At 43.2% G+C, this 121,896-nt stretch overlaps 3 protein-coding genes across 3 annotated transcripts in view; 2 read left to right on the forward strand and 1 right to left on the reverse strand.

The window, feature by feature from the left end:
- The window catches only part of LOC130194073 (collagen alpha-1(XXIV) chain-like), a 107,843-nt gene extending 79,149 nt beyond the window's left edge, over window positions 1–28,694 (reverse strand). The window contains exons 1-5 of the mRNA XM_056414954.1: window positions 28,413–28,694; window positions 18,596–18,666; window positions 8,406–9,721; window positions 5,532–5,585; window positions 99–152 (exon numbers count right to left, since the gene is read on the reverse strand). Of these exons, the coding sequence (XP_056270929.1) occupies window positions 99–152; window positions 5,532–5,585; window positions 8,406–9,721; window positions 18,596–18,666; window positions 28,413–28,465 (1,548 nt within the window). The 5' untranslated portion in view covers window positions 28,466–28,694. The remainder of the gene's footprint in view (window positions 1–98; window positions 153–5,531; window positions 5,586–8,405; window positions 9,722–18,595; window positions 18,667–28,412) is intronic.
- Window positions 28,695–51,243: 22,549 nt separating this feature from the next.
- c5h1orf52 (chromosome 5 C1orf52 homolog) lies at window positions 51,244–55,549 on the forward strand. The gene is made up of 3 exons (XM_056414519.1): window positions 51,244–51,768; window positions 53,444–53,654; window positions 54,216–55,549. Exons 1-3 carry the CDS (start codon window positions 51,469–51,471, stop codon window positions 54,368–54,370), a joined length of 666 nt encoding a protein of 221 aa, XP_056270494.1. The 5' UTR covers window positions 51,244–51,468; the 3' UTR covers window positions 54,371–55,549.
- Window positions 55,550–65,668: 10,119 nt separating this feature from the next.
- syde2 (synapse defective 1, Rho GTPase, homolog 2 (C. elegans)) lies at window positions 65,669–120,790 on the forward strand. The gene is made up of 8 exons (XM_056414672.1): window positions 65,669–67,811; window positions 76,475–76,785; window positions 78,122–78,503; window positions 93,138–94,279; window positions 101,464–101,590; window positions 112,070–112,251; window positions 113,165–113,396; window positions 117,366–120,790. Exons 1-8 carry the CDS (start codon window positions 65,738–65,740, stop codon window positions 118,073–118,075), a joined length of 5,160 nt encoding a protein of 1,719 aa, XP_056270647.1. The 5' UTR covers window positions 65,669–65,737; the 3' UTR covers window positions 118,076–120,790.
- Window positions 120,791–121,896: the final 1,106 nt, after the last annotated feature.

A 121,896-nucleotide genomic window follows, 5' to 3' on the forward strand; every position in this document is an offset into this window, starting at 1 on the left:
TGTGTGTGTGTGTGTGTGTGTGTGTGTGTGTGTGTGTGTGTGTGTGTGTGTGTGTTGGCTGTTTAAGTCTGCCCTGCCATGGGAGAAGGGCCACTCACCTTGGGCCCAGGTGGTCCATGCTGTCCTGGGCTTCCATGTGGACCGGTGGGACCCTGGAGAACAGAGAGAGAGAGAGAGAGAGAGAGAAAGCGAGTGAGAGAGAGAGAGAGAGAGAGAAAGAGATGGTGAGAGAGAGAGAGAGAGAGAGAGAGAGAGAGAGAGAGAGAGAGAGAGAGAGAGAGTGAGAGAGAGAGAGAGAGAGAGAGAGAGAGAGAGAGGTTGAGAGAGAGAGAGTGAGAGAGAGAGAGAGTGAGAGAGAGAGAGAGAGAGAGAGAGAGAGAGAGAGAGAGAGAGAGAGAGAGTGAGAGAGTGAGAGAGAGTGAGAGAGAGTGAGAGAGAGAGAGAGAGTGAGAGAGCACAACACTAAATGACATGTAATGAATGAAATGTGCATTATTGACATTCTCAATGTCCTTGGAGTGATCTCTCGGCCCTTTAGCGCCTCGTACAGGTGTTAACGTTCTAACCTCCATATCACTCGTGTTTTCTTGCACGTACACACATTAAATTCCACTGCTGTTATCGTGACATGATGTTTACAAGTTAAAACTGCTGTTTATGGCAACACGTTCTCTCCATAAACAGAACCTGCACCCCCTGCTTTAGAATGACAGCTCCAAGTCAAGGAGGCTCATTTTGTTAAATGCCTGTTTCCAGGACTCTTGCGTCTCTTCCCCCGAGAGGCGTATCCTCACTAACTTCACACGATGCACATAACTGTAAACTTTTGCACACTGACCCATATTTTTGTGCACATTCGGCACAAAACTGTACAGCCGTCCGAACTACAGTCACATTGTACACATGCGTTATGGTATTGAGAAGAATCCGTTTAAATCTTTTAACTTTTCTATTCTTTATTTATGTTCATGACTCTGTAAGTAACATGTTTCCTCATTATATTCATTGTATTTTGAGGCACATTTTAAGTATTTAAGTCGTAAAACAGGAGCCGTCTGAACTAAAAGAGAGATTAACATGCGAAATAAAATATAGTAAAAAATATCTCTGTCATACCTCGCTCGGATCTCTCAATGGGAACCACCTTCATTAATTATTAATCATGGAAGCTCCACTAACACCACCACGCCGGTCATGGGGGCCATAATTCCTTAAACATCACACCTATGCCTTGTGCGTGTGTGCACACACACACACACACACACACACACACATTCCTGCACATCTGTTATCCTGCTGCTTGCGGGCCACGCTTCCTCTGCACTACAGTCAAGGAACCAGGTAACAGTCTTTTTCCTTTCTCTCTCTCTCTGTCATATTTTGAAGGTCCTCTTTAAGATACGCATCCTTTAGATGTCCTGTTGGATTAATTCAGTACTTCCAATGAAAATAATGGAATTGTACTGAGAGTTTAGCTGTTTGAAAGTACAAATACATCACTGATGTTTTGGGAAAGTCACCAAAGACACCCACTTAATGTAACACTGCAAATACATACATGTTGTAATACTTTCATCAATGAGTCATAGAGGCTCGTGGATGTCATGATCCGGAGTTTTTGTGTCTTATTTTGAAGGCTCTGTCCCTCGTGTCCTCTGTTTCCCTGCACTTCCTGTCCCTGTGATCGTCTGCCCTGTTCCTGATTGTTTTCAAGATTCAAGATTCAAGATTCAAGATGTTTTATTTGTCACATACACACACAGGGTGTGCAGTGAAATGAAAGTGGCAATGCTCAGCAGGAATGTGCAACAAGCACACACCATTTACCAATATTTACAGTAAGTGTGTGTGTGTGTGTGTGTGTGCCTAAGAGGGCAGTTGTGTGGGTGGGGGTCCTGGTGAGGTCGGAGTTCACAATCCTGATGGCCTGAGGAAAGAAACTCTGTTCTGCAGCGTGACTACGGAGGCGCCTGCCTGACCGCAGCAGCTGAAACAGTCTGTTGTTGGGGTGGTGAGGATCCTTCATGATCCTGCTGCTCTGGTTCTGCACCCTGGTGTACAAGTCCTGCAGGGTGGGAGTGTAGTTCCATAGTGCGCTCAGCCGACGCACTACTCTCTGCAGAGCCTTCCTGTCCTGAGCGGAGCAGTTGTGATGCTTCCTGTCAGGACGCTCTCACAGCTCCAGAGTAGAAGAAATTTCCTCAGCTGCCTGAGGTGGTAGAGGCGCTGTGCCTTTCTGTCTGTGTTTGTTGACCATGTCAGATCCTCGGTGATGTGGACTCAGGTATTTATACCCGCCCTGTGTGATTGCTGGCCCCGCCCTCATTGTGTCCACCTGTGTCTCGTTCCCTGGTGTCCAATCACCTGCTTCCCTGTGTATTTAAATTCTGTTTGTCTCCAAACCTCAGTGTTGGTTTGTACTGTTTAGTTCATGTTTGTGTTTGATCTGGTTTTTAGTGAAGAAGATTAAAGATTTTGTGGAAAGTTGTTAGCATTTCGGTCCTCTCTCTCTCTCTCTCTCTCTCTCTGGCTACAACAGCCATCCCGACAGAACTAGCTAAATTAAAATTGAGCACCTTTTTTTTGCCAGTAATCTGAGCCATGGCTTCCACATAAGCATTTCACCAAATATGAAGAAAGTAAACTCTTAAAGTGATTATTTGATTTTGTCAAAGTGTGATTTAAAGAGTATTCAAGGTCAACGTACAACACATGAATGTCCTCAAGGGGAAAAAAAGATAAAAAATAACAATTTCTACGTTGTGATACGAACAAAGTTACAAAAACATCAAGACAACAATCCACCGCATCTCCTTCCTCCATAAACTCTTCATCTTCATCACTGTATCAATCAGCTACAGATCTAGTTCCAAAATAAAAGAACCTCTGATGTAAACCTGCCTGTTTCCATGACAACGTCCACACCGAACGTCTAATGACGTTCACAATTAGAGGTAAAGACAGACGACCGCAGTGCCGCCGCACACTGCCCTCAGCTTCCTGCCACATAACGATCCGAGGCCTCCCTCTGTCTCCACTTCTTTATGACTTAAGCCTATGGAGTTAAGAGCGTGTTTTGTATCAGCGATGTGCTTTTCTCAGGCTTTTTTACAGGGAGACATGTTTTACTATCTGCCACCTCACCCCCGTCTCCCCGTCTGTCTATCTGCCTTCTGGTCTGCATGTCGTGCTCTCTTAAAAATCCGGCCGAACAGAAGTCTGTTTTCAGATTTGAATGTGTTTATGTGACTCTGTAACGCTTCATTCTGGTCACATGACGTTGTGGCAGCTGTGTCTGATTTGGCCTCGGCTGCTGGTGATTGGCAATCACTCCTTGGCCGAGGCCACTAAAGCTGCCACTCGAGGTGGAGGAGAGGTGAGCAGAGGCACGTGTTTCACGGTCTGCCGATTATGGGTGTGAGTGGCGAATAAATATGTGGTGGAGCGAAACCTCTTGGTCTGGCGGATCACTTGGTGCTGGGGGGAAACCCACGGGTGGCAGCCTCGGGCCTGCTACATTGGAGCCCAACGTGGGCCCCTGAGGACCCAGTGCCTGAAAGGGAGGGGCCAGACCAGGAGGAAGGAAGCGATGAGCAGCAGGCCAGATGCTGGCCCGGATGAAGAGATGGGGGCGGGCACAGGCGGAGGGAGAGCCGCCTGTTCTCGGAACCTCCAGAAACCCGCTGGGAGCAGACTCCATTCCCGTGACCCGTGCATGCCCGACCCCAGTCCGGTTATCGAACTGCCGACCCAGAGCCTCAGGACCAGCGGAGCTGCGACACCTGAGGTCAAGGCATCAGACTGGGAACCCGAGGTCCAGGACCCGTCGGACTGACCCCAGAGCCCAGGACCCGTCAGACTGCCGACCCCTGAGTCCAGGAGCCGTCGAAGACTGGGACCAAGAGCCCCAGGACCCGTCCCAGACTACCGACCCCGAGGTCAGGAGCCGTGAACTGCCGGACCGAGCCCGGGACCCGTGGAGCTGCAGGCGGTCAGGACCCGTCAGACTGCCGACCCAGAGCCCCAGGACCTGCCGGAACTGCCGACTGAGGTCAGGAGCCGCTCGAGCTGCGGACCCAGAGCCCCAGGGCGTGGAGCTGCGACCCCAGAGCCCAGGACCCGTCAGACTGCGAGCCCCACAGGTCCAGGGCCGTCGGGCTGCCGACCCCTGAATTCAGGACCCCATTCGGAGCTACGACCCAGAGCCCAGGACCCGTCGGATTGCGACCCCAGAGCCCCCAGGACCCGTCAGACTGCAGGCCCCGAGAGATCCAGGAGCCAGACTACCGGACTAGAGCCCCAGGACCGTCCAGACTACCCGGGCCCCGGTCAGGACCCGTCGGGCCAGCCCCAGAGGCCCAGGAGCGTAGACTGCCGACTGAGGTCAGGAGCCGTCCGGAGCTACTGCGGACCCAGAGCTGGACTCGTCGGGCTGCCGTCGAACCCCGGTCCAGGATCCGTTGGGCTACCGACCCAGGCCGACCCGTCGGGGCCGACTCCGGATCCCGGGCCTATCGGAGAGTACCAGCTACATCTTGACTCCTTCCAGCGGTCCCAGCTCCCGTTCCCCGGCCAGCGGGCGTCAACTCCCGTCGAACCCCGACCCCCACCTCTAGCAGTGAGCCCGGGCCCCCTCCGGCGAAACGTGTCCACAGTCCCCAGAGCCCCTCCTGCGCCAAGCTCTCATGTGGGGGGCAGGATTGGGCCGGAGGGGGTCCCGGCCCCTCATCGAGTGGTGGGGAGTGGCCAGCTGTGTCCTGATTTAGCCTCGGCTGCGCTGGTGATTGGCAATCCATCATGGCCGAGACCCTATAAAGCTGCCACTTTCAGTGGAGAGGAGAGGTGAGCAGAAACGTGTTTTACGGTCTGCTCGGGGTGTCGTGTAGTGGCGAATAAATATGTCGTGAGGCAAAACCTCTTCTTGGTCTGGCGGATCCTTGGTGCTGGGGGGGGAAACCCACAGGTGGCGGCCTCGGGCCTGCTACAGACGTCTATTCTCCTGTCCATCCCGGAGAGGGATCCTCCTCTGTTGCTCTCCTGAAGGTTTTACACTGTCTATATTTAATATTTTTATATTTAATTTAATTTGTCATTAGTATTGTATTGTGTATGCATATATGTTGTATATATACATATATATTTTATTTTACTTTGTATACATCTATATCTTTCATCCCTGTTTTTTATTTTTTATTCTTGTGTGTTTAGTTTATTGGTGCTGCTACTGCTACGATAAATTTCCCCTTGGGGATTAATAAAGTATCTATCTTTTGTTCACCTTTTTCCCCGTGAAAGGTTTTTTTTTCTGAATTATTTGGAGAGTTTTTTCCTGATCCGATGTGAGGTCAAAGGTCAGGGATGTTGTATGTGTACAGATTGTAAAGCCCTCTGAAGGCTAATTCGGAATTTTGGATACTGGGCTATATAAAATGAACTGAATTGAATTGATTGGCCGTTGATGCAGTTGGGGTACCAAAGCAAGAGGATCCAATAGAACAGTGTGTACCATCACCTCGCCGCAGGTAACTCACCCGAGGACCTCTTGTTCCTGGAGGACCAGGTAAACCAGCGGGACCAGGAGGACCCTAAATCAGGGACAAGGGAAAGAAAGAAGGTAATGTTAGAGAGAGAGAGAGAGAGAAAAGGGGTGGGGGAATGAGACTAGGTCAATGGCAAGCAATAACATGCAGCTCAGTGTCTCCGGGCCCTGCGCTGATGACTCTATATTTATGTGAGAGAGCGATGAAGTTCAAAGACAGGCGTCGAGTGTTTTCACCTAAAAAGATGGATTGGGAATCTCTGAACAGAAAAGGGCTCGGGTTACATTCTCCAGATGAGACTGTCAATCTGTGGCGTTAATATACAATATGTTTGTATTATTTCGCCGGGAGAGAAAAATAAGCGATCAGAATTTCAAATACATACTTTTTTATGTATTCATCTGAACCACAATATCCGGTAATTTCGTAAAAATTCAGCAATTATACCGATATCACGAAATGATCAACCAGCCCTAATTACTAACGTTTAAAAAAAAATTCTGAGTCTGATTTTGTACATCTGGCCTGTAGCTGAAGAAAAGAGTTTACAATACTCACACTTAGTGAAGGGCATTAGCTAGTATGCTGAATTGATCTGAGATGTAAATTCAGGAAGAGATATCATGATCTCTCATATCTCTGAAACCAGGCCGAGCAGTTGACTGTACGTGTTATATCGTATTTTCAAATTTTTTTTTAAAGGTGCGCAACCGATTGAACGAAGGATATTCACCTTCACTGCGACATGTGAACACTGCCTTTCGGCTTAAAAACGTTTTTTAAGATGCACTGGCATGTCAGCTCTGATTCAGTGGGAACATATCTCCATTACTCGCTCGGTCTACTCCAAATTATGAATTATGACGAGTAAATCAGAGGATTTTATAGGAAGCTGTCGTATTTGAATCCTAAAAGGGTGCAAGAATAAACAAAGTAATCTAATAAAATGGATCACAGCTGAGTTCACTTGACTATCTTAATTATTATTATTATTATTAGAAACAGCAGGACACATGATTATATTGTGAAAATAGGAGTACATTTTCAGTGACGAGTTAATGGATTCACTTGAAAGGAGAGATAGCTGTGTCTACGCTGTATGAATGTAACATGTAAAGTGTCTGAAAGTATCTTAAAAAGCGCTGTATAAATTAGATTGATTATTATTATTCCAAAAACTGAATAACCATTAAAAGTCAGCAGAAAATCCCCTTCTGGGCAAAGATAGCAATCTTTTCCTCAAGTTGTTCTTTTTACCCCCAAAGGTACAGTTCACACACTTTAAAGATAACACAAATCAGACATTGTACTATCCAATGTTACTAATTTTGACTTTCCTGAATGTGTTGCTATAGCGAGAGTTCCCGACAGGGTGCACTGGAGCATCCTGAACCCCTCGTCGTCGGGAGCAGATGGGCACGCGGGGAGACGTGAATAAAGAAACAGCTGTTTGTTCTGCTACACTCCCACACACACACACATGGAAACTATGAGCGCACAACTTCGCAACGACAACAAGGCCCGATAGAAAAGAGAGGCGCTCATGCAGTAAAACGATAACATTCATCATGCTTCATAAGCGATGACGAGATACGGGGTCACATTTTTTCAATTTGAAAAAGTCAAGTTGAAGGATAGAATGAATCATCATCGGCGTTGTGTGACATTCACTTGATCTGAATAGGCCCCGCCCCCCCGCACTGTAACTCAACATGTGGTGAAAAGACCATGTAACTGAGACGTACAGGGGAAAGCATGAAGGGTGTGATGACTACTATATATAATCCATATTGTTATAATCATCTATATTGTCAAACTTGATCCATATGACGAGTCAAAAGAAGAAAAAATGAACACAAAAAGTGCTGTTCTCTGCTCATTGAGCTAGAAAAGGGTTAACCAAGCTCACATGCCACTGTGCTTGTTTAGTTATGCGGCTGGAAAAAAACGATGAAATACTTCCCCCGAGGATGTAAACCAGCTTTCTTCAAGTTCAAACGAAGAGCCAGTGGCACAGAGTGACCTTCAGCTGACCCCACATTCAAAAACATGCCTGTTCAGAGAGCAGCCAAAGACATAGGCGGGAAAACGATTTGAAGAAAAAGGAAGAAATATCTATATTTATGCCAAATTCCGACCGACTTTTTTTATGGCTTTGACCGAATCTCGCTCGCGCTACCGCAGAACCGTGCACTCGCGCTCACGAGATACGAAGATATGTTGCAACGGCGCTGTGCCGTCAAAGCCGTGTGTCGCACCCACGGAGCCGCAGGCGCTGACTAATGGATCTGTGGAAACTAGGAGATGAGTTCTCTTACATCACTGCACAAACTCCTCGGTTTAAACAGATCGGATAGAAATTCCCGTCACATCTCGCTCGTGGAAAGTCTGCTGTACATTAAAGTTTTCGGAGGCAAATGTATCCTGACAGCCTGCATACATCATAAAGATAATGTGCAGCAAATCCTTCTAGCCGGGGTTGTACCTCTAACCTTCAGATGAGTTATCCTCTCTCACATCAGAGCAAAGGTGGCTGCCAGTATTTCAGCGAAGGGAATGACGTGTTATTTTAACAACTTGTAGATACAGGAAAACAGAACAGTGCTCGGACATGCCATCACCTATAAATCACTGCGCCGCCCTGCCAAAATATATTTCAATATATACTTGGTTGTATGCAACAAAGCCAACATTTTACATCGTGTTTTTAAGTATGATGGCCGTAAATTACCTTTGATTGCCTTCTATTGCTATTTGTTCTCCTCTTGAGCGTGTGCAGCATTGCACCGACTTGTTTCTCAACTACTTTTGAATAATGTTCCATGAACGCTCCACAGCTCCACTTGTCATTCATCCATTACTTACCGGAGAACCTGGCTCTCCTTTGGGGCTACGGAAACCATCGTCGTACTCGTAGTAATCGTCTGTATCCTCGTACCCGTAGTCGTACCCTCCGACGTCTACTTCCTCGTCTCCGCCGTCCAGATCTGACGCGTCCACCCGATTCTCTCGATACAAAGTGGTGCCGTTGGCCCTCGGGTGGAACTCCCGGAGCCGGTGAGTCTGCTGGACCCGAGAGTGAGAGTCCCCGGAGGTGTTCCTGAGTCCCTCCTTCACCCGAATCAGGCCTGGGGTAGTGGCATCGGGAGACCGCGGACTCCCAGAGCTGATCTCTTCCTTCGAGCCGTTTTCAGAGAGATCGATGGCCACATCTCTGTTCGTGGCGATAGTCGTGCCCCGGGCGAGATGACCTGCTCGTGCGCTCGGGGTGGCCACGGTAGGGTTGTCACGCCGAAGGGACGACGAGGTGGTGCGAGCAAAGGGATCCGATTTGGAAACGTGGCTCCGATCCCTCGGATGAGGTTGCACCGATGGGCTCAGTGTTGGATACCGCTTGACGGAATTACCCGGGGACAACGTGAAAGCTGCTGTAGCTTTTAAGGGCGAACGATGGGTGGCTGCTACTCCAACAAGGGACTTCGTCAAAGGATTCGAAGGAGGGGGGTCATTTGCCAAAATTTCGAAGCTCGGATGTGGCGAAGGCAATCGGTGCGTGTCGGCCAGCCGGCACTGTGTTTTAAGGTAGTTGCAGTAGTGCGCGGCGGCTTCGGCAGAGGGGTAGATGTCTAGTTGGCAGACTCGTCCGTTAAACGCCGCCGCTTTAGAGTTCATCCGGCCGAGAGTGAAGAGACCCCCGGACTCTCCCAGCGGGCGAGATCTCCCCAGGGTCTCCTCCCGCTGATGCACCGCTCCGCAATCGGCGAAGAAGGACACGGAGCGAGCGCGAACGCCGACGGCGAAAGGGTGCTGGCGCCCGTCCTGCCAGTTGTAGGTGAAGTAGACGGAGGTTTTCTCCGCGGTGTAAACCACCACTCGGCGCGGCAGCAGCTGGATGCCGAACCGCAGCCGGTCCCTGCCGTCTTTGACGCTGAAAAGAAAAGCGTTGTTCGCTCGCCAGGAGCTGAGGCTGACCACGACGGAGAACTCCTCGCCGATCTCAGGCGGGAACAGACTGGCCGCCGGAGCCTCGTAGAGGGAGTTTGAGTCGAATAACACCCCATATCCAGAAACAGGAAGATGGGAAGGAGAGGGAGCGGTGGTGTGAGGAGTCGGAGGTGGGCCAGTCCTCTTGTCTGTGCTGCTTCGAGCTGAGAGGCCCAGTCGATAGAGGATATCCACTCCTGGAGGAGAGAGGAGACAGGAGTGAGTTTAAGATGGGCTTTGGTAGAATAGTTTCTTGACAACTTTAACAAATAAAGTGCTGGACTTCTTAAGGTCGTCTCTTTTGTAAAAAAAATTAAAAAAAATTACGATTTATTTCAAGATAAAGTTTATTTTATTTTTATGTTTTTATCTTTAAGGATGACCTGCAGTTAATTTGGAGGAATGCACAACAGTTAAATGTAACAGTAGAGGCCAACCCAAAATATCAATAATATGAAAATATAATATATATTAAGACGCGTAGGTCTATGCAACAAGTCTAATAATTCCATGTAAGGTCACACTTCAAGTCAAACTGGGGACCATGTTTTCTTTCTTGGTATCTTGTAATACTACTACATTACTACTTCTTTTACTAAGTCCATTTCTAGAACCGACAAAATGTAACTTTTAAAAGAAATTACAAATTATTAGATTTCGTACAAAAATAGAGAAAATTGAGCAAATACTTATGGTGATGTGCTTGAGAGACCATATAGAGCAAGTTCAGAAACCAAAAAGGACAAATATCTTTTAATCAGCCAAACCAAAATAAAGCCGTATTCAGCATCTTGTAGTTAAAGTGGGCCGCACAATTCCATTTTTATAGGGATAATGCAAAAAACTAATATTCTCACAATTTGAGTCCTCAGTGACAGTTTTTTTGATCTCTCTTGACAAAAGCTCCGGATCAAAGGCAAATCCATGTTGCCTCGGAAGTCACACATCAGTGTGTGAACTGTGGCGCGAGACAAGAGGCAGAACACATTTCAGAAATCTGGAATACTAGATATCTAATCCTGTAAGGGAGCCAAGGCCAGTGAGAGCAGGCAGGGTTGACAGAGTAACCTGTATGAATAAAAAAAAAACTGTACGTATGTTCTGCATTCGCAATGGCAAAGTTAATTACGGCATGAATGAACATTCAACTTAACACGCTGAATAGTTTTGAGGCGTGCAACGGGCTAAAAATATGTGAGCCGACGCCAACGTCAACAAGCGTCGCTACGTCACCTCTCGCGTGCGTTATCGTAACAGAACATGAGTTCGGAGGCCTCGTCCGGGATTCCTCCGGGTGAGGGATCCCCATCCCCCCCTCCTCTGGTCAGTTATGAGGCGTGAAGACCACTTCAAGATTCACGATCACGAGACGAAAATGTGTCCAGCGTGAAGAGTGCAGCGATCTCACGACTTCAAAGGGGTAAAAACGTGGCTTTAGATGGATTTTGTGTAGAGTAAATGGGGAAGTTGATCGAGAGGGGGGGGGGGTCACAAAGGACTGGGGTCTCGAGTCTAGACAAACTTCTTTAGGTCATTACAGACCTCCATAAGGCACATGATATCTGTAGATATTGTGGTAACACTTTATAATAACTGCACGTTATGAAGCATTAGTTAATAGTAATAAGAATACTGCTTTTCATTTATATGGCGCTTTTCAAGGTACTCAAAGACACTTCACATCACATCATTAAAACATTCAAAAATCTAAAGAATAAAAGTAACTAAAATGACCAAAAAAACAATAAATGAAAACAATGAAAGTTAAGTAGGAGTAAACACTTAATGCATCAGTCATAAAGCATTGTTACAATACATTAGTACAGTCTGAATGATTGTTTTCTCATACTTAACTAATGCTTTATGGCGTGTAGTTATTATAAAGGGTTACCAGTCGTTCATTGCTAATCCAGAGACACCACCTTCCCTTTAAGCGACTCCTCTTCTATATTTGTATTTGGGGATAATTTATGGAACGAAATGTGTTTATGGTTTAACCCTAGTGTTGCCTTAGGGTCATTTTGACCCGAATCAATATTACACCTCCCCGCTTTAGGATTAATTTGACCCATTCAATGTTTAATGTCGGTGTTCTTTCATTAATCAACAAATAAACATAAAGTGCCTCACACTTAAACTTGGAAAACAATATTAATTCTAATAATTTTCTGGAGGTTTTAATTGCTGGCGTCAAATTGAACCCAAAGGGTAAAATATGTTAGTAAATATAAAGGTAACAGGAGGGTGAAACATTGAATTGGGTCAAAATGACCCAAAGGCGGGGGGAGGGTGTAATATTGATTCGGGTCAAAGTGACCCTAAGGCAACACAAGGGTTAAACAGATAACATTTCAATGACACTTTTGATTTTTTAGTCAATTCATACTCAAATGATTACATTTACAAGGAGAGTTGAGTTGATTGTTTTGTTGTATTACTGAGGGGGAACTGAATAATAATCAACCTTTTAATGTAAACATTTTCTTGTATTATATATTTGACCTAAATATAGGTAAAAAAATATATTGGGAAGGTCGGTTTTATACTGAGAGCTTTGTTTAACAACAATTCAGACTGAAGACGATACAAAATACAAAAAAAATATGAAAAAATGACACCGCACATGCATTATGTATTTCCCATGACTTGCACATTAATCGTTTTACCTTTAACTTGTTCAGGGGATTAAATTTAAACTGCCAACAACTTCAACCGCAGGAATGTTTAAATTACCAGATGGTGACTTTGTAGAAAGGAATCAGCAGGAATAAGAAAAAAGCACATTATCAATTACACAAGTTATATGATTTAGACATGAAGGGAAAGTAGTAGCCACCTTGTTACTAAATGTTTGTGCCAATAAGTTTCAAATGGTCACATGTACACAAGCGACATGTCGTCGTTATGAAAGTTATTAGAAAAGTTATTATAGAGTTATTATTACAGAAGACCAGACGCTCATATACTCAGGGGCCAGATTTGTGTTATCAGGGAAATGCAAATATAGATGCAGGGTGGTGTATACAAATGTACAATACAATATAATTATGGGGTGACAGGGTTGCTTTTTTAGTTTTTTTAGTTTGTTTTGGGGTATGTATATATGTGTATATGTGTGTATTTATGTGTATATGTGTGTATATATGTGTATGTATGTGTGCATGTATGTATGAATGTGCACATGTACATATATACAGGACTGTCTCAGAAAATTAGAATATTGTGATGAAGTTCTTTATTTTCTGTAATGTATTAAAAATAAAAATGTCATGTATTCTGATTCATTACAAATCCTGAATATTGCTGCCTTTTATTCTTTTAATATTGCTGATTATGGCTTACAGCCAAGAAAACTAAAATATCCTATCTCTAAATATTAGAATATCATGAAAGTATACTAGTAGGGTATTAAACAAATCACTTGAATTGTCTAATTAACTCAAACACCTGCAAGGGTTTCCTGAGCCTTGACAAACACTCAGCTGTTATAAATCTTTTTTTTTACTTGGTCTGAGGAAATATTAAAATTTTATGATAGGATTTTAGAGTTTTCTTAAGCTGTAAACCATAATCAGCAATATTAAAAGAATAAAAGGCTTGCAATATTTCAGTTGATTTGTAATGAATCCAGAATGCATGACATTTTTGTTTTTTTAATTGCATTACAGAAAATAAAGAACTTTATCACAATATTCTAATTTTCTGAGACAGTCCTGTATATATCATTGTGTCCTGTTTTGTGTGTGTGTGTGTGTGTGTGTGTGTATATATATGTATGGGAAAAGAGTGTTTGTGTACTCTGCACCTTCATTTCTAGAACCGACAAAATGTAACTTTTAAAAGAAATTACAAATTATTAGATTTCGTACAAAAATAGAGAAAATTGAGCAAATACTTATGGTGATGTGCTTGAGAGACCATATAGAGCAAGTTCAGAAACCAAAAAGGACAAATATCTTTTAATCAGCCAAACCAAAATAAAGCCGTATTCAGCATCTTGTAGTTAAAGTGGGCCGCACAATTCCATTTTTATAGGGATAATGCAAAAAACTAATATTCTCACAATTTGAGTCCTCAGTGACAGTTTTTTTGATCTCTCTTGACAAAAGCTCCGGATCAAAGGCAAATCCATGTTGCCTCGGAAGTCACACATCAGTGTGTGAACTGTGGCGCGAGACAAGAGGCAGAACACATTTCAGATATCTGGAATACTAGATATCTAATCCTGTAAGGGAGCCAAGGCCAGTGAGAGCAGGCAGGGTTGACAGAGTAACCTGTATGAATAAATAAAAAACTGTACGTATGTTCTGCATTCGCAATGGCAAAGTTAATTACGGCATGAATGAACATTCAACTTAACACGCTGAATAGTTTTGAGGCGTGCAACGGGCTAAAAATATGTGAGCCGACGCCAACGTCAACAAGCGTCGCTACGTCACCTCTCGCGTGCGTTATCGTAACAGAACATGAGTTCGGAGGCCTCGTCCGGGATTCCTCCGGGTGAGGGATCCCCATCCCCCCCTCCTCTGGTCAGTTATGAGGCGTGAAGACCACTTCAAGATTCACGATCACGAGACGAAAATGTGTCCAGCGTGAAGAGTGCAGCGATCTCACGACTTCAAAGGGGTAAAAACGTGGCTTTAGATGGATTTTGTGTAGAGTAAATGGGGAAGTTGATCGAGAGGGGGGGGGGGTCACAAAGGACTGGGGTCTCGAGTCTAGACAAACTTCTTTAGGTCATTACAGACCTCCATAAGGCACATGATATCTGTAGATATTGTGGTAACACTTTATAATAACTGCACGCTATGAAGCATTAGTTAATAGTAATAAGAATACTGCTTTTCATTTATATGGCGCTTTTCAAGGTACTCAAAGACACTTCACATCACATCATTAAAACATTCAAAAATCTAAAGAATAAAAGTAACTAAAATGACCAAAAAAACAATAAATGAAAACAATGAAAGTTAAGTAGGAGTAAACACTTAATGCATCAGTCATAAAGCATTGTTACACACATTAGTACAGTCTGAATGATTGTTTTCTCATACTTAACTAATGCTTTATGGCGTGTAGTTATTATAAAGGGTTACCAGTCGTTTCATTGCTAATCCAGAGACACCACCTTCCCTTTAAGCGACTCCTCTTCTATATTTGTATTTGGGGGATAATTTATGGAACGAAATGTGTTTATGGTTTAACCCTTGTGTTGCCTTAGGGTCATTTTGACCCGAATCAATATTACACCCTCCCCCTGCTTTAGGATTAATTTGACCCCATTCAATGTTTAATGTCGGTGTTCTTTCGGTAATCAACAAACAAACATAAAGTGCCTCACACTTAAACTTGGAAAACAATATTAATTCTAATAATTTTCTGGAGGTTTTAATTGCTGGCGTCAAATTGAACCCAAAGGGTAAAATATGTTAGTAAATATAAAGGTAACAGGAGGGTGAAACATTGAATCGGGTCAAAATGACCCAAAGGCGGGGGGAGGGTGTAATATTGATTCGGGTCAAAATGACCCTAAGGCAACACAAGGGTTAAACAGATAACATTTCAATGACACTTTTGATTTTTTAGTCAATTCATACTCAAATGATTACATTTACAAGGAGAGTTGAGTTGATTGTTTTGTTGTATTACTGAGGGGGAACTGAATAATAATCAACCTTTTAATGTAAACATTTTCTTGTATTATATATTTGACCTAAATATAGGTAAAAAAATATATTGGGAAGGTCGGTTTTATACTGAGAGCTTTGTTTCACAACAATTCAGACTGAAGACGATACAAAATACAAAAAAAATATGAAAAAATGACACCGCACATGCATTATGTATTTCCCATGACTTGCACATTAATCGTTTTACCTTTAACTTGTTCAGGGGATTAAATTTAAACTGCCAACAACTTCAACCGCAGGAATGTTTGAATTACCAGATGGTGACTTTGTATAAAGGAAGCAGCAGGAATAAGAAAAAAGCACATTATCAATTACACAAGTTATATGATTTAGACATGAAGGGAAAGTAGTAGCCACCTTGTTACTAAATGTTTGTGCCAATAAGTTTCAAATGGTCACATGTACACAAGCGACATGTCGTCGTTATGAAAGTTATTAGAAAAGTTATTATAGAGTTATTATTACAGAAGACCAGACGCTCATATACTCAGGGGCCGGATTTGTGTTATCAGGGAAATGCAAATATAGATGCAGGGTGGTGTATACAAATGTACAATACAATATAATTATGGGGTGACGGTGTTGCTTTTTTAGTTTTTTTAGTTTGTTTTGGGGTATGTATATATGTGTATATGTGTGTATTTATGTGTATATGTGTGTATTTATGTGTATATGTGTGTATATATGTGTATGTATGTGTGCATGTATGTATGAATGTGCACGTGTACATATATATATATCATTGTGTCCTGTTTTGTGTGTGTGTGTGTGTATATATATGTATGGGAAAAGAGTGTTTGTGTACTCTGCACCTTCATCCTGGAACATGTTGCAGAATAATTTAAAACTCAAAGAAATGATATCACTGAAAGAAATGGAGGCGGGTTTCCCAAAAAAGTCAATGTTTCTTAAATTAACTCGGTTATGTCACTTGTCTCATAACTTTTAGTTTCTTTTAACTTCTGTATTTTTTATGTATTTCTTACGTTGCTGCCTGTCTTGTCCAGGTCGCCCTCGAAAAAGAAACTTTTAATCTCAATGGGATTCACTTGGTTAAATAAAGGTTGAATTAATAATAAAAAATAGTAGGATACGATATTTTCTTTTAAGATACACAACGTATCAAATAAATACTGTAAAGCTAGTAGGGTATGTGGAGTCCACTAGTTTCTTTTATAGACGTGTTAAAATGTTTTTTTTCTGTCTCGATGCTCTGGAGAGAGGTAGAGAAAGAGGGTCGTAACAGAGAGAGAGAAAGTGTGATGAACAGAAATAAGACCTACTGGCCATTATCCTGGATGTTGTTGTGCAGGCGTTGGAGTCCTGCAGCCCTGGCAGGGAAACTCTCTCTCTGCAGCTGATCTGAGCACGCACTGAGATGTCCTTGACATTCTTAGCCCGAGGTAAAGTCAGCCCAGATTCCAATTAACCTGTCTCATATGTGAAGACAAGCTGCTCTGGAGAGACTCCGTGTGCATTCCTCCTCACCTCGTTATGATGGATTGATCCTGCTTTGGAGTGCGCTCAAGACAATGATGAAATAAGGGGAGGGGCCCCGTGTGAAGGACGTTTTTTATTTCCTCTGTTCAAGGGCCGACGGACAACGCACATGCACGTGTGCAGATGTGAGGAATATCGAGGATTCATTGAGAAGTCAACCTTCGGGTAAAGTGGTAAGTCATGTGGTATTTCTGGCAGTCACCCAGTGATACGCCACTCCAAAATAAAATATCACCTCTAAAAAGTGCTACCTGTGGGTAGCAGTTTTTTTACACCAAATTGTTCTTGCTTGAGTGAAGGCGAGTTATTTTAAGGAAGTCACATCCGTAGTAATATGTTGGATAATGTACAGCAGTAATCTTTAGTGTACTGACTCTAAACTAGTGGAAAGAATATTCTAAATGTATGACGTGTCATGATCTGGAGTTTGTGTCTCGTTTTGTGTCTTGTTTTGAAGTCCTTGTGTCGTCTGTCTGCCCTGGCCCTGATTGTTTCCTTCTGTGTGATTGCTGGTCCCGCCCTCATTGTGTTCACCTGTGTCTCGTTCCCTAGTGTCCAATCACCTCCGCCTGCCTGTGTATGTAAACCCTGTTCGTCTTATTCCCAGTGTGGCTTCGTACTGTTTGGTCCGCGTGTATGTCGTCCTGGTAGTAGTTTGAAATTAAATATTGGTTTTTCCAGAATATGTCGTCGTTTGGGTCCTCTCTCTCTGCGACATCCGTGACTTATCATGACATTAAGAGCATATAATGGGAGACGGACCCTCCTCTGTTGCACCCCTGAAGGTTTCTTCCAGGTGAAGTTTTTGTTCCTTTTTTTTTTCTATGTGAAATGAGACATCAACATTGATTTATTTGTTACGTAACGTGCAGGCTTCAGTAGCAGCTTCAGTAACCCTTAACTTTCACATATTTACCTTATGTGGTGTTTTTATCCATATATATTGTTTTGTATGTATTTATTTATAATTCCTATGCTATGGAAACACGAGTGCATTAGTGTGTTTTTTATTGTTGATCTCTCAACCCTTACTAGCCTCATATTCCACACCATATCCCTCCAATAAATACCTTCATTTATGTTTTTTTGTGCATGGCCCTTTATCTTAATCAATCTTTTCCAGGAACCTCCAGCAGGGGGACGGACTGTGGAAGTATGTTTTTTTTAACTTTATTTTTTAATTAGAGGTTTTATTATCTTTTTACGTAGGTTTTTTTTTTATAGCATAATCATGCACTTCATAAGGAACCCCCAATATTTTATAAATATTTCCTGAGTGCCCTCGTGACCTCCACTAGGAGGCCCCGTCCTCACCTAACCCTAACCCTGACTAAGTAGTCGCGTTGCCTAAACCTAAGTATATTGAGAATTGTTCCTAAACCTTACCGACTACTTTTGCTGCCTAAACTTAACTGAGTTGTTTCCTGTGAAGATGGACGTTTATTTTGACGCATTTAACGAGATTGTTGCTGGATTTCGTGGGAAAACACACAAAAATAGGAGTCACGTTTTCGCAGAATACGTAAACCAACGAGGATATGTCAGGCTCAAAAATAGTTACTTTTTCAATTGTTGTGACCTCTAGGCTCTCATGAAACTGTACAACTACGGAGGGTTAGGGCATTCAGGGTATTCATGACTTTTCTTGGAGTTCCCGAGTAGTTTTCTGAACACAAGTGATCGCCATCCAATTGTCGCAACGATGCAAGTCTTTCAGAAGATGGAAGTTCTCAAAACTGATATGGCTGAATGAAGACATGTCAGTATAGTTCACATGTCACACAGACATGAAGAACGATGGAGAGCTTTGTATGACAAGAGTCACGGTGACAATCTGAATGCTAATGTTTAGTGATGCATTCGGGTTCTTCTGGTGTTTACCTTGAGCTAGGTAGTCTTCTTCTCCAGAGAGTACTGCTGAGCATACTGACAGGAGCAGGATAAAGTTACACCTGGAGGGACACACAAACAGAAATGAATAACAGTTCATCTTAACAGCAATCTATTGATCATTTGAAACAAGGAAATGCAGATGTTCTGATCACTAAATGTGCCAAACAATGAAAAAGAACCATTCTGATCAAAGTTCTGCTACACTGACTACACTGAGGAGCATCCCCCCTCCTGAAAGACCTTGCTCTTAATAATAATTTGAAGGAACGTAATTCAAAGTAAATATGATGGGACCAGGATTTGAAACTCATGCCAGGGCCCTATTTCTCGTACGTGGTTCAACGAAGTCGATCAAATGTCCTATTATCCAGCTTAAATTAACCCGATGATTGAAATCAGGTTATCTCGGTTTCTCAAAGGCTGATCCGCCCTCAAACTATCTCGTTAATTCGAACCAGACGTCAGGACTCAGGATGATTGCGTTTGCCCGTCCGACTTCAAAAGGGGGAAAAAGCGTCGATCACCGAAACCTTGATTTTCTAACGTCACAAAGGCAAATAAACTCAAAGGAAGATCCTCTTTTTTTCTACGCTGACGAGCATATGAGGAAATTCCAGACCATAATCATGAAGTCAATCAAGTTAAATGCATAATGCTGCGTTCACATGAATATTCGCAACGCTTGTCTTGCGTGAGTTTCCTCGCCCGACTATTTGTGGTTCATTTGTTCAATTCATTCGCTCTGGAGAGGGGGCGTGGCTTATCTTATCAAGTATCGTACTTCTAAATAACAAAGATGGCACCCTTCTCCTCAACCAATTGCAGTCCACCCTCCTCCTCAACCAATTGCAATCCCGCCAATATAGTTCATACAAGGAATTGCTGTTCATCATACAGATGCAAAGGAGTCAGCTTAGGTGGTTTGGGCATCTGATTCGGATGCCTCCTGGATGCCTCTTTTTATAGGTTTTCCAGGCACGTCCAACTGGGAGGAAACCCCGGGGAAGACCCAGGACACGCTGGAGGGATTATATCTCCAAGCTGGCCTGGGAACGCCTCGGGATCCCCCAGAATGAGCTGGGAAATGTTGCGGGTGAGAGGGAAGTCTAGGGTAAGCGATCTGCTGCCCCCGCGACTCGAGCCCGGACTAAACGGAAGAGAATGGACGGATGAATGGATACAGATGCATGGCGTAAGGTTGTCATTGCATGTGAAAACTGTCAAATGAGAGATGATGGTATCCTACATTCAGACTCCATACTGGTTATCCTGGGAGCTCACTGATGAGCCAACACTCCAAGTCAAATACTAAATCAGCTCTACAAAGAACAACGGTCTCTTGTTGGCGTGTTGTCTCAGTCACAAGGATGGAGGACAACATTGAGATAAGTCTGGAAAAAACCCACTATATGACTATACATAGGCTATGTTTCATATTCACTCCTTAGCAATTCGATGTACGGAACTCTTGAGCGGTGAGGTCGCCTGATGGCATTCCTCTTGACACGACAACACAATTGGCATGTTACTGTTTACCCAAACTAAAAAAGGGTGTATCTCCTCTACCACAAGGGCTATTTGAATAATGTTTGTGTTAGAATAAAATTAAACACTTGTGAGAATACTCGAGATGTGTAAATATCAGCCTCTAAATTACTGGTTAATATTAAATGAAGATGGCACACAGCACAAATTAAAAAAAGTTACAGGTTCACCCGGTAAAACTCACTTATTATTATGATGATATCTTTGGAATGATGCAGCTAAAAGGTTTCAACAATATCTGAAGAGTACCTCTGCAAAGTGTGACTTTAAAAAAGTGAAGCAGAACCAAATTAGAGCCTCGTTAGTAAAGACAGTTTAGGCGAGGTCTCCAAAATGGGTTTTGGGCACATTGGGCACTATGTGTGCCATTTTTCTCATGTACCAGATTATATATATTTCACTTTTATATTACTAATGGGGTTCATTCAATACATGGAAATACAGCATAACAAAATATGTATATTTTTTATTTATTTGTATTATTATTTATTAAAAGTTACTTTTTTCACATTAGAAGAAATTGATTATATTAATTGCTAATAAAAATAAACGTTTCAGCACGAGACGATATTGAGTGGAAATCATTTGCGGGTAGGAAGAAGCGTGAATCCCTTAAAGGGCAAATTCCCTCTGACTTTTTATGTCTGGAAATCTCGTGATGCAGGAGGCATTTCTGTGTCATGCTGTAATGTTCATGGACAATCGTGGATTTTGTCTCAAAGGCCCATTTGGTTGATAACAATTCAATGCTGTTCACAGAGCTGAGCCTCTGCAGAGCTCTGACCACAAAGAGGGAAATCCCCAGCTGACATGTAGGCACAGAAGAGCCACACCTGCCCTTCAAGATGATGAATTATTTCACTTGCAAAGAACACTTTGCCTCATCGGTCTTCATTCTCATCCCCAACATCCCAAAAGCTCCTCAAAGAGGTTGTTAACCAGTTTTAAGATAATGATCTGCTTATATATTCTGAATAGCCGCACATACATGATAACAGTGATTAACTTCAATTCAGAAACCATCTATATTTTTACTGCTTTGACTGCTTTTGAAAAAATGGCATTATGGTAAATACAGATAAAGAAAAAAGCTCATATTTAATCTAAATACACTTATTTATATTCATGCAATGAGATATTATATGTGTAACTCATTATATGAGTATGCATATTGTGACCTTATTGTCTCATTGATGGAACTTCACTACTTTGACCCTAACTGACCCTCACTGACCCCACCTCTAGGTGGCACTGCCCGCCATATAGCTGGGAGGGCGGCTTCTGCCGTGCACCATGAGTGAGAAGCCAAAGAAATGTAGAGGAACCCAGTGTGGTGTCACGTTGACATTCATTTTCCAGATGGGATTTTTTTTACATACTTATCACAGTAATACCAGTTTTAAATGGGGAGCACGTGCAATGTATGTAACTCAGAGGCCGGGGATTACACGGACCACCGTGTCCCCACCTGTCTTTATTCACACCGTTTTAAAAGGTGACATCTTTCATCTCTAAACAGCAGAACATAATTAGGTCATCCTGTGTACACTTGTTGTGGGTATCCTAGTGAAAAAGCAAAGCGAGTAACGGAGCCGTTTCTTCAACCGCTGCCTGTTTGAGTATTAATTTTATTAAGTTGATTTAAGGGTGACATACTATCTCAAATACTATCAACCCTAGTTAAAAATAAAAAAAAGTCATCTTTTCCACTGACGATCACTCAAACTACCAAATAAACAAAGCCACCGAACCTAAAGAAATGGAAAAATAATAAAAATCTGGGGGGACTTTGCATACAAACGTTTTGCTTTAAACAGTATAGTCCTTGTCGACGACATCATGCCATCACTTTTCTTTTTTTTTTAAACATAGCTAACAGAGCGATTACAAAGTGCTTCAAAGCATACTGTGCACATTTAAACCAAATCAATCACACGGACAGCCCTGAACACGGAGAACAGCTGCGAACACGACTTAAAGGGGCTTTTGGCGACTAGCAGCAGGGATGGATTAACGAACGGGCCTCCCGGGCCCAGGCCCAGGGGCCCATGAGCTCAGGGGGCCCCTAAGCCAGAGCCTCTGCGTGAAGTCGCTTTTATTAACTTTGTATTGATATGATGATATGACACGATGTGCCATAGCCGGTATATGCTAGGCTAAAGTCATTCATGTCATTAACAGGACCCCAAAAGTCCTACTGAAAAACTAAAGAATAGCCTAAACATTCACTTTGAAGATGTCACAAGAAAGAAACCATCATGATACCTTTCAAGTGAGTGTTTATCCCCTCAGTTTATCTATAGGACTTTAGAGGGGCTGAGTACTCCATGCAATATGGGCCCTTCAACTCTGTAGGGAGAAATCCAAAAAGCAAGAGCAAAACAATAGCATTAGAGCTCTGTCGAAGCACCCCCACCCCCAACACACACACATGCACTGTTTATGTGGCATTTCTGTAAAGTTGTTCTTCATGAAGACCCCATTATGATGTTATCCACCCCTGATCTGTCTGAATGGAGCCCCTCAATCATAACACACCATAACATTTCACTGTATGCTCCTTTAAATATGTTTTACTGGTAGGCCTTAACTGGGACAAGTGAGATTCCTTACATGAGCTTAAAAAAACTATTTTGAACATTATTATTATTTATTTTTTGTGGGGGTTAGGGTTGGGGCGGGGGGCGTTGACAGGTCCAGGCCCAGGGGCCCGTGGTTTCTTAATCCGTCCATGACTAGCAGGGGTGTGATGGTCAACGGTAGTCGGGCAAAAGACGGGAGGAGACAGTCGTTGTGCTATTTTAATAAGTCAATCACATTCAGGGGGCTGTTACGCTCGTGCAGCTACGGACATCACAAGTTGCTGTCTCACAGACATCTCTCCCTGAGGCGATACCAAGTCGCGTCCGTGTGGCCTCGGACAGGCGGCCACGCTTTTTTGTCTTTTACAGAGCGACGCGGACTCGAGCAAAGACGGAGAGAGAAGGCCCGAGAAAAGAACGAGACGGAGAGAAAAAAGACGACGAGAGAAAACGGGGAAAGAGAGACAGATTGAGCGTAAGCAAGGAAACGCCACGAGAGAGAGCCGTCTGTCACCTGTTCCCCATCAAGAGAGGGGGAAAACAAGTGGTGTGACATTCCGCCGCCGGGGGGACAGACGTATCCCCTGAAGTTAGGAAAAACGTCAACAGAGGAAAACGAAGGGGGGGGGGGGATATGGGATATATGATTACAATCAGGGGCGGCCCTAGCACATTTGGCGCTCTAGGCGAGCTTCACTCGTGGCGCCCCCCCCCCAAAAAAAAATATCAACAACAATCTTAGAAGGTCTGGGTCACTTGTGGCACATATTATTCACTAATTTTAACATCACAATCACATATAGATGGGGGCGCAAAAAAAAACTGCCCAGAAAAAGAAAAAGAAATCTTTTTTTTCTCTTCTTTTTGCTGGGCGCATTTTTTTGCGCCTCCCTCTGAATGGCGCCCTAGGCGGCCGCCTATACCGCCTGTAGGAAAAACCGCCCCTGATTACAATCATTCATCTGTTTGAGAGAGGATATAAAAACGGAGACATGGATGAAGCCAAATGAGATGCTGGTGCTGCATTTTTAAAGTTGGCAAAAAAAGGGGAAAAAACTAAAAACCTGAATATAAAACACGTAACATTCCCCTTTTTTGGAGTTGCCAAGTTGGGGCGGGGGGGGGGGGGGGGGGCATCTGACGGCTTGTTCTGCCCGTCTCCCCCGTAAAGGGCTATTTAAAGGCATCCCGGAGACTCCGCGACCTTCGGTCATCCCTTTCGTCACGTCTGCAGCGTTCCGCTCACGCGCTCCGTCTTTCTCTTTCCGGCCGTTACCTCTTCGGCCCAAACATGTACCATCCCTCCGTCTCAGCATCGGCCGGTGAACGTCTTGTGATCTTTTTGTAAAGGTTTTGTTGTTGTTGCATTCAGACAGGAAGGAAGCGACAGACGTGAGTTCCGAGTGTCCGAGATTAAACCATCCACCAGTTTCATCGTTTTCTTTATTAAATCCTGTCCCGGGCTATAAGTGGCAGCACATTCTGACAGAGACTTTTCCAGACCCCTGCAGTTAATGGAAAAGACAAAAGCCCCCCCCCCCCCCCACAAACACTGCTCTGTTGACTGAGAGTAAATGCCACTATACGTGGGGAGTGGGTGTCAAATCAAGACTATAAATAATCCCAACCTTAACGCTCTTCTCTTCTGCAGTGAATCAGTCCAGCCGTCACAGATCCCGCCTTTTTTTTCCCCGCCTCCCCAAAAAATGAGCTTGGATCCCTCACAATGGTTCATTCAACCGAGAGGAGGAAAAAAAGTCTGAGGCAAAAAACCGAAGAGGTGCAGGCAGCGCTCCGTCTGGTTCGGCAAACAGAGCTATCGCTTACGTTCTGTTTGCAGTCCTCAGAAGGAAGAAGGGGGAACTATTTCCCCACTTTCATCACGGGCGTCTGTCAGCGAGGGGGGGGGGGGGCTTTGTGTGCGGTAGAATGTGTACATGTCTAATTTGCGCGGGCCTCTTACTTAACATATTGGACCATCTCAACAACCGAGATGGGAGTGACCTTGATTGACCCCGTCACATTTCATCCCTTCTGTTAAGTTATAGGAAAAGATTGTTTTTGTCCCTTCAGAAAAAAAATCATAATATGTACACTACCGTTCAAAAGTTTGGGGTCATCCAGACAATTTCGTGTCTTCCATGAAAAATCACACTTTTATTTATCAAATGAATATAAAATATAGTCAAGACATTGACAAGGTTAGAAATAATGATTAATATTTGAAGTATTAATTTTGTTCTTCAAACTTCAAGCTCAAAGGAAGGCCAGTTCTATAGCTTATATCACCAGCATAACTGTTTTCAGCTGTGCTAACATAATTGCAAGGGTTTTCTAATCAGACATTAGTCTTCTAAGGCGATTAGCAAACACAATGTACCATTAGAACACTGGAGTGATAGTTGATGGAAATGGGCCTCTATACACCTCTGGAGATATTTCATTAGAAACCAGACGTTTCCACCTAGAATAGTCATTTACCACATTAACAATGTATAGTGTGTATTTTTGATTAATGGTATCTTTATTGAAAAAACAGTGCTTTTCTTTGAAAAATAAAGACATTTCTAAGTGACCCCAAACTTTTGAACGGTAGTGTAGATGGAGAGCTCATTAGAGGGACTCCGCCTTCTTTAGCTGATGCTTTTATCCAAAGAGACTTACAATGCAGCTACAGGGAGCAGTTCAGGGTTAAGTGTCTTGCTCAAGGACACATAGACTAGGGCGGGGGATTTGAACCTCCAACCTTCTGATTGAGAGACGAACCTGCTAACCTCTGACACGCAGTCAGCCATACAATAGTGTAGTCATTATTCAGAAAATGGAGGTTTATAGAGCTTGACCTTGGAGCATTTGCTTAACCTCTGCTGTTATACGGCCTTCGTGGCAAAAAAATATGGCTCAGTTTGAGCTCAAGTTTTAAATGGAGTAAAAAACGCAGTAGCTGTAATGAGTTTCATAACACACACACACACACACACACATGCTCAGACCAAGCGGATATTTCTCTCTCATTGCTAATCAGGTGTTTTGTTTCTGAGTTTGCGCCTAAAGATCGTTGGACATGAGTCAGTAACTGATCCACAGCCAGTATAAGTTCCATTGTGGTCATTGTTTCCTGCTTTATCACCTGTGTCCTGCTCATAATTACTATGTTCAAACAAGTTTCCATGTTTCAAATGGCCATTTTTTATGATCTCTCTCTGGCTGAGGATTTAAAAAATACGTTGAAGATGAGATACATTTCCAAACTCTACTCTCCAAGCATCCCATAAATAAAACCACAAATCGTATTTTCTAAAGGCCCCGGGGTGGTTTTAACTGGCGAAAGACATCCGAGCGTGGTGTGCGTTGTTCGTGCTCGCTCAGATGGGCGACTGGAGGTCAAGAGGTCACTGCGGACCAGAGTAAAGATTAACTTAGTCCACAAGACGGCGAGCAGACAAAGGGCTGTGAGTAAACCTCCACTGGCCTTTGATAGTTTGCCTTTATTCCTGGGGGCGGACCTGCAGATGTTAGAAGGGTTCAATACACTTACAGGCCAAAATCCATGCAGGCAATGGTGCGGAGAAGGTGGCTATATGGCAGCCGGCAAAAAAAAAAAAGGGGGGGGACAGCCTGAGATTCCACTTTGTGTTATGTTTTGCTTATAGGTTTAAAAAAAAGAAAATAACAACATATTGTGCCACCTCAGTCCTGCTTTTCCTATTAGTTCTTCCTCATGGGCAGTAATGCAGTCAGAATAGAAATATCTGCATTGGGGCTTTGAAGATTATCCTGAGTAAAAAAGACTTCTTCTTTTTCCTAAGACCCTTTATTATGTGTTGAGGCGATCAATACATTACTCGCCTCCATTGTAATGGGGTGGTGCAGACGTCTGACAGAAGTAAACCGGCTGCATCGTTCGGACCTTTTTTTCTTCATGTGGGTGGACTGCTCTTTATCTTCAGCCTTTTTTGTGATGCCACCCATATCGGATCCAACTGAGCTTATGACATCTCATTGGCCAAAGATTAGAGACTCTTTGGCTCAAAGAAATACATGGGAAACCCAACAAACCAAAATGTGTGGATGTGAGGCCATAATTACAGTGAGTGTGATGTCAGCTGCAGTATCACGGATAGACGTGTTGGTGGTCCAGTCAGAAGAAAAAAGAAAAATGTGAATATTGATATTTGAATCCTCGTCTGAATAACGTATACCTTCATTTCCCTTGATATTCACAATAAAACCCTGTATCCATCACACTGAACACACACATTAAAACACACTAGAGGAATCAAGCAAACTCAATGTTATTGTGAGCTAACCACCGGGTCGGAGCACCAGGCAAAAAAAAACAGTCCATTAGTTATTAGCTGTCAGCCATTAGTCTAGATCCCCCTCCTCCAAAACTTCCTGAAAAAAACTTGCATCATCAACTTATTATGGGGGAAGTGGCAGCCAGTCAGCATGCTCTCAGTAACGTGTGTGTGTGTGTGTGTGTGTGTGTGTGTGTGTGTGTGTGTGTGTGTGTGTGTGTGTGTGTGTGTGTGTGTGTGTGTGTGTGTGTGTGTGTGTGTGTGTGTGTGAGGGAGCAATGGAGCAGATATAGGGTTGTGCAACAGTGGGTGATTGTCTGGAGCTCAGCAGCCAGTACAACCACTGATGCATACACACCGACTCTCAAGAAAGGCCGTGATTCCCTCTCGCGGAGAAAGAAGAAGAAGAAGAAGAAGAAGAAAAAAAAGTATCTCTCGGGATTCCAGGTCGACTTAGATTTTTCCTCGGCACTATCTAGCGGGGAACAACAGAATGCTTTGTGAGCGCCGGCCCTCTTTAGATCGTATCTGGAAGGATCTCATAATAGAGTACAGACAACTTGGACTCACTTCTGACAGACGGGGGAAATAGCATTTCCTGTTAAGTAGCCTATGGAGGCGTGCGCATTTCTGTAGCTCCACTGACCCGGCTGAATGTAACAGGACAACAAAACCTGCATGCAGGATGTCAATAATAAACACTTCCATGAGGAATGTTAAGGTTTAAAGGCACTAAATAGACGATGACAGAGAGAGAGTTTGATTAATTTGTTAGATCTTTGAGTTCTCTTCTCGTCATAAGAGCACAACGTGGAATTATCACTGAAGTGCTGAGTAAGCATTATTACTTTTCAAGCCCCCCCCCCCACCTCTTTTTTTTCTTCCAGTGTTTATTTATCGACTTATCATCGGCATGTCAGTGAAAGGGCGTTCAGCAGTGGGCCACATGGCATTCGGAGCATAATGGAGGAGATCCCATGGCTGCATGTTCATGAGGCTAGTTCAAAGCCAAGAGGATCAAGATGAACTTAGCATGAAGAAGAAGAAAAAAGAAGTTCACAGTAAATATCCCCCAAAACTTTTTTTAAAGTGCACATGTGCAGCTGCAGCGTGGCTCTTATGATTATTGTGCAGAAAAGTCAACAGAAACAAAAAAGGATATAATTGGAAAACATCCTAAAAGAATATATTAACTGACTATAATCATGTCATTATTAAACTCTATGCATGTGTCGGATTGACCAGGATAGTATTGAATGAAGATATGCTGTCGTCACGTTTTGAAGGACACAAAAAAGAAAGAGATATGTCCTCGGATCAGTTTCAAATGCACAAAGTTGGCCATTACACTATTATTACCAATAAATATCCACTTACGTTGCTGCCGCGGAAACGTGTCCACTCCTTGTCCGTTGAGCTCCTAAATGCATTTGTATGCATTTGTCCAGGCTGCAGGGATCTGGGTGAAAACAGAATCACAACTCAAGAGGATACCTTGCTCATGGGCTCTTTTTTGGTTGTTGTTTTTGTTGTTGTTGTTGGTCACAGCCAAAAAGGAAAGCGCGCGCGTGATGAGTTCTGCCACCTCAGAATGTCCTCATCGTATGTGCGCAAGTCCCGGAGGAGAGATCTCTCCAAAACTCTTCTCAGATCCTTTGCGCTCTGCGGCGCGCAGTGATCCGGCTATTTCTATCCAAAGTGGAGACTCGCAAACCTTTGCATGGAGAGAGAGAGAGGGGGGGAGAGAGAGGGGGAGAGAGAGAGAGGGGGGGGGGGGGAGTTGGAGAGTCGGTCTGCAGGAGATTTCTGCCCAGAGTCAGAGCTCGACTGCTTCTCACTTGAGTCGGGCTCCAAACACACAACAGCGGATCCCACAGCTCCTCTGAAGCGTCTCTAGCCCCGGGGGCGGCGGTTGCTGCTATATGTGCCTTGACTTGCACACACTGATGCAAGGGGATCCGTGTTCAGCCCGACACAACTCCAACCAGCAGCCAGCCGGTGGTGTTGAATTACAGGCAGTTATGGGGCTCGTGACATCACGAATAGAACTTTTGTGTGTGTTTGGGCTCGTGTTCAATCAATGGGCTTTGTCTAAATGGGGGGGGGGACATATAAATCATAGAATATAAGTGTAAGTTCATGAAAATATTAAAAATATTGTATATATTCTATATTACAATGTACCTCATCGCATGTGTACCTCCTGGAGTATGTGAAGTCACTCCAGGAGGTACATAGGATTTGTAAAACATACACTTAAAATTAGCATATATTCAAAAAAAAACATTAATTTTTTTTAATATAAGTGTAAGTTCATGAAAATAATTGTATATATTCTATATTACAATGTACCTCATCACATGTGTACCTCCTGGAGTATGTGAAGGCACTCCAGGAGGTACATGGGATTTGTAAAACATATATTTAAAATGAGCATATATATTTTTTAATCGTTTGAAAATAATAGAATATAAGTGTAAGTTCATGAAAATAATTGTATATATTCTGTATTAAATCGGACACTGATGGTACAGCGCTGTGTATTTAACCAAAAATGGCTGGTCAGGGTGTACTTGGCTGAAAAAAATATTTCACAGGGGGTACATCACTGGAAAAAAAGGTTGAGAACCACTGGCTCTAATTAGACGATACGGTATGAGCCCCAAATCAGACGATACATTAACTTAATGTATACTCTGAAGGGTACAGGGCAGCTTCTAATTGCACAAATCTGCTTGCAAACACACACACACACACACACACACACACACACACAAGCACTTACATGTGTCAGTACTTGTGTATGTAAACACATGGAGTACACACCAAGGCTTAAATAATGCCAGACCAAAGTCAGAATAATGCTAACAAGCAAATGTGCCAGCTGCTGCAGCTCAAGGCCCTTTTTGCTCTGGCATAATGGACATATTATGTTATCCATCATGTGGCAACTCATATCAGGGCTAATATTGGTGGAAAACATCTTTGGATCCTCTAATCCCCAAATGTGCACTCTTATCTAAGGGTGTATTTTTTTTACCATGGGAGTGGAGGGTGGAGTACAGCAAAAGTTCATTTTAATAAGCAGATGACAGTTTAAGGATAAGCTGAAACAGTAAGTGGTGAAGCATTGTGGGCATTGCGTGGCTGGTTAATGATTACCTGTGAACACGCAGGGTTAAAATTGTCAAAAATGTTGCAAAAACGATCATATATATTATATAGTAATGACGTATTTGCTGTTAAAAATAAAAAATGCAACATTTGCCGAGTGCAAGCCCGAGACGTGGTTTAAAAATAATTCCGGTTCAAAGTATATTTAGGCCTCCTATTAACTGAATTTCTACTCACATTTTAACAGATCGCCATGGGACCTGATCCTGAGCAGGTCAGAGGAAATGAAATATGAAGGAGGCTTCACAGGTTAGGTAACACGGCATTTGATTTGATCTGCTGAAATGTGTTTAGTCCTGAATTTGAACACACGTGTATATAAGTTATTTATAACTCTAGCATTGCTTATGATGAAAACATGTTATTCTGGCACTTGATCGGGTTGGATAGCCCTTCATTGTTCCTCTGTGTGAGCTCGGCATCGCTGTGTTTCCTCCTCCAGAAGGACAGCGGTCCTTTTTCTTCATCCCTCCCCATCGATTTCCCCCCAAACAAACGAACCTCTAATGCACGTCTACCTTTTCCCGATCGAGGATAACCCATCGACCGTGGAACAAACGGAGCACTGTGGACCCCCCCCCCCCCCCCATCCCTCCCACAGCGCACCCCAGCATCCTCCTCCTCTGCAGCCTCCTTGCAGCTCAAGAGGGAGTCCATATGGTTTGCAGTTTAGGGAACTGGGGTGGGGGAGATGCCACGAGTAGATGGAGCGGTTCCTGCCGCTAATCCCCTGGTGGAGCGCCGAGCGTTTTCCAAACCTGAAGACAAGCACCAAAAAGTGACAGTGAACACAGTCACAATGCCCCAACACGGAGTAAGGAATACAGGGGAGGTCAAAGTGACACGGAAACTCAACGCCAGACCGCCGGCCCACTGTAAACGGAGAGGTTAAGAATAAAGAGCGTTCATCCCGTTGGTGCCTGATAAAAAAAAAAACACGCTACGGAGGTTCTTTGTCAAGTCAAACTCTCTACCCCCCCCCCCCCCCTCCTCTTCATCAAAGACATGTTGTCTGCGAGCAGGAAGCACTTTGCTCTGGATGCTCTTCCTCTCTCTCTCTCTCTCTTGCTTTGCCATCAGCCAGGCAGCTTGGGATGAGCGATGCTTCTACCAGATGTTTTCTTCTTCCACTTCCAGGATTCCAGGAAACTAAAAAAATGTTGAGGTCACGGTTCCCTGTACGAGACTGTGAATCCATATCGTGAACATATGGATTGACATGATCAGTTTGGAGCAGAGAAGAAGTAAAGTGTGTGCTTCCTGGTAAACACTGGAGGAAGTGTGAATCCAGACATGTGTCATATTGATAAAACCGTGATTAAATAATCAGCGTAAGGCCTCTAATGCTGCATGAAAACAACAAAAAAGGTTCTTAAAAGCTTTTCGCTGTATTATACTATAAAATTACTTCAGCCAAGTACGCACAGCAGACTCACAGCAAACTTTTTCAAGATGGATTCTTTTTTTTTCTCTCCCCACGTGTCCAGATGTGCACTAATCAGTCCATTGTGGACGACGGCCCACGGAACGACTGCTGTCCGATAATCAGAATCAGATCACCTCTTTTCCTCTCTCTCTCTCTGGAGGAATAGGGTCGACACAGAGGAGCGTATACGCTGACCCCCCCCCCCCCCCACACACACACACACACACCCCCGAAACATGCATGTGGTATTCCCTCCAAGCAGATTCACAATTCATCATCATGGATCCGATAGCCAATGGATCCGTGTTTTCGGAAAATCGCGACAAGGTTTTTAGAAGTATAGGGAAGGCCGGGATTCCATAATGATCAGATATTAAATAGTTGTCGACTATCTGTCTATTGTCAGGTCTCTGTCTGTTGTTGACTGTCTGTCTGTTGTTGACTATCTGTCTGTCAGGTCTCTGTCTGTCTGTTGTTGATTGTCTGACTGTTGTCAGGTCTGTCTGTCTGTTGTTGACTGTTTGTCTGTTGTCAGATCTCTGTCTGTCTGTTGTTGACTGTATGTCTGTTGTTGACTATATGTCTGTCAGGTCTCTGTCTGTCTGTCTGTTGTTGACTGCATATCTGTTGTCAGGTCTCTGTCTGTTGTTGACTGTCTGTTGTCAGGTCTCTGTCTGTCTGTTGTTGACTGTATGTCTGTTGTCAGGTCTCTGTCTGCCTGTCTGTTGTTGACTATCTGTCTGCTGTTAGGTCTCTGTCTGTCTGTTGATGACTGTCTGTCTGTTTTCAGGTCTCTGTCTGCCTGTCTGTTGTTGACTATCTGTCTGATGTTAGGTCTCTGTCTGTCTGTTGTTGACTGTATGTCTGTTGTCAGGTCTATGTCTGTCTGTTGTTGACTGTCTGTCTGTTGTCAGGTCTCTGTCTGTCTGTCTGTTGTTGACTGTCTGTCTGTTTTCAGGTCTCTGTATGTCTGTTGTTGACTGTCTGTCTGTTTTCAGGTCTCTGTATGTCTGTTGTTGACTGTCTGTCTGTTTTCAGGTCTCTGTATGTCTGTTGTTGACTATCTGTCTGTCAGGTCTCTGTCTGTCTGTCTGTCTGTTGTTGACTGTCTGTCTGTTTTCAGGTCTCTGTATGTCTGTTGTTGACTATCTGTCTGTCAGGTCTCTGTCTGTCTGTCTGTTGTTGACTGTCTGTCTGTTTTCAGGTCTCTGTATGTCTGTTGTTGACTATCTGTCTGTCAGGTCTCTGTCTGTCTGTCTGTTGTTGACTGTCTGTCTGTTTTCAGGTCTCTGTATGTCTGTTGTTGACTATCTGTCTGTCAGGTCTCTGTCTGTCTGTCTGTTGTTGACTGTCTGTCTGTTTTCAGGTCTCTGTATGTCTGTTGTTGACTGTGGCAGCTGTCCCCAATCTGGCCTCGGCTGCTGGCTGGTTGCCAATCAGTCAGCTGCTCTGACTGATTGGCAATCAGTCAGCAGCCGATGCTGCTCGTATAAAAGGGCAGCAGAGCTGGATGGAGGGAGCAGAGTGAGCAGAGGCGTCATCGTGCGGTCTGCTCTGTGTTGTGTGATCATAAATATGCTATCCAACGGAACCTCGCTGTTATCTGGCTATCCTTGGAGCTTTTGGGGGAAACCCACGGGTAGTGGCAATGAAGCTGCTACATTGACTGTCTGACTGTTGTCAGATATGTCTGTCTGTTGTCAGGTCTCTGTCTGTCTGTCTGTTGTTGACTGTCTGTCTGTTTTAGGTCTCTGTCTGTCTGTTGTTGACTGTCTGTCTGTTTTAGGTCTCTGTCTGTCGGTTGTTGACTGTCTGTTTTAGGTCTCTGTCTGTCTGTTGTTGACTGTCTGTCTGTTGTCAGGTCTATGTCTGTCGGTTGTTGTCTGTCTGTTGACTGTCTGTCTGTTGTCAGGTCTCTGTCTGTTGTTGACTGTCTGTCTGTTTTAGGTCTCTGTCTGTCGGTTGTTGACTGTCTGTCTGTTTTAGGTCTCTGTCTGTCTGTTGTTGACTGTCTGTCTGTTGTCAGGTCTCTGTCTGTCGGTTGTTGTCTGTCTGTCTGTTGTCAGGTCTCTGTCTGTCTGTATGTATGTTGTTGACTGTCTGTCTGTTGTTGACGGTCTGTTGCAATCAGGTCCCAGCACAAAACATACACTCACCATCGGCGGTGCTTTATGGCGGCGATGTCGTGTCTCTTTACCTAATTTGGACTCGGGGAAGTCACCGAGTCACGGGGCTCCATGCTACGACCACCTGCAGCCGTGTGTATCGGCTCCAGAGCTTCCCACTGGAAACACCGAGTGCCGGTCGGAGAGCGTCTTGTCTTTCAGGTTAACGTTTCATAGTACAGTAACAGCTTGTAAATGTGGGAGTGTGTGTGGAAACTTTAAGCCTCGCAGGACCCGGAGCGAAGCCAAAGTCAACCGGAGTGGTTAAAGAGGGGGGAGAAACAGGACAGTCGATGAGGAAGAGGAGGGAACGGCTCTTTTACGGTCGGCGGAGCATAAACCAAAATGTTTGTCTCGTAAAGCAGCCGGGAGACGTAATAAAAAAAATGTGCTTTTGAGTGAGTGCCATCTTCTTGACGGGACGCTGCAGACACAGATTGGTGAAGTGAGCCTCAGGAGGTCAGCCAGGAAGTAGTCTGAGGGGAGGGCAAGAGGTTGGCGTGTGTGCGTGTGTGCGTGTGTGTGTGCGTGCGTGTGTGTGTGTGTGTGTGTGTGTGTGTGTGTGTGTGTGTGTGTGTGTGTGTGTGTGTGTGTGTGTGTGTGTGTGTGTGTGTGTGTGTGTGTGTGTGTGTGTGTGTGTGTGTGTGTGTGTGTGTGTGTGTGTGTGTGTGTGTGTGTGTGTGTGTGTTGACTCTAACTGCAACTATAACTTGAATAAAAACAAATTAGCACTTCAGTGGCACTTGCATGGTACTTACTAATAGTATTATTTATGGTATTACTGATAGTATTACTCATTCGTGACTTTATTTTTTAATTAACTTCTAAAAATGTATTGTGATAAGATGCTAATGCTAGATTTTAGCTAAATGTGCCCTTTAATAAAGAAAACACGTTGTGATTAATGTTAAAATGTCTATATGAACGTCATCTAATTATTTTTTACACTGGTAAGAGCTCATTTCTGTTTTATTTCTTCCATATACACTACCGTTCAAAAGTTTGGGATCACCCAGACAATTTTGTGTCTTCCATGAAAAATCACACTTTTATTTATCAAATGAATATAAAATATAGTCAAGACATTGACAAGGTTAGAAATAATGATTAATATTTGAAATATTAATTTTGTTCTACAAACTTCAAGCTCAAAGGAAGGCCAGTTGTATAGCTTATATCACCAGCATAACTGTTTTCAGCTGTGCTAACATAATTGCACAAGGGTTTTCTAATCAGACATTAGTCTTCTAAGGCGATTAGCAAACACAATGTACCATTAGAACACTGGAGTGATCGTTGATGGAAATGGGCCTCTATACACCTCTGGAGATATTTCATTAGAAACCAGACACTTCCACCTAGAATAGTCATTTACCACATTAACAATGTATAGTGTGTATTTCTGATTAATTTAATGTTATCTTTATTGAAAAAACAGTGCTTTACTTTGAAAAATAAAGTCATTTCTAAGTGATCCCAAACTTTTGAACGGTAGTGTAGCTCTTACGGTGATTTCTGGAAATTAAATGAAAAAAGCGAAACTTTTAAATTGATGTTCGTCAACAAGGCTCATGACTGAACATATATAAAGGAAATTGTGGAAACACCAGTACGCTTCACTGTTGTCCGACTTTGGTCCGCTACAGCTGTAGCAATGGTCTATATTCTATATTTTATTTAGCTAACGCTTCTACCAAAAGACTCACTTATGTTACATTGTGCAGAGAAAGTGAAAGTCCCCTTGCGGGGTCATGTTGGGTGGTGAGAGGTCATGGAGGGGGAACACACACCCTGCACATGCATGGGAGGTGGTGTTGCCTCATGTTTTGCCTTTTTCATTTCCACTCCGGAGACACGTTTGTAAAGCGGTGGCCCTTTAAATATTCTCTGGTTAGTTGATTGGTTCATTCGAACAAATTCCTAGATCGCGTTTTAAAGAGAAAGCGTAGGTCTTTTATCATTCATTTAATCCGTGAACGTGTGTTTTATATTAATAATATTCTAATAATAACTTTATTTATACAGCACCTTTATAAACGCGAATGAACAATTTCCTAGATCGCGTTTTAATTTAAAAAGAAAGCGTAGGTCTTTTATCATTCATTTAATCCGTGAACGTGTGTTTTATATTAATAATATAATAACTTTATTTATACAGCAACTTTAAAAACAGGGTTTACAGAGAATCAAGACACAACATAACGTCAATACAAGTAAACATTTCAGAAATTACAGGAGGCAAAAGAGACCATGTTATATAAGTAATTAACACAAGAATGGAATAGAAAAACACAAAATATAGAAGAACAGACAAACTAAATTAGGGGAACCAAAGAACTGCATGAAAAGGGTGACATCACTTAAAAGCAGTTGTATAAAAATGAAGTGATTTAATAGAAGTTACCGATTCTGCGAGATATTGTCGCTCTATTGTAAGGAAGTCGCCGGGAAGTGCTTCCTTCTTTCACTTCTCCGACCGGTTGCCAGCATGAACAGAGGGGTCATTAGTGTCATGTCATTAGTCTCGCACATGTCGAGCAGAAGTCAACCTACAGAAAACTGTCCGTCTGTCAACCTCTGGCACACTAATGCGCTCTAAAATCACATCTTCCACGAAGATAAATGACTCACGTTGTTAGATGAATGAGAAATAATTGATGGTTTCCTCAACACCATCAATTACCATTAACTGTACTGGGGAACCGAGTGCAGTGCCTGTACTTGAATCCGACTTTCGCCAAGAAAGAAACAACGGCCTCGCGAGAAAAAAAAGGAGAACAGGAAAAAGAAAGAAAAAATGTGCCGAGTAAGACGTAAGGCACTTTGCTGTGTATACTGTGGATGTGGATGTCCCACTCCAATGTATCCTGGTGGTTTCCTATCCGTCTGATCTGACTCTGGAAACATCTTTGGTCCAGAGTGTTTTTTATTACGACCACAGATGGGATGGGAATCTTTCTTTAGTTCAACTTGATAGCGCTCTCTTCACTGTTATCCTCCATTAACCTGCACGCTGTTACTAAACAGCCTGTTACAGTTATAGCCACAGGGGATGGCAAGACCACTAGAAACCTGGGAGAACAAATATTCACTATGTAATAGAGAATAATAACTATTTAATAGAGAATAATAACTATGTAATAGAGAATAATAACTATATAAAAGAGAATAATAACTATGTAATAGAGAATAATAACTATTTAATAGAGAATAATAACTATATAAAAGAGAATAATAACTATGTAATAGAGAATAATAACTATATAATAGAGAATATTAACTAAGTGATAGAGAATAATAACTATGTAATAGAGAATAATAACTATGTAATAGAGAATATAAACTATGTAATATATAATAATAACTATATAATAGAGAATAATAACTATGTATTAGAGAATATTAACTAAGTGATAGAGAATAATAACTATATAATAGAGAATATAAACTATGTAATATATAATAATAACTATGTAATAGAGAATAATAACTATGTATTAGAGAATAATAACTATGTAATAGAGAATATTAACTATGTATTAGAGCACAATAGAGAATAATAACTATATAATAGAGAATATTAACTATGTAATAGAGAATAATAACTATGTATTAGAGCACAATAGGTAATAATAACTATGAAATAGAGAATATTAATAGAGCACAATGGGCAATATTCACTATGTAATAGAGAATAATAACTATGTATTAGAGCTCAATAAAGAATATTAACTATGTATTAAAGCGCAATAGAGAAGAATTATTATGTAATAGAGAATAATAACTATGTAATAGAGCACCATGGAGAATATTCACTGTGTAATAGAGAATAATAACGCGCAGTAGAGAATTATAACTATGTAGAAGAGAATAATAACTATGTAATAGAGCGCAATAGAGAATATTAACTATGAAATATAATGCAATGGAGAATAATAACTATGTAATCGAGAATAATAACTGTAATAGAGAATAATAACTACCGGTATGTATTAGAGCACAATAGAGAATATTCACTCTGGAATAGATCCTTTATTGATGATCATAGCTTTCTTATGTATTAGTTTATAAAACATAGACTTTCTTATTTACATGTGCAAGTGTATATATAAAAAACAATACAACTCTACAAGCGTTTAACTATATAATTTGAATTCTGTCTGCTCTCAGTTTGGGGTGAAGAGAGAAGAGGAGAAGCCTCGGGAAGAGGAGGGTAAAAGCCACCTTGACCTCACTTTCATCTCTGGAGCTGCTCCTCTGTCTGGCTTGAATTCTCCGAGGAGTTGGCCGTGGAACAGAGAGCGGCTTTATGCTTGCTCACTACAATGTTCCTCATACAAAAATCCCTTTTCATTTCTCGAGAGGGTTGAGAGAATGGCTTGAAAGGCATGTTCCGTCTTATCTCCCGGTGATACCGTTAGGCCGTGGGTAATTTAGACCTGATCCCGTATTTATTTTTTCTGTGTAAAGTGAAGCCGGCGTCGATGACGATAATCTTCCCGCGCGCCGGGGATAACGTGTCGAGATTCTGAAGATCACAAAGAAAACCATTGTTGTGTTTTGAAATCTCACGAATCCTTAATAAGCATGTCGTGTGTGTGTGTGCTGCAGAAATCCTTTCATCTCTCCCGATGACTTCACTGGAACCATTAAAGCAAAGGGAAATTACATAAAACACGAGTATTATGCAGTATAGAGTGTTGGAAGAATGCATTCATTCATTTTTATTTTACTGACGAGAGTTGTGAGCTCATCTCCCCCCCCCCCTCCCCCGCCCCTTCGTGAACCATGCTTACTATGAACTATTCATACATTTTGCCATATTCATTGAATTATGTAACTCTGTAACGCTTCATTCTGGTCACATGACGTCTATTCTCCTGTCCATCCTGGAGAGGGATCCTCTTCTGTTGCTCTCCTGAAGGTTTCTTAAGAAATGTTTTCACTGTAAAAGGATTTGTTCCTGTTTTTTGGGGAGTTTTTCCTGATCCGATGTGAGGTCAAAGGTCAGGGATGTCGTATGTGTACAGATTGTAAATTCGGCAAATTCGTAATTGTGATATTGGACTATATAAAATAAACTGAATTGAATGTCTGTATGAAGATATTCGCAGCATCTGGCCAACTTATCTTAACGTAAAGAAGACTTTTATTACCTTTGGACACAACCAGGAAAGCTGTTCCGTCTTTTATGCTAAGCTAAGTTAGCCAGGAAGTAACTTTTATATTTACGCGACAGAATCGACTCAATCGACTCATTTTCTTCTCAGCAAGGAAGAAACTATTCCTTTAAGCTCCGGCTTGTTATCAGGGCACGAGACAAGCGTCTACTGAAAAATGGGCTTTTTACGACTCTGGGAAGGCTTCCAAGCGGTTACCGTGACCAATTTGTGGAAAATTCACATTTGATAATATTTGAAGTGCAATTTCCCAAACGCTAAACTAAACGTGGCCGCGCTGAGATGCTTTGCAGAGCAGTTTGGGGGGGAGGGATACTTTACACCAGCCAAGTGACGCATCTCCGAGATATAAACATGTCACATGTCTGCTCTTACCGCAAATGCACATAAAATGTCAGGGCAACCCCCCTCCCCCTCCCCCCACCCCCACGCACATCACTCTCAGTCGACCATCATTCTACATTTAATTATGGCTTTTAGCAGCGGGTTGTTCTGGGGAAGACAAACTCCTCATCATTTCTCATCATTTCTCCTCCCCCTTTTTTTCACTGAAAGACAACGATCGTTGTCTTTCATGGGCGGCCGGGCCTTTTGCTCGGCAGCGCCACGACCACCTGAGGGCAACTCAGACACTGAACTCTTTTAAGACTGGCCTAAAAACCTTTTTATTCAGGAAGGCATTTTTTACCTTGAGTTAATTTATTGTCAGCTATTACATTCTTCTTTTTTTTTTTTTTATGGGTTGCTTTAACGATGTTTTAATCGGTTTTATTTGTTTTCACTATATGTGTGGCACTCTGAGATTCTTTGAAGGAAGAGTGCGATAAAAATGAAATGCATTATTATTATTATTTTTATCGTGGAGCGAACGGATTTCTCACATCGTCATATCAGTTATTCCGTCCAAAGGGAAGAGATTAGGATGTTTTTAAAAAGGTGCTACGGTTTCCTATCGCAGTCACAACATCAGACGTGAGCATGGTGGCTCTGTGGAAATAGACCACCAGGTTTGGGGTTTTTTCAACATGTGATGCTTTCTGCAGAGCTCGGCAAACAGAGTCCTTTTCAACTCTTCTTCTTTGGTTTTACAAAGTTTTTTATTTTTATTTGACTTTAGCATCCTTAGCCATGAAGGCAGGTTAACTGCCAACAAGATCAAGATTATCACAAGAAAAGACAAAAAAAATTAATAGAGTTTTCTCTGAATGCACACTATTTAAACAAACATGCTGAATGTTTAAAATACTATCTGACACTTTCTTTGAGTGGAGTGCTCGGAGAAACCAGAGGAAGAGGACATTGGGAAACATCCGGATTGTTTTTCCCCCCAAGTCTACGGGTTTATTGCTTTCACACATGTGCATGTTTTGATGATTAATATCTGTCTTTCAGGATAGTTGTGGACCCTGTGAGGCCACCTAAGTGAAAAGCAAGAACTTCTTCCTCTCTCAAGCTCTTCTTCCTCTCTTCTCCTGTACCTGTGCATGAAACCGCTGCCGTGCAGACGCTTGGAGAGGGCCGAGTGTATCCACTCCGAAACTTCAAACGCAAAACGATGGAAAACAGATTTACTATGTGTTTCTTTTGAGAGCCAACACACAAAAAACAACGTGTTCTGTCTGCTGAAGATTAGAAACAACTGCGCAGGAGATCGTTGCCAGTTTCAGAGGGGCGGCAACATGCATTTATACGACTGAAGGAGACCTTGGTTTCCACAGTAACGACCCAAAGGAGGAGAAGACGACATGAACAAGAAGCATTCAATATATGGCTGGTTTCTTTCAAATAATGTACTTTTGATCACTTTAATCTGTGTTTCAAACTCATAAAAGATGACATACTTATCCCAAACACTCACATAATGACGTTTCAAGTGGATTTGCACATTCAGCAGATTCAAAGCAGCATTATATATAAAAAACATTCTGCGTCTTCACTAACTCCAGCCCTTAAATCCTTCACTTTTCTTTTTTTTGCTGAGGGTCTGAGCTGAGAGGAACTACAATGATACTTATCTTTTAGTTTCCCAGAACAATATTGCTTATAGAGACTTTAAAGGTAAAACAATTCATAAATAGGAAAGCAATGAGGTCATGTTTTAGTAAATTTCCACTCTAAGCTTCTTTTTACCAGCAACCCGTGGGTGGTAAGGACCTTTTGTCCCCTTGCATGTCAGGACTAGTTTATGCTCCGACACTTTTCTATCCATCAGCTGTCTCGTGTCACCAAGGCAAAAAATAGCCCGTCTGTCCACTGGGGCAAAGTAATACCACCTGTCAGCCGGCTACACAGGTTATAAAGCCAGGCCCAGACACAGATGGGCAATCACCGCTACCTCATGTGTTTGCTATCAGGGCTACACAGCCGCCTTCGGTGAGTCCGGCTCGCAGCAAGAGGATCCTCATCATTACCTCGTCATGTGTAGGCAGTCCAGGATACCATCTGTCTTACATCGACATTAAAGAGCTAGGATTTAGGTTGTTTCTTGGATTTAAAAAAGAACAAGAGGGTCAGAAGCCAAAGGTCTAGCAGCGTGAGTGAAGAGGCTCAAAGAACTTTTAGTGTTTTTCACGTTCTCTCCATGACCCTAAATCAGAGACATCCAGAGGGAATGCGTGCACTGTTGACCTTGAATAAAGACTTGATTACTTACCTACCTGGGTCTAAGGTTAGACCATGTCCTGAGTGTGAGGTTAGACCATATCCTGGGTGTAAGGTTAGACCATGTCCTGGGTGTAAGGTTGGACCATATCCTGGGTGTAAGGTTAGACCATGTCCTGGGTGTAAGGTTAGCCCATGTCCTGAGTGTGAGGTTAGACCATATCCTGAGTGTGAGGTTAGACCATATCCTGGGTGTGAGGTTAGACCATGTCCTGGGTCTAAGGTTAGACCATGTCCTGAGTGTGAGGTTAGACCATATCCTGGGTGTAAGGTTAGACTAAGTCCTGGGTGTAAGGTTAGACCATGTCCTGAGTGTGAGGTTAGACCATATCCTGGGTGTGAGGTTAGACTAAGTCCTGGGTGTAAGGTTAGACCATATCCTGGGTCTAAGGTTAGACCATGTCCTGAGTGTGAGGTTAGACCATATCCTGGGTGTGAGGTTAGACCATGTCCTGGGTCTAAGGTTAGACCATATCCTGGGTGTAAGGTTAGACCATATCCTGGGTGTGAGGTTAGACCATATCCTGGGTGTAAGGTTAAACCATGTCCTGAGTGTAAGGTTAGACTAAGTCCTGGGTGTAAGGTTAGACCATATCCTGGGTGTAAGGTTAGACTAAGTCCTGGGTGTAAGGTTAGACTAAGTCCTGGGTGTAAGGTTAGACCATATCCTGGGTGTAAGGTTAGACCATATCCTGGGTGTAAGGTTAGACTAAGTCCTGGGTGTAAGGTTAGACTAAGTCCTGGGTGTAAGGTTAGACTAAGTCCTGGTTGTAAGGTTAGACTAAGTCCTGGGTGTAAGGTTAGACCATATCCTGGGTGTAAGGTGAGACTAAGTCCTGGTTGTAAGGTTAGACTAAGTCCTGGGTGTAAGGTTAGACCAAGTCCTGGGTGTAAGGTTAGACCATATCCTGGGTGTAAGGTGAGACTAAGTCCTGGGTGTAAGGTTAGACTAAGTCCTGGGTGTAAGGTTAGACCAAGTCCTGGGTGTAAGTTTAACATTTTCACATCTGCATTATGAACGAATTGGCTTAAAACTAAGAGCCTACAGGTATTTAGGGTTTATATTAATACATCTGAATCTGAATGTACAACAACAACAACAAATTTGAAATGTTATCATTCTATAATTTACTTTTTGAGATGTAAATTGAAGACTTGTTAGTTATTGACAGAAACAAAGACCAGACTGGGACCCCAGAGGTTTTTTTTTGCTCAGAGCATCTGGCCCAGTAGGACTCCCGACAACTTGTCTTCATACGTTACATGGGAAGATGAATAGATGTTTCGTAGTGATTAAAACAACATGAATGTCTGGAAACATATCCTGTTGCTAACGTTGATATTAAAAAGAAGTCTCCGAGAGGTCATCGCCATCACGACTTCCAGACTGTTTTGAGTGGACTAGCTCTGCTGGACACAGGACTTCATGGAAACCCAAACATTACACCGGCCACCACTGTGGCTGTGTCAGCTGTGGTTGTATTATGTAATAAACTTAATCTACTCATCCTCATTATCATCTTATCTTTTTCTTTTGGAACTGAGCACTTTTCATATGAACAAAATGTAGTAAATCTTATTTAATAACATTTGCTACAATGTTGTTTGTGAAAATCTTGTCTAAATGACTTATCTTTCAGGTTATCCAACTGGTTTTGAAAGGACTTGTACAGGAACAGGTGGATACTTTTGGGGAATATGCTTTATTGGAGTATGGTGAGAATATTAATAGCCCTTTCAGAGATGATCAAAAATGTAAAGGAAAGGTAGATTATTTTCAAAAATTTAAAATGTTCTATTATGTGGCACTCAGAGCATTGGTATTGCAAAAAATAACTATTTGTTAGAAATAAGATATTCCTGTATTAGTCCCACAGTGGGGACATTTCACGGTCACAGCAGACATTAGAGCATTAATAAAAAATAAAAATAAAACACAAAACACAAGAACTATACTAAATACTAATACTAAAATACTAAATATACAGACATATAAACAACATATATATATATATATATATATATATATATATATATATATATATATATATATATTTATATATATAAGGCAGTGACTAAAGTGAATTTCCAGCAGGTTAAAAAGTGTCCAGGAAAATAAAATAAAATGTGGAGACATAGTGGAGTAACTCTTACCTGAGCTCTCTCGATGTGTGTGTGTTCTAATCAGAGCTTCTCTGTGCTAGGTTTACACGGCCGAGTCGATCGCAACTTGCATTTTGGTGCATGTGAATCCTGCGTGTGGATAGCTAATGACCAACAGTGCAACCAACAATGCTGAATTCTGGCAAAAATGCATAATCCATATTGTGGTTCCACCAAAGGAAAAAAAAAGAAAAGGAAAAAATCACCAGCTTTAAATTGGGTGTTTTTCAATCAAAACACTGGCAATCCAGTCCAAATCATGTTCATGTCCAAACTCCAAAAGCAAAACAACATGAAGGTCTGTGTGACATTCCAAAACGTGAATTAAATGGAAATAAATCTCTTTGTAGATCTAGAAAGTGATCGATTTAAGAGCTGCGAACACTTTTCCTAAAAACAAACGGGGGAAAACGGGGGGGAAAAAAGGCAACACCGGATGAAAGCTTCCAGCTATTATCTGCGGCCCGCATGTTCTGTGAAGTGCCTGCTGGTGTATTTACACACTGACGTGCATTCTTCTCTGGACAACACAAAGGAAAACGAATGCTCAATTGTAGGAAATGCACTCAAACAAAACAAGATGGCAAAGTTATGAAATGGAGGGGGGGGGGGGCGGGGGGGATAGTTTTTATGTCCTGTGTCTGATTTTCATGCTCATTTCTATTTCCTGTGTGAGCTTTGTGTCACTTTTATTGGTGTTTCAGGGTTAACCGTGTTCTCATTCAGACTCCGGCTGCTTGTCGACTGCATTTATTTTACAGCATAGAAACAAGGACACTTGATCTTCCCCTTTCAACGGGGGCTATTTCTGCAAAAGCCCTGTTGTTTGCATGCTTTATTTTTTCTAAAAATGGCTCCCGGACCAAGATAAATAAGGCCTCCACTATTTATGAGCAGCATGTGAGACAAGAGTCCAGAAATGGGTCAAACGAAGCAGTAATCTGCTAATTATTCCAATTTATCTCAACAATCCTGCGATTTAAACTCTCCTTGTATTCAGTCCTAATCCGAGTTCAGGTGTCAAGGCTCTGAGTTCTTCCTGTAAATATCCAACTGAGGGACATCTGTGAATCTCTACACCTGCTGCCAAGAGGAGCGCTCTTATAACTGACATAACAAAGTCTCCCGGCGGGGGTCCCTCTCCGTCTTATCGCCTCGCAGTCGGAGCCAACCGGCTGGGTTGATGAACTTGGCTGGAAGAAAATCCGCACGGCTTCTCCACTCGACTGAGCAGAGCTAATGAGTCGGAAAATCTCACCGCAGAGAGCTCCAGGGTTCAAAAATGGGCATCTGGGGGGGGAAACAGGTAGTTCAAGAACGGGGAGGCGGTGGGTAGGGCGGGGGGGGGTATTTTTTGATAGAGAGTATTTTGTTGAAGAAGAAGCAGAGGAAAAGGAGTTGTGGGAGATTGTGCATGACTGGATGAAGTAGGGGTTACCCCCCGCTTTGATCCGTAAACCTCGTCCAGACCACGGAGGGTCGGGGGGGGGGGACCTCGACTGTCAACCAGGTGCACTCTGTTCATCAACCCCCCACCAAGCTACCCCCAAGGTGTGAAATGTGCCCCCCAATCCTTTCCCATCACACAGCGGCCTACAGCGGGAGAAGGACTGGAACACACCGCCGTCACGCTGTTAGCATTTGGCCGTATAGCCGAGGCTGTAGAAGTTATTGGTTCATGTTGAAAGGAACAGTTAAGACAATTTGGGAGTCGTGTCTAGTCTTGCGAAGAATAGATAAGAAGATTGAAATCTGTCTTTTAGATATGAAGTTTATGGACTAGCGTAGTTTGGCGATTAGCTTAGCTTAGCGTACAGACAGGAAGAACCTCGAAAACTGAATTACGGCGATCTATCTTTATCTGGAGTTTTAAAATAACTGTAGTCTTCTCGTGCAGTGTGTCGAAACTCACAGAGTTGAACCATTTCCTGTCACTCTTTGCCCTTCAACATGCTTCTGGGGGAACTGAAAACGAAAACAATACTAACACTCAGTCTACATTCACAAACGTTGCATTTTTTAGAGCGCTAATATAAATATACATTGCCAAGAACTCACGGCATTGCCTTTTGAGATGCTTCCTAGTGGATGTGGCGGATTGCACGGATTTAACCGGAACTGGAAGTGGACAACCGGAAGTATTGGCACAAACAAAAATATCCTTTTGCGATCAATTATGCCTTGAAATTAATACAATAATTAAACAAAAACAAAATAGACAATTACACATTTGGGTTTTCAGGGTTTATGTACACTCTTTGCACTGGTTTTGCGAATGAAGAATGTCAAGCATGTATTTTTCGACATCTTGTCAAGTGCAAACAGCTGACAAAGACAGAACATAATTACCCGCTATAGTTAAAAGTTACAAGTCTTTTATAGATGACCCATCATGTCAAAAAGTAAATATATTGTACAGTAATACCTACATTTAATTCCTGACTTGAGGCCATAGGCCTACTGCAGATTGTTTTTGGCCGTTAGCTAGAAACAAATGACAGCTGTTTGGTTGGAGAATGTTTCTTACGTAAGTTTTTTCCTTGTGAATTTATCAGATTAGAGCTTGAAAAAGCGTCAGCCTTTGAAAATGTGGAATGGCTTTCAATATGGAAAGTGCAACAGTAGGAGGTGGAACGGCTCCATGTATCTGTGCTTCAGATCTTCTCTCAAGACCATGGCTCTCGACTCTTAATTAAAGTATTCTTCTTCTCGAGATGATCGGCGGACAGGACTGATCTGATTTGCAGTCAGAGTTAACCTCGTCCAGTTTATTTTCTCTCTCTTATCTGTCGAGAAATAGTCAAGACGGGATTTAACAACCATTTGATTTGAAATATTAAAGCAAATGTTAGCTTTTGAGTCGGGATTGGAGAGCAAAACCATCCGGTTCGCGGTGTCGAATTTTATCATTCAGAGTAGCTTTTGACAAAAAAACATCTTCAGACTATACTTTCAAAAGAATATTTACATCTGCCAAAGAGAAATAGAAACATTTCATGTTTTGGGAATAGAATTGGACAACCACGAAGAGCTTTACAAGGAAAGGCATAAGAGCCAAGAGCCAAAATAAGTTAAAGTGGACGACCGCGGACTGATCGTCAGACAATGAGCGGTAACAAGTTGTGAATGTAGCTCAAATCAAATGTTACATATTTTGGGAGCAGGGGGTGAGCTGTTAACGTCGTTGAACATGGAGACAATGAAGACCCATAATCAAAAGCTGACAGTGCGGTTACCTCATACAGTAAGCACTTATTCTAACGTTCCATCATAGACTGGAGAGCAGTTTTAAAAATAAAAATAAAAAATCCTGCCACTCACACACTCCTTTAACCCTCATGTTGCCTTAGGGTCAATTTGACCCCATTCAATGTTTCACCCTCCTGTTACCTTTATATTTACTGACATATTTTACCCTCGGGGTCAATTTGACCCCAGCAATTAAAACCTCCAGAAAATTATTAGAATTAATATTGTTTTCCAAGTTTAAGTGTGAGCTACTTTATGTTTGTTTGTTGACTACCTAAATAGCCCTTTAAATATATAAAAAAGTTGATATTTCTGATATGTTTGACACAGTGAAAAACAGCCTGGGGTCAAATTGACCCCAAAGAACACCGACGTTAAACATTGAATGGGGTCAAATTGACCCTAAGGTAACAGGAGGGTTAACTTGTGCTTTTGACTGAATGGGTCTGATCGGAGTGTATCGTCGAGACTCGAGAACTCAAGTGGTGTGTGTGTGTGTGTGTGTGTGTGTGGTGTCTGTTTGGGCATGTCGTAGAGGCTGTAGAGCGGTGGAAATCAAAGCATCAGGAAGGGCATGGGGTTGAGTCGTCCACGCTGCAGGGCGCCGTGGAACATGTGATGGGGATGATCACCCCCCCACCCCGGCACCCCCCCCCCTGCCCCTGCCCACACACCCGCCAAACTGTCCTTTTGACCCAGATCTCCCACACCTCCTCCACCCTCAGCCCCCCCTCGTCTCTTCTCTCTTTCTCGTTTTTTCTCTTCTTCCGCCGTCTCTCACTCTTTTTTTCTCTCTTCTCCTTCTTCTTCTTGCGCCACATCCGTCGGATCCCGTTACGCCGTCCGGCCACGAGCCCCGACAGGCCGCAGTGCAAACAGAGCCCGGAGTTAATGTAACGAGCAACAAGAATGTCACCTCTCGGGTTTGAAATGGCCGCTGAGATAAATAGAGAGCAGAGGTATAGAGGGAGACGAGAGGGATGGACTGGAAAGAAGGAAAATGCTGTGAATGGTGGTGAATATGCACAATTTTGACAATGCGTTCACGCGCACCGTGTATTTTTATGGAAAATGCATGTTTTAACATGAATGTCGCCTCTTGGCTACAGCTGAGTCTTTCTCTCTGGAAAAAGAAGAAGAAAAAAAACCTGTCATGACGCCACATGTTATTTACACCTCAGCGATTTTCCAGTTAATCATATCATTATTGGATTGAAATGGAGAAAAAAAAGAGATGGAAGAAGATAAAAGGAGTGATGACATTTATCTCGGTTAATGCTGGAAGAAAAAAGGGAGCATAAATATTTCGTTTCCACAGGTGTTGCTGAGACAATTAGATGGGTTGCTGCATGTTGCACAAGAAATATGAATAGTAGATCAAAGAAAATTGTATTCCTATTATATTTCAACTGATAAATGATATGCATGATAACAATAATTGAATCAATTTCTAATGCCCCTTTTCACAGAATAAAACTGATATTTTATTTTAGTTTATATGATCGTCACCAAATTATCGTTTATGAGTACAGACAATAATTCAACTTTAACTAGGTCTTACATTTTGTCAACTCTTGGCTGTAACAGACTATTCATATTTGTATATATAAATTGAATGTATAGAAATGCTGTTTGGACCAAACTTGACTTCTCAAAATAAACAAAATCACAGACATTGGAAATGACGGTCAGCTTGACATCCGCTTCAGTTCTTCTCATGAACCTTTTTAAGGTCTCTGTTCTACCTCCTGTGTCATCCCACTACATCAACAAAGCTTGAGGTCAAAGGTCACCTTAGTGGCATCAGCCAGAGGTTGCAACGACTTTTGGTTGGCTGTTTTAACTCGTATGAGGTGATTAAGTTAAAACATATTAAAGGGTATTTCCCCTACAACCAATCACAAACAATGATATATAGATTTGTTTTAAACAGCTTGATTGTGCCTAAAGAGGGCTGTAAGCCTGTAACATAAAATCACCAATATGTCCTGCAGATGCTCAGAATCCCCCAATGTGTTATAAAACATATTAAGGGATACTTTCTGTTGACCAACAGGGTTTATTTTAAGGAAAAAGTCGTAGTCGGCGAAAATTAGTCAATATTTCTTTCTTAATTAGGGAGAGGTTAGAAGAGAAAAAGACTGAATAAAACTTCTGTATTTGCGAAGAGTAAACTACCCACTGACGTTCTGTCACGGATGAACTGAGCCGATAGATAAAATGTAGACATTCAAGATATTATGAATGGCTAGATTAAACAGAGACATGAAGAGGTGTGGCTTTTCACCTCCATGGGGAATTTCTCATATCATGGGCAGTTTCTTTGGAGAGATTGGAAAGAAAAACAAAACAAAAGAAAGGGGCCAATTGGCCCCCCGCTATAAAACAGTATCATCCCCCGCTGGATTTATAATCTGTTTAGCCTTAAAATTTTTGAAATCCCACAATATGATCAGAAAAAGAAGACAAATATCAGTAAATATGGGAGCAAATGGAGTCTCATAGCGTCCTAGTGGGCCTGGTAAGAGGGAAGAGCGAATTATGAAAGGCCAAATAACTTGTTGCATTAGTTATATAAAATTATTTCAAATGTCTTTTTTTTTGCTTCACAATCTGCACGCATTTCAGGAAAACAAGGGAAACTGTACTGGGGGTAAAAAAGTTAAATTATCTCACAACATCTTTCGTTTTAAGACACGTAGATCTTGAACGCTGACGCTGAACAATGAGGATGAGAAGGACAGGGACCTCTAGGAGCTATAGGCTCCAAGAATGTGTCGTAAATTTACTAAGGAGCACGAGAGTGTTGAAATAAAGCCCCAAAAATCACAACAAGAAAGAGGTTAGACAACAACAACAACAACAATATATATATATATATATATATTCTGTGTTGTTAGTATTGAGCATCGAGGGGGAGGGAGAGGAAGAGAAGAGGGAATGGAGAGCAGTATATCATTTATATGAACATTTTAGTCGTTGTTTGACCTGTAAAAGGGCAATCGACTGGCCCCTCTGAGTCTAGCAGACTTCCAAAAACCCAAGACAAACTGTTTAGGTTCTCTGAACTGCTCTAAATCATCACAAGAAGAGACGTGACCCTCTGAATTCTTGAGTGTTTTGAAGGCGGCAGGTCCAAGTAACGGTATCGGACAATTAATATTCACTGAATGAGCATCTTAACATGAGTAACCATGATGCATGATAGATTATGTATGTGTGGTGAAGGGTCAAGAGTCTATAGTCAATATTTATTTCATATAAATGTATAGTTGCACACCAGCGTGAACAATGTGCAGGCAATAGTAGAACTAGTGGTCTGTTCAGTTTTTATCAGTTCTTTGCTTCGTTTCTCAATTGGCTCATTTGTGGAACGATACTGCCCTCTAGTGGTCAAACAGTGTCAATGCAGTATTTAACAAAAAAACTTTAATAATGCTTTGGGGCTCAAATGAAAAATTGCTGATTTGTTCGACTAATCTAGCGGTAATGATAAATTAAATGTGTGCACATATTTTAGTTGATTCTAGAAGCAAATGTAGATCTAATAGGATAACTGATTACTTTTGTTTTGTTGTAGGGTTATAATGTTAAAACACATTGAATAAAGTAAACTGGAATATGATCAGTCAGCTCATTTTATGCAGCCAGATTGTATCACTTGATTGCACGATAAAGCTTTCAACAATAATAATCTTAGTTGTTCTAATGCTGTGCTTTATAGAAGCGGTTATACAGCATTTGTATTGGTTATTTATTTTCAATACACTGTCAGAGATGACATGTTCATACATTATAGTAAATGTGTATGAACTGTCTTTAAATCTAGTATGTGTGTTGTTATGCCCATTAATCTGACAACATGTCTCACATGATCACAGTAAAAAAAAGAGTCCATGTTAAAATATCATGTTTCAGTGCAACTTGAATAATTTAAAAGTGTAACAGTTACACCTGGAGAATATGTGGGTGACAGCTATAGCATGTCTGAAGCGCCATATATATATATTTATACATATACATATACATATGTATATGTATATATATACATATATATATATATATATAACACCAAATGTGTGGCTGTTTGCAGATACAATGTCATAAAATACAAATGCAAATAAATTGAAGATAGAAAGTCGTTTATTTTGCAAAAACAAATCCAAAAGTAGTTTGTTATTTACTTTTTACGGGTTTTACTCGGCTTGCTCCTTGAATGAAACCGCTTTACGACAGTCGCCACGACACTACTCACTTACTTTACGAGTCTCTTGGAGGCTGATTCAAAATGGAGTAGGGTTTACAGGCACTAATCCCAGCCTAACCGAATAGCTTTACAGTCGTAGTATTAATTGTTTCTTACAGAAACCGGTTGTCGATTTATTATCTAAATAAAACTACGAGCCCCGGTAAAAATGACAGAAGAAAAGAAGTCCAGCTCTCTCGGTTTCTTTTCGAGCTACGACGATTTGAGCGACAGCAGCGATGTCAGCGACTCCGACGAGGAGGGAGAAAGTCGGAAGAAGAAAGCCGGGACGGATGCTGCGGGAAGCGGAGCCCAGTCCTCCCAACACGGCACCAAACGAGCCGCCGGCGGAGCTCCGCTGCCCAAACCCGACGAGCTGTTCGGCTCCGTGTCCAAGCCCGCCTTCCTCTACAACCCGCTGAACAAGGAGATCGACTGGGAGAGCCTCACGGTCAAAGCTCCGGAGGAGGTACAAAAAACACACACACGTTAATACAACTTAACGTTGTTGACGTCACCGTTAGCCCCAGTGTGAACGTGTGCAACGTGACACCTCACCGGATTAACGGTAACCGATACTCGTTCATAAAAAATGTAAAAAAAGGGGGCCAGTGCGGTGGGTATTTAAAGACATCCCCGTTGACGTGATGTCTTTGAACGTGTCACGTTACGAGCTGTCGGGACATCGGAGAGGCGGTGTCAACATTACACGATACGTTTGAACTCTTGCCATCCGGGGGGGGAAAGCGTTACAATTACCACTGCACGCCGAATAATGTCAGCAATGGTTGCCTGTGACGTCAATGGATGAGCACCACACAGGTATTCACTTTAAAGGATGGATCTCATGTTGCATCGTAAGTACGTGGTCGTACACCACACGTCTGATCAATAGCTGGTACGGTATGCTGATGAGTGATGATGATGATGATGATGAAGTACATGCTTTGAATTCCTGAGTTGTAGCTCTGCAGTGTGCAAAGCAGGCGAGGTGGCGTGCAGCAGGTGACTCGAGGATGTATTCCTGTCATTATGCAACCAGGATAATCAGCTGTTGGACATGTAAACACCTCATACGCATGACAAAACAACAACAACAGTGTTTATAGTCATGTCTCGCTTTTCTTTTTTAAATGTGCACCATAAGGAATGTAAAACAAAAACAATGGCACGTCTCTTATATATGAGACGTGGGACTTGACTTTGACTCGTCAGCATCTATTTTAAGGAGTTAATTAATACCTGTTTTCTTTCACATATTGATGAGAAAGTTTCAAGTTATTTTATTTTACACATGCACACCAATGACAGTGAAGCAGTTTTTGGCAATCACATTGTTAGGTCTATGAAGTTATTTTAAAAAAAGTGTATATCTGCACCCGGATAAAAATAGTGCCATGGGAGCTATTCAGCTAATATATAAAGAATAAAGGACATCAAAGTCTAAATATAATGTAGCACACTGAATAGTGCAAGTGCAGCAGTAAAATATCGGAATATAACATTATAAAAGGAAGTACAATGCTGTGGTCGACAATTCTAATAAGTCACATGTATAAACTGTGTCTACAGGTTATGCAGTAATGTAGTAAAAGGTAATTATAAAACTAGTAAGAGTAATATGATAATTAAACGATTAGACTAAATAACTGGACTGTAATGTGACCCATTGATTCCAGATTAACACCATGAATTATTACAAGACTCGACAAATGAGACCTCTTCATATTGGATTTAAGTCCACCGTTATGATGTCGTTATTTTCGTTGATACTTCTGTAAATATTAGTTTCATATCCACAAGATACATGTGCAAGATGAGAACTATACAAATATATATATATATATATGAACAATAATATAAACAATATAATAATATAATATAAAGTATTAGTATTGAATAAAAATACAGATTTTTTAAATTTTTATAAATAGTTGCTTTAGCTCTAAGGATTGTCAGGTAAAACAGTTAATTTCCTGGAAACTATCTAGTTTTATTCTTACTGAATTGTTGACAGTAGATCTGCAATTAACTAAATATGTTCATCTTTTAATCATGTGTTGATTATATTATTGTTATTGTTATTATTATTATTATTATTATTATTATCATACATCCTGTTTTTTTTCCTGTGCCACTTAAAGCCCGCCAGAGAGTTCAAGCCATGGAAGACCAACGCTGTGCCCCCTCCGGAGAGCTACACCCCGGAGCCCGAGAAGAAGAAGGGACCCCCTCCGGGCATGGACATGGCCATCAAGTGGTCCAATGTGTACGAGGACAACGGGGAAGACGCACCACAGCCGTTCACCGGCAACGCCCGCTTCCTACCCACCGAGGAGGAGCACCCGGAATCAGGTCAGTCTTCTCTTTTTACTCTCTTTTCGACGTATATCAAGTTTAAAACCCAACACACTAATAAGTAAATAGGTTTTTTTATATATGCGACAAGCCAGTTGAGTGTGGAATATAGTCTGTGTCGTTGGTACCGAGAGGTGCACGACTTCAGCTGAATCACTCACGTATCCTAGGTGGAAAAACGGATGTTAGGAGCCACGTAACTACCCTAATAATAATAATAATAATAACCCATTTAATTTATATCGCACTTTTTAAGGTTTTCTGAGACTTTTTTTCCCATTCACACACCGTTGATACAGCGACGAGGAGCATTTCTGGGTTAAGTGTCTTGCTCAAGGACACATCGACTAGGGCAGGGATTGAACCGCCAACCCCCTGATTGGAAGACGGACCTGCCCCTGACAAGCCTACAAGCACAAGCTTTTTTTTTTTTTAAAGACTGCATTTGCCCATTAATAAGGTCTGTTGAGTAATTCCAAAAATATGTTTTCTTCCCCCACACTCCATCCAACCCCCCCCTCTAAAAAAATCCCCAAACCAACTCTCTTTGGCGATCAGACGAGGACTCGGACAAGCTGGACCTGTCTGCCAAGAAACGCCGAGTGGAGACCTTCAAGCAGAAGGAGAAGAGGAAGAGGGACATGGGTCAGGCGACCTCCGACAAGAACTTCGTGGAGGAGGAGAAGAGGATCCTCCGGCAAAATATCGATTGAGGCCGGAGACCCTCGATCCCGTTTCTAATTTAAATATTTTATGTCGGCTGAAAAACGCTCACAGATATAAAAGCACAGTGGTCAAGTAGGTGGTGTGCCGCGAACATAAATAGGCATTTTTTTACCTACACATTGACATAATTTGCAATATTATCCTAGTATTTGTTTTGTGACTGTCGGCAGACTTTTAAAAGTTTAGAGTTAATGACGGTCCCGCTGATCATGTTTCAATCTGAAGAACTCAGGTTCTGGTAAACCTTCACGGACTATTTTCCCCAAGTTTAAGGAAAATTCAGGTGTTTTACAGTCTGGGTTGTATTTTCATCGTGTGTTTTTTTTCTTCTTCTTCATCCGTCTTCGATATTACCCACCAGCCCTCTTCATCGGGACGAGGGTTATCACAGCTTTACAACGCGCACTGGGCATTACCAAAACCAGTGGTGAGGCGGGTTTCGTTCCCAGTCGGGTCGTCACCTTCGCTTTACTTCCGAATATGTAGTCTAGACGTCGAGGTGAAGCGAGAAGTTTAATAAACCTGCCCTGTTTTTTTTTGGTGAATACAATGTTATCATAACCTAATATTGACGAAGACCAAAAGGGCAACACATGATTTAACTTGTTAGAGAGCTGGGGACACATTGAACACACAGGAAACATGATAAACGCGGTTAGTTGGCTTTGCCTCTCGTTTTGCTTTTATTTTAATGAGCTAAAAATAACAGTGAAGTCCAGCTGTGGTGGTTTTGCTTGGTCTGTGTCCGTCTTGTACTGTATAAAAATATATAATCACCACTGACATATGGATTATATGCGTGTTGTGTTCATACAGTGACTTTCCTATAAAACAAAAAAGTGATTAAAAATGGCTGAATCTTGAAATGACATAATTTCTTCTTTTTTTTTTACAAATACTTGTTCTTCCTGCTTATGAACACTAGGTGTCGCCCATGAGCTACATTAGAAACCAGTCCCTCCGTGTGTAGGGGCGTGTGCTTCCCTTTGTGTACCACCAGGGGTCAGTGTTGCGCTCTTTAGGGGGAGTTCTCTCATCTCGGTTCTCTTGAGCTACTCGATGTAGACGGACCGTCGATTGAGTCTCATGTACCTTTTGTTGCGCAACACTTTTCGACATCTGTGAAAATAAAATAAAACGTCTTGCATGTTTAGTATCCAAATGTTTTTGGGAACATTGTACTTTTTTTTGTGGGCTTTCTGTTTCTGCCTAAAAAATCTCATCACTGTAAACGAGTCATGATCATTTAATCTTTTTTTGTTGTGTTCTACTGTTCATCATAAACCACTTGGTCAATATACGGTATTTTACTGGAGAATGCTGGTTTGTCAGTCATTTGAATTTAGTTCATTAAGGCACACTTATGAGACGATTATGCCACTTATGCTGGCCAAAATAGCTGCTATTCACAATACTATCTCATAAGTGATAATTGCTTAGTAATTCGTAAAATGGAATCAAAACATATCGGCATCACTTTATCATACTTTTCTTTTTGAAGAAACACATTTTTATTTCATCACAGAGATAGACGTCACTTTTTTTAGCAAAAAAAAATTTATTATTAAAAAAGGAAATATATATACGGTCAATCATAAATAAAAGATACACTTTAAAAAGCTCGACATGCCTTTCCAAGTCACTTGAAAGAATATTAATATCGTGTCTTCATAGCAATGCGTGATCAAATCTTATATATCGACTTTTTTTTGTCTCATTCAGTGGAAAGCAAAGTTCTAAAAATGGCCTAAATACTCTTAGTTAGAATCCAGATTATAGACTAAACATTACCAAAGTAATTCTTTGAATTTCTACGACTATTTTCAAGTAAATATAATAGTTTCCCAAGCATTGAAAAAAAGTACTTGGCCTAATCTGCCATTGTGGGTTGACGTGCAAAAAATATGCTTCTGATAAGATTCCAGCCTCCAGGTATGCGCCTCTATACCTGGTCCTGCAGCAGCAGCAGACAGATGTTATCGTCCATATTTACGCACAAATAACTCTCCGTGCTGACTGTATGAGTAATGACCAGCGAGGTCACGGCCATCGGTGTTTACAAATCTGCTGTCAGTGGCTGGAAAGTTCCCAGATAAAAGACGTTAATGCGATTCTCCATCCATAGAATCGTGTGGAAAACAACATTCCAGCTGTTGTTTTTGAGTTTGTACTCTTTTATATAATATGATATCTACAGTGTTCTTAGAGCGTAGCCCTTTTGTATAGTAGAGCTCATGCTACCAGAAGGAAAGCATTGTAATCTATCTTTAAACCTTTATTTAACCAGGTGAGTCCCATTCAGATGAAAAAATCTCTTTTTTCGAGGGTGATCAAGACAAGCAGCAACATTTAAAAAAACATAGTTACAACTAAAAAAAACACAGAACACGCGAGTTAAAAGAGACGGCGACATAACAGAGTTAATTTAAGAAAGTCATTTTTTTGGAAAACCTGCCTGCATTTCTTTCATTTTATATTTAAAAGCAAGTAAGTGCTATCAGTTATGTTCATTTAATAAAAGAGAATACCTCGGTCTTACGTTACCCTCCGTATCACACCATCAGTCACTGAAGTTAAAGACTCACCTCGACAATCTCAATGAAATAACAACGTTTTACATTCTGTGTTCACCTGGATGTTTTTAACTCGTGTGACTTATTAACCAAATTGCGAGAGGAGAGGAGGAGTGTTTTCTGGTCCGGTGTAGGGCTATGAAAAGTATCAGTCACACTAACCGTTTATCACGGCGACACCTTTACTGGCGGGTCAGGACCCCGTGATGGCCATTGAGCATTCAGGGGCCTTCACCCAGCCGGCTGCCTACAGCTGCCGCTATCTGACTTATGACATTTTCACACAGTCGGCACAATGTCGCGGCTCGTATATGGACATTGAGTTGTGGCTGCTGCGTGGTGCTGCAGGGGGGGGGGGGGCACGGGCGATAAAAGAATGCTTTTCTCCTCCTTTTTTCTCTTCTTTGATTGTAGAGACCACGGGTGCTCAGCCTTTTTGTTCAGTGATGTGCCCCCTGTGTCCACCAAGTACCCCCAAACCAGCGCAAAGCATGGAAAAAGATGGAATACACAGCGCTGTGCCATCAGTGTCTGATTTTAAATACAATATATATACAATCCAGTTCATTGACTTACACTCGTATGTTATTGAATATTTATTAAATATCTATTTTCAAAGGATTTCAATTTTTTATTTATTTATCACGTACCCCCCTGGAGGGCCTTCACGTACCCCAAGGAGACTTTAAATATCTGCTTAAAGTCACAGAAGCTAACGATCACCTCCGTCTTGAAAGATACAAGAGACTTTTAATATCTGGTTGTCAATGATATTTCATTAAAAACTAACAATGTGTCTTGGTGGCACCAAAAGCTGCAGTGATTCGTCATCTGCGTACCTTCTGTGTAACACTACGCCCATGGTTGTGGACGTATTTCAGTCTGGATCCAAGTGGTCAACTAACAGACAGATGGACTTTTCCCAGACTGCCAGCACTGTTGAATACATTTTGGTAATGTATTTGGCAACCCTAATGTCACGACGCTATTAGAGTGGACCCAATAGCACGACTCAGACAGGAGCAACAAAGATGACCGTCTTTGGTTGGAAACAGGCTGGGTCAAAACCGGGAGATCAGTCCAAGAATCAAACAAGTCCAAAAAGGGGCGGGGCAGAGAATCAGAGGTCAGGGCAGGCAGGCAGGTCAGGAATAAACTCTAATAACACTGGAGAACTTGGCACAAAAACACAAGACAATCTGTCAGAGGACACGTGGAAGTGAGGGAGCTAAATAGTGAGGGACTAATGAGGGGATGGGCTGCAGGTGAGAAGGGCGTGAGGACCAGGTGAAGGGAATGAGGGACTAACGAGGTGATCAGAGGCAGGTGAGAAGGGCGTGAGGACCAGGTGAAGGGAATGAGGGACTAACGAGGTGATCAGAGGCAGGTGAGGGGAGTTGGACTGACGAGATGGTGTGACAGGATGAAAACAACTATTACAAAAAGGAAGGCGTGGAGCTAAACTGTTACACCTAATAAAATCTTCTGTGGGTCTCGACCAGGCCGATGACCGCGTGGCTAACGTCTAGCTAACGCAGCACCAGTTCAGGACGCCGGTTCCATGTCAACGCGCTCGCTGACTCGTCCCTGACTGTTTTTACCACCATGTTTGGCATCACCTCTCATTAACGTGAATAGGTAAACCAGCCGTTTTGAAGAGGTGTCATGTGAAACATGTTCAGCAGAAGAGGAAAACCTCTTTAATAAGTACACAGAAAAATAATGGTTCTTAAATATTTCTTTGAAAGGTTTTGTGGTTCTACGAAGAACCATCACCTACTGAAGAACCATTCTTTAGTTTGAGGCACCTTTATAGGTTCTTGGAAGAACTATTTAAGGAAATCGTTCTTTAATGAAGCATTTTTTAAGGTTCTTTGAGATACCTTTGTAGGTTCGAACTATTTAAGGAAATGGTTCTTTAATGAACCCTGATTTGAAAGGTTCTTTGAGATACCGGAAATGGTTCTTCTACGGCATCGATCTGAAGAGTCGTTTTCGCGGATCCTTTTAGGCCTTTAGGTGACGTGGCGAAGGCGCCCCGAGAAAGGAACGTTCCTCCGGCAGCCCGGAGACGGTAGAGAACAGTAGCGAGAGACACGCAGTCAGACCTCCGTCAGGATAACATGTCAGAGGTCGTCTGTTGATAAGGGCACGGAGCAGTCGACGAGAGGACTCTGTGTGTGTGTGTGTGTGTGTGTGTGTGTGCGTGTGTGTGTGTGTGCGTGTGCGGTCCTCTCGTCTGGCTGCTGGTCGGTAATGGAGGAGATGTTATCTTTGTGCGTTCTGTGATCTCCGCCCTTGTGCTGCTGCAGCGAGTTCTTTAAGTTCAGTATTCAGTATTTTCTCTTTTCGGTGTTGATGTGTTTTTAAAGTGACACGACGAATTGTTGTTTGAATGTATTTCTGACCAATCAATTAAAAAATTGCCCAAGCTGAAACTATTAATTAGTGAATTGAGTGACTGTCTTGATAAACTATTAATCGTTTTAAACGTTTTTTTCCAGCATTTTGCTGGTTACAGCTTCTTAAATGCGATTTTTTCTTTTTTTAAATTTGAGAGTAAAATGTATATATTTGTGCTTATCACATAAACAGGCTATTTAGTATGGAAGCCCATTTATGACACTGTGAGAAAAAGGACTACAAAAATAAAAAATTATGAGACACCTTTCTCATAATTATGACTTAGTATCTCATTTTGACTTAAATGGGCTTCCATAATTTACAGATGTCATCTTTTTTTCTGACAGTTTCTGATAGAATTCAAAACATTTAATTGATGAATAAAAAGAATAATAATAATAATGATGTGAATGAATACATAGATCTTTATGCTTGTTTTCCACGTGACAATTGGGCACTCGTGGTCTTTTCTGTTATTTTATAATATCTATTCTGCAGTCTTTGTGTTCTACTAAAAGCAATGAAGATAAGGTAAAAAAAAAAAGAATAGAATAAAAAGGTTATTGCAGCTCAATTCCATTATCTTTATCCTGAAATCTAAAAATCTTAGTTTTAATATAACACTCACAGATGTTCCAGTCAGCATAAGCAAACATAATATTTTAGGTTAATACGGCAGCTATCTCAGCCAGGTGTGTCAAGATAAGAGTGTATCTGTGTTCAGGACAACTCAAACACCAGGATTGGCCTTTTATTATAGCTAAATTATTTAATGACACTATTGTTTATAGATCCAACACACATTTAAAGATTTATATTTGGCTCAACATATTTCAACTTTTACTCCTAAAGCTATGAGATAAAAACCTAACTTACAAAATGAACAACTTTTTTAAAAAAAGACACTGATGTGGAGGCACAATAAAAGGCTCCTCTTAGATGTTTTTTTTCTTCAATAGTAAAATATGACTGAATGGCTATATGACAATAACGGCCCTTGGCAACGCTGCTCTTACAGGGCCATCAAGTCTGATTTATACCCTGAGAAAGAGGCTTGTGTCCAGGGACATAAATTTAGTTGCGGTGTGCATTGAGAAAAATGGGAAGGCCCATAAACCAGCCGGGAAGGAGAGCAAGAGAGGCAGACAGAGAGAGAGAGAGAGAGAGAGACAGAGAGAGAAGGAACAATGGGCAGCCATCAGGAGAAGAGACCCAACAGCTGCGAAGCCCAGCATCCCAACACACACTCACGTGCACCCACATATACATCTATATTATCTCTCTCTCTCTCTCTCCGTTTCACACACACACACACACACACACACACACACCGTATTCCTCTTTATACACTTGTCGACCCGGCCATCTGACAGGGGGCCAGCTGAGCAGATGTTCTACCACTGCCTTCACAAAGGCTACAAGTTACTGGTGGAGGACAAGAAGAAAGAAAGAAAGAAAGAAAGAAAAGGGAAACACACGAACTAAATCTGAGTCAGCGTGCGAGTCTCTTTTTGTGCATTTTCTGTGAATTTTTTGTGCTTTGTGTGTGCATTTTGTGTGTTTTTGTGTGTATTTTGGGTGATTTTTGTGTGCATTTACTGTGTATTTTGTGTGCATTTTTTTGTGCATTTACTGTGTATTTTGTGTGCATTTTTTGTGCATTTTTTTAAATAAACTTATTACGTCTCTATTTTATGTCATACATGCCGAATTTTGTTTCTTTGCCGGGTTGACAAGTATTGTAAAGAAGCCAGATTACTTTCAGATAAATGATAGTATAATGACAGTAAGTATGACGTCATTCATGCAAGTAGCAATATACTGTACCACAGCAACATATATCACATTACAATCCCTCAAATTAAAATGCAGATTTACTACGATTTAGTGACCCAAAACCCCACAGCAGCACGGCTATTGGTTACTGACAAAATAACAAATATGTAGTAATCAATCTGTCTATATAAAGTTATAATATCAGCATCTATTATGATTATGTGTATAGTCCAGTAGGGTTCTGGACCTGACGCCCCGTTGGAGTTACAGCTGGACGAGTTTCTGCACGATTTCGTCGTTTTTTTTGGTCCGCATGATGACGAGCATTAGGAATAACAATGTAGAAAGTATAAATATGGTTTTGTTTTCACACGTGAAGGGATCCGTGTTACACTGAGACTGTTGCGTAACTAGTTCCTGACAGTAACATTCGACCTACGTGCAGCATTTCGTATAAATGTATTCAGTGTATAGCACCGCCTCTTAGACGTGTGCACACATGCACATGTACATGCAGGTACTAAGAGATACCGCAGGTACGATATCACGAGAAAAAAAATCTCATTATTGTAGGAATACGAGACATTTGCGGCACAAAAAATAGATGTTTTTATTTTATTTTTTTAAAGATATTACTCATCCTCATGCCCTGCCAGTGAATGTGTCCAACACTTCAGCTGGTGGTCCTCTCTCTGTGACACGCACACGCACACACACACACACACACACACACACACACACACACACACACACCATGCAGCCTCTACAGGTTTTGACCTGTAAATGAATGCTCAGACAGGGTCTAGTCAGTGAGATGTGGAGGCGGACCTAGGCGTCGGGGTGTGTGTGTGTGTGTGTGTGTGTGTGTGTGTAAAGAATGCTGATATGGGGTAATAAAGCAGGATTCCATGTGCAAGCTGCCAATAAAAATGAAATATGACAAAACATGGAGGACCTTCTTCTCAACACTCTGATTGACGTGTACGGAGCTGAATAGTTTGAGATCAGATTCAATATTCATAAAGGACTTCCATATCCTCCTCGACTCTGTGAAAGCCAAAATAAACCTCAGGAGGCGTCTTTATTCTGGATTAAGATGATTGAACGTGTTTTCTTGACGCTATAAAGTACTTAAAAACATCACCGGCGTCTCTCTTCTTGTTCTTATGATTCATATTTCTTATTAATAAGATAAATCCGAGTTAAATCCAGAGCTTTGTAAACGTATCTGCTGTCTCTAACCCGATGCACTGTATGGATATTCCAGCTCAGGTTATTAATTGATTATTGATCATAAGGAGGAGGGTTTTTGATTGGCAGTTGGAATCCTTTTGAAAACAATGTTTGTGGTTATTGTTCTGCAGTTCTCGGTGTGGAGCCGACGTCTCGGGGAGCCGCCGGAATCAAACTTCATGTCGTGACTTGCGTGTTGCGTCTCGTACTCGTAACAATATTATTGACCTCCGCGGTGTCTCCAGGAGACACGCGGGTTCACGCGGGGCTGCAGGTCTGGAGGAAGGCCTCACGGAATCTTTCTTCAGTTATTGCTTTAAGAAAATATATACAAAATGAAATAGAGCGATTCAAATGGATAACAGGTCATATGTGGTCCATGATCTTCAGACTGGTTCAAAGAGACAGGAAAGACGAAGCATTTAAAATTCAACCTGAAAGCTCCTTCTCCTCTGGTCCTCTGGTCCTCCATCCTTCTCCTCTGGTCCTCCATCCTTCTCCTCTGGTCCTCTGGTCCTCCATCCTTCTCATCTGGTCCTCCATCCTTCTCCTCTGGTCCTCCATCCTTCTCCTCTGGTCCTCTGGTCCTCTGGTCCTCCATCCTTCTCCTCTGGTCCTCCATCCTTCTCATCTGGTCCTCCATCCTTCTCCTCTGGTCCTCTGGTCCTCCATCCTTCTCCTCTGGTCCTCTTGTCCTCCATCCTTCTCCTCTGGTCCTCCATCCTTCTTCTCTGGTCCTCTGGTCCTCCATCCTTCTCCTCTGGTCCTCCATCCTTCTTCTCTGGTCCTCTGGTCCTCCATCCTTCTCCTCTGGTCCTACATCCTTCTCCTCTGGTCCTCCATCCTTCTCCTCTGGTCCTCCATCCTTCTCATCTGGTCCTTTGGTCCTCCATCATTCTCCTGTTGTCCTCCATCCTTCTCCTCTGGTCCTCCATCCTTCTCATCTGGTCCTCCATCCTTCTCCTCTGGTCCTCTGGTCCTCCATCCTTCTCCTCTGGTCCTCCATCCTTCTCCTCTGGTCCTCCATCCTTCTCATCTGGTCCTTTGGTCCTCCATCTTTCTCCTGTTGTCCTCCATCCTTCTCCTCTGGTCCTCCATCCTTCTCATCTGGTCCTCCATCCTTCTCCTCTGGTCCTCTGGTCCTCCATCCTTCTCCTCTGGTCCTCCATCCTTCTCCTCTGGTCCTCCATCCTTCTCCTCTGGTCCTCCATCCTTCTCATCTGGTCCTCTGGTCCTCCATCCTTCACAATCAAGTTTCAAGTTTCAAGTTTCAAGTAATTCATTGAATTATTTGTGTGGTTTACTCAACTCTGTAACACCCGTGGTGTTCGCCATAAGAAATGAATGTCAAAACACTAGATTATGTCCATTCATCAGATAGTAAACAGCCCCCCCCCCACACACACACACACACACACACACACACACACACATACACACAGTTTTCAGTAATTACAAGACATGTAGACACTGTGTAGGTATTTGAGTTTAAGTATGTGTGCCTTGAAGAGAGAGAGCGCATGTGCACTCGATACACCCGCTCCAGCTTCCCAGCAGCTCAACGCTCCTCTTGCAACTTCTAAGTCGAGGCAATGAGCAAAAGAAACGTCTCAAGGTTCAAGCGAAGTGTGTTTCATTCCTTTTCTCCGCTGTCTCGGAGTCTCTGGGATTTTGGGCCTGCCAGCGCAGACGAGGGGGTCAGATGCTATGTCAGAGAGGAGAGGATTACTCAAGATACACACTTCAGATTAAAATGTCAGCCCGATAATCGGCAGCGATTCATCACGTGGGCCCGGCTGTACTTTTTTTGTTGCTTTTTTAGGTTGCCGTCGCCATCGGAGGATGAAAAATTGCCTTTGAAGTGTAATAATGAAGATGAAACTATGCGAAGAAAGAGCAATTCGTCAAGATATGTACGCGATACTGCTCATTTGTGAACTTGTAAGAGAGGATGGAAGATGTATGTGGATATATATATATGTATATATATAGAATATATATATATATACACATTTATTTTCTTTATTATGTTTCTTTATTTTATATTAATTTTCTGATTTATTTGATTATAATTTAGGATAGGAATATATAGGCATGTTTAGTTAGCTTCTACTTATACCTTTTCAGTCTTTCTGTTTTGTATATTATATATATAAATAATAATAATGTAGTGTATTGTAATGATTGACTGAATAAAATACAAAACAACAACAACAACAACAACAACAATGATGCCGAGCTACAAGAGGGTCGAGCACCACAGTTGTGTTTTGACTTCATTTGACAACTTAATTTTCACAATAAAAGCTTCATCCAAAATGCAATGCATTGCTTTATAAATAAAACTATACCCCAAAAGATGTAAAGTAGTTTAAACTCCATCTTGATACGTGAACATGCTGCTGACGTGTTAATACATCATAATAGGCTATATTTCATTTGTTGGACATTTTTACTGATATTTTGTACTTTTTCTTTAGTACAACCTTACATTAATGTGGCATTTTATATCGTAATATTTAATACTGGATTAGCTACAACACTTCATATCAAAGTTCCTCACCATAACTTTAAATCACAGATACTTTATGCTTTGATGTCTGAAACTAGATTGTTTTTTTTAATAATTATTGATTATTATAGATTTTAAATGTGTTTTTATGACTCATCAACATTGTAAATAGTATAATTGTTGATTTCATGAACCTTTATTGATGACATAAAGGCCAGAGGGATTTTCAACAACCTGCAGACTTAGAGGTTCTTCATGGCTTAAAGCCACAGGTTATAACAATGTTGCACATTAATTGTATCATTAATATGCAACTTTTTTCTTCATTATAAGTCATTTTCAATCCAAAAATGTCATGTTCAGGATCTCTATGGAGCATTAATACACTTTATGTTGTTTTAAATATGCTCTGCCGGTAATTCATCTGCAAGGTCTCTGAACTTTGAGCTGGGAAAAAAAAAAGAAGAAAAAGAAAAAGAAAAGCCAAATAGCTGCAAACATGAGGAGAAGGTGAGGGGAGAGAGAGAGAGAGAGAGAGAGAGGGGGGGGGGGGGGAGGAGGGCAAAGTGCGTGTGTGGAGCAGAGAGAGAGAGGGGGGGGGGGGGGGAGAGAGAGAGAGAGAGAGAGGCGGTGCTGCGGTTAAAGCGCAGTGAGCCCCGGTGCAGTGAGCGAGGCGACGGAGCGGAGGTGACAGCGGAGAATGGAGAGGAGTCCGTCCGCCCGGCGAGCTTTGACCGCGGCGAGCGAGGAGAACCCACTCGGCCCTTCTGTCCTCCCGGAGCCCTCGTGCTGAGAAAGAAAAGAGGAAGAAGAAGAAAAAAACCGGGAGGAATTTAAACTGGTGGTAAAGGAAAGGAATGGCTGATCCTCTGCGGAGGACTTTACTAGCGAAACTCCGGGGGAAGAAATCCAAGAAAGGAGCAGCGACGGTCGGCGGCGGCGGCGGCGGCGGACACTGCTGCTCCACCGCGGCGGCGGCGGCCAACGGGGGCCGAGAAGGTAAAGAAAAAGTTTCGCAAACGCAGCTGCGCGACCCCGCCGAGGCTCTCCCGGTAGTCGTGCTCGCGGGGCTGGATTGCACGGCGGAGAGAATGAGTACGTACGAGAATTGTGTTGACGGGGCGGCGGCGGTGCGAACCGAGGCGGTGGTTGTAGCCCCGGAGAGGCGCTCTTCTTCTTCGGCGGCGGAGTTGTCCGGCGCGCGTCCCCAGGAGCGGAGCGGTGGCGGCGGCGGCGGCGGGGGGAGCAGGGTTCGGGTTAACGAGGAGCTCCCGGGGGTCTCACTTCAAAGAGATGTGCGCGGCGGGGGGCACGGGTGTGGGGATGCCGACAGGAGCCACCGGGGGCCCGGATCCGCCGCGTTGTGTGCGGGGTTGCCGCTTGGAGGACCGCATGTCCAGAGGAAACGCTACGTCTCGGTGCCGCGGCAGTGCAGCGTCGGGGACTCCATCGGGTTCGGGGACAACTCGAACCACGTTTTGCACCACCGGGCACAGGTGGAGGCGCACGGGCTCGGTAAACCACCAGAGGGCCGAGCCTCCGCTGCTGTTGTTGTTACCGCGGACGGCGATGGCACGGAGCCCCGGGACGGAGCACCCTGCCGCCGGCACATGGCCGCAGCGGTGGCCGTGAACGAGCACAACGCCAACCGGAGCGTTGACAGCCTCCTCCAAACTTCGGAGACGAGCGCGCGCGTCCGCGCCGAGCCTCCGGAAAACATCGTCATCAGAACCATCGAGAGCTACGGGCCCGAGTACGCAGGCGACTTCAGGGGCACTGCGGGGGGTCCGCAGAGCCCGACCTTCTTCCCCACGCAGTTAGACATCTACGACATTAACGTGGCGTCCCTGTGCGCCACGGCGGAGTCACTCCGGTACACTCTGGGTAGCGAGGATGAGGATTATTATGACAACGAAATATTGCCTTTTTATGAATCGATCAGAGCCAAAGGGGATGGGGAGCGAGAGATGGCAGAGCTGCCGCAGCCGGGTCAGGGTAGAGAACATCTGGATGGTCGTAACGGTGCACAGGAAACCGACCGGCTCCGGATCCAGCTGAAGGAAGCCTACTTCCTTCTCATCAACGCCATGAATGACATCAACCTGGATGTCCACCAGATGAGCGGCGGTCTGATCGAGCAGCGGGCCGCTTCCTCCTGCAGTAGCCGCTCCAGGGACAGCCTGTGCTCCGGGTTGTCCGCCAAAAACATGGACAGCGACTCCTGGTCCTCGGGGGGCGACCGCAGCCCCCAGCAGGTGTCCGACGCCGACTCGCTGCTCTGCCTCGGCGGCGGCGGCGGCGGGAACCTCGAGTCGGGCCTCGGCGGCGGCGGGCTGAACAGTAGGAGCTTGGTGAACCTGTGTCCGATCGGGAGAAGGCCCGTTTTGCGGCGCTCCGCGAGCGAAGGAGCCGTCGGGTGGTCAGGCGGACCCTCGCTGTGCATTCAGAACCCCGGAGGTCCGGAGAAAGGGGCCGCGGAGACGAAGGGAGCGGCCCGGGTTCGGTCGGAGCCGTCGGGGCCCGGCGCCAACGGCAGCGACGAGATTCTGCCGCGAGACGGCGGCGGCGCGGGCGAAGGCGGCGGCGGGCGGCTCGACGAGAGCGGCGGCTCCGTCGACAGCCTCGCGGGTTCTTCGGATGGCGACGGCAAGCGGGAGGCGGCCGGCGCCCGGGACCGCTCCTCCTCCGTCAACAAGGGTCACGGGGTCACCGTCAACAAGATGCAAGAGTGGATGCACAAGGGCCGCTTGTTGTCCTCGGAGATGAAGCAGCGCATCGAGGGCTCGGCTCCGCCCCCCCGCGGCGGAGGCCAGAACCAGGACCCCCCCGCTGGGTCCAAACCGGGGGTCCAGACCTCCGGCCGAGGGGTTAAATGTGTCAAGGTCAAGTCACCGCAGCAGCAGCAGCAGCAGCAGCAGCAGCAGCAGCCAGGTAGGACGGCTTCATCAACTCCCCGTGGATCCTCTCCTCCTTCTCTCCTCCCGTCATCCTCCTCCACTCGTAGTAACAACTCCGTCTGGTGGCGGTCCATCCTGCACTCTTCCTCCTCCTCCTCCTCCTCCTCCTCTTCTGGATGCAAAGCAAAGAGGGACGAGCAATCTCGTCCCTCTTTGCTTTCCTTTTTTAAAAATTGTTTTTGTTTTCTCTAACCGGTGGCGGGTTTCGTCTTTCACACTAATTTAGGTGCATTTAAAAAAACAAATTTAACACTGAATTAATATCACCATCAGGTTTGTATGCCGGATCGCTCACGGCGTCGTTCAGTAACAACTAACTCTCTCTCTCTCTCTCCTCTGCCCGCTGCAGTGGGGCGTCGTCATGGCGGTTGTCATGGTGGTGGGTTGGTTTACGTGTCGGTGAATGACTTGTGATCCTGTTTAACATGCCGTGTGATTTTGCTCAATTTGATGTGTGTTTGGTTTTGTGGTGAAAAAAAAGAGAAAAGAAAACATCTGTGCCACGACACCGGTGACGTCACGCGACACCGCACGAGTTTGTTTACGTGCGATCTGAACGTGAGAGATCGTCGGGGTTTAGTCGTGAGACGTACGTCGGGTTAACCGAGTTGACAAAACAATCTCGCCACAAGGCCCATCTCGTAGCTTTCAATAATACCTCATTCATGTTGACTTAAAAGTTGACACTAATGACCACTTATTATACACATTTAATTGCATTTACATGCAATATTTTATATTATATAACAACATAATAACCACTGTGTGTCGTGGATGGATTTACTACACAAATTGCTCCTTTTGTCCATGCCGCCCTGAACCGACTGCAACGTGTTGCCTACTTTAAATCACAGGATTCGGGAACTGTGTGTGTAAACTTTGTATTGACATGTGTTGCACGCACAATGTGGAAATGGACCAGTGTGGATCAAAAGACATGCCGCCACCTTTTTTTAAATTCTACTACTCTGTGTCTGTATGTGTGTGTGTGTGTGTAATCAAATCAAATACAATACAATATTATCCTATATAATATAAATTCCTATCCTAAATTGAAATCAAAATAAATCAGAAAATTAGTATAAAATAAAGAAGAAAATAAAACAACAAAACAACAATAAACAAAATAAAAAACTATTTATATACTACCACATACACATCACAATAATGGATCAATGAGATGTCACCACCTTTTTTTAAATTCTACTACTCTGTGTCTGTGTGTGTGTGTGTGCACGCTTGTGAGTGCCAGTGTGTGCGCGTGTGTGTTGACTGTTTGTTTGTTTGTGTATTTTATTCAGTCAATCAAATCAAATACAATACAATATTATCCGATATAATATACAAAAGAGAAAGACTGAAAAGGTATAGGTAGAAGCAAAAAATGCTTCTAAATTCCTATCCTGAATTGAAATCAAAATAAATCAGAAAATTAATATAAAATAAAGAAGAAAATAAAACAACAAAAAAACAACAATAAACAAAATAAAAAACAAAATATATTTATATATACTACCACATACATCTTCCATATTAATACGTTTTTAATTACATTTATAACTCTCAAGAATTGTTTTATAAATAATTCACTTGAAAACCCCAAAAACCCACTGTCAGTGCGCTGTGCAGCTAGAAGTAGAGCGTGATCTCTGAGGCCGCGGCTGTGTGTTTGACTTCCCGCTGTAACTTGGCCTGACATAGCTCCCCATCTTTTACCACTCAAACTCTCTCCTCTGCCATGTTGTATTTCAAATAAAGATAGGATATTCGGGGTTTTTCCAAGGTCTCTTTCCTCACTCGATTCTCATATTTTCCCCCATTTTCGCTCAGCTTTCCCTTCTCTATCCCCACTGAACTTTTCCACAGCTGTAGCCAGAGGAATCCAAAAAGGGTAGAGAAGCCACTGCAGTTATTCTCTGTGGTAGTGTGTGTGTGTGTGTGTGTGTAGGGGGGGGGGGGGGGGTTGGGCTGCCATGTTGCCTTCCTCCCCAGTCGTTTGCTCTGGACAGCTCCCCGGTAACTTGCATTTTAAAGAGACTCTGGATTGAATATTTAGGATGCCATTCCCGTTGTTTAACTTGTTTGCGTTGTGTCACTTAATTCCTTGCCATGAACGAACAAAATGAAGGGCGATTAGGCATTTATTAAGGTCAGCTCTGGGCTTATCTTGCCACTGTGGGCCTCTCAGCACCTCACAAAGAGCCATTTAAAAAAAAAAAGAAGAAGAAGAAGAAATGCCAAAGCTCTCAAAAGCTCCAGTGAATTGCTTGTCTTGGCTTGAAACTCTTCATTGAGTTTATCGCTTTATTCTTAATGAACGCAAATATTTATATAATCCTAGCTTTCTAAAAATAGTCCTGCTCTTCCCCCTGAGTGCTTCTTGGAAATTAAATTTCACTATAAAGTCATTGGACAATAATATTGGCTCGATTACACTGGTGCTAATTTATTTCTGTTCTGACTTGTCCTACACGTTGCTTATCAGCCACAGCTATGTGTGTGTGCGTGTCAGGTTGTATGTCTACGCGTGGGTGAGGTATATTGTGCACACGAGCATGCATACGCACATCTCCGGTGTGTGCATGCGTGTTTGTAGTTGCACTCGGAGGATTTATAGTTGAGTTTTGCATCGCTGTGGTCGAGGTTCGGCTTGCCGGAGGGCAAGTCGGGATCCGGGATTCATGTTTTGGCCGGACCTGAAGTCAGGATGTCAGTCAAAGCTGACGTTGAGAGTGAGGCGTAGACACACACCGCAAAACCGAGGAGCGTGAGATGATATTAACCGGACAGATGTGAGAAGAGTCTCAAGAGGCTAAATCACAGCTTATTTGGACAAATATAAAAAGGCATATTTGCTTAAATATGAAGCAAATATTCACACCGCAAACAGGAGTGAGGCAGATGCTCACACCGTGTTTGCGTGGCTCGAAATACTCTCCCAAAATGTCATAGAGTCGGATGAAAAGATCAATACCAACTCATATCTGTTGGATGTGAAACTATTGCCAGCGGCTGGTTAGCTTAGCTGTAGCGTAAAAGACCGAGCCAGCTAGCGTGGTATTTGTTGTTGTTGTTTTTAAACATATGAGATGCTAATCAGCGCGCGTAAGAGGCAACATATATTCCTCTCTTAATCTTCAGAATTGTTCTCTTCTCGAAGACAAATGTTTCTCCCATGTTTTCAGACTTTGCGCTAAGCTAAGCTAACTGGCCGCTGGTTGTCGCTTCATATTCACCGGACAGATACGAGAAGAATCTAAAAAAAATTTTTTAAAAAAGAATATGAAACTATTGCCAGCAGCTGGTTAGCTTAGCTGTAGCATTAAATGCCGAGCTAGCTGTTGTTTCTTCGGACAGTCCCGCGCGAGCCGTTTCCCCCCTGTGTTCAGTCTTTGCGCTAAGCTAACTGGCCGCTAGTTGCCGCTTCATATTCACCGGAGAGACACGAGAAAGGACTCAAGAGACGAAATCACAGCTATTAAACATCCATAATTGCTCAAATATGAAGCAAAGATTAGGAGGCAAACATTGCTCAACATTTTAATTACATTAATTATTGCTTTACTTGGGAGGTTCAAAGCTATAATAAGAGACACGTTCAGGTGGTATGTGTTCCCCCCTTGACTGCTGTCATATCAGAGCGATGTGGCCCTTTGTTTTCTGCGTCGTGCCAGAAACCTTGTTCCTGAGCTTCAGAGTTGTCGGGTTTTTTTTCCACATAAATTGGTGTTGTCTCGTGCGTCTGCACTTTAACTGACGGATTATCATTAAAACGCTCTGGATTGTGTTCATTAGGTGGCAGCTCCTGCACAAAGCGTTGCTGAAGGGCCTTTCAAGGACTTGTCTTACAATTAACAGTGTTTTGCACCTAATTGGGCCCCATTGTTAAGTGTGCTTTTGTACAGTCCCCCTTCTTAAAATGTTTTCATAATTATTATTTCGGGACAAGACGGTGAACGAGCTGCAACATCGAACATAATTTGGGTTTCGAAGACGCGACGCGGATGCAAAGCGTTGACGTGCGACGCAACCCCGGACGATCTCAGCCCCGCACGGGTGTGAAAAGAAAGAAAATCTACATTGAGAATCCTCATCACCATATGAATGAGCGTCAACGGGAATGCACGGCACACGGCAGAAGATTCCTTCTGATGGGGGGGAGGGGGAGGGGGGGTTTGAGGGCATGAAACTCTGTATACACAACACAGCGTTTGTCTGTATGGAGAGGAGGAAAACTAGCTGCACTTATCAAAAGCGAAGGAATTCAGGAAATGGAAGAAAAGCCGATGGGAAAGTGGATCCAGTGTTTTGTCTTAGAGAAGAGAGAGATTCGGAAGATTAAGACGAGGAATATAATTGGGGTTTCTGGCACGCTCATGTGGCACGGGTCCATACCGGCAACACCAGGAAATTAGATTTTTTTTTCTTTATATGTTTGCATTCTTTTCGCAAACCCATATCGCTCCTCCCCGTCCACCTCTCCCTCTCTTGTTTTCTCTTGATGGTTCTCACACAGACGTGCACCCTTGTATTATGTGCTCTGGCCATCTGCTACCTTCAGGTCAGGGGTGTGTGTGTGTGTGTGTGTGTGTGTGCCCTGAACACATCATCTTCATGCCATCGCTGCACAGGGGAGCCAAGAGATGTTTGCTCCGTTATGGAAATTTCTCTTCTCTTTCTTCTTCTTCTTTGCCTCGTGTTGCATCGGCGAGTTCAGCGTGTAGGATCGGTCTCTCCTGCTAAAGAACAAATACCTAAATAATTGGCATGAATCCAAATTTCTTGAAAGACTCAGCTTTCAAGAATTCGAGGAATCCTTCCCGGCTTACAATAATAAATAAAGCTCAATTATTGTGAAAAGTATAGACCCCAACTTCCTAAAGCCTGTAGGCGACATCTTTTAAATGGCTTTTTCGGTCCAATATTTTCAGTTTATAATCAGTTAAGTCAGAAAAACATGCAAATCCCAAACCTGAAGACATTTTTCTTAACACATTCACTGTTAATCAATCAGCTAATGGATACATCAGCTAATCGTTGAAGCTGATACAAACACCTCATCGTTCCACCGGTGTCAAAAAAACATTTTTATTTGAGTATTTGAATGAACTTCTTTCGATTATCTTGTAAAAACAGTTCCCCTTGCTATCTGTAAATTACTTGTAGTTTAAAGACAAGAAGAAGAAAAAAGAAAAGCGGACACAATTTTTTTCTGATCAATCAATCATAGATATCTTTACCTATCAAAAGCAGTGACATGGGGGGGGGGCAATGCTGACACACTGATGTAGAGAGGAGCCAGACAGTGTTGTGACGGTTTGCTATCTGACACCATGTAAAAGAAATGGCTCAATTCTCCCTCCTCGAAGTTACAACGCGAGGAGCCCCCCCCCCCCCCCCCGTCGCTCCGGGAGGGAAGCGGGGCGCCGGTGGAAGGAGTCGGCACAGCGAGGCAGTAAACCCCGGAGCTGTGGTCTGGAATGCCGCTCGTGTCGGAACACGCTTCCTCCTCCAGTTACGAAAGACCCCTGAAAGACGAAGGCATGCCGACAACAACTTCACGCACAACCGCCTCGGCTCTCTTTCCAGGCATGTGTTACCGACTCGAGCGTCAGCAGGAGAGAGTCCGCTGCACTGTTTTTCATAAATCTATCCCCCTCTCTCAAGTTCTTCTGCACTGTTTTCCTCCAACGTATCCATTATTCCCCATCCACGAGTGTGTGCGGTAGTTCATCGTTGGCTAAGGCCGTAAATCAAAACTGAGCTTCTACCTGTTGGAATTTAAATTTTTCTTTTGTGTCTGTGTCTCGAAATGACTTTTAAATCCAGTGTTTAAAAATAATATATCAGTTCATTTTCATTTGAAGTGAATAAACTCTCGATTCCATAGGCTAAACACTCCCAAGTTGTTTTGGATCCGTCTTAAAAAGGCCTTCGGAGATTTATTTCGTAAACCACAAGGCGAGTGTTCAAAAATATCTTCATTAGGGTCCTCGTGACGACTTCGTCGTAGAGGACCCTTTTGTTTTTCATAGAGTTCTTCTTCTTAGGCGTAAAGAAACGCGTCTGGCCGCACACCGCATACCCCAACTAAGTGAAATTCCACATGCATATCCAGACTGGTGAACATTTTTAGATTTGAGTTTTTGTATTTGTTTCTAAAGAAATGTCTCTATAGCGCCCCCTATTGTGCGTTCTTTTTTTTATCGCAGTTATTGCACCCAATGACCGATTGACGTGAAATTTGGCATACATGTTCGCTTGGACCTGCTCTACAAAAAAAATCACATTATGACCACAAGCTCCGCCTACTTAGATTTTCCGCCGATTTGAATTTTGTAAAAAAATCGTACTGCAGGATTTTTTTTTTTACTGTAGGTTTCATGTTGATTGAAATATAAGTAGAAGCACTGCATAGGGACAATGTTTAAAGGGTTACGAGGAACTCCGAAAACCAGTGCCAATATGGAGATATACGTGGAGACCGATGATGACAAGAGCAGCCTTGACTCAGATTAGAACTGTAATGTTGATTGCAAGTCTTGCATTCATAAAAGTAGGCCAACAAATAATAAATTATCCATTATAGCCATGTTTACGCTACGAGCTATGAGCTTTTTAAGTATCGGTTTTAAAAGTACCGGTTTAGCACCGGTTATCGGAAAAAAACAAAAACGATACCCATCCCTACTCCAGACCAGAAGAGATGAAAACACAAAAACCACCAGAACAGATTATTACAGCATGCCGGCTCGAGCCTTCACATTAACCCCTGCTGGAACATACGTGCGTGTTTCCCCCGTCGCTCAGCGGTCGGCACATGTTTTTAGCTCCCGATCTCCCGTGAACACATTATAACATCGAGGAGGCTAAAGCAAACACACGACTGACGGCTCATGTTTCTGCCCCTGGAAAAGCTTCCTTAAATTAAACAGAGCCGAAAACAAGAAGTGCTTAAAGATGTGCTTCTTTTTTGAGTGTTGAGGTCCGTTTTGAGTTGCGTTCTTGTCGTGGGTTTTTTTCTCACACTGTGGTGACGAGGAATGCTTCAAAAGCGGCCTCTATTCTTGACATCTGTTTTATGTACTCCGGTTTTTTTAAATATACATAATCAGCTGGAACACGAAGGAATGGCATCCCAGAAGCAATTCCATCCCAGCTTATCTTTAAAAAAAAAAATCAGATTTCTCAAAATGTGACACAACTTCGAGGCATTTTGAAGAGTTGCTCGATTAAAATACAAAATGCCTAATTAGTTAAGATTGGCTGGTAGACTTCCAGAGGAAAGTAAATCCTCCGCTCGCTCTCCCTGCCGCTTTCAGGGCTTCGTCAATAAAAGCAACCGAGCAAAAAAAAAAAAAAACCACAGTTTAAAATCGACCGAGTCGAAGTTACGTAATTTGAAACCATGTGATTTGTTTTTCTGTACTTCAGTTCACTTCCCCTTTGACTGCTTCCAGATTAAAAATACAAAGCGTATTTTTTTTTCTTCTTCTGTATTCACATTTTTTTTATTACCACGACTATACTCACGCACAACGCACGATGCCCTGTGTTGGATTTTTGATTTCCTAAAGTTCCCACGTCTGTAATTTGGTGGCTGAAATGCATTTCCTTGAGGAAAGTAGAAGTTGTCATTATATATTATGTGGGGGGGGGGGGGGGGGGCCTCGCTCGTCTGGGAGCCGCCGGGGATCAAAACACTCTTTTACACCAGCCTGGCTGTACATGTCAGAGCAAGACCCTCAGCACCTCGCTCTGCCGGGCACACACACACACGCACACACAGACACACACACACACACACACACAGATACACACACACACACACACACACACACGCTCAGAGGTTGTTTTTCTCCCCGCTGTATCTTCTCATCAAACCCTGTAAAAAAAAAAAAGCAAGCCTGATGATTTTCAAAGTTTTTTTTTTCAATCTGTAATCTAAAAAACAGTTCTTACTTTCTGATTGGGAAACATAGAATAATCCAATAACACACGTAAAGCTATGCAGCTCTTTTAATGCCCTCTTTTGGGATATTAAGGGACCACATCACCATCCCAATTGGTCCTTTTTCCACAACACCGATTGCAACTTGCTGTACTTATTATCACACACACACGCACACGCACACACACACACACACCCTCCCCTCTTATTTTGACAGCTGTAATGTCAGAGCGGTTTCTCGCTCTTTTCCCAGTCGCTGTGATGGAAGATGTGCCGTGTGTTCAATCCCTCGCTATCTCCCCTTATCTCTTTTTTAAAATTGAAAGCCTTGACGCTCCTGAAATGAGGAATCACTGAAGAGAAAAGGGAGAGGGGGGGGGGGAGAAGTGCATCAAGGGGACTGTGGTCATAAAAATCAAATATGCTAAAGTTCTAAAGCATATCACAATCAATTAAGATAAAAAACAAAAGATGTGGCTGACGATGAGAACAACCATAAAACCTATTACTCAGCATTTCCACCCCTGTGGTTTCTTGATGCAGATGTTTTCTTCCGCGTCAACAGTTTGAAATCAAACATCAGATCCAGCCGTTCCACTTCCCTTCAATCACGACTCCATGAACCACGAAGAGGAGTGAGTCCCTCTTCTCACTCCTTTCTCTCTTTTCCATCACGCCCTCCTCAGCTTTCGTCGAGAACGTCCAAACCCCCTGCGCCAACGGCCGAGAGGCGGGCAGGGCCGGCGAGTCTTCGTCATCGCCTTCGTCGTCGTGGCGCCCACCGCTCACCACCATCACCGTCTCCAAGAAGCGCAACTGGCTGCAGCAGAGCTCCCTCGGGAGGAATCCCTGCGCCAAGGACGAGCTGCAGGGAACGCCGGGAGGAGCTGAGGAGGAGGGCTCCCATCAGCCGCCGCCTCCTCCCAGCCCCTCTCCGGACCACCTGAGACACTCGGGGGGAGCTCCATCACGACCAGCCCGCCTGCCCCTGCCTCAGGTCAGCCTCGAGGTCTCTCTCTCTCTCTCTGTTGCGAGAGATCTGGTAATATGTTGTCCTTCATCCATGGAGCAGACAAACATCATGTTTTTTTGTTCCCTTTGGATGGAGTCAGGCCGATTCCAGTCTGTATGCTAAGCATGCATGACAGTGGTATCAGTGTCAGAAATACACGAGGGGAAATGGGAAGAAACTGCCCTTAATAAATATAATTGTGCCACTGATATCACAAGGAGAGGGGCAGAAAATGCCCCCAGATTTTCCACTCAGAATTTTATGAACGTAACCTATGTGACCCGGCCCAGTTGCCATGTCTTGTTTTGATTTTTGCCGTAAAATCAAAGAAATACGTTTAATAGTAAATGTAATAATAAATAACCACAAAGAAATAAGAATACAATTGAATATGATTGTCTGATTTATGTTTTCTGTTTGTTTTTTGTTTTAAAAAAATCGAAGAAAACACTTTGAATCTGTAGACTACTGCGTAATCGTCTTATTTCCATTTTTAAGACAATTGCTCATACTTTATAAGCCTATATAAGTATATTTTTTTATTTTGAGCAATGGTTAAATGTTATTTCACAAGTTCCTTTTTAAATGCCCTTAGATAATAATAATACTAATAATAATACATTTCATTTGGAGGCGCTTAAAGTCACCCAAGGTCACTTTACAATAAAATAATACAGAATAAAAGATAAAAGCAGATAGAAACTAGAACGGGCACTCGGTAGAGCGCATACCTTCGCATATCACAACATTGGGCATTGAATTATGAACATGTTGGCATTAGTTGCATGCCAATTGGATATAAATTGACCGCGCTATGGTAAAAAGAAGATTTTGACCTATCCATGACCTTGACCTTTGACCCGATTGATCCCAAAATCGAATCAAATGGTCCCCGGATAATAACCAATCATCCCACCAAATTTCATGCGATTCGGTTTAAAACTTTTTTTGTTATGCGAATAACACGCATACAAATAAATAAATAAATACACGGCGATCAAAACATAACCTTCCGCATTTTCAATGCGAAGGTAACAACATTAAAACAGAACATCAACATAAAAACAAGTCCAACAGCGGTAGATTTCATACAGTGGGGGCAAAAAATGCCCCCCCCCCCAAAACAAATATGTAGATGTCCTAATCTGAGCGGTATCAATCTCCTCATCTAAATGTCGTAAAGAAAGAAAAGTGACGTGGGACGGTGGTTTGGGTGACATCACGCTTTCTTTAGTCTTTCCACTCAAAACGACAAAATGTTCATGGTTGCCTTTTCAATACAAAACAAAAGTTGAAAAGGAAACGTCTCGTCTCGGCCCAGATCGCCGCGGGTCAGGCCAAGGCGCCTCCTCACCCTCGCAGCGTGGACCCGGCCGAGGAGAACGACGCCGACGACGAAGGAGAGATCTGGTACAACCCGATCCCCGAGGACGAGGAACCGGACACGTCTCAGCGAGCCTCCTTTCGACTGCGGGTTCCCCCCGGCGCCGAGTCCCAGAGGAGGCCCGGCAGCAGGGGAGGAGGAGGAGGAGGGGACGCGGGTCACGGCGCCGCCGGGCCGGAGGCAGTCGGCGAAAGCGGTCCGGGAGACGGGAGTCAGGGGAACGCTGCACATCACACAGATGCTCCACATCTGCACAGACAGATGGTCGCGTGCAAACCCCAGGAGGAGGGGGGCGGGGCTTCCACCAGCAAAGCCACAGGTAAAGAGACAAGAGACAAGACGCGCATTTCTATCTCCCTTCCTGCTTTCTGTCGACTTTTTTCTCTCCATTCAGTCTCACTTTGGGCCCAAAAATGCTCGAAGGCCAATTACCGTCTGTCGGTTTTCTCGTCTCTCTGTGCAGATTTTTGCGGCGGCGCACTAATTACAGCCGTTGAAACCGTTTCCCAATCAACAGACTTTATTTAGCTGCAGGTGATTCCTGGTTCACTGCAGCTCTATTTAGAGCGCCGGAAAGTATTTCGGCGTCAAGTCCAGGATGTTATGGCACCAGAAATAAGAGTATTGCTGGCCGGATGGCTGTTGTAGCCAGAGAGAGAGAGAGAGAGAGGACAGGGAAAGAGAGAGAGCGAGAGAGAGAGAGGACAGGGAAAGAGAGAGGACAGGGAAAGAGAGAGAGAGAGGACAGGGAAAGAGAGAGAGAGAGAGGACAGGGAAAGAAAGAGAGAGAGGACAGGAAAGAGAGAGAGAGGACAGGGAAAGAGAGAGAGAGAGGACAGGGAAAGAGAGAGAGAGAGAGAGAGGACAGAGAGAGAGAGAGGACAGGGAAAGAGAGAGAGAGAGAGAGAGGACAGGGAAAGAGAGAGAGAGGACAGGGAAAGAGAGAGAGGACAGGGAAAGAGAGAGAGAGGACAGGGAAAGAGCGAAAGAGAGATGAGAGAGGACATGAAATAGAGAGAGAGAGAGAGAGAGAGAGAGAGAGAGAGAGAGAGAGAGAGAGAGAGAGAGAGGCTGTGCAGAGAGCCCTAACTATTTTCCACAGAATATTTAATCTTTTTAACTAAAAAAACAGATCAAACACAGACATAAACTAAACAGTACAAACCAACACTGAGGAATGAGACAAACAGTTTAATTACACAGGGAAGCAGGTGATTGGACACCAGGGAACGAGACACAGGTGGATGCAATGAGGGCGGGGGCAGCAATCACACAGGTGAAAACAATCAGGGCAGACGATCACAGGCAGTGTTGCCAGGTCCGCGGTTTTCCCGCGGAATTGGACTACTTTTGAAGTGTTGCCGGGGGTTGAATTTTTTGTCCGCTGGTTCGGGTCGACCTATTTTGCATGCAAATTACATGAATATCTTTAAATAAAAATCCACATTTTAAATGAAATAATTTATTTCTACCCAAATCCTACCAAACTGACTCCAGATCAGCACGTACACACATGGACATGGGACACGCCCACATACACACACGCACCTAAAGCTCTCGCCGCTCTCAGTCTCCCGCGACCCGCTCGATCCCAACTCTGGTCTGGTAGTTAGTGTAGCTAGCTACACTGGAGAAACATGCCACCCGGTAAGTGGGCTAAATACGGGAAGAAATATACGAAAGAATGGGAAAGTGAAAACGGAATTAAAGAATGGATAGAACGTGTGGCTGGGGATGATACCAAAGCTTTTTGTCGGTACTGCAAAACCGAGATTCGTGCGCACTACAGTGATCTCCAAAACCACAGCAAAACGGGGAAACACATTCGAAATGCTGCTCCGTTCTCCAGTTGTCGAGTGCGTACATTGTTTGACAGTGGCATAACCACAGTGAGAATTGACCACTCTGTGAAGTTAGCCGAGCTTAAAATGACAGCGCACATTGCTTGCCATTCAAGCATTTTGACAGTGGATCACCTGGGAGAGCTTGTTGGTGAAATTGCACAGAAGGACATCAAACTGCACAGGACGAAATGCTCTGCACTCATAAACAATGTAATCGGCCCAGACATGCAGCACCAGCTTCTAAACTAAAGGATATAGGGGAAGAACTGTATTCTTTAATTATCGATGAAAGTACCGACGTGGGCATGCAAAAACAGCTTGCTGTTGTCATAAGATACTACAGCCAAACACAGCAGCGCATTGTGTCTACTTTTGCTGGTATCAAAAATTTAGACGGCGGAGATGCCAATTCAATAACAGAAGCATTGCTGAATTTTTTGCAAGAATGCAAGCTGTGTCCAAAACGATGTATCGGGCTCGCAACCGATGGATGCAATACTTCTCCTTCACAGAGCTATATTTTATTTATGATAATATACTGTATCTAATTACACAAGGCCATTTTAGGACCTAAGTGAAATAACTGTTTCGGGAAAACTGCTTTTAATGCAGGCATACTAACCATTTGGTGTTACTTTGTAGATATTACAATACATTTGGCAATGATAGCAATGCTGTTGGACTTTAAAAGCAGTGTATATGGTTTGGCACAGGCATATTTTGAGTTCTGATATTGGGCTTGTTTTTTGGGCTTGTTTTATTGGCCATTGGGCTGGTTTGGGCTGGTTTTGATTGGCCATTGGGCTGGTTTTGTCACACAGACCTGGCAACCCTGATCACAGGGACAGTAAGTGCAGGGAAACAGAGGACACGAGGGACAGAGCCTTCAAAATAAGACACAAAAACTCCGGATCATGACAATTGCTGAGTTTTAAGATACACATGTAGCCACATGGCTCCTGTTTCTTTCTAGTTCTATCTCTGGTTGATAGGAGCAGACAGGCTGTCTATTCATATCGCTCCATATCAGCGTTGCTCTTTAGTTCAACCCAGACACACATTGGCCAGGAGGAATTCAACAAGCATTCCTCGTCGGAAAGAATATCCATTTACTTGTGATTGCAGCGCGTGAACATTGTAAAATTGATGGTTCACGACTGTAAAGCCAAAGACTGCTGTATTTAGATGTATTTGACACCATAAGTAATATACAAGTGGAATATATGGTTTGGTACGTGAGAAAATTCAAATGGCACGGATGGTGCTCAAATGTACCCAAATGCACATTTGAGAGAACTTGCCTAAATTCTTTTTACTTAAAACTCTAACTATTTTTCTGCTTAACTTTTTCTCAATGTCAAAATGTTGCAAGAGACTGTTCACAAATTGTGTTATTATCTGGGTTAGTTTAGACCTTTTCTGTGCATCCTTCCAAGAGATAATCATCCTGAAGGTGCTTTTTTCTTCTTCTAGGCGAACCTAAAACTTCTATTTTTGCTGTGTTTCATCTTTATCTACTCTTAACCAGTAACATATATACCAATATGTACACATCTGACCAAAAGCTCACATGTGTTGCCTTTATTACAACACCAACATTATTCAAATAGCGTGTGCGGTTGCAGAGAGACACCCTTTTTTAGTTTGGGTATGTTATTCCCAGCAGAAACCTCCAAAAATAGGGCGGTTTATCAAAAGGTTGAAGGTTCTTTAGAGACTTCTCGCCTTGAAAAGCTTGCTCATGAGCAATAATGATGAAAGACCTGCAGAATTAACATAAATTAATTGAAGCGTGTGAGATCGTTGACTCCCCCGGTCTCCGGTGGTCGGCGTGGCGATGACAGCCAGCACACGGCTCCCCGTCTCTTAATAAGCTCGATCTGGGGTTTATTTATTATCTTCTTCTGACTTCCGACTTTTTTTGGTTCTCTCTGATGTGGCAACATGGTAGTTTGAACCAATTGGCACATCTCGGAGCTGAGCCTATAATTACGACTTTTTGACAACACTTTTTTCCGTGGCACGCAACAGACATTTCTAGTTGCAGGAGCACAAAGCGAGGCCGAATCGTCTGGAAGTCTAATACTTAAGCTTTTAGTCTCCGCCGCCGCAGTTTACTGCAGGAATTGAGCGTGAAATGAGCTCAGACATGTTTTTTTCTTTCTTCTGCGAAATACAACCGTTTAAATGTTATTGAGCCCTGTTGCTATAAAGATGGAGGCTGTGGTTTTCCGTACATACATACATATACAGAGTGTAAAGTTCTTAACCTCTTGAGGTGTTGCATTATGTCCCATAATAAATCTGGGACATTTGATTGGCTCCTGATTAATTCCTTCACCCTCATTGATCGGTATCAAACTCCTTCTTCTTCTCTTTCTGTGTGACATCACGTTTGGCTCAGTGAAACTCTCCAGAGTTTCTCCTCGTAGGATTAGGATTAAACCAGTCCTGAATTAATCTCAGTGTTTCCCGGGACCGGAAAGACACTAATCATAGCTGCATGGAGCTAATTGTATTTTGGCTATTTCGGCCCGTTCCTTTAAGATAGCAATCTTTTCCTAATAGGCAGTCCATGGGAAATTAGTGTCATAAGGCAGGGTTATGGAAAACCTGTAAGAGTTATGGAACTCAAAAATGGTTATTTCCAAGCCTGGAAATAATCAAATTAAATAAAAAATTAAAAAATGTTTTAACAAGTCATGGAAATTTGTCATATTCATATATTCATTCACACAGTTGGATTTAAAAGAATAAACATTGATATCAATAGTTATTATTTGTAATCAAACTATTTGTGTCATTTAAGGTATATACTCGTGTATACACTGAGATTTCACAAATTTTGGTCATGGAAATTTGGTTTAAATTCCTGGAAAAGTCCTGGAAACCCATTGCTCAACATGTGAAGGAACCCTGTAAGGGTCTTTATCATGTTGGGGAAGCAGAGCAGTGGACACGACGGGAGGCTTCAGCCGATAGCTCAGCAGTCTGAACGGAGCTCCTGGGAACAGAAGGGCTCTTTTAATGTTCTACCTTTTTTTTTTTTTAACCCTCCTGTTCCCTTCAAAGTTACTAACATCTTTTACCCTTTAAACCTCCAGAAAATGCTTAGAATTAATATTGTTTCCCAAGTTTAAGTGTCAGGTACTTTATGTTTGTTTGTTGACTACCTAAACAGCCCTTTAAATAAAAAACAATAATACCCAACCAAAACCAATGTTTGTAAAATGTTGATATTTACCTTCGCATTGAAAATGCGAAAGGTTATGTTTTGATCGCCATTTATTTATTTATGTATTTATTTATTTATTTGTATGTGTGTTACTCGCATAACTAAAATAGTATTAAACCGAAACGCATGAAATTTGGTGGGATGATTGGTTATTATCCGGGGACCATTTGATTAGATTTTGGGATTGATCGGGTCAAAGGTCAAGGTCATGAAAAGGTCAAAATCTTCTTTTTACCATAGCGCGGTCAATTTTTATCCAATTGGCATGCGACTAATGCCAAAATGTTCATAATTCAATGACCAACCTTGTGATATGCGAAGGTATGCGCTCTACCGAGTGCCCGTTCTAGTTCTTAGATGTTTTACACGGTGAAAAACCGCCTGGGGTCAAATTGACCCCGAAGAACACCGATGTGTACAAGTTGTGTTCAGGACATTGAAAACATGTCATCATGTGAATTTTGATGTTTTCCCAGTTGTCCCCAATAAATTAGGAAAAGTCATGAAATATGAAGCAAATAAATGATGTCAATCATTTTTTAGAGACGTTAAAAATGTAATGGGGTCAAATTGACCCGAAAGGTAATAGGAGGGTTAAGTGATACATTTTGACTAGCTGCGAGCGTTCAAAGGCCGTGTTTCCGTTCTGTGATAAGTTTCTGCTTCATGGGAGTAGAGCAGCTCTGTGGCGCTGACTGTTTGTCGCTGTGATGCTGAGATGCGGGAGCAGAAGTGTTGTTTGTTCTTTTTTCTCCCTCCTGCTCCGGAACTGCCTCCCTCCTCGGCTGCCTGTTGACTTTACAATTGATTCCTGTGGCTTTGGCAACGCCATCCCACACTTAACTGCAACTGAAAAGAGGAAACTCTCATTACTGTGTGTGTGTGTGTGTGTGTGTGTGTGTGTGTGTGTGTGTTGTCGGTGCAATGCGCCAAATCAAAAAGAAAAGGTGGGAATGTTGCTTCCTGTAGAAACCTTCCGTACCTACGGACATTGGTGTGTGTCTGTGTGTGTGTCTGAGTGTGTGTTCGTGTGTATGTGTGTGTCTGTGTGTGTGTGCGTCAGGTGTGTCTGTGTGTGTCTGTCTGTGTGTTTGTGTGTGTGTGTCTGTGTGTTTGTGTGTCTGTGTCTTTGTGTTTGTGTGTCTGTGTGTGTGTCTGTGTGTGTGTCTGTGTGTGTGTTTGTGTGTGTGTCTGTGTGCGTGTGTGTCTGTGTGTGTGTATCTGTGTGTGTGTGTCTATGTGTGTTTCTGTGTGTGTGTGTCTGTGTGTGTGTGTGTGTGTTGTGGTCGCTGTTAACTTGGCTGCAGAGGGACTCTTTGCTCCTCCTCCCCTCACATGAGGGTGGAGGATGGTTGAGAGAGAAAAGGAGTTTCCTTCATTGTCCTGCAGGGTCAAGCTGGGCCTGTTTTTAGGGGATATGGATAATTACCTAAACAACATTGAATAAAAGCTTTTGTATATTTCCCACTGATAAACTCGACCTTTACGGCGTCAGTTCGGTGAATTACATAACACGAGCCGTCCGCTGACAGGAAAGCTTGTCGTACGCCTTAAAAGAAATGGAAATACTAAAATAAACCATAAAAAAACATAAGAAATTTAATATAAAAATAGCTATATATATGTATGCAACTCGATTATGTTAGTCACTACGGCGCATCAGCATCTTTTTTTAATTTAATTAATTAATTAATATTTTTTTAATATTGATATTTTGCAGACATTTGACAACAAACAAATTAAGGAAATGAACAATATATATATATATATATATATATATATATTTGTATTCCCATGATAATCGATTGTCAAATGAAAATGCAAAAAAAAAAAAAATAAGGAATGTTTCCGTAACTAAATATTTATATTTTTTGGAAGGTTATTGGTCAGAAATGCTTTGCCAAGTTCTAGCTAGTAGATAATGACAATATTATTTTAGTAAAAAAAAAAATCATGATGCAACGATAACATTTTTGCATCGCCATTGATATCCTTAAAGGGCCATTCCAGTTGTTTTGCATATTAAAAACAACTCACCTCTTTTTGAATGTGTTTTTCTATTTGGAAATATTGACAGGTACATAACACAGTAAACATTTTACTTTAACTACTATTTCCATTGTTTTCCATCTTTTTGTTGACATATAAGATAACAAACCCACTGGTCCACCCACCTAGAGTACAGGAAAATAAATACATCAAAATAGATAAAAAGAGCTCACCTCATTTTGCCTATGCAGACGTCTACATATGCACCTAAACACACACACATCTGGTACATCTGTATGTAGACACACCTGCATCACTCTACAGAGAAAACACCCAGTCATCACACTACAGAGAAAACACCCAGTCATCACATCACACACGCACAACACTCGCGCCTTTTAAGGCGTTATATATGTATACACACCTTTCTCAACTCATGGGTTTTTTCTGCGAGCCGTATCTTTGAGCCCAGAACACGAGGAGCGCAGCTCACAGTGTCGAGCGCCACGATGTTTTAGTCGAATCAAAATATACAAAGTCCTGACAGACTCCGCTCTGTAAAGATTTGACGGGCCCTTTTTTTTTCTTTCCGTTGATCGAGCACGAATGAGAGCGCCCGCTGAATTAATGAAGCGGTGCGGATGGAGATGACTCTCCGCCACGATAGCTCCCCTCTGTCCGGCTGGCTGGTTCTTCTTCCCCCTCACCGGATACACTCCAGACTCCTCGTGTGCTGCCTATTGACTGACTTTTTGTGTCCATCTGAATGCTCCATTTGTATGGAGAATAATCATTGATGGACTTCGGGGTGGGGGGTGGGGGGGTGTTGGTGGTGAGCAATGGTGTGTTCCCCAATCTCTTGTTCTGGAGCGCCTGTTTGGGGAATCTGACTTGGCCGGCGCTCAGAATGGGATCGGAGCTATTTTCAGGGGGTTGTTTTGGTCACGCTCCCTAGCCACGTTTTTTTTTGAAGAGTCCCCCCTCCACCCCCCCACCCTCCCGGCTGCTAAAGTTACATGAGAGTTCAAGCTCTCGGGAGCTCAAACGCCGGAATCTAATCTTGGCTGACGGTGGCACGATCGGGTCTGGAGAAAGTCAACAACTCGGAAGGGGGAGGGGTGGGGGAGGGGGGGGGCATTGTGAGAGCAGCACTTCAAAAACCGGAGCGGATTCCTCGAAGCTCGCTGCTCGATGTGGAGTTTGGCGGTCACGTGGTTTTCTCATGGATGTTTCTTCCTGCTTCTGATCTTTCATTTCTTTACCAGAGCAGCTGGAGAAAACTATTCCGGTCTCTTGTTTTGATGAGTGAAGGATTTGTATCTCTGTACACTAGTGCAGTAGTTCTCAAATAGGGGTACTTGAGCATACTTTACAGATATATATATATATATATATAGTTTGCCTAAAACTCGCATTTGGGGAAAAAGTGCTTGCGTCGATTTATGCATACTGCGTGTCAGGATTCTTCCTGCTGACGCCTCAAGTCTTGTATCCTCAGTTTTACAGTTCGGCAGATAAAAACTAAACTTTTTGGCATTTCTGTTGTTTTGCTAGCAGACAACAGTGACAATTTCCCATACACGCCCAAGGGAATATTTTTTAGGTTGCCTGTTTCTGGACTTACGATAAAAAATATATATATATGTTCAATTTACTTTGACAAAAAAGTAGAAAATCTCACATTTGCAGGTCTAACCAACAGCAGTGTCGTCGAGGTACACGATCATAACCGTTGATGCGGATGCAGTGGTGTGCCTCCACTGTTATACTACAGCAGTAACCCTTTCATGTTTGTCATTTGTCAAACTATTTTGAACGAATTGTCGTTTTAGCACTTTTAGTTTATCCTATAAGGCACTGGGTTCTCAACCCCCTGTGAAATATTTTTTCAGCCAAGTACCCCCTGACTAGCCATCAGTGTCCGATTTAATATAGAATATATACAATTCTGTTTATCAACCTACACTTAGAATCTATTTTGAAATGATTTTTTGAAATGTATGCTAATTTTAAATATATTTATACAAATCTCATGTAGGTGTAGTGCCTTCACGTACCTCCAGGGGTACACGTATACCCCCCATTTGACAACCGCTGCTATAAAAGGTGTCGGCGTCTCTCCGCCTCTTTGTTGCCACTTCGCAATAAATTCCACTCTGTGATTAAAAAAACATTACAATTTAATTGATGTTTATCGCAATAAAAGGAGTTCCCCCTTGTAAACTCATTCAAGTCAAATCGGATCGGAAATGCTCCGAGCTGTGTTTTTTTCTCCGAAAGATAAAAATAAGTCGACCGTCAACACTCGTCGTTGTTTGGGTTCGTGTCGCTGCAGGTCGTCCAGCAGTGACGGGCGAGAGCTGCAGGCTTCGCGAGGGGCTACTACTCTGGCAGGGGGCCACGCTGTGCTAGTGAGAGGGGCCGCATGCTCGGATATATTAGCTTTTTTTAGTTTTTTTTGGGTAACCATTGTGATGAAACGGCCCGGGCTCCACGCCGCCCCTGAAAGCAGCGAATGATTTAGAGGCAGAAAGGAGGAGAGGAAGAGGAGGCCGAGTGAAGAAACGACAGGACGAGTATTCCATTCACCGGGTTCATTTACACTCCCCCTTGTTTGTCAGCACACCCTGGTTCCTCTTTCGGATTTTCTTTTTTTCTTCTTTTCGTTCAGCACACCGCATTTGGCACGCAAGCTTGTACACACACACACACACACACACACACACCCTTCTCCTGCACCTGTGTGGTGCCAGCGTTGTGTAAAGCCCCCCGTCATAAATTCCTGGGCTTTGTTAAGAGGTGTCAGTGGCCGGGTGCCTGAGGGGGGGCCTGCGGGGTCATCGAGGGCATGTGTGTGTGTGTGTGTGTGTGTGTCTCATTGCATGCATTTTTTTTACATGCACTCTCGCTTTGTGTGACGGTAATACGGTGAGTGCATGTGCGCGTTAAAGTGATGGGGGGGGGGGGGAGCACACAGTTACCTAACTCAGGCCGTCACCCGGAGAAATGCAGACCCTTTGACCTTTGACCCTGGAACATGGCCCTGGAGAATTTGGGTGTCAAGCCGTCGCCCCTGAACCTCAGCGAGAGAGGTGTCACGTTACTCTCCTGGCTGCTGCCACAAGGCCAAAGGCTACAGAGGACACAGCTGCATGGTTGTTGGTGTGTGTGTGTGTGTGTGTGTGTGTGTGTGTGTGTGTTTGTGCGTGTGTGTGTAGAGACACGGTTATTAACCAGGCAACAGTCATGAACTTTACAGGGCTTGTGGATGTTGCTCCAGTTCATGTCGATTATCAATAAAATCAATTAAAAATAGGATGTAGTCAAGTAATTGGACATTGATGGTGTCTCTCTGTCCTACATTATTATTATTATTATGATTATTATTATTATTATTGGTGTGATACTGCAGTTTGATTGCAATCAGTGAAATAAGATGACAGTATTATTCCGATATTGATATAGCAGGTATTGACTGTGATTGACTAATTGTTGGCCATTCCCCCAAATTGTTTATTTATACTTCACTTCGATATTTACATCAAGGCTTTTTTGATACTTACAACAAAAAATACGTTTTTATTTAACAAAAGTAAGCTGTACAAAAAAAGAAAAAGTATTGGTTCAGTATTGGAACTGAAAGTATTGTATTGGCATCAATTTCACACAATATTGTACCATAATCACAACATGGCAAATATGTGTAAAATCATATAAAAGGGTAGTTTATGTTCGCTGCAATGCACTGGGCTCCTTTGTTGCAATAGTACTTATTTTTGTCATTTTTTTCATCATAATTTGACATTAATTCAGACCACATAATAGGATCATAATCATATCAACATGATGCAATTATTTTTAAAGATGGTGAATAATAACATTTCTCTGCCCTGAGCATCAGTGTTTTTATATTTAAATTCTGACAACTTTAAAGTAGATACAGGAGTGTCATAACTATGAATAAACAATAGCAAAACACTACTATATAAACACATTTGAACAGCAGTTTTGAGACATTACAAAACTTATATTATCCACATCCTTCTTATTGTACTGGTAATATCATGAGAGAAATTAAGATGGTATAAGAACTCACATATTTTCATCATGTGTGTGGAATTTCCCTCCTTGAAAAAAGAAGCTTGTTCCAGAGCTGACTAGAGGCTCTGTGTACCCGACCCCACCCCAGATGTTGTTTTTGGGAGTTTGCACCTCCACCCATGTTCTCCCTCCTCAGAGCGTCCTCTGTGTGTCTATTATTGGCAAGAAGCTGTGACATGGAAGTTCTACTCAGCCAAGGGGGGGGGGGGGGCTAAACATGGTTCTGGAGGGAGGAATGTGAGAGAACAGCCGTGTTCGTTTGTACATTCACCAGCCGGCTTGCCAAACCTTCCAGTCGTCCATCCAGACCTCAGAGCGCCTGGACAAGGGGCGCCTTTGTCACCCCCCCATCAGGCCGGCTACACCCTGGCCTGCTCCTGCCCCCCCCCTCCCCCATCTTACCCTTCTCTCCATCCCGTTGGACCTCCTCTGCCTCCCTCTTCCTCACTTGCCCCCCCTCCCCCCAGAATAGCTCGGCAGGTCCACCTCTGAAAATAGAGCTGGGTGATGTTGGCGAGGGTCAAGCTCTCGCTCCTCTGCTTTCACCTTTGTGTTTCTTTGTTTTCTCTCTTATTTAATCACTCTATTGTTTCTCAGGCGTATTCAGAAAAGTAATCAGCTGATTGAAGAAAAAAGAAAGAAAAATCATTTATAATTGAATTGAGAAATCCACAATCGTGGATTAAGATGATCAGCATATTGAATGTCTCGATGTCTCATCGGGTCCTGGACTTTTGTTTTGTTTACTATCTATGCCAAATCTTTTTTTTTTAACCCTTGTGTTGCCTTAGGGTCATTTTGACCCGAATCAATATTACACCCTCCCCCCGCTTTAGGATTAATTTGACCCCATTCAATGTTTAATGTCAGTGTTCTTTCAGTAGTCAACAAACAAACATAAAGTGCCTCACACTTAAACTTGGAAAACAATATTAATTCTAATAATTTTCTGGAGGTTTTAATTGCTGGCGTCAAATTGAACCCAAAGGATAAAATATGTTAGTAAATATAAAGGTAACAGGAGGGTGAAACATTGAATCGGGTCAAAATGACCCAAAGGCGGGGGGAGGGTGTAATATTGATTCGGGTCAAAATGACCCTAAGGCAACACAAGGGTTAAAAGGCAGGTTAGCCATGGATCAAATCTTATCAAAATGTCGCCGAGATGCCATCTCAAGCGTCCCGTTGGTCAAATAGCAGGATGATCATATTTTGACAAATTCCACTTTTAATCACTCTATTGGCTCCAATGCCAACTCTTAGTTTTCTTTCTCGCCGGATAGATTTTTTAAATGTGGAAATTTGGCCCGAAAGGTTAGCGATGGTAGTGAAGGCCTTAAAAAAATCCCAAAACAAATCAGCTGAAAGACACTATTGAGAGTATTATATAGTCAAGTAATTGGACATTGATAGTGTCTCTCTGTCTCCTGCGTTATTATTATTATAGGTGTGATACTGCAGTTTGATTGAAATCAGTTAAATTAAATTAAATTATTTTATTTGATTTGATATTCCGTTATTTGTCCCACAGTGGGGACATTTCAAAAATCAGAGCATTAATAGAAAATACATATAAAACACAACACTAAATACTAATACTAAAATACTAAATATACAGAGGAAAAATAAAATAAAGAGCTGAGTTTGCCAGAATCTCCAGCGATCTACTGCATATACAGTATAGTGTTATTCCAATATTAATATAGCCGGTATTGACTGTAATTGACTCATTATTTATACTTCATTCAGATATTTACATGAAGGAACTTTTGATACTTAAGACAAAAATACGTTTTTATTTCACAAAACTAAGCTATTTAAAAAAAGTATTGGTTCAGTCTTGGAACTGAAACTTTTGGCGTATTTGTCCCGAAATGGTATCGATGGTAGTGAAGGCCTTAAAAACCAAAACCATCAGCTGATGGACATTTCACAAACTCGTTGGCGCTGCAGGGGTTAACTGTAGACTTCTGATCATTCATTCACATCATACATCCTGATTTTGATGAACTGCTAAGCTAACACCATTGGGTATCGCACCTTCCACCAGTAGAGGACGAACAGCCGCAGAAAGGGTCCCGTTAGGTAAGCGATCCGTTTGTAAATCCACGTCGATGCTCTTGAAGTCGCAGCTCGACCCCGTAGACTAAACAATGGCTGTCACTCCCGCGTGGAACTCTAGACCCTGACATTTCACGTTTGTAGACGTCTAGTTAGGCGAGAACCGCATACGACGTCCAATCCAAATGATTTTTGTTTCAACTTGAATAATGACTGAGTAACTCGAGCTCAACCCTGAAGCAAGCTGGGGCTGTTTGGACGGTAGACCACTGTTATTCTTTGGGGCTCCAGCTAATAACATTCCACTTCAATTTCTCTGGTGTTTGATTGAATGAAGCCCACAATGGGGCCCTCATGGAAGAATTATGTTTAGATTTTTTTTTGACTATCTAAATCACCGTCTAGGTTTACATATATAGGCTGTAACCGGGTTATATAGCGCCCGAGTGTTTACGCCTGTCGCGTGTAAACCTATTATCACTCGATGATGTGCCGTGAGGGTGTCGGTTTTTTCCCGGAGGGAATGTAAATTGTGGCTCGCGCGCACTTTGCTTCGTTTTTCGTCTTTCCTGTCTGCCTTCACTGGACATGTGAAGAGTTGCTTGTAATCATGGAAGAGGAGGCTCGTCTAGTGCAACCGGTGATTACCGAGACTTGAGGGCTTGTGACTGGTCCTTCCATTTGTTCCTGGGAGGGATCCAAAAGTGTCCGTCGAAAACCTTTTTTCCTGCAACAGAATTTGCCTGTGAAAGTGTGGAAACTTTCCCCATTAAAGTGTCAACCGAAGATCTCATCGGATCTCCTTTTTTCTGTATTTTTTTATTTGTAATATAACATTTTATTTTATTTCATAAAATATTATTTATTTGTAATATAAAAATAGCTATATATACGTATGCAACTCCCTCATGTTAGTCACTACGGCGCATCAGCAGCTTACCCTCATTTATTTATAAATATAAATAGAGATATTTTACTTTGCAGACATTTGAAAACAGACAAATTAAGGAAATGAGCAATTTGGGTACAAAATTTAATATATATAATTGTTTTGATTCCCATGATAATCAATTGACAAAATAAAATGCAAAAAAAAGAAGGAATATTTCCGTAACAAAATATATGTATTGATTAGAAGGTTATTGGTCAGAAAGATGCTTTGCCAAGTTCTGGCTAGTAGATAATGACAATATTATTTTAGTGAAAAAAAAATCACGAGGCAACGATACCATTTTTGCATCGCCATTGATATCCGTAAAGGGCCATTCCAGTTGTTTTGCATATTAAAAACAACTATCGTCTCTTTTTGAATGTGTTTTTCTATTAGGAAATATTAACAGGTACATAACACAGTGAACATTTTACTTTAACTGATATTTCCATTTTTTTTTCATCTTTTTGTTGACATCCATCCCACTGGTACACCCACCTAGAGGAACAGGGAAATAAATACATAAAAAGAGGTCACTTCATTTCGTCGAGCCAGACGTCTACATACAGTATGTACCTAAACACACACACATCCTGTACATCTGTGTGTAGACACACCAGCATCACATGCAGAGTAAACACCCAGTCATCACATCACACAAGTACAATATATCCAGGAATGAAATGACAAAAGGATTGGTCAGTTGGCAGAAACCAAAGTGCCCAAATTGTTGTTTAACTAAGAGTCAGATCTCCTTTTTAATCCGTTTTTTTCTCTTTTTTTCCTCTCTAGATGTTCCTGACCTGCCCCCTGCTATCAGCTCGCCACCCTCCAGCCCAAATCCAGCGAAGAAAAGCAGCTCCATCAACTGGTCCTTCCCAGACAAGATCAAGTCCCCGCGCACCGTGAGGAAGATCTCCATGAAGATGAAGAAACTTCCGGAGCTCAGCCGCAAACTCAGCATCAAGGGCACCCCGAGCAGTAGCGGCAGTAACGGCAACAACGGAAGCGGCCATTCAGAGCCCAGAGCCCATTCTCCCCGAAACAACAACAACGTCCCCCGTTCCTCGGGCCCTCCTCGCTTAACCGCATCGGCGTCTTCGTCCGGGGGCGGGCAGGCCAGCCGCAACGTGATCTCGCGCTACCACCTGGACAGCAGCGTGTCCACGCAGCACAGCTTCAGCAAGAAGAAGAGCAACGGCGGCTCCAAGGCGGCCAGTAAAGGCGGCTACCTCAGTGACGGGGACTCCCCGGAGCTCGTGGCCAAATCTGGAAAGCACTGCTCCGCCGAGGTGAAGGGGGGAAGAGGCAAGGAGGTGGAGGGCGGAGGCTCTAAACTCAACGGCACGGAGCTGGACATCGACGCCTTCCGCCATTACAGCTTCACGGAGCAGCCCAAGTGCAGCCAGTACATCTCCGGATTGATGAGCTTGCACTTTTACGGCGCCGAGGACCTCAAGCCTCCGCGGGTCGACTCCAGAGACGTCTACTGCGCCATCCAAGTGGACTCGGTCAACAAAGCGCGCACCGCCCTCCTCACGTGCCGGACGACCTTCCTGGACATGGACCACACGTTCAACATCGAGCTGGAGAACGCGCAGCACTTGAAGCTGGTGGTGTTCAGCTGGGAGCCGATGCCGCGGCGCAACCGCGTCTGCTGCCACGGCACGGTGGTGCTGCCGGCGCTCTTCCGGGTGACGCGTAGCCACCAGCTGGCGGTGAAGCTGGAGCCGCGGGGCCTGATCTACGTCAAGCTGAGTCTGATGGACCAGTGGCAGAACTCGCTGGACGGCGGCGGGCCGGGCGGAGACCGGGAGCCGCGGGTGTTTGGCGTGGAGGCGTGGCGGGTGGTGGAGAGGGAGAACGCGGGGATGTTGATGGTGCCGCTGCTCATAAGCAAGTGCATCAACGAGATCGAGAAGAGAGGCTGCCAGGTGAGTCCGACGACACGCGGAGACACATGCCGAAGGACTTATCTTCAAATGTATTGCTTTTTTCTGAAGCTGCGTTCACAACAAAAGTGTGCGAATTTTCGCGGAAGTAGATCCCGAAAAGCAAAGTCAACGTACAGACGCGAGTGGTTGCGATAGACGGAATTTTCCGTAGGTCGGCGCGTTTGATGCGAATTGCGTGGCGCGGAAAATTCGCCTCTTTCGCCTCAAGTTTAAATATTTCAAATGTACGCAGCAGGGGCGTGGTTAGGGGCGTGGTTAGGCCTGTTTTAAGGGGGGCTTCCAAGTTGCGTGTCTCGATTACGGCCAATGAGGTGAGCTCGAAGTCAATGAACTTGTAAAGGTGCGTTCACATCAAAAGTGTGCGAATTTTCGCGGAAGTAGATCCCGTAAAGCAAAGTCAACGTACAGACGCGAGTGGTTACAATAGACGAAATTTTCCGCAGGTCGGCGCGTTTGATGCGAATTGCGTGGCGTGGAAAATTCGCCTCTTTCGCCTCAAGTTTAAATATTTCAAATTTACGCAGCAGGGGCGTGGTTAGGCCTGTTTTAAGGGGGGCTTCCAAGTTGCGTGTCTCGATTATGGCCAATGAGGTGAGCTCGAAGTCAATGAACGTGTAAAGGTGCGTTCACATCAAAAGTGTGCGAATTTTCGCGGAAGTAGATCCCATAAAGCAAAGTCAACGTACAGACGTGAATGGTTGCGATAGACGAGAATTTTCGCGCCTCAAGTTGAAATATTTCAACTTTCGCGAAAAATTCGCCCGACGCCGAGTAGCAAAAGCCAATCAGCGTTGAGCTGCTCCGCCGTTGGTGAATCTAACTGCTGCTGCTCTAGTGGCGCTAGAAGAGACAGTTATTCAGACGTAGTCGGTAAAAGTCACTTAACTGTGTGAGCCTACGGGTGATGTCATGAATAAATATATATTTATATATGATATTTATGTTATGAACCCAAACACGAGGGCGTTAGATGTTTCGACGTTTGTGGGATGTCCTCAACAAGTATAAAGCAGAACTAGTGGTTATTTCCTCCGTGGTGGATGAAGGAAATGGTAACTGTTTCCACGGAGTAAAGCCACGGAGATAAGCCCCGCCCCCTCTAAGCGACGAATGAAGCAAGTGATGCGAAAAGCCACAAATAAAGCGAGTAAACTCACGCGAGTTGCGATTATTCGCAACTCTTCTGGTGTGAACGCAGCATGACTGACAGTCTAAAAACCCAACCACATTCAGTTTAAAAGGATATTTAATATTAAAAGAAGGTGCATACAGGGAATATTTAGAATATTTGCTCTATAAATGGTTGTTTATTATGATTAAGTCTCAGCAAAAATATTGATGAAAAAAATGATTTGTAACGAAAAAGTGACAAAAATAGTTTGTTAATGCACAAATTTGCCATGTTGTTATTATGGTACACTATTATGTGAAATTGATGCCAATTCAATACTTTCAGTTCCAATACTGAACCAATACTCTTTTTTTTTTTAATAGCTTAGTTTTGTTAAAATAAAAACTTATTTTTGTCTTAAGTATCAAACGCTCCTTGATGAAAATATCTGAGCGAAGTATAAATCAAAAAATTAGGGGGGAAATACAGTAGTTGAAATCCTTTCCCAGACCTCAAAGTGATCGAATGTCTTATTTTATCCGGCCTGCAGTCGAAAAACTCACAATGAAATAATACCGGAGAGAATCAGCAATTAGCTTCCTTCCGCTGCTGGACGACACGGCCTGAGCAGAATGGACAGAAGAGATGTATTGCCCTTCCTGTGGGGGGGGGGGGGGGGGGGCTGCCTCTTTTATCCAGAGAAGAAGAAGAAAGACTCGGGGAGTTAAGATACTGCCGTGGTGTTGATGGTGGAGTCTTTGAAGCCCGGGGAGAGGCGCCGGCGTTTCTCTTAATTAGAGCGGGGACAGCGGCAGTAAAAGTGTCTTGGCCACCGCTCCTGACTGATCACCCTAGGGGGGCATGCCAAGGGAGAAGCGGGTGCCTGGGGGCCAACGGACAAAAACATTAGGTCCCTCGACAAAGAGCCCGTCCGTCAAATCGGACCCCGCCCGCCCTTGGCCGCTAGCGCGGCATGCCGGGCGTCCAGCAGACAGCCGACATGAGATAATGAATATATTCACTCGTATCACGGTAAAGGTCTCTAGATAATGAGCTTTTATGTCATAATTGGTGATGCACGAGTGTAGAGTACCAACTTGTGATTGTTTTCATCATCTGTTGATTCGTTATGTAGTCGATAAAGTTTTTATAGACTAGACCGTTAAATCATTTCGGTCAGGGTTGGACATTTCCATATTTTTTGCCCCCACTGACTGAAATCCAAGAGCATTTAAAAATAAATTAGGGGCACTTTTTGTAAACGTGTGAAATAACATTTAACCTTTGTTAAAAAAAATATATATATACTTATTTAGGCTTACAGTATGACTGTCATGAAGACCTTTTTAAATTCCAATTGGAAAGAAGGAAATATTCCACTTCACTGCTATTTATAGCCAAAACCAATAGTTCTCAACCTTTGAGCTCAGATGTCTTTATGTTTATGTAGTTCACTCTACCTTATTGTTGCCATATAGACATTCCCATCTTGTTTTTGTCTCTCCTGGTTTGCCTCAGTTTCTAACCCTCTAGGCCAGGGGTGTCAACTCATTTTCACCGTGAGCCACATCAGCATCATGGCCGCCCTCAAAGGGCCGGAAACACTTTAGAAGCTCCTCGAACATATTGTTAAATAACTCTCTTTGCTTTTGATTATTGTTTATTTGAGTGTTGATATATTGTATGTCAGAAAATGTCTCTAATATTACAACATAAATCCATTTAATTTTAAACCTTCAAAATAAAAGCACGGGAAATTTTTCTTCAATTTCTTTAAGAAAAGGTGATCACATGTCTTTGAAGCCGTCAGGGGCCACATAAAACGATGCGGCGGGCCGGATTTGGCCCGCGGGCCTTGTGTTTGACACCTGTGCTCTAGGCTCTTTTTAATTTTTTTTACTCCGCATCAGACACCCCCGTCCCTCACGGTGGTTTCTTCTTCTTCTAGCCGCTCTCTGCAGAGTAGACTTGTGTACAGAGTACCGGTCCGACATGGAGTGTAAGGGCTCCCCCAGGTTGCAGGCGGGGTCAAGAGGTCAGGACCGGGGGGTTGACACCAGATCCCGGAGGAATTTATTTCTGCAGGTTGTGTGTCACTGGAGGCCGTGCGGCCAGACGTGTAGCGGTGTGCCTTTACAAATGATTATGTGCATGTTTAAATGGGGGACTCTATTTTTTTTTCTTCTTCAGGAGTCTCTTAGAAAATGAACGTCCTCGGGGCTTCTCCGAGCTTTTTGAGACACTGCGTGATTGTGAGTGTTTTGAAAAGGCTGCACATAATAATGCCTGTGTGAGAGGCCGGAGTTATGCGTGCGTGAGCACTCAGGACCCATTAAAAAGAAGTACGTTTTAAAAGGATCTATCCCAGGAAACCCCTCATAATGCCTGCAGTACATGACCTGCTGACTAAAGCCCTTTTCAGACATTGAATCAGTCGCATTAATAGCTCCATCGGTGAAAGGAATGGCTCTTGGGCTTACAAACACAAGTCTCTCTTGTATTTTATATATTTTTTCTAATGGCTCTTTTCAAACGTGACAGGACTGCAGCCATATCTGGGCTCTATGTGGCGTCTGACGCAGAAGAGAGGCCGGGTTTTAATTCTATATAAAACTGTATATATTATAACAATCGGATGTCTTTCTTATAGTACAGCTCAATAGTTGTGGTTTACTTAATTCCTTATGGTTTGCTGGATATTCTGACAAGAGGCTTTTTCCCCTCAATGTTCAGCATGTTAAGGGAAAAACAAACAAACAAACAATGAGAAGTACGTTTTATTTATATATTCATATCTGACCTGGCAGAAATCTCTTGGACGACATGAAAATGGATAATTCAAAGTATTTTTTGTGTTTTTTTACGAACATGTGTGTAAATGTGACCTACAGGTCATTCGAGTTTCTCATTTGTTTGTATTTGTTGTTTTTCTTTGTGTTGTGGGATCGTGAACTGAATATATTTGGGTTTTCTGCCTGATGGCCGGATAAAACGAAACATTTAAACCATGGCGTTTTATTGATTTTAATTGAGAAAACAATTCGCGGGATAATCGTCGATGATCTCATTGTGTGTTTTTTGTGTAGTTGTGGACTTAGGAATGCGTGTATCTACGTCTGCTCTCCTTATCGCCTGCTCACTGTACATTATGTGGGCGGTCCTGGAGCCATGCCAGAAAGGCGATCCGCCACGAAGTCGACGACGGATCATTATTTCCCCGCTAGCGTCGGTCAGAAAGGTGATCAAAGAGAAGAGTCGTGTGTAGAGGATGTCAACAACTTGGCGGGCTGAACGGTCAAACACTCTCAACGGTATTAATACGTTCAAATGATCCTTTCATGTCTCTATAAAGTCTTTAAGCTAATCCTGAACCCCCCCCAAAAAGAAGGGGAATAAACCCCCAACTGATCCCTTCTCGAGTCACTGAGGACTCCACATTCCTCTCGGGGAACTCGTTGGGTTCTTGTGGTCATTGTGTCCGCCTCATTCGGCATATAGGACTTGGCGGCTGCCGTCTGTCGTGTTGCGCGGCCGTCCTCCTTTTTTTTTAACTTACAGCTGTTCTCCCCCCCCCCCCCCCGCCGGCACTCGGATGCAAAGAGTTTTCTTTTCTCAATGGACTTGTTGTTCAATGTGACTTCTTTTTACGCTCACACAAAGGCGAACCCCTGCCTGATCTCAGGTCCTCTCTGCCTCTCGCGTGAGGGGTCAGAAAGCTCCGCTGGACCCGACAGAGAGCTCACAAATAGTGTTTGTGCGGTGGGGAGATGTTACAGTGCTCCTACGCTGGAGCCCGGAAGGCCCAGCAGTGTGTGTGTGTATTTGTTTTTTGTCTGCAACTGGACCCGACCCGCCATTCACAGCCCACTGACTTAACGCGTTACCAGGGCAACCGCAGCAGTTGCTCTGCTATGCGACATACCAGACAGACACATGTAGAAGAAATTATGGTATGTCTGCAGCCAGGATTAATCCCAACGAAAAAAAGGGAGACCGTCGGTGCCAAGTTTCAACGATCAAATGTCAGCATCTGGAGGACGTTGTTGAAGAGAGTTCTTTCGGGTCGCACCGGGGAGGATTAGATAAAGAAACATTAATGGTTTATTGTGTGACGCTTCCATTTGTAATGCGGCTCTGTCAACGCTTTTTTTTCTAGAAGCGCTCAGTGTTGATCTAGTCAGTCATAAATATGGGACATTATAATCACACCTCTTGAGTCTAGTTTGGCAAAACACGGCACATTCTTTCTTTTAGTCGTTTTCAAATAAACCAAGTGATGAAAAAAAGCACAGAGGTATTAAACATTATGCACAGCAGCGTTTTAAAGTCAGGCTGCATATCATTTGAAAGACGAAACGACTAATTCATAAGCAGCGTTGCTCATTTCAACTTTACCACGACAGTTACCGAGTCACGCTAACTTGACGGTTTACCATCATCGTGTAACCGGCCACTATTAAACATGTTAGTCTTGCTTTAAAGCGTATAGAAGTGAAAAGGTAACACGATATCCTTCTTGAGTATATTTTTGCTTTAAACTGCGTTCACACCAAACGCGGTGCGAAATTCTTGCGTGAGTAGTTCCCATGCAAAGTCAATGCACGCTACGTCTTTCGCGAATGGTTGCCAATGACGCAAATTTGCAAACGCTGAGTTGCGAAAGCCGATCAGCGTTGATCAGATCAGATTCAGATCAGATTCAACTTTATTGCCATTGCAAAACAAAAGGCGCTGGGGCAACGAAATGTAGTTTGACATCTGACCAGAGAGTGCAAAGAAGCAGCATAACATAAATCAAAAAATGCAGTGCAGATATGGACAACAGTGGAAATGTACAAATTTATATAAATAGCATTTGCAAACAGCAAACCAAAGGTGCAAGTGACTATATTTAGACATTTAAGGTGCAGTGTGATTGGGGGATTGTGTGGAGAGAGGTTGGCGATGATGTAAGGGAGGGGGGATAGGGAGAGGGGGGGCTGTCAACGTGGGGCAGAGTTGAGGCTGTTGACCGCTGAGGGGAAGAAACCTTTCCTGTTCTTGTTTCAGTTTCCTGAAACTCTTCTCGAGACGCTCGGCCCGTCATCTCTGACGTCCCGCCGTTGGTGAATCTAACTGGCTGCTGCTACTCTGGTAGCTGGAAGCGGAAGTCATTCACACGTAGTCGGTGAAAGTCACCGAGCTGTGTGAGCCGACGGGTGATGTCATGAACCCAAACACGAGGGCGTTAGATGTTACGACGTTCGCGGGATGTCCACAACAAGTATAAAGCAGAAATAGTGGTTATTTCTTCTGTGGTGGAGAGCAGAAATGATAACTGTTTCCACGGAAATAAGCCACGCCCCCTATACAGCGCGAATGACGTGAATAAACCACAAATTGGCGGGCGAGCAAACTCACCCGAGTAGAAGGTGTGAACGCAGCATACGTCAGTACACTCACGATTGTGTTGCAAAGGGAGGTCTGGTATTAACACGAGCTTATCTCGGCTGACACAAATGTCAGAGGCTTTATCACTTTTGTTCAGCAAGAGGTTTGTTTTTCTAACTTTAGAGGTTTAAAATAAACGTGCTTCTGTAGTCTGTCTCGGTCTAGTCGGTTCAATTTGTCTCACTCACATACTGTATGTGAAAGGGCTTTACAATCTGTATAACATAATATATAAAAATAATAATAAAATGTACCAATAGCCCCAAGGTCAGGACGAAAAAACGAAAATCTGAAAAATAAAAGCATGATAAGCAACAGAGCATGGGTCCATCCCCAACAAATGTGGAATTATTAATATAGAGAACTATGATTAAGCAGATGAAAGGTAGAATATACGGTATGTTAAATAGTGAATACTAATGGTGGTGTGGTGCTGCTTTAAGCCAGTGCCCCATCAAAAAGACACGATATTCTACCGTATTTTAAAACAGACCAAACCCACACGTTGACTTCCGTCCAGCACATTTTCTGAGCGCAGATTTGATGGATTGGGTTGTGAAAATGCCTTTCTGTCCGATGTTTTGTAGACTTGACCTACTTGTGTGTTCATGTGTATTTCCAGGTGGTGGGTCTTTACCGACTCTGTGGATCTGCAGCCGTGAAGAAGGAGCTGCGTGAGGCGTTTGAAAGAGACAGCTGTGCCGTGGAGCTGTGTGAGAACACGTATCCCGACGTGAACGTCATCACAGGTAGAACACAGTCACTATATATACATATACACTACCGTTCAAAAGTTTGGGGTCACTTAGAAATGTCTTTATTTTTCAAAGAAAAGCACTGTTTTTTCAAAAAAGATAACATTAATCAAAGATACACACTATACATTGTTAATGTGGTAAATGACTATTCTAGGTGGAAACGTCTGGTTTCTAATGAAATATCTCCATAGGTGTATAGAGGCCCATTTCCATCAACTATCACTCCAGTGTTCTAATGGTACATTGTGTTTGCTAATCGCCTTAGAAGACTAATGTCTGATTAGAAAACCCTTGTGCAATTATGTTAGCACAGCTGAAAACAGTTATGCTGGTGATATAAGCTATACAACTGGCCTTCCTTTGAGCTTGAAGTTTGAAGAACAAAATTAATACTTCAAATATTAATCATTATTTCTAACCTTGTCGATGTCTTGACTATATTTTATATTCAATTTTCAATTCATTTGAAAAATAAAAGTGAGTTTTCATGGAAGACACAAATTGTCTGGATGACCCCAAACTTTTGAACGGTAGTGTATATATATATATATATATATGTATAATTACTCGGTGGCTTTCCCAAAGAGGGTTGGTGTCCCTCTGTTTTACCCTCTTGACTGTACTTCCTTATTATACTCCATGTCGTTTAGCAGACGCTTTTATCCGAAGCGACTTACAATAAGTGCATTCAACCTTGAATACAAACTCAGAACAACACGAAACAAGAAAGTAACATTTCTTAAAGAAAGCCAAACTACAAAAAAAACAGAGTAATACCCTAAGTAAGTGCCAATGAAGTGCTCATCTGTTTTTATTCAAGCTATAGTCGGAAAAGATGTGTTTTTAGTTTCCGGCGGAAGATGTCGAGACTTCCTGCCGTCCTGATGTCAGCGGGGAGCTCGTTCCACCAATGAGGAGCCAGGACAGCAAACAGTCATCAATATCATCAAACATTGTTAAGCTTCTATGTACTCTATTTTAGACATTTGCCATTATGGTAATAATGAAACGTAATGTTTCTTTATTGCACATCTGCATTAATAATAAAACAAAGAGGCCGGCATGTCCTCTGCAGGTAGGTCAACACATGTGTACGCGTGTGAGTCGGCTGTTTGTAGTAAAAGCATTCCAGCATTCAGCCGAGGCCTGAGACAATGGCCCCCACACACACACACACACACACACACACACACACACATTCAAACCAACGCTGTACATTCAGGTCATTCTTTCTCCTTCAGGTTCGTGGTTGAGACATGCTCTTTATTATCCCTTATAAGACGCCGGCGTCTGGTTAATGTCTGATTAACGACGGCAGTGTGAAAGTTGTTTTTATTGCTCACACGGGTAGTGATGAAAGTTTTAATACTCTCAATGTGTTATTTAAATGCCACTTAGACTCCTGTGAGTTGCAGTCTCTTGAAAAATGGAAATAGTGAGTTGTGGCACATCTCACGGAGTCTCTAGTTTACAAAAACAGCCGTGTCATGGGATTGAGTAATGAGTCCAGCGGGGGGGGGGGGGGGGGGGGAGTTAACTTTTTTTCAATAACTTGATGATGATTTTTTGGTTTCTCCCACAAAAAAAAGAAGAGGAAGACCAACGGAGCCACCCCTGTGCATTGTAGGAGCTGCTGTTGGTTTTGGGAAGAGGCCCCCGTATAGGCGTCGTCCTATCATGCCTGCTTTGATCCGCTCGCATTTGCACGGCAGGCCAAAGAACACAGTTAATAGTCGAGCGGGTTAGAAAAAAAAGGGCCCGCCACCAGCGCGGCTTGTTGGTTTTTGCTCGCTGCCTCAAATTTGCTCCGCCAAGCGAGCTGCTGTTTGCGCAGATGTGCCTGAGTGAGTGGAAGAGGACGGAGGCGTGTGGGGGGGGGGCAGATGAGAGGGTCATGTTGCAAACAAAAAGTTCATCTGGGACATAATCATGGGTTCAGTCTGAAAAACATACTGTCCAGAAATGTGTCCTTGGACTGACCTTCGTTCTACTCAGTTAACAGTAAAAAAAAAAAACGTAATCTCCTCGTGTTTCAAGAAAAAAAATGCTCCCACGCTCTGAATTCATAACTGAAGTGAAAGTGTCGCCTCGTGTTATTTTTATCGTCGACGTATTTCGAATTATAAAGGCTGCGTTTGTGGCTTTTCGAATGGAGCGCATGAGTCCGACTCGAGGCTGACGAGCGAGCGGCAGACGGAGGAGCTAAGAGGGCCGGCGCGTCACACGGCTGATTTAAACGCCAACGGTAGTGAAAGGGATTATCGGGGAGATCAGAGTTCAATCCGAAGCTTGCAAAACATGCTCTCCATTGTTTCAACTCACAATTCGCTCAAAGGGACCAGAAAGGGCTGTTCTCAACGCGAGCAACACCGAGACAAAACCGATTATCTTCAGTGTTGTGGTCGGGAAGGAGTCTCTCTGCTCCGCGGTTAATCCGTCCGCGTGCGACACTTCAGAGGCCGGCCGGAGGAAGTCGAGCTGCGGCACGTCGGAGGAGGACCGAAGGGATTCAGAACCTCTCCTGGCATCCATCCAACAACTAACCAGCTCCATGCTTTGACTTCAATAAGTGTTGATAGAGCTGTTTTTCTTCATTATAATGTTCACCGCAATGTACGACAATCTGGAAACCTGAACGTTTCCATTCGTGCGCATAGAGGACAGACCCAGGAAACCTCAATGTGTTTAACCCTCCTGGTACCTTTAGGGTCAATTTGACCCCATTCAATGTTTAATGTCGATGTTCTTTGGGGTCAATTTGACCCCAGGCTGTTTTTCACTTTGTCAAACATATAAGAACTAGAACGGGCACTTGGTAGAGCGCATACCTTCGCATATCACAAGATTGGGCATTGAATTATGAACATTTTGGCATTAGTTGCATGCCAATTGGATAAAAATTGGTAAAAATGTTGACCTTTTCATGACCTTGACCATGACCTTTGACCCGATCGATCCCAAAATCTAATCAAATGGTCCCCGGATAATAACCAATCATCCCACCAAATTTCATGCGATTCGGTTTAATATTTTTTTACTTATGCGAATAACACGCATACAAATAAATAAATACACGGCGATCAAAACATTACCTTCCGCATTTTCAATGCGAAGGTAAATATCAACTTTTTTATATATTTAAAGGGCTATTTAGGTAGTCAACAAACAAACATAAAGTACCTGACACTTAAACTTGGGAAACAATATTAATTCTAATAATTTTCTGCAGGTTTTAATTCCTGGGGTCAAATTGACCCCGAGGGTAAAATATGTTCGTAAATGTGAAGGTAACAGGAGGGTTAAAAAAATAAAATAAAATACTTTAATGTTTATTTGGCTGAACAAAAAAAGATAAATCGTGTTAATTAGCAAGCGATAGAGATTCTTGGAGGTGGGAACTTTTTTACAATTTTTTTTCACACAAAGCTTCTAAAGAGATCCAGTGATGGCGAACCCGTCCACATATCTGGATATATCCCCCCCCCCCCCCCCCAAAATGAAAACCAGTGTGTCCCACGCGGTTGACAACCCGGCACAGTAATCAATCCTTGTTTGCGGCCCTTATAATTTGCCTCTTCTGTTCCAAAGCCTATTTCTCTACTCTCCCCCCCCCCCTCGTACACCACCAGTACACCAGTGAAGACACGGAAAGTCATTAACAAGTGCCCCCTTTGTTGCCGAACAAACACAGATGGTATTTGGCTCACGCATGGGGGATTAGCTGAACCCTGGGCCGGCCGAGGGGGAAGCAGGCGGCCACTTCACAAAAGAGCTGCGTGCCTGTGTGGGTGTCAGAAGAGTTCTTAAATCATTAAGACATAGTTCTGATTAATACACACACACGCACACACACACACACACGCGTAGAGAGAGAGCGCCTGCTGTTTGTTCCCAGATTCAGGAGCCGGGAGAATTTTGCTCCTCTTTTTGTGGGTTATGCAAAAAAGTTGAAGAACCCCCCCCCCCACACACACACCCCACCCCCCCCCCTGCCCCCACCCACAGTGTAAAGCTGTGCCGTGCCACCGGACACACACACACACACATCTCCTCTGGCCCCCCCTAGTGCTGTGGGGGCGTTCAGGACAGCAAGAGAGAGAGAGAGGGGGGGGGGGGAACAAACCCCCATTTGTTCTCCGGGCGAGGCGTTGACTGCGGCGCCGACAAGAGGAGCGACCTCCCCCCGCTCTGTTTGAACGAGAGGTCAAAGCTAGAGCCGTGCCCCAGTGCATTGTGGGCCTTGTAGTGTTTTGGTGGCACATTTTGGAACATTGAAAAAGTCTGAATGGATTAGATAAAAATAAAAAAATGCTTTTAGCTGCTTGTCGTCTGAATTGCTTTAACTGTGCATGTTTTCAAAAGGATGAACTTGAGGAGTTCATTGTTCTTCGTCGCTGATTTCGGGACTTAAAATTTGTGCGGGTGTCGATATTCAATTCAGTTAATTTTGTACAGCCCGATATCACAAATTTCCGAATTTCCCTCAGTGGGCTTTACAACCTGTACACATACGACATCCCTGACCTTTGACCTCACATCGGATCAGAAGAAAACTCCCAAGAAATAGAAGGGGGAAAAAACTTTCAGGGGGGAAAAAAAGTTGAAGAAACCTTCAGGAGGGAAACAATATAGACGATATTATGGATATGTGGTTCATATTTTTTTGCTGGTTTAAAACCAAAACCCCACCGTGTAGATGCCCCGGCGTGTGCCCCCCCCCCCCCCCGAGCCCCTGTTGGTGTGGATCGGGCCAACAACACGGGGGAGTTTACGACTCAAGAGTAAACATAGCGGGCTAATGATTTACCTGAATGGCCGTATTCTTCCTCACTTCAGACACACACACACACACACACACTCACACACAACGTCTCACTAACTGGGTGTATTTTCTTTTAAATTACCGAAATGGAAAACGGCCCCGAAACACGTCGTCCTATACGCTCCGTGTGTGTGTGTGTGTGTGTGTGTGTGAGGCACAAAGAGGATGTTTTGTTCCATGAAGCGGTCGTCACATATAACTCCGGCTGTTGTTGTTGTTGTGTTTCGGATGTTCTGCCTCACCGGCACGGTGAAGGTAACAGGAGGGTTAAAAAAATAAAATAAAATACTTTAATGTTTATTTGGCTGAACAAAAAAAGATAAATCGTGTTAATTTGTTACGATCTCAGACACTTAGGAAGTAGGACCCAATTGCACGACCCGGGAGACAGAGATAAAGTATTTGTAAGTACTTTATTTTTCGGTTCTGCAGTGAACAAAATGAAAGCGCTCACGTAGTGAGGGATCAAAAACTTTTCAAGAGCACAACATAACCCGACCTGATCATGGCAAAAGACCAGCCGAACTGACAAGGAACACTGGGAGACAGGGGAATTTAAGCACATGGTAACAAGACACAGGTGGGACCAATCAGGGCGGGACTGACACTGATGAGCATAGGAGACAGGTGTGATGACAGGTGAAAACAATCAGGAAGCCTGGAATGAGAGAAAGCGAACATAAATGACCTGAACCTCTCTAGCATATCTGTCGGTGCACAACAGTACCCCCCCCTCTAGGGCCAACTCCTGATGGCCCAGGCTGATTGTAAAAGTCGTGGATAAGAGTCTTGTCTACGATAAATGAAGCAGCTATCCAGCTTCTAGCCTCAGGACCGTAACCCTTCCAGTCTACCAGGAATTGCTTGCCCTCCCCTATTACGGACCTCCAGTAGCTTACGGACCTTGTAAACGTCACCCCTTCAAAGAACTGGGGCGGTGGAGGGGCTTGAGGCGGGAACAAGTGTGCTCTCACACACCGGCTTGATTCTACTAACGTGAAACGTTGGGTGCACTCTCAAGGTCCTGGGAGTTGCAAGCGTCCGGCCGGGTTGATGACTCTGGACACTGGAAACGGACCCACAAATCTCGGAGCCAGTTTCTTTGAGGCGACATGGAGTGGTAAGTCTTTGGTAGAGACCCAAAACCCTTTTTGGCCTGGACTGTAGGAGGGAGCGACCCTGCGATGAACGTCCGCAACAGCCTTCATCCGAGCTGAACTGGAGAAGAGACTGGCGAGCACCAGCCCAAACTCTGCGACAACGTCTGATCATGGCATGTGCCGATGGAACCATCACCTCTTCCTCGTTGTTAGGGAAAAGTGGAGGCTGGAAACCATTGACACAATGGAATGGAGAGAGACCTGTGGCCGCCGTGGGAAGGGTATTGTGGGCAACCTCGACCCATGTGAGGTGGTCACTCCAGGTGGTCTGGTTCCGGGAGACGAGACAACGAGCGTAGTCTCTAGTTCTTGGTTCAGGCGCTCCGACTGTCCATTTGACTGAGGGTGATATCCTGATGACAGGCTGACGGTGGCACCTATGAGTCGACAAAACTCTTTCCAGAAGGCGGAAATGAATTGTGGACCCCTGTCGGAAACAATGTCATTAGGGAATCCATGGATCCTGAATCGTGATTCATCATGACCTCTGCGGTGACTTTGGCAGAGGAAGCTTGGTCAATGGGATGAAGTGAGCCATCTTTGAAAATCGATCAACCACTGTTAGAACCGTAGTCTTGCCTCTGGATGAGGGAAATCCTGTCACAAAATCCATCGAAATGTGTGACCAAGGACGATGGGGAATCGGCAGCGGCTGGAGCAAGCCCATCTTAACTTGAGATGAGGTCTTATTACACGCACACACCGGACAAGCCGCTACATACTCGGCCACATTTTTCTTCATGGATGGCCACCAGAAACGTTGTTGAATCCTGAACATTGTTCTTGCTACTCCCGGATGGCACGAAAACACAGATGAGTGAGCCCAGTGGATGACCTTGGAGTGAAGAGCCTCAGGAACAAACAGCAGATTGTTGGGACACTCGCTAGGCGCTGGATTCATGACATTTGCCTCTTTAACGTCTGACTCCACTTGCCAGGAAAAGGCTCCGATCACCCGGTTAAGTGGAAGGATGGTCTTGGGCTCTACCGCAAGTGGTTCGGGATCGTAAAGACGAGACAAAGCATCGGGTTTTGATTCTGAGACCCGGGACGAAAAGAGAGTGTGAAGTTGAATCTACTAAAGAAAAGTGTCCACCTGGCCTGACGGGAGTTGAGACGCTTAGCCTTTCTTATATATTCTAGATTCTTGTGATCTGTCCAGACTAAAAACGGTTGCTCTGCACCCTCCAGCCAGTGTCTCCATTCCTCGAGGGCAGCTTTTACAGCTAACAATTCCTTGTTTCCCACGTCATAATTCCGCTCTGCCGTTGTCAACTTCCGCGACAGGTAAGCACATGGATGCATCTTGTTGTCTTCTGCAGAACGTTGAGACAGTACTCCTCCAATTCCCTCATTGGAAGCATCCACCTCGACCATAAACTGGCGCTGGGGATCTGGAATGGTGAGTATGGGAGCTGATGTGAATCTATCTCTGAGAAGTTTGAAAGCAAGATCCGCCTGGGGGGTCCACTTGAAGGGAACCTTAGGAGAAGTCAGAACATGCAGAGGAGCAGCAACAGAACTGAAATTCCTAATAAACTTCCTATAGAAGTTAGCAAATCCTAGGAACTGCTGAACCTTTTTCCTGGAGTCTGGTGTGGGCCACTGGGATACTGCACTGACTTTCGCAGGATCCATTTGGATATGATTAGGTGAGACTATGTATCCTAAGAAAGACACCTCTTCTGTGTGGAACTCGCACTTCTCTGCCTTGACATATAGCTGATTATCCAGTAGTTTCTGCAAAACTTGGCGGACATGGTTAACATGAGATTTAGCGTCTGGGGAGAAAATCAGTATGTCATCCAGATACACAAACACTGAAATATTCAAGAATTCCCAAAAACCTCATTCACAAAAGCTTGAAAAACAGCGGTGCATTGCACAGTCCAAAAGGCATTACCAAGTACTCATAGTGACCATTCTGAGTGTTGAATCCAGTCTTCCACTCATCCCTTGTTTTATTCTAACCAAGTGATATGCATTTCTTAAATCCAACTTGGTGAATATCTTGGCCGTTTGAAGCAGTTCAAAAGCAGATGACATGAGTGGCAGAGGATAGCGGTTCTTCACCGTAATGTCATTTAGTGGACTGTAGTCTATGCAAGGTCTCAGAGACCCGTCTTTCTTTCCCACAAAAGAATCCGCTCCGGCTGGAGAGCGATGAAGGACGGATAATCCCTGATTTGAGTGAAGAGGAGATGTATTCATCCATTGCTGTTCTCTCAGGTCTCGAAATCGAGTAAAGTCTCCCCTTGGGAATGGGGGCTCGCGGTAAGAGATCAATGGGACAGTCAAAATCTCGGTGAGGAGGTAGCGACAAGGCTTTAGACTTGTTAAACGCTTCTTTAAATCATGGTAACAGGAAGGTACCTTGTGTAGATCAGGATAGTCAGGGTGATCTATAATGATCCTACTAGAGTCTGTTGGTGCATTAACAGGTTGCGAAGTTTACACCTGCCCTTACAATCCTCTCCCCATTCCTTAACTTTCCTGAAGGCCAGTCTATGTGAGGATTGTGGATCTTAAAGCCAAGGAAACCCCAAAATAATCGGGTGCTGAGTCGACTAAAAAATATGAAATTGCATGCTCTCGGTATGGTCCTTATTTATAGTAATCTGTATGGGCTCAGTGCAATGGGTAACTGTGAACAACAAGCGGCCGTCTAAGGCACTGGCACTAACAGGATGAGATAGCGGGACAGTTTTTATTTTAGCTGTTTGACTAGGCCCCAGTCTATAAGGCTTTCGTCAGCCCCTGAGTCTATTAACACACCCTGGTCAATGGTCTGATTGTTAATACAAATGTCTACCTGAGTAACAGGTCGAGGAGGGAAGTCTGCGGAAACTTGCTCACCAGCCCCCTCCTTTTGACTGGTGAGCACGATCTTTTCCCGGGCATGAAGCGAGTTGATGACCCGGCTGGCCGCAGTAGAAACAGCAACCCTCCGTGACGGCGCTGCCTCTCCTCCAGAGAAAGCCTGGTTCTTCCAAGCTGCATGGGTTCACCGGAGTCATTCGGAAGTGTAGTCCTCTGATGGTCCGGTAACATGAGCTGGAAATCCTCCGCTGGCGGCGCGACCCTCCGAGGCGAATTCTGGAAGCTGGGAATAACATCTCGGTTGCGTCGACGCTCCTCTCTCTTTCGAAGACGGTTATCGATCCGGATGGCCACAGCGATGAGGATTCCAGATCCCGGGTGTCTCCAGTGGAGCCAGCTGGTCCTTTATCGGTTCGAAAGTCCTGTCATGAAGGCGTCACGAAGAGCCCGGGAAGATTCCATCCGCTGTCCGCTGCTGCTGTACGAAACTCGATGGCATAATCAACCACCTGACGGTTGAGCTGACGTATTTGAAACAGTCTTCTGCTGGCCTCCGTAGCAGGCGATGAGTGGTCAAAATGCGCCTCATAGTCTCTATGAAATCGGCCAATGAGTAACATAGTTCGGTGTCTCTAGACCATTCTGCAGTAGCCCAGGCTGCAGCTCTTCCCGTTAAATGAGACACAATAAACGCCACTTTACCATGCTCAGATAAAAAAGCTGCTGGGTTGTGTTGAAAATGCAGATCACACTGTACCAGAAAGGCTCTGCAATTTGAAGAGTCTCCGGAAAATCTCTCCGGAAGAGCCAGCCGTAACGTGGAGGAAACAGCCTGACCTGGGTCGTCAGCTGGAGTATTGACAGGCAAATTCTCAGCTGTGGATGACGTCACCGGAGGAGCAGTCTGTTGATGAGTGAAAAATTATTCATTTGGGCAACCAGTTGTTGCATCTGTGTAGATAATTCTTCCTGAACCCCGGCCTGGCGTCCTCTCAGCTCTTGTATTTCCGGGCTGACTTTGTCCAGTTTTTCCTCGTGATGAAAAATCGTCACGCCCTGTACCGACAGAGCGGCGTGAAGCGTTCTTGGGTCGGCTGGGTCCATAATGTGGTCAGTTCGTTCTGTTACGATCTCAGACACTTAGGAAGTAGGACCCAATTGCACGACCGGGAGACAGAGATAAAGTATTTGTAAGTACTTTATTTTTCGGTTCTGCAGTGAACAAAATGAAAGCGCCACGAGTGAGGGGTCAAAACTTTTCAAGAGCACATCTACTTCCTCCTTCTTCTTCCTTCTTTTTCGTCTTTCCTTCTTCCTTCCTCTTCCTTCCTTCTTCTTTTTCTTCTTTTTCTTCTTCTTCTTCTTTCTTGGAGTGAGCACCGTTTGTTGTCTATTGTTCTCTGTGTGTTGTCCACTGAATACCTGAATATCGAGTGTACTAAGACTGAAAAAACTGACAAAGATAGTGACTGTATGAAAACACGTTTTGTTTATGTTGTTGAAAACTAAAGAAAAAAAGGGAGTTAATAAAAAAAAGCTGCCTGTGTTCTCAGTCCTGACCGACCCTCAGCTGTGATGCAAAACAACTTTTCTTTATTTATTCCATCCGTTCGCTCACTGTATATATATTTCCCTCACGCTGTATTATTCCCCCCCCCCCCCCCCCAGGAGTGCTGAAGGACTACCTGCGCGAGCTGCCTTACCCTCTGATCACCAAGCAGCTGTACGAGGCGGTGTTGGACTGCATGGCCACCAGGCCGCTGCGCATCGCGGCGGCGGGCTGCGAGAACGACCAGGCGGACACAGAGCACACCGTGGGCCTGCTGGACAACCTGCCGGACGTGGAGAGGGTGAGCGATGACCCCCCCCCCTCCTCCTGTTGTCACAGAAGTTCAATTCAGTTTATTTTATACAGCCCAATATGACAAATTAAGAATTTGGCCTCAGAGGGCTTTACAATCTGTACACATACGACATCCCTGACCTTTGACCTCACATCGGATCAGGAAAAAACTCACAAGAAATTACCAAAAAAACCTTTCAGGTGGACCATACTCATAACTAATGCTTCATAGCGTGCAGTTATAATAAAGTGTTACCTTTTTAAGTTTAAGAATTATTTGTTTGTTTGTTTATCAGAAATTGGGGGCACTTTTTGAAATACCATTTAACCTTACATCAAAAATAATACATATACTTATTTAGGTTTACAGGATATGAGCACTTGTCTTAATGGCAATAATAAGACTTTGAGGCAGTAGTCTACAGATTTCTTCGATTTTTTGAACAAAAAACAAACAGAAAATATAAATCAGACAATCATATTCAATTATTTTCTTATTTCTTTGTGGTTATTTATTATTACATTTACTATTAAAAATTATAACTTATTTTTGCATTTTTTAAAATTAAAAATGATATATATATATAATTTTGTATTTTTTTCTCCCTCCCTAGTACAGGCAATACAGATAGGTCACACAACAAAGAACAAAAACAAAACGCTATTAAATTATCAGAATTATGAAAGGGAAATCATGGGGGCATTTTCTGCCCCTCCTCGTGATATCAGGGGCAACATTATATTTCTTCGGGGCAGTTTTTCCCTTTGCCCTCGTGCGTATCCGACGCTGATATGCACACAGTGCCGCACGTGCCTCGATGAAGCGGATTCCTCAGCGTGGCTCTGCCGCGGCCGGTGCTTCCATCACAACCGCGAATCATGACTCGGCTCTTCTGTCTGTACCCTTCCGTGCGCCTCAGATGACCCTGCAGACGCTCCTCGACCACCTGAAGCTGGTGGCGTCGTGCCAGGACGTGAACAAGATGACGTGCCAGAACCTGGCGGTGTGCTTCGGCCCGGTGCTGCTCAGCCAGCGGCAGGACGCGTCGTGCCACACCAACCGGGTCTTCATCGACTCGGAGGAGCTGGCCAGCGCACTGCACTTCAAGAAGCACATCGAGGTCCTGCACTACCTGCTCCAGCTGTGGCCTGGTGAGCGCTGGGTGAACACCTGGGAATGCATCGGTGTCTTCATATTTCATGACGTGAGATGCGGATCCACAAGGTGTTTTGTTTTTTACAATCGGGGTAATGTACGTACATCAGACAGCCTCTCGCCCCGCTGGCTTAGGGTGGGGGGGGGGGGTAGGGGGGGGGGGTCTTATGAGAATCAACGGCAGCTCTGCGGTTCAGCTCCACAAAAAAGGACCGGGTGGCTTTGATCCTTGAGGGTTTTTTTTTTTTCCACCAGTGGCACACGACTAGGCCGATAGGCATTGGCCACCATCTGTCGGCTCCTCGGAGATGAAACCCGACTGAGCCAATCAGAGGCCAGCCAGTAAAGCCCCAATGTAAACCAAAGTTGTTTTTTAAGGCGGGGCACCCCGTCTGAAGATAAAACACCAACTGAGGACAGAGACCCATTACCACACACACACACACACACACACACACACTTACACACACACACACAGAGGTCATCTGTCTGCCTGCACAGCTGCAGCGGTCTGCTCTGTGTGAGATATCAATCGAGTCCTAAATTATTCAGGAGGGCATCAAAGAAAAGAGCTGCGAGGCGGCTCACAGCAACTCATTTGATATTCCTCAACCCACTGTGGTTCCTTTCTTTTCTTTTTAAACCTCGCGTTCACGGCATCTCGGATCAATGAGCCGGCGTGCTCGGCCGACAACACGGGTCCAAAAGATGAGACGGCGTTAAGATCCAAACATCTGGTGACGAGACGGATTCAAACTACATTTAAATCCAATTTATTATAAAAACGGTCATCAATCTGAAAAACTTGCTCGCTCGCTGTATCTTAATTGAAAGAAATGTATTGATTTAAAAGCATCTCGTTGTGTCAGTGTATCTTTGTTGTTGTGTATTTTATTCATTCAAGCATTGTAATACAATACAATATTATTCTATATAATATTAAAAAATAGAAAGACTGAAAAGGTATAGGTAGAAGCAAAAATGCTTATATATTCTGATCGTAAATGATTAGGATTTATTTATTAAATTATTATTTATTCATCAAATAAATCAGATAATAATATAAAATTCAGATATTTGATATAAAATATATCTTACGGCATACTTTTTGTATTTACATGCATGCTGTATTTCTTTAAAAAATGTAAAAAATAAATATAATAAAAAATTAAATACAGCATGCACAGCAATCCTCAGAGCTCTTCCCCCCCCCCCCCCCCCCCCCCCGCCAAGAACCGCACAGAAGAGTGAAAACGCACCCACTGAATACGTCAGGGTTTGTGAAATCCCATAATTGCTGGTCGAATTCTCAAAAGATGAAGTGCGAAAAAAAACCAATTTTCTTTGAGAGGAAAGATGAACACAAAGGAGGAAGAAGGTGGGGTCCAGTGGCCTGGAGAAAAATATATATATATATTTTTAAGCCTGCGCTCAAGTCTGCGCCGCTGATGTCACGCAGCCGGTGCCTGCGATGACCTGCAGTAACCTGGCCGGGCCTCTGGGGGCCCGGGTCCAAGCCTTTGTTCACACCCTCGCGTCTCCGTTCTGTCTGCTTCTCCCGGCTCGCAGCGGAGGACGCCTGGACTATAATTAAACACATTCCAGGCTTAACCTTAGCCCCCGAAGCTTCACCCGAACATTTCACAATTATGCGATATTTTCAGCCGCCTCTTCACGCCTGTCACACACACACACACACACACACACACACACATACCTGACCCGCCAAGGCATTGTTGCCTCACGTGTGTACGTCTTTGGGGCGAGCGCAAGGACATCTGACACCAGTGACATTAGTTACAGGTAGTGTGAGAGAGCACAAGCGTGTGTGTGTGTGTGTGTGTGTGTGTGTGTGTGTGTGTGTGTGTGTGTGTGTGTGTGTGTGTGTGTGTCGAAGAGTCCGAGGCGGTGCTGTGTGTGTTTGTCGTGAACTGTGCATATGGTTGGACAGACAGAAGAGGAGAATGTCTCTGTGTGTGTGTGTGTGTGTGTGTGTGTGTGCATTTCTTTGCGTTAGCATTCGAACGTTTCGCCCATTTCAACAAACGCGGCGGTATTTTTATCTAATTCCCTCCTTCATTTATTTTTCTGCTGACGGCTAATAACTAAACGCGTGTCCTCGGTGCATCACGTCTGGAACATTAAATAGCGCGCTGTCTCTTTAAATGGGGGATAATCCCTGTTTGTTGCAGGCGGTCATTGCTTCAGTGTTTAGCCGCAGGAGAGTTGCCAGGCATGCAACCGCTGCACATCAACACCACTGTATCCGCACGTGTCACACCAGTCATCACTTTTTCTTTTTTTTGGAATGATAATATTTGAAACCTTTTTTTTCATACACCTCAGTATTGTGTGTACGTAACGTTTAACGCTTGTTTTTGTATTTTTTTCCTTTTTTTCGATCGTGTCGGCGAGCGTAGGTACACAGAGGTAAAGACAGACGGGTAACCGGGGGGCGGTGCTGGAGTGCTGCTCGCAGGCAGAGGGTTTATTTTTTTATAATGTCCAAACTGGGCTTGAGTTTAGTTCATTTTTGAAAGTTTTGGTTTCGTCCGACGGTCGATAACAAAGAGCACCGAAGGCCTCGGGGTCACAGCGTGTGGTGGCGTGACGTCGGCATGTGTTCGTCTGACTTTGAGCACGGCATGGCATGTTCACATTATTTTGTCCAGGGCTCCTCACAACTTCTCCAGGTATATACGTTTTTAAAGATAGAAGTTTGGTGGTCTCAGTTATTTTACAAAAAATGGCATGTTTTTAAAATGAGGATACTAGAGGGGACTTAAAAGGTCACTACAAACAAAAATATAATATTATATATATATATAGATATATATTGATATATATCTATATATATATACAGTATACATATATATATATGTGTGTGGATATATATATATACTGTATTTATATATATATATACATATATGTATATACACATATATATATATATATATCTATATATCCACACTTATACAGGACTGTCTCAGAAAATTAGAATATTGTGATGAAGTTCTTTATTTTCTGTAATGCAATTTTAAAAAACAAAAATGTCATGCATTCTGGATTCATTACAAATCAACTGAAATATTGCAAGCCTTTTATTCTTTTAATATTGCTGATTATGGCTTACAGTTTAAAAAAACTCTAAAATCCTATCTCATAAAATGTTAATATTTCCTCAGACCAAGTAAAAAAAAAAATTTATAACAGCTGAGTGTTTGTCAAGGCTCAGGAAACCCTTGCAGGTGTTTCGAGTTAATTAGACAATTCAAGTGATTTGTTTAATACCCTACTAGTATACTTTTTCATGATATTCTAATATTTAGAGATAGGATATTTGAGTTTTCTTAAGCTGTAAGCCATAATCAGCAATATTAAAAGAATAAAAGGCTTGCAATATTTCAGTTGATTTGTAATGAATCCAGAATGCATGACATTTTTGTTTATTTAATTGCATTACAGAAAATAAAGAACTTCATCACAATATTCTAATTTTCTGAGACAGTCCTGTATATATTATTATTATACTCTTATTGATATCTTGCTCTGCTGATATTGGTTTTGAAAAAATTGGGGTGGTGGTATAAAAAAAACAGCAAATAAAACCCAAAATATCTGCATGGCTAGAAACCACGAGTGGTATATGATTAAAATGTTTTTGTTTTTTTTCCTCCTTTTGTAATTTGGGTGAACTAACCCTTTAAAACAAATATTTTATCATTCTGGGAAATATTATTTTCCAAAGATTAAAAAAAACCTACTGTTGCCCACTGTTTCCAGTCATTATGCTAAGCTAAGCTAAGCTAACCAGCTGCTGGCTGGACAGAATTATTTTTAATCTTCTAATTTAACTGTAATAAAATAAGTGTGTTTTCCCAAAATGTAGAACCATTCCTCAACCATCCAAATGATCCTCTGCACATTTAATTAACTCCCGCCGTTTTCTTTTGTCTCTCCTCCAGTCGTGGACCCTCACGGCCGCTCCTCCTCTCAGCGCCCTGCAGCCTCACCGGACCTCCTCTTAGCTCCTCCCCTACGGCGGAGGAGAGAGCGTCCCCAGGTCCTCAACCTCTCCGAGGCGGAGATGGCGGGCGTCCTGCGGCCCAAGCCGGGACGCCTGGACAGCCCCAGCAACCGCTACGCCGGCGACTGGAGCACCTGCGGCGAGAGCTACTCCCCGTGTCAATTTCTGCTGCCTGCCGACAAAGAGGAGGCGGACTACGACGATGTGGCCTCTGAGGACACGGAGGCGGCGGCCGAGGAGGTGCGGCGGGAGACGGAGGAGGAGGAGGAGGAGGAGGATAACGGGCAGAGGGTCACAACGCCGGAGGATGCTCCTGTCGAGCAGGAGCATCCTCCGGGAGACGAGGACGTGAAGGACGAGGACGAGGAGGAGGAGGAGGAAGTTGAGAGTGAGACAAGCAACGGGCAGACGTTAGAGGACATGGAGGAGGAAGAGGAGGAGGAGGAGGAGGAGGAGAGGATGTGCGAGCATATCCTGCCTCCTCGTCTGCCCATAGAACACGCCTACCAGGCCTACATGAAGATCCAGGACATCAGCCCCGTGCTCAGCAACCGGGTCAACCTCCGAGACCTGCAGGAGAGCATCGACACCCTGATAGGAAACCTGGAGCGAGAGCTCAACAAGAACAAGCTGAACGTAGGATACTGACTCACACACACACACACACACACACACACACACACACACACACACACACTCACAGAGCCTGACGGGGAGACCTTCTTTACCGTTCGAGGTGCTTCAGTATTCAGCGCCTGTGCAAAAAAACACACGACTAAAGGACGAGGTGAGAAGAAATGCAACGGGGCACTTCTGGCGTATTTTTTATTTTTTACCCGCAGACATTCCTTAAAGTTGTTACTTTCGTGTCGTACGTTTTTTTTTTTTTTTTTACGGTCCGGTTCCGTGTTTTTTTCCTTTTCTTCCCGTGTTGTTGTTGTTGTTGTTATTGTCGCTTCTCTTCTTATTAGAAGAACCCATCGACCCCTCAGGGGTTTAAACGGTGCCTTAATTGTGTGAAGGTGGTACGTCAGGAGGAAATTCCACCCTGAAATACGATGCATTCCCCTCGTCGCGTGATCTCGACACAGTGTTGACAACCTCTGTGACGTTATGGAGATATGATTTTACATTGGAAAGTGTGTTATGTTATTTAGCAGAGGGGCTCCACTCATGCAATCTTTTAAGCGGTGATGCTGATGTTATTCCGGGCAAAATTCCCGATGTACTTTATTTTGAAATTTACCATTTTCCTTTACCAAAACATCCCAGTGCCTTCTAGAGTTTTCGACCAAAAGTATTTTGTTGGCACGCTTCTGAAGCAGCTTTTGGACACTTACGCAACAGTGGTAGGCCCCCAAAAAAATATGTGATACATTAGGCGTTGCGATTTAAGAATTTGATCCCAAAAAATATTTTTTATTAAATGAATTGAAGAATGTGCCGAGGAAATGGCGGTTTTCTTCGGGGCCTCTATCGTTTTTGGCAGCGGATGAAAAAAAAAATCCCTTTGTTTTATTGAACCCTCTTATTGACCAGAAGATAAGTCTCCAATGCTGAACGGGAAATCTAGAGCATGTAAACAGGGTTTAGTAATACAAAGATCATCGGAGGAACCCGTGTACATTCTGTTTCAGGGTGGATTTCCTCTCTTTTTTAAGGCAGCAGAGATCTTTTCTATCGAGGTATGAGACACAAAATGGTGTACAACAATAATGCACTTATAAGGCAGGCAGTAGTGTAGATCGTCATGCTAGTTCACGGACCGTGGGAGAAACAGCCGCCACGGAGAAAAAAAACTCCTATGAAAGATAAATAAGACATATGATATGGCTTGAAATGTATTTACGTTCTGTAAAGTGTGACATGTTTAGACGCACGTGTCCAGGCACACAATAGAACTCTATCTCTGAACAATAGAGATGCATTAGATTTTAAGCGAGGCAACTAAAACAGATCAAATGGGTTTCACGTGGCATCATATTTACTTACTCCCAACGCTTTGGTAAATGAGCTCGTTTCCCTTTCTTGTGCGAGAGTTAGTCGAGAGGATTGATGATGACGTGTTTGTGTATGTGTGCTAAATATTAGGCTAGAACGAGAAAAACATGATCTTAGTTTCGCTACGTTTAGCGTCGAGACTGGAGGCAACCCTTTCCTGTTTCCTGTGTTAGCATTGGGTCTTTCAGATTAGCTTGGATTAGCTTAGATTAGCTCACTTATCAATCTTCGATACCTCTCCGCAGAAAAATCAAATCAGCTCCATTTCTAAACACGTGGAATTATTCCTTTAAATACCACCGACCGGTCGACTTTCCGCTTCTCCCGTCTTTTTTTGCCGAAATGTGAAGCACAAGTTCAGAAAGCTCTGCGCGGAGGGCTACGGTTAGCACGACTTAGCTAGCTGCCGACATTTTTTGACAACGGACGTTGTTAGCGATCCAGGGATTCAGCACGATCAGTATTTAACCTGTACATGTATATAATTATGATATAAATGTATTCGGAGTATATTATTTTTTACAGCTTCTTATTTCAATGGCGTATTTAAATACTTGCGATGACCTCGTCGTGTCGAAGTCGTCGCTTTTCCTCCCTTCAAGCTACCTGGACACATCTGTGCTGGACTAATGGTACAACTTTAGCAGTAAAAAATATGTGATAAAATCGTGCTCTTGCAGAGAAAAGTGATATTTTTATTGCATTGTGTGTATATATTTGATATTGCTTTGTGTCTGTGGTGGACTACGCTCTGTTTATGATGATTATCGCTGGTTTTGTTGTTTTTTTACGGAACTGAACGTTGCATGGTCAAAAGCTTTATTGACATAAACGAGGCTCTTTCTCTCACGCCTTTTGTATTTGATATTTATGTGTAAAAAGACTTATTTTGTAATGTATGCTCGTTTGTTCGTCGTCCCGTTCCTTCAATACACAGATGACCGCACTGGTCAAGCTTTTCTCCAGAGGACTCACACGTGATGACAGTGATGTACTTTGTGAAACTTCCATAGTACACATCATATATTCAGCATTATCTGAGAATACGGCCTTTTCATTTCCACTGTGAAATAATCGCAACTCAAATTGTTATCTGCAGTCTTGTTTTCAGTTTTTCTTTTCTTAAAGAAATACACTCGTTTTTTTCCTTCGCAGTGGCAATATCCTTTGCAATATTTTAGCAACTGCATAATGTTTTTTTTTTGGGTGTGTTACATCTTGGATTGTACATTTTCTGTCTTGTCCTCTTTGTCCTTTGGAGAGAAAATGTCACATGGAAGGCATCAATAAACAAAACAAAAAAAGTTTTGTATTGATCCTGAGAAATGTATGATCATAATAAAGTATATTATTTTACATTTACATGTGGACTGACTCTTTTTTGCCACATAGATTGAGCATTTCCTACTTTTTACTTTATTATTAATGAACAGCCAGGTTTAAGTTGCAGTATCACCTTGAATAACCAGAATTAAACAATCACTAAATCTTTTCTCTAACTGGTACAGTATTTCACAGATCTGATTATACAGCGATGTAAAAAAGTTCAGAAAAAACACCTGGATTTCACAGTCAATAATACATTTAAAGCAGGGGTGTCAAACTAATTTTCTCCGTGGGCCACATCAGCGTCACGGCTGCCTCTTAAAGGGCCGGTGCAACTGAAACACTGTTTACACTCTAGCTACAATCTGGTACAGTGCATCAGTTTTAACTGTACATGGTCCCTTTTCAATAAAAATAATAATAATAACTACTCCCGAACATATTGTTAAATATCTCTCTTTGCATTTGATTGTTGTTTATTCGAGTGTAGGAATATTGTACATAAGAACATTTCTGTAATTTTATAATATAAATCCATTTCATTTCCTGAAGACATATGTCTTTCAAGCCGGCAGGGGCCACATAAAATGACGTGGAGGGCCACATTCGGCCCGCGGGCCTTGTGTTTGACGCCTGCGATTTAACCCTCCTGTTACCTTCACATTTACTAACATATTTTACCCTCGGGGTCAATTTGACCCCAGCAATTAAAACCTCCAGAAAATTATTAGAAATAATATTGTTTCCCAAGTTTAAGTGTGAGGTACTTTATGTTTGTTTGTTGACTACCTAAATATCCCTTTAAATATATAAAAAAAGTTGATATTTCTTCTATGTTTGACACAGTGAAAAACAGCCTGGGGTCAAATTGACCCCAAAGAACACCGACGTTAAACATTGAATGGGATCAAATTGACCCGAAAGGTAACAGGAGGGTTAAAGGAACAGTTCACATCTGACTCATCACACCTACAAAAATAGACAAGCCAGAATTCATTCACAAAAAACGTGTATAAAATTAAAAAACTAAACTGGTTATTCTGTTCCAGAAATCACAGCACTCTTGTTTAAATGACTAAAAATTACGAGTGCTGCCACATTTCCCCAAACCATTCTAAACACCATCTTTGTTTTATTGGAAA

Source organism: Pseudoliparis swirei, chromosome 5 (genome assembly GCF_029220125.1).
Source record: "Pseudoliparis swirei isolate HS2019 ecotype Mariana Trench chromosome 5, NWPU_hadal_v1, whole genome shotgun sequence".
Taxonomy (NCBI): Eukaryota; Metazoa; Chordata; class Actinopteri; order Perciformes; family Liparidae; genus Pseudoliparis; species Pseudoliparis swirei.

Coding starts and splice junctions, on each gene's coding strand:
- c5h1orf52 (XM_056414519.1), top strand. CDS start 51,469: ATGACAGAAGAAAAGAAGTCCAGCTCTCTCGGTTTCTTTTCGAGCTAC. Junction 51,769..53,443: donor CGGTCAAAGCTCCGGAGGAG/GTACAAAAAACA, acceptor TGCCACTTAAAG/CCCGCCAGAGAGTTCAAGCC. Junction 53,655..54,215: donor GGAGGAGCACCCGGAATCAG/GTCAGTCTTCTC, acceptor TTTGGCGATCAG/ACGAGGACTCGGACAAGCTG.
- syde2 (XM_056414672.1), top strand. CDS start 65,738: ATGGCTGATCCTCTGCGGAGGACTTTACTAGCGAAACTCCGGGGGAAG. Junction 67,812..76,474: donor GCAGCAGCAGCAGCAGCCAG/GTAGGACGGCTT, acceptor CGCCCTCCTCAG/CTTTCGTCGAGAACGTCCAA. Junction 113,397..117,365: donor CCTGCTCCAGCTGTGGCCTG/GTGAGCGCTGGG, acceptor TCTCTCCTCCAG/TCGTGGACCCTCACGGCCGC.